Source organism: Mixophyes fleayi, chromosome 3, assembly GCF_038048845.1.
Source record: "Mixophyes fleayi isolate aMixFle1 chromosome 3, aMixFle1.hap1, whole genome shotgun sequence".
Taxonomy (NCBI): domain Eukaryota; kingdom Metazoa; phylum Chordata; class Amphibia; order Anura; family Limnodynastidae; genus Mixophyes; species Mixophyes fleayi.
The window spans coordinates 106499017-106643195 of NC_134404.1; the positions used below are offsets into that span (position 1 = coordinate 106499017).

Below are 144179 nucleotides of genomic sequence, written 5' to 3' on the forward strand. Positions count from 1 at the left end.
AACTGCTGTTTAACACAACATAGTAGTGGTTGATATTGTTCTGTTCGGTGAATGGTTCACTTTAAATTTTTGGAAGCCACTCTGTCTACTGACAAAGAAGCAAGCAGCTTAATACAAGATATAAAGACCATGATTCTGCCGTACATCAGGCATTTTCTTTATTAAGCACAAGCACCCCCTTGTTTACACCAAATACTTGCTGTAAATGCCCTCTCTTCTTTCTCTATAAACTGTTTTCTTCTGATGTTTTCCACTGATGTTGACTCAGTGGAAAAATATTTACACTGACACAGATTACAGCTTGAATAGGTTACAGATGTTTTACTGAAAATATTCAATAAAACAATTGGTAACAGTATGGTGCCTACCCAGAGTGGCTTGTGATATAAAAGTTGTTCATTCCTGTCTTCACTATTCTGACACCTCAATACACCATGTTACGTCACATGGTGTAAGCAGTAAAATCAGTTTGTTTATCACGGACAGCCTTGAGATTATCACTGATACATACACTGTCTTTTTGGTGAGCATGTTTTCTAGGCCTTACCTTTATGTATATATACATTATTTATCTTCCACTGCATGCAATGTATAATGTGTAATGGTAATATAAGAAGTGTAAGGGTAATATAAGAAGTGTAAGGGTAATATAAGAAGTGTAAGGGTAATATAAGAAGTGTAATGGTAATATAAGAAGTGTAAGGGTAATATAAGAAGTGTAATGGTAATATAAGAAGTGTAAGGGTAATATAAGAAGTGTAAGGGTAATATAAGAGGCACAAGTCCTCCACTGTGCAGTGCAGAAGCAGATTAGGACACACCAGGAATACTGATATGTGCAAGAAAGCCTAGATTGTCACTGAAGTGCATTGGTTGCCATAGAGATCTCTGCTCAGCATCCCACTACCTAGTCCTCTGTGGTGTCCACCTATTTGAGGTAAGTTATCACTACTTGAGACTAAGTCCTGGGGACATCCAAATACCGGCGAACATATCTGGTTCCATGGGAAATGGGGTTGCTAAAGGTGAAGCTCTTGTCTACAACAGGTTCTGATAATGAAACTAATAGGGTGATTTGTGACAGTGCTGAGGTTCCGTGCGCCACCCTCCTCATGCTGAGGTTCCGTGCGCCACCCTCCTCATGCTGAGGTTCCGTGCACCACCCTCCTCATGCTGAGGTTCCGTGCGCCACCCTCCTCATGCTGAGGTTCCATGTGCCACCTCTGGTCCGTGCAGAGATTTTGGTAGCTGCCTTCTACTAGCGGTGAGGTTCTGAGTTGCATCTTCTGTCAATGCAGAGATTCTGTGCTCCACATCTTGTCGTTGCTTAGGGCCCAGTCACCTCTTTCTATCCATGCTAAGGTCCCGTCAGCCAACTCTTATCTGCGCTGGGCTTGTTATCATCTACTGTCCATGGTAGTCCATACTGAAACACGCACCACCCCAGCTGCACAGTTATTTGGAAAGGAGTTGTTGTGTGCTGGAGGAAGAATGAGGATGATCAAAATCATACCCATCTTCAGTGTCTCAGTACTATTAAGTACTTGGGCACCTATGAAAAACTAACTAGCACTGGATCAGAAATGACCAATACTTCATACAAACTCCCACATACTTTTTTGTGAGTTTAATCCATGGTTCAATTTCTACATGCAGGAAAGTAGGAGCACAGAGCATACCAGGATGCGCTGCTTGTAACTCTTCCAGACAATTTCACATTATAGACATTTGAGCTTGCAAAGTTTGAATGGCTTAAATCGATGTAAGTTCTTTGGGGCTTTCAGCGAGATCCATGTTGTGTGACCAGATTAATCTGTCAGGACTTTGTCAAAACATATATATAATGGCTGGTAACTGTTAGGAACTCCCTAGCCAGCACAATAAAACTCTGAGTCTACTCCGAAATCCTGGTGTTCGCTGGAGCCCCTAGTGGTGGGGACAGACTGGGCCGCAGGCTGACAGAAGGTCGAGAATCGTATACCGGCTAAGGAGAGCCCAGGAGCGGAGTGATTGGCGGACAGCAGCGTGGGGTTCAGGCAGAGTAAACCAAGGTCAGAGGTCACAAGCACAGGTTCGGAATCCAGGGACAAGCGAAAGGTCAGGGGCATTGGCGGAGGAGCAGAATCTGGTTTTCAGGCAAATGGTCAGGGTCAGAAGCGTAGGTTCAAGGTCCAGGAACAAGCGAGGGTCATACACGGGAAGTCAGTCACAGGTTTTAACACCAAGCAGAGAGAGAACAAGCAGGCAGCAGAACTGTGAACAGGACGCTATAACCGGCAGTGAGGCTCTGATCTCACTGCCTTAAATAGCACTAGGAGCCAATCAGGACAGAGGAGGGTAGGGCTGAGAATCAGCCTCAGGAGGCAGCTAATTAATTACTAGCTAGAACTAGCATAGGAAATAACATAACCAGGAAGCATGTATAAAATAAAAGTGAATCAGTTTAAATCATATAGGAGCTCCTCCTGGTGTTGGAAGATGTCCCTTAACCCTCCTACATCTATGCCACAAGGATAATAACAGCACAGAATCTAAAGCACACACCCGGCCGCTAGTTCACGCCAGGATGTGGCATACAGCCGCGGCTCGTGGCAGTAACCTCCTATACCTAGCAATAGTCTCTGTACGTTGAGCAATAGACTTCACTCTATATATAACAGAAGTACAGCAAACTAGTGATGATCGGTTCACATCTGGTGAAAATCCAACAAGATCTTATTGAAAACCAGTCATGATTCACTTTCGCCCACCAATTTCGGATCTCAAAACGAGGCGAAATTACATCTCTGAGTACATTTTTTTTTGCAAAGCAGCTGCAAGTTTTGGATAGCTTCTGTATATACATATATTACACTCCCTTGGTTTCTTAAGTGCCATTTTAAACAGCATAAAGGGAAGAGGTTAGGGTGAAAGAGGGAGATAGAAACCAATAGAATCGTGATTATTGTAAAGCAGTTCTGTATAGATCAGTCAGCTAGAATGGTTTACTGATGATTTGCTTTTAATTTCAATCTTTAAAGGAATTAGTGGCTACTGGTTGTTATTGATTCATATATAAAAGTACTAGTGTATAGACTCAGATATTATTCTGAACTAAGTTGTATATTTAGTGGAGGAAAACAGTGTGCTTTTGCTCTATGACTATTAGCAGTAGAATCTAAATAACAAATATATTTATTTCTTTTAAATTTAAAGTTTTCTAGTGAAAGTAATCTTTTGTTGGGCATTGGCATCTGAAATAATTTGGAAAAAACTGTGTGTTTGCGTGTGAGGTTCAGCAGCAACTGCACACCCCTAAAAACGCTATATATTCTAATCTTTTATATGTTTCAATACTTGGCAATTTTGAAAGGGTCATTCAGCGGCATTCATATTGGGTGTTTGCGTGTGAGGTTTAGCAGCAGCCTACCCCTGCTGCAGACAATGGCCAAAATTGGTGACAATTGAGAAAGTTGTGAAGGGATCATTATAAAATAGAGTGGAGATGACTGGAAAATTATGTTCATACTATGAATAGTAAATATTGAAGCAAAAACTGTTTAAAATGACATTATTTTGTCTGTTTTTCCCAATTTTCAATTAAATCCAGATACAAAACTAAAACCTTTTGCAATTTGTTTTGGCAAAACCTGTCACAAAACCAAAACGCGAACATGTTTTAGAACCAAAACCACATCCAAAATCAAAACAGCCATCACCTCTACTTCAAGCCTGGTTTGATAATGAAAATTGATAAGGCCGAGCAGCAATAATATATACAGTATATAAATCCTATTCTAAATCACTGGGCTGTTCATAAAGAGAATGAAATATAGCAAACAGCTTTCAGCAACAATATTATAGGATTCTGGATGAAGGTTCTCTTTAAAACCCAGTACACAACAGTGTTCCAGAGCAATAATATTAATAATACATTAACGTTTTGGAAATCAATAAATGTGTAGCATTTCAATGAATCTGAACACAGCAATGGTGACAGAGTATAGATACATCTTTGGATGTAAGCCGATTTGCGTGGCGTATTTTGCGTGAAATAGCTCTGCGCATGTGGCAGAACTGGACTTAAAAGCAAATGATCAAATACATGCAATTCTGACCGCAAATGATTTTTATGACTACCTACAATTTAAAGGGCGGAACAGGGGTGGGAAGGGGCAGACGAATGTAGGCAATGTACAATAAGGGCATGCTAATACAGATGTGTCCTATTCAAGTTCTGGGTTTTTCTTAAGTTTTTTAGACATATATTTTGCACCAACTTAAGGACAGGTGTAGATGCCAACCAATCGTGATGACCGTCACAACATCGTCTTATTAAAAACTACACGTATGTGTGCCGTTAAATAGCACATAATATGTGTATGCAAGTGAGATAGACCATAAAAATTCATTGTATGTTCAGTATACAATAAGAACATCCTGATGTATAAATTTACTGTGAAAAAGGTATATAATTAATAGTTGTTAATTTGTTTTGTAAAATATTTTTATTGCATGTGGACTTTTTTTTGCACATATGTATGTGCTTATCCAGCACTATGTTCTGTCTGTCTACATATGGCAAGTAACATTTAGCCAGAACGTACTAATACCCAGATTCAAATGGAAATGTTTCTTGGGATCCAATTGTACATGCGCACAAGTTACTTTGGTTATTTTTTTAAACGCAAGTTGTGTTCAGGTTACATCCAAAGATTAATCAGGCCCAGAATCGTCATACACAGTACAGCACCAAAGGGCAAATGCAGGATTTCTAGAGGGGGTTTTCTACACTGTGCTGCCAGTGTGTATGTAAGGTGCCTGGCTATGATTTTAAACTAGGCTGCTCTCCAACCTTCCCATCCCATGCAAATACATAGGCAATGGTAGCTAACTGTCGCGATTCTGGTGGGGTAGTCCCAATTTTGTGCGACTGTCCTGCTCAGTCGGGACTTTGTTCCAACTGCAAGGATAGTTGAGCAGAATGTCCTGCTTCACACTGTACTGTTTATTAAAGGCAAGTAGTGCACTCAGCGTCCATTAACAAGCAGTACAGTATGAATTGGGAAATACATCCCTACTATCGTTGCAGTCAAGAAAAAAGTTCAGACAGAGCTAGACAGTCACACAATATCGGGACAGCCCCACCAGAATCAGGACAGTTGGCAGACTGTACTGCTTTCTCTTATGTGTTCTTGCAGTTTTCACTCCCTAAGGCTGCTGGTTTCTTAAGCTCAGTTGCTGCTTGTCTGGATTCTGGAATGTTTTGGAAAAAAAGGATAGGTACATAAAATATGGAAAGTCTAGTAGTCAGTGAACCATCTAGGTCTCCTTCACCCCAACCAGCCCTGATGTAAAATCAATAGCTCCTACACTTAATAATAAGGCTTGTAGCTGTTCAGTCGGTGAGACGTTCTTTGTGGCTCATCTTTCCTCCACTGTCTGAGGTAGGGGACCGCCTGCTGAGATCAATGGGTCCTGCTGGTGTATGTCTGTTTTACCTGGCCGAGTGCTGGAGGTGTCCCTGATGTAATATGTCAGTGTTTACTAGAGATGAGCGCACTCGGATTTCCTGAATCCGAGCCCACCCGAACGTTGCCGATCCGAGTCGGATCCGAGACAGATCCGGGTATTGGCGCCAAATGAAAACTTGAAACCGAGGCTCGGAGTCATAATCCCGCTGTCGGATCTCGCGATACTCGGATCCTATAAATTCCCTGCTAGTCGCCGCCATCTTCACTCGGGCATTGATCAGGGTAGAGGGAGGGTGTGTTAGGTGGTCCTCTGTTCTGGTAGATCTCGTGCTGTGCTGTTTAGTTCTGTGCTGTGCTGTTTAGTTCTGTGCTGTGCTGTGCTGTGCTGTGTTCTGCAGTATCAGTCCAGTGGTGCTGTGTGCTGTGCTCTGTCCTTCTGAGGTCAGTGGTGCTGCTGGGTCCTGTGCTGTGTCCTGTTCAGTCCAGTGGTGCTGTGTCCTGTGCTCTGTGCTTCTAAGGGCATAGTTATTTCCCCAATATTCCCCTGTGTTTAAAAAAATAAAAAAAAGTTATTTAAAAAAATACCAAAAACTAATTTAATTTTTTTTAATTACCACAAAATTTGCACAACCAATCCAGCAGTATAAGTCCATTGGTACTGCAATATTACAAAGTTCACACATTCTGCAGTATCAGTCCAGTGGTGCTGTGTCCTGTGCTCTGTCCTGCTGAGTTCCGTAGTGCTGCTGGGTCCTGTGCCGTGTCCTGTTCAGTCCAGTGGTGCTGTGTCCTGTGCTCTGTGCTTCTAAGGGCATAGTTATTTCCCCATTATTCCCAAGTTTTTAAAAAATAAAAAAAAAGTAAAAAAAAATAAAAAATAAAAAATTAAAAAAAATATATATAATTATAACCAAATTTGCAAAACCAATCCAGCAGTATAAGTCCATTGGTACTGCAATATTACCAAGTTCACACATTCTGCAGTATCTTGTGCTACATATAATGTGTTAGGTGGTCCTCTGTCCTGGTAGATCTCGTGCTGTGCTGTTTAGTTCTGTGCTGTGCTGTGCTGTGCTGTGCTGTGTTCTGCAGTATCAGTCCAGTGGTGCTGTGTGCTGTGTTCTGTCAATTTTGAGTTCAGTGGTGCTGCTGGGTCCTGTGTGCTGTGTCCTGTTCAGTCCAGTGGTCCTGTGTCCTGTGCTCTGTGCTTCTAAGGGCATAGTTATTTCCCCAATATTCCCAAGTGTTTAAAAAATTAAAAAAAAGTTATAAAAAAAAATACAAAAAAATAATTACATTTTTTTTTAATTACAACAAAATTTGCAAAACCAATCCTGCAGTATAAGCCCATTGGTACTGCAATATTACCAAGTTCACACATTCTGCAGTATCTCGTGCTACATATAATGGAGATAAAAAATTTGGAGGATAAAGTAGGGAAAGATCAAGACCCACTTCCTCCTAATGCTGAAGCTGCTACCACTAGTCATGACATAGACGATGAAATGCCATCAACGTCGTCTTCCAAGCCCGATGCCCAATGTCCTAGTACAGGGCATGTAAAATCCAAAAAGCCCAAGTTCTCAAAAAATAGCAAAAAGAGAAACTTAAAATCATCTGAGGAGAAACGTAAAGTTGGCAATATGCCATTTACGACACGTAGTGGCAAGGAACGGCTTAGGCCCTGGCCCGTGTTCATGACTAGTGGTCCAGCTTCACCCAAGGATCTTAGCCCTCCTCCTCCTCCCACCCCTACAAAAAATTGAAGAGAGTTATGCTGTCAGCAACAAAACAGCAAACAACTCTGCCTTCTAAAGAGAAATTATCACAAATCCCCAAGGCGAGTGCAAGGGTGTTGGTGGTTGTCAAGCCTGACCTTCCCATCACTGTACGGGAAGAGGTGGCTCGGGAGGAGGCTATTGATGATGTAGCTGGCGCTGTGGAGGAACTTGATGATGAGGATGGTGATGTGGTTATTGTAAATGAGGCACCAGGGGGGGAAACAGCTGATGTCCATGGGATGAAAAAGCCCATCGTCATGCCTGGTCAGAAGACCAAAAAATGCACCTCTTCGGTCTGGAGTTATTTTTATCCAAATCCAGACAACCAATGTATGGCCATATGTAGCTTATGTAAAGCTCAAATAAGCAGGGGTAAGGATCTTGACCACCTAGGGACATCCTCCCTTATACGTCACCTGAATAACCTTCATAGTTCAGTGGTTAGTTCAGGACCTGGGGCTAGGACCGTCATCGGTACAGGGACACCTAAATCCCGTGGTCCAGTTGGATGCACACCAGCAACACCCTCCTCGTCAACTTCCTCCACGATCTCCATCAGATTCAGTCCTGCAGCCCAAGTCAGCAGCCAGACTGAGTCCTCTCCAATACGGGATTCATCCGAGGAATCCTGCAGCGGTACGCCTACTACTGCCACTGCTGCTGTTGCTGCTGTTAGTCGGTCATCTTCCCAGAGGGGAAGTCGTAAGACCGCTAAGTCTTTCACAAAACAATTGACCGTCCAACAGTCGTTTGCCATGACCACAAAATACGATAGTAGTCACCCTATTGCAAAGCATATAACTGCGGCTGTAACTGCAATGTTGGTGTTAGACGTGCGCCCGGTGTCCACCATCAGTGGAGTGGGATTTAGAGGGTTGATGGAGGTATTGTGTCCCCGGTACCAAATCCTGTCGAGATTCCACTTCACTAGGCAGGCGAGACCAAAAATGTACAGAGAAGTACGATCAAGTGTCCTCAGTGCTCTAAAAAATGCGGTTGTACCCACTGTCCACTTAACCACGGACATGTGGACAAGTGGTTCTGGGCAAACGAAGGACTATATGACTGTGACAGCCCACTGGGTAGATGCATCCCCTTCCGCAGCAACAGCTGCATCAGTAGCATCATCTACAAAATGGCTGCTCGTGCAAAGGCAGGCAACATTGTGTATTACAGGCTTTAATAAGAGGCACAACGCTGACAACATATTAGAGAAACTGAGGGAAATTATCTCCCAGTGGCTTACCCCACTTAGACTCTCATGGGGATTTGTGGTGTCAGACAATGCCAGTAACATTGTGCGGGCATTAAATATGGGCAATTTCCAGCACGTCCCATGTTTTGCCCACACCATTAATTTGGTGGTGCAGCATTACCTCAAGAGTGACAGGGGTGTGCAGGAGATGCTTGCGGTGGTGCGCAAAATTTCTGGACACTTTCGGCATTCAGCCAGTGCCTACCGCAGACTAGAGGCACATCAAAAAAGCATGAACCTGCCCTGCCATCACCTCAAACAAGAGGTTGTGACGCGCTGGAACTCCACCCTCTATATGCTGCAGAGGATGGAGGAGCAGCAAAAGGCCATTCAGGCCTACACAGCCACCTACGACATAGGCAAAGGAGTGGGGATGCGCCTGAGTCAAGCGCAGTGGAGACTGATTTCCGTGTTGTGCAAGGTTCTCCAGCCGTTTGACCTTGCCACACGAGAAGCCAGTTCCGACACTGCCAGCTTGAGTCAGGTGATTCCCCTGATCAGGCTGTTGCAGAAGCAGCTGGAGAAAGTGAGGGAGGAGCTGGTAAACCATTGCGATTACACCAAGCATGTAGCTCTTGTGGATGTAGCCCTTCATACACTTTGCCAGGATCCGAGGGTGGTCACTCTTTTAAAGTCAGAAGAATACATTCTGGCCACCATGCTCGATCCTCGGTTTAAAGCGTATGTTGTGTCTCTGTTTCCGGCAGACACAAGTCTACAGCGGTGCAAAGACCTTCTGGTCAGGAGATTGTCCTCTGAAGAGGACCATGACATGCCAACAGCTCCACCCTCATTTTCTTCCACATCTATGGCTGCGAGGAAAAAGCTCAGTTTTCCTAAAAGACCCGCTGGCGGGGATGCTGATAACATCTGGTCTGGACTAAAGGACCTGCCAACCAATGCAGACATGTCTACTGTCGCTGCATTGGATACTGTCACAAAGGAAAAAATGGTGGAGGATTATTTTGCTGACACCATCCAAATAGACATGTCAGACAGTCCATATTGTTACTGGCTGGAAAAAAAGGCAGTTTGGAAGCCCCTGTACAAACTGGCTCTATTTTACCTGAGTTGTCCCCCCTCCAGTGTGTACTCGGAAAGAGTTTTTAGTGCAGCGGGGAACCTGGTCAGTTAGCGGCGAAGGAGGTTGCTTCCTCACAACGTTGAAAAAATTATGTTTATAAAAATGAATAATCAATTCCTCAATGAAGTACAGCACTGCCCTCCAGATAGTACAGAGGGACCTGTGGTTGTGGAGTCCAGCGGGGATGAATTGATAATGTGTGAGGAGGAGGAAGTACACACTGTAGGGGGAGAGGAATCAGAGGTTGAGGATGAGGACGACATCTTTCCTCAGTAGAGCCTGTTTAGTTTGTACAGGGAGAGATGAATTGTTTTTTTGGTGTGGGGGCCCAAACAAACCAATCATTTCAGCCACAGTTGTTTGGTAGGCCCTGTCGCTGAAATGATTGGTTTGTTAAAGTGTGCATGTCCTATTTCAACAACATAAGGGTGGGTGGGAGGGCCCAAGGACAATTCCATCTTGCAACTCTTTTTTTGGCATTATGTGACCATTCAACAGTCGTTTGCCATGTTCAAAAAGTAAAAGAAAATGTCAACAAATTCAAAAAATTAAATCAAAAGTTAAATGCCCTGTCATTATTTAAAACAAGAGGTATTGACGTGCTAGAATTAGTGTAGTGTTAATATGTTATAAACACTACACTTGGAACTTGGAGGAGGAATTGTGGCCCCGGTACCAAATTGGGTACCGGGGCCACCCCACTACACAGTCCAGATACTTGTTTGGTGGAATTCTGACCAGTTGAGGGTGTATTTATTATATTGTGGCCCCGGTATCAAATTGGGTACCGGGGCCACCCCACTACGCAGTCCAGAATTTTTTTTGGGGGAATTCAGAGCCATGGAGGGTTTTTATTAATTATATTGTGGTGACCACTCCTCTACGCAGTCCAGGTACATTTTTTGGTGCGATTCATACCAGTTTATGGTTTTCTTATTATATTGTGGTGACCACTCCTCTACGCAGTCCAGATACATTTATTGGTGCGAATCATACAAGTTCAGGGTTTTTAAATTATATTGTGGTGACCACTTCTCTACGCAGTCCAGGTACATTTTTTGGTGCGATTCATACCAGTTGATGGATTTCTTATTATATTGTGGTGACCACTCCTCTACGCAGTCCAGATACATTTATTGGTGCGAATCATACAAGTTCAGGGTTTTTAAATTATATTGTGGTGACCACTCTTCTACGCAGTCCAGAAAGATACCTCATTGCAACGTTTTGGACTAATAACAATATTGTGAGGTGTTCAGAATACACTGTAAATTAGTGAAAATTATTGTTATTGAATGTTATTGAGGTTAATAATAGCGTAGGAGTGAAAATAAGCCCAAAAACTTGATTTTTTAACTTTTTATGCTTTTTTCAAAACAAATCCGAATCCAAAACCTTAAATCCAAACCAAAACCTTTCGGCAGGTGTTTTGCGAAACAAATCCGAACCCAAAACATCACGAAAATCCGAACTCAAAACACAAAACACCAAAAGTCGCCGGTGCACATCCCTAGTGTTTACCCTGTCTGATTTGCTGGAAGAGCCTAACAAGTAGCTGGATTCCTAGGTTAGTGTTTCACTACCTGCTTCATTTATCCACGAAGCTAGCTAGCTAATATCTAGTACTATTGACTCCTATAGTATCTAATCTGAGTCTCTGCTGCCACCTTGTGGTGAACCTTGAAGAGTGCAGGTGCAGACACTATACATCACAAAACCTCCTTCTAGTTTCACTTTTCCAAGTTTACTTAAGATTATCCTAGGCCGTCAGGCTTGAGAGTGCAGTGAGACTCATCTGGTTATACATTACACCCGGTTTCTTTACATACTCTACGCTGAAACGGTTCATTTGAGGCCCAACCATGTATCCAAAGTTAGTGCTTTGCCTACCTACAAAGGGCTCTTACATGTTACTGCGACTTGGCTAGATGGCTAAGTGATCCATCCACTGGGGGGAAGTGACATGTGACAAAGCAGACTATCGTTTCATAGCAAGTCTACATTCAATCTCCCTATCTATATTTCTATCTGGTGATTTTGGTGTGGCCATCTAATGGGCAAAAGCAAGAAAGGCCATCCCAAGCGGATTCCTGGAAAACCTGCTAATACACCCAGACGTCAAGATCTAAGGCAGTATTTACATTCTGGAGTTACACCTTCTGAACAAGAAAGTAGCCCACCGTCTTCGCCAGAAGCTGCTAAGGCTGTAGAAATGGCTTCTCCAACCTCCACTGACTGTTCTGTAAATACCAACCAGGATATTGGGGCAAACCTGCAATTAGTCAATTCTTTACCAACAAAGGCTAAGCTTCCTTCTAAGAGAGACTTTGAGTTACTGGAATCCAGTCTTAAAAATACAGTGAAGAAGGAGGTTGCCACTCTGCAAGCTGAGTTAACCCGTCTATCGTCTAGAATTTCCACGTTAGCGTATTTCAAAGAGGAGTCTGTGGCACGTCACGATCTTCTTAGCGATACCGTAGCTCGGCAAGCCCAAGACCTCTGTCGAAGTCGTATAATTGGATAAAAGAAAGTATATTGATTAATATTGTTTTACCGTGCGATTGCATTCAGTACATCAAATGTCATGACGCAATTGCACGATAGATAACGCACGCATACACTCGCACTTACACATTCACTATATTTAATATTTATTATGGTTCCAATCCACATTCATTTATTAGTAAAATGTATTAGATTGTTTATTTATGCATATATAATACTGTAGTACAGGTTTTTATGGTTCAGGTGTTTTAAAAGATTATAACTATATTAAAGCTTATTTCACCAGCATTAACCCGGTGTGGACGGAATAGCGATCGCATCTAGCGATCGCAAGATACAAGCAATATGAGATTAATGCTCAAAAATACTTTTGTGTGGGTCAGTTTGAACTGGTCATTCAGAGTCAAATCATGGGAACAATAGGGTGGGGGAAGTTTCCCCTCACCCTTTGTAAGGATAAAATTAACTGACCTATAACTTGCAAGGAACTGGAATACCATTAACCCTGGACCAATAAAGACCTCACTAAGTGTTATCTGTACAAGTATATACAAGAATGCTGGCTTTTGTTTTATCTCTTTGATGCTGGCAACGTGAGAGCATGGCTGCATTCATTGAACCTGGGTGAACCCTATAAGGAAGATGTAATGTATTCAGTGTTTTTATACTTTCCTGCTTTAATGTAGCATCTTTAATATGTATCATGTATCGGCTATATTGTACTGTATTGTACTTATTTATTGAACTGCAAAACTTTTGCTTTTGCTAAATTAATTGCTTGTGCTTCGGAACCATGCAAATCGCTTAGACAATGCTTATTGGAAAACGATGAAATTACTTTTATACCTCCAATTGCTTCAAAGTAGAGTGGATGACCTGGACAACAGGGGTTGCAGGAACAACTTAAGAATTCGGGGAACCCTGAAGATAGATTTACACAAGACCTAATTGCTTTCCTCACTAAAGTTTTCAATGGGATTCTAGAGCAGGACCTCTCCACTAGTATCCAATTTGACAGGGCTCACAGGGTCGCTGAGACCAAGGGGTTCTCCATCTGAACGGCCAAGAGACGTGATCTGTCGTCTGCATTACTACGTACAGAAAGAAGCGATTTTTCAAAATTCGGTAACAGACTTCAAATCTTTCATGACCTTTCATGGCATACTTTGCAGATGCGTCATATTAAACCTTTAATTGACGCATTATGTGCTAAGAACATTAAATATCGCTGGGGAGTGTCTAATAATGAAGGACTAAGTTTCTGAGATCACCTCAAGATATCAACCCATTCTGCTCGCAACTGGGCTTCCTGGTGATGCCACTTCCGGATTGGCAACAGCACTTTGCCTGATTGCATCCGTCTAGCAGCGATTCCTGGCAAATGGCGGGTAGTCCCAGAAATGCTAGGAGAAGACGGAGAGATCCCCCAGAGTCCTTAGACACATAATCTGATGCCCTCAGCTGGTTCTATATTTCACCTGTGCTCGATGTAACCAGGAAACCTTTGTGCCAACTAGTTACCCAGTTGGTTTTGGCCAGTGCTATTCTAATACAGTCAGCTTTCTTTTACTACACAGTCTTTTCTACACCAGTGTACTTACACTGGTTTTTTACTGGTAGCTGGGATACCGGAGTGACGAATTCCCACATTTGCCATGACTTTCCCTGATTTTTCTTCTGCCTGAAGATGAGCGAATAAACAGTTATTGGAGGATGCGTACCCAGTTCTTTACTTGGTATTTCAATAAGCAAAATTTTGGTTTTCAAATATCTTTATTGTCGTGTCAGAGTTCCTGGTCTTCTCCTGTTAGAGGTTCTTTTAACCATAAGACTAGTTGTGCTTCTGTTGTAGGGCAGCACAGTGGCGTAGTGGTTAGCACTTCTGCCTTACAGCACTGGGGTCATGAGTTCAATTCCCGACCATGGTCTTATCTGTGTGGAGTTTGTATGCTCTCCCCGTGTTTACGTGGGTTCCTCCGGGTGCTCCGGTTTCCTCCCACACTCCAAAAACATACTAGTAGGTTAATTGGCTGCTAACAAATTGACCCTAGTCTGTCTGTGTGTGTGTGTTAGGGAATTTAGACTGTAAGCCCTAATGGGGCAGGGACTGGTGTGAGTGAGTTCTCTGTACAATGCTACGGAATTAGTGGCGCTATATAAATAAATGGTGATGATGATGATGATGTTATTACAATTGTCACTGATATTATCTTTAAAGCTTTTATAATGTTTGCTACTTTTATCGGATGTTTCGGTTAGTCACTCTTGCTAACCCCCCCTTTTCTCCCCACACCACGGTAAGAAATCCAAGAGATGGGAGTGGCTCCTTCTCTCCCATTTCTCCCTGGAGCGGTTTAATTGTTTATTACTCATTATGTCTTTGTCTGTCATTAGGTTTGTCTATGTTCATATTGTCTTTTTCCTTATGTGACTTTCCTTCCCCACCTTCCCCATTAGTGTCAATTTATACAATTCTCTCATCACCTACTAAGCATCATGAGAAACCGGCATTTCTACTCGTATATTATAACTTATTTTTTTTTCCTACTCTACCGAGTAGATCACAAAACATCACAACGCTTTCTGCCAAATATAGGTCATCAGCCTATACTGCGGAAGCATTTCATTTAACACATTAACTTTGCAAGTCACATCTCTACAGTGTTAAGCACTAAAACACTAAAATGTCTTTTGCCAGTTATGAGTGGCCAGTCCACACTGGAGAAAAAGCACATTTTAGCAACATTTAAACTAACAATATTTACTCAAGTTACTAAGTTTCTGCAGAAACACATTAAATTAACTACTACACATTTAGCAATAAGGTTCTAGGTTACTTTACATATCAGCATTCACACCTACCCTCTCTTCACTCACTGCTTCGGTACACTCGATACACTTCGGAGCACAGATATACATAGATATATCTACATCTGATACTCACCAGTGCAGAGGAGTGTAGGTCATCAAATCATCTCCCCCTTGTCGAAGCAGTCATGAAGAGAGTAAGGTGTGGTATGTGATACTCATAGGACGATAGCCCTAGGTCCCGGGTTCAAATCCCGGACGAGCCCCCTGCTTGTATAAGTTATTTTCTTTCTGTCTCTTTAAATAATAAATGAGATGAGCAGGTTTCCAAAATATAATATTTCTATAATTTATTTAAAATATATAATACATAGATACAGCCATACTGATCGAAGCAGACATACGCCCAGGGTCTCAAATGCCAATTGACACCCTATATTTGATTAACTTATTCTTTTATAGGATATGAAACACCTTCTTACTTTAAAACACACCTTCCCAGCTTAAATCACTGCTGGCAATCTATCCTTAAAATAACATGTTCTATTGGACAGTCATTTATATGGACATATCCGGCGATGATTGCTAAATACAATCATATGACCATTATCTTATCTGTTTTGCTCATGAATTGTGCAGTAATGGAAAATTACTAAAAGCAGGTCTCTTGTTATGCAATTCTGTATTGAGCAACACGTTCTCTTAAAGACACAGAAACAAAATTCAAGTTCATTTGTTCATTCTATTGAACTAATTGGTAATATAGGGTTTTTGTTAATTATTACTTCGACACTACTCTATATTCACAATTGCTAATTCAATTGTTTTGTCTGGTTGACATCAGAGGTGCTCTTCCGATTTATGTAGACCCTCCACGACAGCTCAATTTAAACTGGTCTCAATTAATGCCAAGGGTCTCAACCTCCCTGAGAAAAGATCACGGCATTAAAATAAATGAGAAATATGTAGTTTTCATCTAGGAAACACATTTTAAGCAAGGAATTGCTCCTCAGCTCTCAAATAGCTTCTACACTAGCTCGTACTTTAGTAACAATAGTGAGGGTAAGACCCTGGGAGTTGGTATTTTGTTCTCTAAAAGACTGCCTTTTTCAGATTTCTATAAATTCCATCTTGTTGAAGGAAGAGCACTCCTGATAAAATGCCGCCCATTTTGATGTAACATATATTCTATATTTACATATGGAACAATAATTTATTACTAAAATAAATTTTCCCCCGTAAGAAAATTCCTAATAATTTTTATTTTTAATCTCCTGTGAGTTTGACTTTGACATGGCAGAGATAGGGGTTTTAAATATCGACACAAATCGCCAGAGATTGGATTTAGGAAAGTCAAAATCGTTGGCCAATGCATATGGGGAATTTGCACTTCAAATCGCCAGTTATCCATCCCGATTTGCAGCAATTTTAAATCCTCCAAAAAATTACAGCTTGATACATTTACCCCCAGGTCGTCTTTCCACAGGGTCTGAACTACCTCTGATTCACAGGAGGAAAAAGTTCTTTCGATCCCCGCTATAACCATTCGACAGATGTGTAGATGTAGCATTTGTGTAGTACAAGAGCACTTGTTGTGGTTTTGTTAATTTAGCCAAGGTTGTAATCACTGGAAAGTGTTGGCTGTGGTGCTGGGTGATGCCTGGAGTGACGGCTGTAACGTCCGGTGATATAGTTCATAAATATGTTTGCAGAGTTATAAAGTAGGATGAGGAGCAGGTGGACACTCTAAGGCAGTGTTCGTTAAGCCGAATAATGAGGTCTCCTTTTTGCAATGTTCTTTAATCCTATTAATCTACAGTATGATGTATGTAGTCCCAAGTTAAATCAAAGGAAAGTGTTTCACCAGTGGATCCCACAAGTACAATTGTGGCAAGATGAGTTAGCCACACTGCTGAGATGCCGAAGGGCTGGAAATTGACTCCGACACCACACATAAACAACTCAAATTCTTGGACAAGACTAGCTAAACAAGAGAACACCTAGTACAACCCAAAGTGAAGTATTGGGCCATGTTTCAGAGGCAGACACAAATATCAATATTTTTTTAGACCTGGCATGGAAGAATTTTCTTCCTCCAGATGGGAGAAGTGTAGAAACACATGTGGAAACCCTTGAAAAGGAAGAAAAGTCACGAATCCCAAGCGTAAAGTGAGAAGGAATGGGACTTATTATAGGGACAACCAATTATAGGGCTTACTAGTCTGGCTTAATATGTGTTTCATTCCTTATCAAAGTGATAGTAAAATAAAGATGTTATAAATCCATCAGGTAATAGGACCTAGATGTTACAAATATACTAACCTTTGTAAAAAAAACATATTTCGAATATAGAAATAAGTTAAAATAACCAAATCATTCATAAGTCTTGTCTCAATAAACACAGTGATAACACACCAAGAGAATATAATGCCCCTGGTGACTTCTTCGGTCAGCTACCTCCCCGATTACATGACTAGAACCACCAATCATAGGGCATACTGATCGAGTAAGTATAATAACTTGTTATACACAATGTAGGATGGTGTGGCGCTTCACTAAGATTGCAGCTTAATACGTGGAATGGAGAGTCCACCTCCCTCCAAAATACAATATTATAAAATCATGGACCACGTACGTTCAAGCGCAGACTTTCAAACACATAGAAAATGTTCAATATGGATATAGGCTCCTCCCAATTGATGATAAATGATTTTCCTTGTCTATAGGTGGGTACACCAGACCTATAACAAACTCAAACAACACAAAACAGGGACAATAATAGTGCAATATGTTCACAACTTAATAATGATAGTCCCAAAAGAAGTCCCAAAGATAGATCTTCTATATTCATTCACTTTGTGCAGGGAACGGAAACCACACCAAACAAAAATTCTGTGTTGTTCATATCCAACTCCCCCAATGATGTTATGCTTATAAGAATGCAAATGGTATTGGGCATCTCGTATATATATACTCAGAAAACTCTCCTTCACATCCCAAAAATAATAATAAAACACAATCTGGTGCATTAACTTTTAAAAAAACATGTTTATTGCATAACCAGCATGTCATGCTTAACAGATTAAAACATGTATAAAAAGGTAATGTGTATATTCGTACCAGATTTAGCTGTAATCATGCGTGTATAATCAAATGTCCAATTATATCAGATAAACGTCCAGCAACAGGAACACGAATCAGCTTACAGCCTACGCGTTTCGACTCAAGACAAGAGTCTTTCTCAAGGTGTAAGTATAATAACTTAGCAACAGATTATAGATTAAATGACCAGATCCATTTATCATTTAAGTATAAAGACAAGCTTTCTCTTAAATACACGTCAAAAAACGATATAAGAGAGGATTAAAAGGTATCAACATAGTATTATATGCATCAATTAAATTATACTACCGAAATTTCATATCTTAAATTAGCTGTCTTCTCAATCCTATGATCTATTGGTCAAAATTGTAGGATATTATATTTTTTCTCCAGATGATGAAAATATTATCTAGCTATCACTTCTGGGTAATCAGGCAATAAGGAAACAAACATCAAAATTATGTATCCAATTTCAAAATATGAATGTGGTTAAGACAAGAGTAGAGTAATTACCTGTTCATTCATACATTCCGCCTCCGAGACATATACTACCAATGTTTTACTCATTCCATTGGCTGCCTCCCTGATCACATAATTTATGCTGCCAATCATAGGGCATACTAATCCAACCCACATAATATATTCAATTTGGCGCCTCCCCTATAACATAGCTTAGGCTCCTACTCATAGGGCACATTAATCCCGTAATGGCCAAGTAATGTGATAAATACTATTCCCCCGGCTCTTTCAATATAGGGGTACAGGGACACAGTATTTTTTAAATTAACATCCTTAAAACCAGAAATGGCAAGGTGGTAAAAAAAACCAAAAAAAACCCCCAATGTATTATAAACATCATCCAAGAACCATTTAAATTCAAAGTCAGCGTTAAGCCATGAGGTTATAAAGTATTCAACTGTTAAATCCATTTAATTTCCTTTTTTGCCAAATATACCGAAGCATCTCTCCTCCGCCAGTTATTCTCAACTATATCTATAGCCCAAAAATTTGTTAGTTCGGAGATGGAGCTTTTATGACACATTTTAAAATGTGAGGAAACAGAATGCTTTTCAAAGCCATTCCTAATGTTTGGATATGTTCCGCCAATTTCCCTTTTAGGGGCCGTGATAAAGGCGCAACCCACATAAAACATCCCACACTTACACTTCAATAAATATATCACATTTTGGAAGTTACAGCTCAAAAAGTTATTGATATTATAACATCGACCATTAACCTCAAAAGAGGCAATCTTATTTTCCTGATTCCGAAAAGTGGTCCTACATCCTATACATACACCACACCTAAAGAATCGCGTGTACTATCCTTCAATGCAATTTTAACCAATAGATCCCTCAAATTAGGGTACATCTGTATATAAGCATGGGTTTCTCTGTTAGTATATTACACAACATAGGATCTTCTTTAAAAACACCCCAATGTTTCCCTACCATCTTTTCAATGACTTTATGGCCGGAATTATATTGGGTTATAAAGGGCACTCCATACCTACTTAATTTCTTTTATTGATTCTCACTTGATCGAACTACCAAGAGAGAATCTCTATCAATCTGAGAAACTTTATTCAAAGATTCTTCCAAAGTGCTCCTTTTATATACGTTGGATAAAAATTGTTGTTTCATTTCCAAGATTTGTTTGTTTAGTATATCAGACTTCTTACAGTTCTATTGAAGCCGAAAAAACTGACCTGTGGGTACATTGGTTAGCCATCTATGGTGGTGCTCACTTGTGGGCACCATATATGAGTTGGAATCCATTGGTTTTTTATACGTCTTCGTACAAATATCCCCATTCGAAATGAATACCGTTAGATCCAAAAAGTTGATATGATTATGGCTAACTTGATCGAAAATTTCAACATTAATTTCATTGGACTTGAGATAGTCATCTAAACTGGGATGATCTCCCCTCCAAATAAATAAAAGATTGTCTATATATCATATTTAGGTCACCAGATTTGCCCTAAGCCCATGCCCACTCCAGACATACTGGTCTTCTCAGCATGCCAGTAACAGGTTGGCATAGCTCAGGGAAAACCTGGTGTCCATTGCCGTACCAACCTGTTTCAGGTAATAACGCCCCTCAAAGTAAAAATAGTTATTGGCAAATATGAATTCAATACCTTCCAACAGAAGATTTCTTACCGGTACAGAATATTTCTCTTTATCCAAAAAATATTGAATGGATCTGAGACCATATTACAAGTGTAGAGAGACTTAACGTCAGCAGTTATCAAAAAGAAATGTTCTTCCCATTTAATTTTCCTAAGTTTACACAAAACGTCTCTAGTATCCTTAACGTAGAATTTATTTTTAACAACTAGAAGCTGGAGGTGGTAATCAATCCATTCTGAAAGATTCAAAGTCAATAATCTGGTCCCCGCGAATATGGGACGCCCGGGGGGGTTATTTATATCCTTATGTACTTTCGGAAGAATATATAGTACAGGCGTAGTGGGATACTGAATCGTAATATATGTAGCCCCATTCCTACCGTGCTTTTTTAATAATGATGTTAAATGAGAATTAATTTTATTTGTGCATTATATTCTCTTGGTGTCTTATCACTGTGTTTATTGAGGCAAGACTTATCAATGTTATAGTTATTCTAACTTATTTCTATATTCGAAATATGTTTTCTACTATTTCTATCACTTTGAAAAGGAATGAAACACATATTAAGCCAGACTAGTAAGCCCTATAATTGGTTGCTTTCTATCATGTGATCGGGAAGGCAGCCAGTAAGTCGGACTAATACCACTTTCATACTGCCGCCCCGGCAATATCCCGGGTTTTTCAAGCCGGGTTTTTGCCGGGGCTCGGAGCGTCCCAGCTCAGAAACACCATTCATACTGCATCTTGGACCCGGGAATTTCCCGGGTTGACCCCATTCATACTGCACAAGTCTGTGCCCTGGCAATTTGTGGGAGTCATCACCAGAGCAGTTTTCATTGGCTGAAAAATGGTGATGTCATTGAAAGGTGACTGGTTTTTTGACGCATAAAGATGATGCAAAAGTGGGTGGTGATTGTTTACCACATTACTTTTCATCATGGCCGACGACTCACTTTTGTGTAGCCCAGAGTTCATGTTTACTAGTGTGTTTTTGCTGTTTTATGCAGCAAATGAGAGTTTGCTGCAGCTGCTGACACTGTGCACTCTTGCACAGTCCCAGTTCAGGAGGAGGAAGGCGAAGTTTATGGCACAACAGAAGAAAACTCGGTGTCTGTATATGTGCAGGAGGAGAGCTTTTCTCAGGGCCAGCATTGCCTCAATTTTGAGTAGTAACCGAACCATGCGTGCCAGAGAGCGTAGCCACGGAGAAGCTTTCTGGTCTACTGTGGAAGCGTTTGAGGAACAGCAGTGGATGCAACACTTCAGAATGTCACGTGGGACATTTAACTATGTGCTGGACCTTATTACCCCAGCACTTTCCAGGAAGGCCACTAACTTTGGGAAACCTATTCCACCATGTAGGCGCCTTTCTATTGTGTTGTGGTGGTATGCTACCCCTGGAGAATACCGGACAATCTCGTGCTTGTTTGGAGTGGGGATATCCACGGTGTGCACTCTAGTGCATGAAGTCACCACGGCATTGCTGGAAGCCCTGTATCATCGCTTCATCTCCTTACCGCAAGGTCAGTGCCTGGATGATACAATTGCAGGATTCCTGAAGCGTGGGTTTCCACAGTGTGCTGGAGCCATAGACGGGACACACATCCCCATCATTGCCCCCACAGACAACCATGCGGATTACTACAACCGCAAAGGCTGGCATTCCATCATTCTGCAGGCTGTGGTTGACCACAACTATTGGTAAGCATTTGTTATGTTTTTTTTTATGTGACTGTGCCATGTGTAATGCGTATTGTAAAACATTGCTATATGTATTTTTTTATGTCAGTTTCACAGATGTTTTCATCGGCTGGCCTGGACGTTTCCATGATGCCAGAGTTCTAGCAAATTCAGACCTTTACTAAATTGCTGAGGAAAGACAAGATGGCTGGCTGTTCCCTAGAGAGGTAAATATAGGTGTAATGTTGTATGATGTTTTTGTAATTGAAGCTTATATACTATTGTTTGCTATCAATATTGTATGTATTTACTGCCCCTTTTTATAGATAGATGTACCACTTGCAAAATGCATTTTCACCATATAGTACCAAGTGTACTGTGTTATGTGACAAATATTTTTAACATGGTGACATGTTTTTATTTACAGAAATCTACGTTTGTTGATGGTGTGTTGACCGGTACACATCATTGGGGATGCTGCTTACCCTTTGAGGCGCTGGCTGATGAAGGGGTTCACTCAGCAACATCACCTGTCTCAGGAACAGATCCGGTTTACACATACCCTCAGCTCGGCTCGGATGGTGGTGGAAAATGCTTTTGGGCGCTTGAAAGGACGTTGGCGCTGTCTATTGAAGCGCATTGACATTGACACCAAGCTTGTGCCCCACGTGGTTGCTGCTTGCTGTATTTTACATAACATTTGCGAAATACAAAAAGAGCAATTTCTACCTGAGTGGAATGTGCAGGAATCTGAAATGCCAGTGCTGTCAGTGGACTCCAGTACTTTTGAAGGAGAGCGCACCAATACCTCTGCTGAAATTATTAGGACCACCCTCACTGCCAATTTGACCTTACTTGTTTGAATGTACCACACAAATGTAAAAATAAAAAAAAAATGTTTATTTCACATATTGTATTTTGTTTTGTACATATTTCCTCATATGTCTCTTCACAAAAATATAAAATGACACAATACAAAAGTGCTTACTTGCATGTAGAAAAAAAAATTAATATATACATAAGTAGTAAACAGAAGACACAAATGTGCCCAAACAGTAAGTGCAAATTTGCTTTTCATGTAATATGTGAAGCTAACGGCGTGATTCCAGATCACACGTAACATACATGATAACAATTAACTGTTAAACATTTGTCCATAAATCATAATTATTACAATTGCCAATATTGTGACCTTTCTGGTTGTGGAGTGGTTTGGTTACCAAGTGGGTATTCTATGTTGGGGTTACCCATAGGTTGAGCATGTTGTGTATTCTGTACCGGGTTTGGAGGGTTATTGTTGCCTAACATGGTTTGCCTCCGCTGGTACATAGGATAATGTCCGTCATAATAGTAAGGACTTGGAGGAGGTGCCTGCACCCGTGAGAGGAGTCTTTCCATGAATCCCATCATACACTCACAATTTTCGCGTAACACGCGTTCCTGCATGTTCATGATTTGCATGAGGAAAGAGTCCTGCAGTTCCCGTTCATTGTCCATGAAACGCTGCAGTTGTGTATTCTCGTGTTCCCTCATGGTGCTGTCCATCTCCCGCAGTTGATCCATCATGACAGTTGTCATTGTTTTAGTTGCTTGCTCCATTTTGTTGGGCCTTTTGCGTTTTTTAGGAACGTTGTAAACTGTGTAGAAAAAAACACAGTAAAACATACATTAAAATATATAATGTGGCAGAACAAAAAAGCAGTGTTGTAAGTAGAGATGAGCGCACTCGGATTTCTGAAATCCGAGCCCACCCGAACGTTGCCGATCCGAGACAGATCCGGGTATTGGCGCCAAATTAAAATCTGAAACTGAGGCTCTGACTCATAATCCCGTTGTCGGATCTCGCGATACTCGAATCCTATAAATTCCCCGCTAGTCGCCGCCATCTTCACTCGGGCATTGATCAGGGTAGAGGGAGGGTGTGTTAGGTGGTCCTCTGTTCTGGTAGATCTCGTGCTGTGCTGTTTAGTTCTGTGCTGTGCTGTTTAGTTCTGTGCTGTGCTGTGCTGTGCTGTGTTCTGCAGTATCAGTCCAGTGGTGCTGTGTGCTGTGCTCTGTCCTTCTGAGGTCAGTGGTGCTGCTGGGTCCTGTGCTGTGTCCTGTTCAGTCCAGTGGTGCTGTGTCCTGTGCTCTGTGCTTCTAAGGGCATAGTTATTTCCCCAATATTCCCCTGTGTTTAAAAAAATAAAAAAAAGTTATTTAAAAAAATACCAAAAACTAATTTAATTTTTTTTAATTACCACAAAATTTGCACAACCAATCCAGCAGTATAAGTCCATTGGTACTGCAATATTACAAAGTTCACACATTCTGCAGTATCAGTCCAGTGGTGCTGTGTCCTGTGCTCTGTCCTGCTGAGTTCCGTAGTGCTGCTGGGTCCTGTGCCGTGTCCTGTTCAGTCCAGTGGTGCTGTGTCCTGTGCTCTGTGCTTCTAATGGCATAGTTATTTCCCCATTATTCCCAAGTTTTTAAAAAATAAAAAAAAAGTAAAAAAAAATAAAAAATTAAAAATTAAAAAAAATATATATATAATTATAACCAAATTTGCAAAACCAATCCAGCAGTATAAGTCCATTGGTACTGCAATATTACCAAGTTCACACATTCTGCAGTATCTTGTGCTACATATAATGGAGACCAAAAATTTGGAGGATAAAGTAGGGAAAGATCAAGACCCACTTCCTCCTAATGCTGAAGCTGCTGCCACTAGTCATGACATAGACGATGAAATGCCATCAACGTCGTCTTCTAAGCCCGATGCCCAATCTCGTAGTAACGGGGAAGTGTAAAATCCAAAAAGCCCAAGTTAAGAAAAAGTAGCAAAGAGAGAAAATTAAAATCATCTGAGGAGAAACGTAAAGTTGCCAATATGCCATTTACGACACGGAGTGGCAAGGAACGGCTTAGGCCCTGGCCCGTGTTCATGACTAGTGGTTCAGCTTCACCCACGGATCTTAGCCCTCCTCCTCCTCCCCCCCCTACAAAAAATTGAAGAGAGTTATGCTGTCAGCAACAAAACAGCAAACAACTCTGCCTTCTAAAGAGAAATTATCACAAATCCACAAGGCGAGTCCAAGGATGTTGGTGGTTGTCAAGCCTGACCTTCCCATCACTGTACGGGAAGAGGTGGCTCGGGAGGAGGCTATTGATGATGTAGCTGGCGCTGTGGAGGAACTTGATGATGAGGATGGTGATGTGGTTATTGTACATGAGGCACCAGGGGGGGAAACAGCTGATGTCCATGGGATGAAAAAGCCCATCGTCATGCCTGGTCAGAAGACCAAAAAATGCACCTCTTCGGTCTGGAGTTATTTTTATCCAAATCCAGACAACCAATGTATGGCCATATGTAGCTTATGTAAAGCTCAAATAAGCAGGGGTAAGGATCTTGCCCACCTAGGAACATCCTCCCTTATACGTCACCTGAATAACCTTCATAGTTCAGTGGTTAGTTCAGGAACTGGGGCTAGGACCCTCATCGGTACAGGGACACCTAAATCCCGTGGTCCAGTTGGATACACACCAGCAACACCCTCCTCGTCAACTTCCTCCACAATCTCCATCAGATTCAGTCCTGCAGCCCAAGTCAGCAGCCAGACTGAGTCCTCCTCAATACGGGATTCATCCGAGGAATCCTGCAGCGGTACGCCTACTACTGCCACTGCTGCTGTTGCTGCTGTTAGTCGGTCATCTTCCCAGAGGGGAAGTCGTAAGACCGCTAAGTCTTTCACAAAACAATTGACCGTCCAACAGTCGTTTGCCATGACCACAAAATACGATAGTAGTCACCCTATTGCAAAGCGTATAACTGCGGCTGTAACTGCAATGTTGGTGTTAGACGTGCACCCGGTGTCCGCCATCAGTGGAGTGGGATTTAGAGGGTTGATGGAGGTATTGTGTCCCCGGTACCAAATCCCGTCGAGATTCCACTTCACTAGGCAGGCGATACCAAAAATGTACAGAGAAGTACGATCAAGTGTCCTCAGTGCTCTAAAAAATGCGGTTGTACCCACTGTCCACTTAACCACGGACATGTGGACAAGTGGTTCTGGGCAAACGAAGGACTATATGACTGTGACAGCCCACTGGGTAGATGCATCCCCTTCCGCAGCAACAGCAACAGCTGCATCAGTAGCAGCAACTACAAAATGGCTGCTCGTGCAAAGGCAGGCAACATTGTGTATTACAGGCTTTAATAAGAGGCACAACGCTGACAACATATTAGACAAAATGAGGGAAATTATCTTCCAGTGGCTTACCCCACTTGGACTCTCATGGGGATTTGTGGTGTCAGACAATGCCAGTAACATTGTGCGGGCATTAAATATGGGCAATTTCCAGCACGTCCCATGTTTTGCCCACACCATTAATTTGGTGGTGCAGCATTACCTCAAGAGTGACAGGGGTGTGCAGGAGATGCTTGCGGTGGCGCGCAAAATTGCTGGACACTTTCGGCATTCAGCCAGTGCCTACCGCAGACTAGAGGCACATCAAAAAAGCATGAACCTGCCCTGCCATCACCTCAAACAAGAGGTTGTGACGCGCTGGAACTCCACCCTCTATATGCTGCAGAGGATGGAGGAGCAGCAAAAGGCCATTCAGGCCTACACAGCCACCTACGACATAGGCAAAGGAGTGGGGATGCGCCTCAGTCAAGCGCAGTGGAGACTGATTTCCGTGTTGTGCAAGGTTCTGCAGCCATTTGAACTTGCCACACGAGAAGTCAGTTCCGACACTGCCAGCTTGAGTCAGGTCATTCCCCTGATCAGGCTGTTGCAGAAGCAGCTGGAGAAAGTGAGGGAGGAGCTGGTAAGCCATTGCGATTACACCAAGCATGTAGCTCTTGTGGATGTAGCCCTTCGTACGCTTTGCCAGGATCCGAGGGTGGTCACTCTTTTAAAGTCAGAGGAATACATTCTGGCCACCGTGCTCGATCCTCGGTTTAAAGCGTATGTTGTGTCTCTGTTTCCGGCGGACACAAGTCTACAGCAGTGCAAAGACCTGCTGGTCAGGAGATTGTCCTCTGAAGAGGACCGTGACATGCCAACAGCTCCACCCTCATTTTCTTCCACATCTATGGCTGCGAGGAAAAAGCTCAGTTTTCCCAAAAGAGGCACTGGCGGGGATGCTGATAACATCTGGTCCGGACTGAAGGACCTGCCAACCATTGCAGACATGTCTACTCTCGCTGCATTGGATGCTGTCACAATAGAAAAAATTGTGGATGATTACTTTGCTGACACCATCCAAGTAGACATGTCAGACAGTCCATATTGTTACTGGCAGGAAAAAAAGGCAGTTTGGAAGCCCCTGTACAAACTGGCTCTATTTTACCTGAGTTGTCCCCCCTCCAGTGTGTACTCGGAAAGAGTTTTTAGTGCAGCGGGGAACCTGTTCAGTGAGCGGCGAAGGAGGTTGCTTCCTCATAATGTTGAAAAAATGATGTTTATAAAAATGAATAATCAATTCCTCAATGAAGTACAGCACTGCCCTCCAGATACTATAGAGGGACCTGTGGTTGTGGAGTCCAGCGGGGACGAATTGATAATGTGTGATGAGGAGGAAGTACACACTGTAGGGGGAGAGGAATCAGAGGTTGAGGATGAGGACGACATCTTGCCTCAGTAGAGCCTGTTTAGTCTGTACAGGGAGAGATGAATAGCTTTTTTGGTGTGGGGGCCCAAACAAACCAATCATTTCAGCCAAAGTTGTTTGGTAGGCCCTGTCGCTGAAATGATTGGTTTGTTAAAGTGTGCATGTCCTATTTCAACAACATAAGGGTGGGTGTGAGGGCCCAAGGACAATTCTATCTTGGAACTTTTTTTTTTGCATTATATGACCAATCAACAGTTGTTTGCCATGTTCAAAAAGTAAAACCAAATTTAAACAAATTCAAGAAATTAAACCAAAAGTAAAATGCCCTGTCATAATTTAAAACAAGAGGTATTGACGTGCTCTAAAACTACTGTATTGTTGTTTATATTTTATAAACACTACACTTGAAAGCTTGAGTCTTTCAATAAAAAAGTAACTGTCCATTGCACGAATATTTGCAACAGGGACAATTTTAGGGTTAAGAAAGTCAACTAATAACACTTCGACGCTGTCTGTCTTTATAAACACTACACTTGGAAGTTGGAGGAGGTATTGTGGCCCCGGCACCAAATTTACTACCGGGGCCACTCCACTGTGCAGTCCATATTTAGGTGTATCAGATATTAAACAACGGTGACAGTTGATGCCCAATTTTTTAATTATATTGTGGCCTCGGTACCAAATTGTGTACCGGGGCCACCACACTACGCAGTCCATACCCTTTTTTGGTGGAATTCTGACCCGTGGAGGGTTTTTTAATTATATTGTGGCCTCGGTACCAAATTGTGTACCGGGGCCACCACACTACGCAGTCAAGATAGATAGATGCGTATCATAGATAAAGTACATTCAGTGGTGTGGGGCAAATTGAAAAATATTCAAAATGCACTGACATTATCAAAAACAAGAGGTTGTCACACGCTAAAACTCCAACATGTATATGATGGAGAGGATGGAGGAGCAGCCGTATGTGCAGTGTAATGCAGACCTGTTGAAGGTTTTTTATATATTTTATTGTGGTGCCCAGTGCCCACTCCTCTACGCAGTCCAGATACATTTATTGGTGCGAATCATAAAAGTTCAGGGTTTTTAATATATATTGTGGTGACCCACTCCTCTACGCAGTCCAGGTACATTTATTGGTGCGAATCATACAAGTTGATGGTTTTCTTATTATATATATTGTGGTGACCCACTCCTCTACGCAGTCCAGATACATTTATTGGTGCGAATCATAAAAGTTCAGGGTTTTTAATATATATTGTGGTGACCCACTCCTCTACGCAGTCCAGGTACATTTATTGGTGCGAATCATACAAGTTCAGGGTTTTTAATATATATTGTGGTGACCCACTCCTCTACGCAGTCCAGGTACATTTATTGGTGCGAATCATACAAGTTGATGGTTTTCTTATTATATATATTGTGGTGACCCACTCCTCTACGCAGTCCAGGTACATTTATTGGTGCGAATCATACAAGTTGATGGTTTTCTTATTATATATATTGTGGTGACCCACTCCTCTACGCAGTCCAGATACATTTATTGGTGCGAATCATAAAAGTTCAGGGTTTTTAATATATATTGTGGTGACCCACTCCTCTACGCAGTCCAGGTACATTTATTGGTGCGAATCATACAAGTTGATGGTTTTCTTATTATATATATTGTGGTGACCCACTCCTCTACGCAGTCCAGATACATTTATTGGTGCGAATCATAAAAGTTCAGGGTTTTTAATATATATTGTGGTGACCCACTCCTATACGCAGTCCAGATACATTTATTGGTGCGAATCATAAAAGTTCAGGGTTTTTAATATATATTGTGGTGACCCACTCCTCTACGCAGTCCAGGTACATTTATTGGTGCGAATCATACAAGTTCAGGGTTTTTAATATATATTGTGGTGACCCACTCCTCTACGCAGTCCAGGTACATTTATTGGTGCGAATCATACAAGTTGATGGTTTTCTTATTATATATATTGTGGTGACCCACTCCTCTACGCAGTCCAGGTACATTTATTGGTGCGAATCATACAAGTTGATGGTTTTCTTATTATATATATTGTGGTGACCCACTCCTCTACGCAGTCCAGATACATTTATTGGTGCGAATCATAAAAGTTCAGGGTTTTTAATATATATTGTGGTGACCCACTCCTCTACGCAGTCCAGGTACATTTATTGGTGCGAATCATACAAGTTGATGGTTTTCTTATTATATATATTGTGGTGACCCACTCCTCTACGCAGTCCAGATACATTTATTGGTGCGAATCATAAAAGTTCAGGGTTTTTAATATATATTGTGGTGACCCACTCCTATATGCAGTCCAGGTACATTTATTGGTGCGAATCATACAAGTTCAGGGTTTTTAATATATATTGTGGTGACCCACTCCTCTACGCAGTCCAGGTACGTTTATTGGTGCGAATCATACAAGTTCAGGGTTTTTAATATATATTGTGGTGACCCACTCCTCTACGCAGTCCAGGTACATTTATTGGTGCGAATCATACAAGTTGATGGTTTTCTTATTATATATATTGTGGTGACCCACTCCTCTACGCAGTCCAGAAAGATACCTCGTTGCAACGTTTTGGACTAATAACTATATTGTGAGGTGTTCAGAATACACTGTAAATTAGTGGAAATGCTTGTTATTGAATGTTATTGAGGTTACTAATAGCATAGGAGTGAAAATAAGCCCAAAAACTTGATTTTTAAACTTTTTATGTTTTTTCCAAAAAAAATCCGAATCCAAAACCTTAAATCCGAACCGAGACCTTTCGTCAAGTGTTTTGCGAGACAAATCCGAACCCCAAAAATAATGAAAATCCGGATCCAAAACACAAAACACGAGACCTCAAAAGTCGCCGGTGCACATCCCTAGTTATAAGCTGATATGTGCTTGAGGCCTCCTCCCTCTTGCCCAGTAGTTTTGCACTGCAACATATGCGTGTTAATGTTTTAATACTTTGGAGTGTATTATATTTGTCTTTTGGGCTTTTTGTTGATATAGTTCTCTTTTTTAAGTTATGTAGATATATTGGTATTTGGTTTGCATTTACGGTATGTTGATATACTTCTCTTTTTTTGCCAGTTATGTTCAAACATTTTTTTTTTTTTTTTTTAAAGTTATGTAGATATATTTATTGGTATTTGGCTTGCATTTCTGTTAATATAGTTCTCTGTTTTTGGCAGTTATGTTTATACAGTTAATTTTTTTTTGCCAATTATGTAGATATATTGGTATGTATATATAGTTGGTTATTATGTGAGATTCTTAAAGATACTTACTGTTGGAGCATAAACTGGAACCTGGCGTAGACTTTGACACCGGCACTGGTTCTGGCTGCGTTTCTTGCGAAGTATCTGTAACGACTTGTGCAGCAGGGAATTGCTGTGAATCGTTCAGTTCGTCCAAAGAAATGTTGGTGTCATCTGTTGTGGCAGAGCACTCCAGTTCTGGGGTGTCTTCTATAGAATCTTCTATTATTACCGTTGCAGCCTCACTTGTCTGTGTGCTCTCTGGTGGTGTTGGTATAGCCGCATCCACATTGCTAGAAGATGACAGTGCAATTGGATTTGTCAGAGGAGAATGTCCTGGAGGACAAAAAACAGCGCTAGAAATATATATAGATGTAGCCAATAGAGGAGGTACAAGGACCAAGGCAGAATTAAATAATCAACAATTTATTACAACCATATAATCAAATCTAATGTAAAACAAGGAGATATGACTCCTAAAACCAAAATAAAAATAGTAATACTGTTGACAAATAACGTATTCAGATAGAAGGCATAAATCGTCACACTGACTCTTCGCAAAATAAATGTCCACAGTCACAAATGTCTCCGGGAGTGAGTATGGAGGTAATAAGAATGATGGTATCCGGGTATACAAGCCTATTATACAATCCAGCATAAGGTATAAGAAGTTTAGACCAGCAGTACTCATGGCCCTCTTCTATGCAGTGTTTGATATGGCTCTCCGGGACAGAATCTCCTACAGCTAACAGCTGCTGATAGTGGAAATATCCTGCACGTAAGTCCTCCTAGCGGTGTTTCACCGCAGCTCTCCCGTGATTTGATAGTTGCCAACATGTGACATAGAACTGTGCATACAGACAGCCTGCCCGGGCAGGAATGGAGAGCAGTGTGAAGTAATTCCTCGCCAATAGATCTGTACTATCTGATCGGTATATAGTCAGATCATAAGGTTTAAAAACAGATGAATGGATAACCAGGCGACGCGTTTCGTCTCAGACATGAGACTTTTTCAAGCCAAAGGTAGATATGGATGTTATATCTCGATTCCTTCTTATATGGATGAAGGAGGAGGGGTACGTTCCAGATGTCAATCGTTAATTACTCACTTGATAAGCTGCATTCAAGGCAGCTGTAGTAATAATCCCATATAAAGGAATAAGCCATAAAATACATATATAGTATAATGTGAGGCATAAAATATGCATATCATGTTCTAGTGTACAATAATATACATAACATGAATGTCATTATTATATATTCCAAAAAGAGAAAAGGAGGAAAACAAAGGGGTATTTAAACTAAATGCAATCAAACACAAATGTAATACTAAACAATCCAAATAGATATTACTATGACATGGCTCTATAAAATAACAATATTGTCCAGCATATATAAATTATTTGGACAGGTAATTGCCTAATAAATCCCAAATATCCGGTATAATTAAACTATAAAGAACTATAAAGAACCATAAATATACCATAGTAACTATTATTACCATAATATACATTAATATTTATAATTATACTGTATATAGGTTTGTGTATTCTCGCGTTCCCTCATGGTGCTGTTCATCTCCCGCAGTTGATCCATCATGACAGTTGTCATTGTTTTAGTTGCTTGCTCCATTTTGTTGGGCCTTTTGCGTTTTTTAGGAACGTTGTAAACTGTGTGTAGAAAAAAACACAGTAAAACATACATTAAAATATATAATGTGGCAGAACAAAAAAGCAGTGTTGTAAGCTGATATGTGTATGAGGCCTCCTCCCTCTTGCCAAGTAGTTTTGCACTGCAACATATGCGTGTTAATGTTTTAATACTTTGGAGTGTATTATATTTGTCTTTTGGGCTTTTTGTTGATATAGTTCTCTTTTTTAAGTTATGTAGATATATTGGTATTTGGTTTGCATTTATGTTGATATACTTCTCTTTTTTTGCCAGTTATGTTCAAACATTTTTTTATTTTATTTTAAAAGTTATGTAGATATATTTATTAGGGATGAGCGCACTCGGATTTATGAAATCCGAGCCCACCCGAACGTTGCAGATCCGAGTCGGATCCGAGACAGATCCGGGTATTGGCGCCAAATTCAAATGTGAAACTGAGGCTCTGACTCATAATCCCGTTGTCGGATCTCGCGATACTCGGATCCTATAAATTCCCCGCTAGTCGCCGCCATCTTCACTCGGGCATTGATCAGGGTAGAGGGAGGGTGTGTTAGGTGGTCCTCTGTCCTGGTAGATCTCGTGCTGTGCTGTTTAGTTCTGTGCTGTGCTGTTTAGTTCTGTGCTGTGCTGTGCTGTGCTGTGCTGTGCTGTGCTGTGTTCTGCAGTATCAGTCCAGTGGTGCTGTGTGCTGTGCTCTGTCCTTCTGAGGTCAGTGGTGCTGCTGGGTCCTGTGCTGTGTCCTGTTCAGTCCAGTGGTGCTGTGTCCTGTGCTCTGTGCTTCTAAGGGCATAGTTATTTCCCCAATATTCCCCTGTGTTTAAAAAAATAAAAAAAAGTTTTTTTAAAAAATACCAAAAACTACTTAAATTTATTTTAATTACCACAAAATTTGCACAACCAATCCTGCAGTATAAGCCCATTGGTACTGCAATATTACCAAGTTCACACATTCAGCAGTAAAAGTCCAGTGGTACTGCAATATTACAAAGTTTACACATTCTGCAGTATCAGTCCAGTGGTGCTGTGTCCTGTGCTCTGTCCTGCTGAGTTCCGTAGTGCTGCTGGGTCCTGTGCCGTGTCCTGTTCAGTCCAGTGGTGCTGTGTCCTGTGCTCTGTGCTTCTAAGGGCATAGTTATTTTCCCATTATTCCCAAGTTTTTAAAAAATAAAAAAAAGTAAAAAAAAATAAAAAATTTTAAAAAAAAATAATAAATATAATAATTATAACCAAATTTGCAAAACCAATCCAGCAGTATAAGTCCATTGGTACTGCAATATTACAAAGTTCACACATTCTGCAGTATCAGTCCAGTGGTGCTGTGTCCTGTGCTCTGTCCTGCTGAGTTCCGTAGTGCTGCTGGGTCCTGTGCCGTGTCCTGTTCAGTCCAGTGGTGCTGTGTCCTGTGCTCTGTGCTTCTAAGGGCATAGTTATTTCCCCACTATTCCCAAGTTTTTTAAAAATAAAAAAAAAGTAAAAAAAAATAAAAATTTTTTTTTAAAAAAAAAATATAATAATTATAACCAAATTTGCAAAACCAATCCAGCAGTATAAGTCCATTGGTACTGCAATATTACCAAGTTCACACATTCTGCAGTATCTTGTGCTACATATAATGGAGACCAAAAATTTGGAGGATAAAGTAGGGAAAGATCAAGACCCACTTCCTCCTAATGCTGAAGCTGCTGCCACTAGTCATGACATAGACGATGAAATGCCATCAACGTCGTCTTCCAAGCCCGATGCCCAATCTCGTAGTACCGGGCATGTAAAATCCAAAAAGCCCAAGTTAAGAAAAAGTAGCAAAAAGAGAAACTTAAAATCATCTGAGGAGAAACGTAAAGTTGCCAATATGCCATTTACGACACGGAGTGGCAAGGAACGGCTTAGGCCCTGGCCCGTGTTCATGACTAGTGGTTCAGCTTCACCCACGGATCTTAGCCCTCCTCCTCCTCCCCCCCCTACAAAAAATTGAAGAGAGTTATGCTGTCAGCAACAAAACAGCAAACAACTCTGCCTTCTAAAGAGAAATTATCACAAATCCACAAGGCGAGTCCAAGGATGTTGGTGGTTGTCAAGCCTGACCTTCCCATCACTGTACGGGAAGAGGTGGCTCGGGAGGAGGCTATTGATGATGTAGCTGGCGCTGTGGAGGAACTTGATGATGAGGATGGTGATGTGGTTATTGTAAATGAGGCACCAGGGGGGGAAACAGCTGATGTCCATGGGATGAAAAAGCCCATCGTCATGCCTGGTCAGAAGACCAAAAAATGCACCTCTTCGGTCTGGAGTTATTTTTATCCAAATCCAGACAACCAATGTATGGCCATATGTAGCTTATGTAAAGCTCAAATAAGCAGGGGTAAGGATCTTGACCACCTAGGGACATCCTCCCTTATACGTCACCTGAATAACCTTCATAGTTCAGTGGTTAGTTCAGGAACTGGGGCTAGGACCCTCATCGGTACAGGGACACCTAAATCCCGTGGTCCAGTTGGATACACACCAGCAACACCCTCCTCGTCAACTTCCTCCACAATCTCCATCAGATTCAGTCCTGCAGCCCAAGTCAGCAGCCAGACTGAGTCCTCCTCAATACGGGATTCATCCGAGGAATCCTGCAGCGGTACGCCTACTACTGCCACTGCTGCTGTTGCTGCTGTTAGTCGGTCATCTTCCCAGAGGGGAAGTCGTAAGACCGCTAAGTCTTTCACAAAACAATTGACCGTCCAATAGTCGTTTGCCATGACCACAAAATACGATAGTAGTCACCCTATTGCAAAGCGTATAACTGCGGCTGTAACTGCAATGTTGGCGTTAGACGTGCGCCCGGTGTCCGCCATCAGTGGAGTGGGATTTAGAGGGTTGATGGAGGTATTGTGTCCCCGGTACCAAATCCCCTCGAGATTCCACTTCACTAGGCAGGCGATACCAAAAATGTACAGAGAAGTACGATCAAGTGTCCTCAGTGCTCTTAAAAATGCGGTTGTACCCACTGTCCACTTAACCACGGACATGTGGACAAGTGGTTCTGGGCAAACGAAGGACTATATGACTGTGACAGCCCACTGGGTAGATGCATCCCCTTCCGCAGCAACAGCAACAGCTGCATCAGTAGCAGCATCTACAAAATGGCTGCTCATGCAAAGGCAGGCAACATTGTGTATTACAGGCTTTAATAAGAGGCACAACGCTGACAACATATTAGAGAAAATGAGGGAAATTATCTCCCAGTGGCTTACCCCACTTAGACTCTCATGGGGATTTGTGGTGTCAGACAATGCCAGTAACATTGTGCGGGCATTAAATATGGGCAATTTCCAGCACGTCCCATGTTTTGCCCACACCATTAATTTGGTGGTGCAGCATTACCTCAAGAGTGACAGGGGTGTGCAGGAGATGCTTGCGGTGGCGCGCAAAATTGCTGGACACTTTCGGCATTCAGCCAGTGCCTACCGCAGACTAGAGGCACATCAAAAAAGCATGAACCTGCCCTGCCATCACCTCAAACAAGAGGTTGTGACGCGCTGGAACTCCACCCTCTATATGCTGCAGAGGATGGAGGAGCAGCAAAAGGCCATTCAGGCCTACACAGCCACCTACGACATAGGCAAAGGAGTGGGGATGCGCCTCAGTCAAGCGCAGTGGAGACTGATTTCCGTGTTGTGCAAGGTTCTGCAGCCATTTGAACTTGCCACATGAGAAGTCAGTTCCGACACTGCCAGCTTGAGTCAGGTCATTCCCCTGATCAGGCTGTTGCAGAAGCAGCTGGAGAAAGTGAGGGAGGAGCTGGTAAGCCATTGCGATTACACCAAGCATGTAGCTCTTGTGGATGTAGCCCTTCGTACGCTTTGCCAGGATCCGAGGGTGGTCACTCTTTTAAAGTCAGAGGAATACATTCTGGCCACCGTGCTCGATCCTCGGTTTAAAGCGTATGTTGTGTCTCTGTTTCCGGCGGACACAAGTCTACAGCGGTGCAAAGACCTGCTGGTCAGGAGATTGTCCTCTGAAGAGGACTGTGACATGCCAACAGCTCCACCCTCATTTTCTTCCACATCTATGGCTGCGAGGAAAAAGCTCAGTTTTCCCAAAAGAGGCACTGGCGGGGATGCTGATAACATCTGGTCCGGACTGAAGGACCTGCCAACCATTGCAGACATGTCTACTCTCGCTGCATTGGATGCTGTCACAATAGAAAAAATTGTGGATGATTACTTTGCTGACACCATCCAAGTAGACATGTCAGACAGTCCATATTGTTACTGGCAGGAAAAAAAGGCAGTTTGGAAGCCCCTGTACAAACTGGCTCTATTTTACCTGAGTTGTCCCCCCTCCAGTGTGTACTCGGAAAGAGTTTTTAGTGCAGCGGGGAACCTGGTCAGTGAGCGGCGAAGGAGGTTGCTTCCTCACAACGTTGAAAAAATGATGTTTATAAAAATGAATAATCAATTCCTCAATGAAGTACAGCACTGCCCTCCAGATACTACAGAGGGACCTGTGGTTGTGGAGTCCAGCGGGGACGAATTGATAATGTGTGATGAGGAGGAAGTACACACTGTAGGGGGAGAGGAATCAGAGGTTGAGGATGAGGACGACATCTTGCCTCAGTAGAGCCTGTTTAGTCTGTACAGGGAGAGATGAATAGCTTTTTTGGTGTGGGGGCCCAAACAAACCAATCATTTCAGCCAAAGTTGTTTGGTAGGCCCTGTCGCTGAAATGATTGGTTTGTTAAAGTGTGCATGTCCTATTTCAACAACATAAGGGTGGGTGTGAGGGCCCAAGGACAATTCCATCTTGGAACTTTTTTTTTGGCATTATATGACCAATCAACAGTCGTTTGCCATGTTCAAAAAGTAAAACCAAATTTAAACAAATTCAAGAAATTAAACCAAAAGTAAAATGCCCTGTCATAATTTAAAACAAGAGGTATTGACGTGCTCTAAAACTACTGTATTGTTGTTTATATTTTATAAACACTACACTTGAAAGCTTGAGTCTTTCAATAAAAAAGTAACTGTCCATTGCACGAATATTTGCAACAGGGACAATTTTAGGGTTAAGAAAGCCAACTTATAACACTTCGACGCTGTCTGTCTTTATAAACACTACACTTGGAAGTTGGAGGAGGTATTGTGGCCCCGGCACCAAATTTACTACCGGGGCCACTCCACTGTGCAGTCCATATTTAGGTGTATCAGATATTAAACAACGGTGACAGTTGATGCCCAATTTTTTAATTATATTGTGGCCTCGGTACCAAATTGTGTACCGGGGCCACCACACTACGCAGTCCAGATACTTGTTTGGTGGAATTCAGACCAGTTGAGGGTTTTATTATTATATTGTGGGGACCACTCTATCTATACCACACTACAACTCTATACCACTCTATTTCATACTTTAATTCTATTTAATACTTTAATTCTATTTCATACTTTAATTCTATTTAATACTTTAATTCTATTTCATACTTTAATTCTATTTAATACTTTAATTCTATTACTAATTACCATAAAGAGGAACTGCCGCTTCTATTTAATACTTTAATTCTATTAGTAGTTACCATAAAGAGGAACAAAATAAACCAATTTTACCAAAAGTATAATATGACTTAGACTTACAAACACTACACTTGAAAGATGGTGCCTTTAAATGAAAAAGTCAGTCTTCATTGCACGACTATGTGCAACAGGGACAGTTTTTTGGTTTACAAAGTCAACCAATAACACTTGGACCCTGTCTGTCTTTAACATACTTGATGGGATCTCAATGACGAATTGTCTGTACCATGTTTGGAGGAGGTATTGTGGCCCCGGTATCAAATTGGGTACCGGGGCCACCCCACTACGCAGTCCAGATACTTGTTTGGTGGAATTCTGACACGTGGAGGGTGTATTTATTTTATTGTGGCCCCGGTATCAAATTGGGTACCGGGGCCACCCCACTACGCAGTCCAGATACTTGTTTGGTGGAATTCTGACACGTGGAGGGTTTTTTAATTATATTGTGGCCTCGGTACCAAATTGTGTACCGGGGCCACCACACTACGCAGTCAAGATAGATAGATGCGTATCATAGATAAAGTACATTTAGTGGTGTGGGGCAAATTGAAAAATATTCAAAATGCACTGACATTATCAAAAACAAGAGGTTGTCACACGCTAAAACTCCAACATGTATATGATGGAGAGGATGGAGGAGCAGCCGTATGTGTAGTGTAATGCAGACCTGTTGAAGGTTTTTTATATATTTTATTGTGGTGCCCAGTGCCCACTCCTCTAGGCAGTCCAGGTACATTTATTGGTGCGATTCATAAAAGTTCAGGGTTTTTAATATATTGTGGTGACCCACTCCTCTACGCAGTCCAGGTACATTTATTGGCGCGATTCATAAAAGTTCAGGGTTTTTAATATATATTGTGGTGACCCACTCCTCTACGCAGTCCAGGTACATTTATTGGTGCGATTCATAAAAGTTCAGGGTTTTTAATATATTGTGGTGACCCACTCCTCTACGCAGTCCAGGTACATTTATTGGTGCGATTCATAAAAGTTCAGGGTTTTTAATATATATTGTGGTGACCCACTCCTCTACGCAGTCCAGGTACATTTATTGGTGCGAATCATAAAAGTTCAGGGTTTTTAATATATATTGTGGTGACCCACTCCTCTAGGCAGTCCAGGTACATTTATTGGTGCGATTCATAAAAGTTCAGGGTTTTTAATATATTGTGGTGACCCACTCCTCTACGCAGTCCAGGTACATTTATTGGTGCGAATCAAACAAGTTGATGGTTTTCTTATTATATATATTGTGGTGACCCACTCCTCTACGCAGTCCAGGTACATTTATTGGTGCGATTCATAAAAGTTCAGGGTTTTTAATATATATTGTGGTGACCCACTCCTCTACGCAGTCCAGGTACATTTATTGGTGCGATTCATAAAAGTTCAGGGTTTTTAATATATATTGTGGTGACCCACTCCTCTACGCAGTCCAGGTACATTTATTGGTGCGATTCATAAAAGTTCAGGGTTTTTAATATATATTGTGGTGACCCACTCCTCTAGGCAGTCCAGGTACATTTATTGGTGCGATTCATAAAAGTTCAGGGTTTTTAATATATTGTGGTGACCCACTCCTCTACGCAGTCCAGGTACATTTATTGGTGCGATTCATAAAAGTTCAGGGTTTTTAATATATATTGTGGTGACCCACTCCTCTACGCAGTCCAGGTACATTTATTGGTGCGAATCATAAAAGTTCAGGGTTTTTAATATATATTGTGGTGACCCACTCCTCTACGCAGTCCAGAAAGATACCTTGTTGCAACGTTTTGGACTAATAACTATATTGTGAGGTGTTCAGAATACACTGTAAATTAGTGGAAATGCTTGTTATTGAATGTTATTGAGGTTAATAATAGCCTAGGAGTGAAAATAAGCCCAAAAACTTGATTTTTAAACTTTTTATGTTTTTTTCAAAAAAAATCCGAATCCAAAACCTTAAATCCGAACCGAGACCTTTCGTCAAGTGTTTTGCGAGACAAATCCGAACCCCAAAAATAACGAAAATCCGGATCCAAAACACAAAACACGAGACCTCAAAAGTCGCCGGTGCACATCCCTAATATTTATTGGTATTTGGCTTGCATTTCTGTTGATATAGTTCTCTGTTTTTGGCAGTTATGTTTATACAGTTAATTTTTTTTTTGCCAATTATGTAGATATATTGGTATGTATATATAGTTGGTTATTATGTGAGATTCTTAAAGATACTTACTGTTGGAGCGTAAACTGGGACCTGGCGTAGACTTTGACACCGGCACTGGTTCTGGCTGCGTTTCTTGCGAAGTATCTGTAACGACTTGTGCAGCAGGGAATTGCTGTGAATCGTTCAGTTCGTCCAAAGAAATGTTGGTGTCATCTGTTGTGGCAGAGCACTCCAGTTCTGGGGTGTCTTCTATAGAATCTTCTATTATTACCATTGCGGCCTCACTTGTCTGTGTGCACTCTGGTGGTGTTGGTATAGCCGCATCCACATTGCTAAAAGATGACAGTGCAATTGGATTTGTCAGAGGAGAATGTCCAAAGACCATATTGCACTGGTCATAAAAGGGCCAGTCCATTTTTGCAGCGCCACTTTTGCGCCTGTTGTGGTCATGGACTTTAGTGTACTGCTTCCTCAGGGACTTCAATTTGTTCAGGACTTGTTGCTGTGTCCTCTTTATGCCACGTTGTGTGAGTATTTTGGCGATGTTGTAATACACTGTGGCATCCTTCACAGTCCCAGTCACTTGCTTTTGAATTTCTTCCTCCCCTCTGACATTCAGCAGCTCACGCACCTCTTCCTCCATCAAGTGTGTCATAATTGCTGTTAATACACACTTTTTCAGCAATTTTCTCCCAAAAAATCAGATTCTGCTTCAGCTTGATCTGCACTCCACCATCCACCATTTCTCCTAAACTCCTTCTCCAATCTTCCATGGGCTGCCACCGATGACATCATCCTCCAGAGACAGGCAGACAGCCAATCAGCTTGTTTTCTCAACCCGGGTTGCACTATTCATAGTGCAGGCAACCCGGGTCCGACCCGGGAATTACCCCTCGATAAATCCCGGGTTGAAGACCCGGGTTTTTAGACCCGGGATTTTTGACTTGTACCATTCATACTGCACCAAGACCCGGGTCGTTTGAGCTCGCCCCGGGAAAAACCCGGGATTTTGGTGCAGTATGAATGGGGTATTATGAATTTTTCAATTGGTTGCTTGGGTCATGTGATTTTAAGGGCAGCCAATTCCAAATATAGAATATCGATAGTATATTTCTTGTGTTTTTTATTTTTAAGGAAGCAAAAAGCATGTAGGTTATGTAACAAAAATGGTGGACCGTGCCATTCTCAGTTGCTGCTGTTTCCACTTAAGAGAACCACACAAATGTTCCTATATAATGCTATATCTATATATTGAGTTAAAGATTTTCCAGCGCTACTGAGCATGTTCACATACCTCTATCTATATTATAGATAGAGGTATGTGAGTTATATGTATGTGGATTATAGATAGAGGTATTTGAACATGTTCAGTAGCGCTGAATACTCTAACTCAATATATAGATGTAAGTTACGTATATTTGTTATATTATATTCTTGATGTTTGTATCTTTTTACACTGGAAATTTTTTAAATATTTGTATTGGTTGTTTCTCAAACGTGATTGGCTGAGAATACCTTTAAATATCTCCACTTTCCCCTTCCCCCCACTGCCTTGAAAAAGACTCGTTTATAAGTGGAAACGCATTGGTACGTGGATGGGAAAGACATGTGTTCCATATCAGAGCTTGCAGAGTAATTAAGAGTAATTAAGGTGTTCCAGGTTCAACAGTGCTTTTTCAGAGAGAGCTGTTTGTATTGTGGATGCCTTGCACCATTTGACATCTGGTACGGATCTCTGTATACCTGTGTGTGGAACAGGTATTAACTGTACATTATATATGTTCTTAATGTGAGTGTAATGAAATGCACATTGTTTTTTAACCTTTATCTCATACTTGCCAACTCTCCCGGAATGTCCGGGAGACTCCCGAAATTCGGTTCAGTCTCCCGGGCTTCCTGGCTCGTTGGCATTTCTCCCGCATCCTGAATTTCACAGAGAATCGCGTCAAATGACGCGATTCTCGGTGATTGACGCCATTTTGGAGGGCAGGAGGGGGCGGGGCGGGGCGAGGCCAATTGCGTCATTTTGGAAATTACGTTTTCGCGGGGGGCCTCGCCCCTCCCGCCCTCCAGTCACGCCCCCTCTCCCGGAAACTTGTTTCCGAGAGTTGGCAAGTATGCTTTATCTACGGAATTACACTATGTGTGTTTTTTCTTTCTTTTTCCTTATGTGTCGGGTGGAGTTTATCTAATCAAGCACTTGCAGTTAAAAGCTGTCACAACCAGTAGGTGCCCGTACAGTCTGCTCACATTGGCACTACCTCCTAGAAGGCGCAGAGTCTAACGGAGTGGGGGGTTTTCACCAGAGGCTCCCGCAAGGGCGCTTGGTCTTCGCAGCTCCCTGACCGCAGGTCGCGGTTCTCCTAGGAGGTGATGAGCAAAACTGTAAAGGGAACCAGGACTATAACTGAAGATGCTTCGGATGAGGAGTACCAGGATGGCTGAGAGATTAGGAGACAGTAGAGCAGTGTGCTGATTAACACAGGAGGCTGGTAGTGATGGTAGCATTTGATGATTTTAATCTTAATAAGTAATTTCATTTTAATAAGTACATTTTATGAATTTTGGGCACAATTTAAAACTAAAGTGCCATGCAGCACTTCCACTATTGGTAATGAAATTATTACTGTTAATCTCTATCTAAAATTACTGCAAAGAGATGATCAGCAGTTACTTTAAGAGATATAAAAGCAAATGCTGCATACTATAAAATGTGTCTGCTTTTGAGCCATTCAGTATTTATACATATCGTTATTCCCTGTAAAGTGAGGCTGTAAATTAAATGGGTGAATGGTGATAGAACATATTCAAAACAGAATATATACCATTATTGTCCTCTGAAATAACCTAGAAATACCACTAGAGGGTGTCTGTTACCAAACATTTGTAACATGTAAAAATATAAAGTTCTATAAATTCTAAAAGATGCTCAGCAACACTAAATGATGCTTGCTGATTTCACAGTTACAAATTAGCAATTCTCACATCCCAGAAAGAATACTAGGCCAGTTTTCATTCATTAGACACAGAGATCCCTATGGTACCACTCACTCACACCATTACAACCCTATGCCAGATGAGAAATACACTATATGAACAAAAGTATTTGACCACACCTGTTAATTATTGAATTGAGATGTTTCAATCAGAACCGTTGCCAGAGGTGTATAAAATCAAGCCCCTAGCCATGCAGTCTCCATTTGTGATACAAAATGGGTCATTCTAAAGAGCTCTGTAACTTCAAGCTTTGTACTCTGATAAGATGCAACATTTGCAATAAGACGGTTTGTGAAATTTTATCCCTGCTGGATATTCCACAGTCAATTGTAAGTGATATTATTAGAAAGTGGATGCGTTTAGGAATAACAGAAACTCAAAGCGGAAGACCACATAAAATCACAAAGCAAAGTCAATGACTGCTAAGACGCATGGTGCGTAAAAAAGTCGCCAACGCTCTGCTGATTCCATAGCTGGAGAGTTCCGAACTTCCACTGGCATTAACGTAAGCACAAACACTGCACAGCGGGAGCTTAATGGAATGGGTTTCCATGGCCAAGCAGCTGCATGCAAGCCTCATGTTACCAAAACCAATGCCAAGCGTCGGATGGAGTGGTATAAAGCACACTGACACTGGACTGTGGAAACGTGTTCTGTGGAGTGACGAATCACGCTTCTCTGGCAGTCAGATGGGCGAGTCTGGGTTTGGTGGTGCCAGGAGAACGTTACCTGCCTGATTTCATTATGCCAACTGTGAAGTTTGGTGGAGGAGGAATAATGGTATGGGGCTGTTTTTCAAGGTTTGGTCTAGGCCCCTTATCTCCAATGAAGGACAATCTTAATGCTTCAGCATACCAAGTCATTTTGGATAATGCTATGCTTCCAACTTTGTGCCAACAGTTTGGGGAAGGTCCTTCTCTATTCAAACTAACGATGAGCGGGCTCGGATTATCGCAATCCGAGCCCACCCGAACAGTGCGGATCCGAGGGCGATCCGAGCACTGTTCGGGTATTTCCGGCAGGGAGAAACAGTGAAAACGAGGCTCTGACTCCAAATCCCGCCGTCGGATCTCGCGATACTCAGATACTATAAATTCCCTGCTTGCCGCCGCCATCTTCAGTCGGGCATTGATCAGGGTAGCGTGAGGTTGGGTTTTTAGTGGTGCTGTGTCCTTCTCCTCTGTCCTGCTGAGTCCAGTGGTGCTTTGTCCTGTGCTCTGTCCTGCTGAGTCCAGTGGTGCTTTGTCCTGTGCTCTGTCCTGCTGAGTCCAGTGGTGCTGTGTCCAGTGCTCTGTCCTGCTGAGTCCAGTGGTGCTGTGTCCTGTGCTCTGTCCTGCTGAGTCCAGTGGTGCTTTGTCCAGTGCTCTGTCCTGCTGAGTCCAGTGGTGCTGTGTCCTGTGCTCTGTCCTGCTGAGTCCAGTGGTGCTGTGTCCTGTGCTCTGTCCTGCTAAGTCCATTGTTCTAAAAAAAATCTAAAAAAATAATAAAAAAATTATAACTAAATTTTAAAAATATTATACAAAAATAATAAAAAAAATTATAAAAAATTAGTAAAAAAAGTATAAAAAAAATTCTACTGCAATATCGTTCACTGTTCCTGCAGTCCAGAAATATTAGTACTGCAATATTTAACTACGTTCACTGTTCCTGCAGTCCAGAAATATTATTACTTCAATTAATATTAAACTACGTTCACTGTTCCTGCAGTCCAGAAATATTAGTACTGCAACATTAAACTACGTTCACTGTTCCTGCAGTCCAGAAATATTAGTACTGCAATATTAAACTATGTTCACTGTTCCTGCAGTCCAGAAATATTATTACTTCAATTCATATTAAACTACGTTCACTGTTCCTGCAGTCCAGAAATATTAGTACTGCAATATTAAACTACGTTCACTGTTCCTGCAGTCCAGAAATATTAGTACTACAATATTTAACTACGTTCACTGTTCCTGCAGTCCAGAAATATAAGTACTGCAATATTAAACTACGTTCACTGTTCCTGCAGTCCAGAAATATTATTACTGCAAAATTAAACTACGTTCACTGTTCCTGCAGTCCAGAAATATTATTACTGTAATATTTAACTACATTCACTGTTCCTGCAATCCAGAAATATTATTACTTCGATATTAAACTACGTTCACTGTTCCTGCAGTCCAGAAATATTATTACTGCAATATTAAACTACGTTCACTGTTACTGCAGTCCAGAAATATTATTACTACGATATTAAACTACGTTCACTGTTCCTGCAGTCCAGAAATATTATTCCTTCAATATTAAACTACGTTCACTGTTCCTGCAGTCCAGAAATATTATTACTTCGATATTAAACTAAGTTCACTGTTCCTGCAGTCCAAAAATATTATTACTTCGATATTAAACTACGTCACTGTTCCTGCAGTCCAGAAATGTTATTACTTCGATATTAAACTACGTTCGCTGTTCCTGCAGTCCAGAAATACTATTACTTCGATATTAAACTACGTTCACTGTCCCTGCAGTCAAAAAAAATTAGTACTGCAATATTTAACTACGTTCACTGTTCCTGCAGTCCAGAAAAATTAGTACTGCAATATTTAACTACGTTCACTGTTCCTGCAGTCCAGAAAAATTAGTACTGCAATATTTAACTACGTTCACTGTTCCTGCAGTCAAAAATTGAAAAGTGCGCATGTCCTATTTCACCAACATAAGGGTGGGTGGGAGGGCCCAAGGACAATTCCATCTTGCACCTCTTTTTTTGGCATTATGTGCTCTTTGGGGCCTAGATTTTGAAACTGCCATCCTGTCTGCCACTGCAGTGCCACTCCTAGATGGGCCACGTGTTTGTGCCGCCCACTTGTGTCGCTTAGCTTAGACATCCAGCTACCTCGGTGCAACCTTTTGGCCTAAAAACAATATTGTGAGGTGTGAGGTGTTCAGAATAGACTGGAAATTAGTGGAAATTAATGTTATTGAGGTTAATAATAGTGTAGGAGTGAAAAAAAACCAAAAATATGGATTTTAGCACTTTTTTAAAAAAAAAATCAGAACCCAAAACCCTAAATCAGAACCAAAACATTGAGTGGGGTGTTTTGGCAAAACCAATCAGAACCCAAAACCTGAAGCTAATCAGAACCCAAAACCCGAAAAGTGGCCGGTGCACACCCCTAATTCAAACATGACTGTGCCCCAGTGCACAAGGCAAAGACTACAAAGACATGAGTTTGGTGACAGTGGTAAATGTGACAGTGGTATGTTGCAATGAGTATGAGACTTATGTAAAATCACAAACACAGCAATCGTCCTTGTCACCATGCTTGAAATCCTTCACTCGCAAATCGCTGAGGTCTAGAGTCTGTCTCTCAGACCAAGGGCTAGCTTGTCTTGGTGTTATAAGCAGGGCCGCCAAGAGAAATTTCTGGTTCCGGTACAGCAACTTCATGAGGCTCCTTCCAAACCACTGAAGAGGGTTTTGGCTCCTACCACTGGGGTCCAGGGCCCCCAGGAAGACACTGACCCTGGTACTTTGTACCGGCTCCTCCCTCTCTGCACCCCTGGTTATAAAATGTATGCCCACATTGATCTTTGCTCAATTAAACTGTCAGCACTTTGGGTCTCTCTTGTGACACTGGCAGCTCAACTCTCCTCTACCCATGCAGTTTGTTTTTGCTCTTTACTCTTAGTCTGTTAGTATTTCCTTCTGCTCTCTTAGCACTGTCAGCAGTAACAAGGTATAGATGACAGTATTTCTCCCCCCATTCTTCCTTTCCAGCTTGCACTATTCCCCTCTTTTTCTCACAGTCAAAGCAGCTCTACAACTGCTGCTCCACTTAGAGTGGTTGTGAACTTGCTGACAGTCTCCTGTCCTACAACTTGAGCACTGCCTCTAAAAGTTTCTCACTCAGCTGCCGTTTGTCACCTCACCTACATTCTCTGCCTGACAAAGGCAATCTGAGCCACTTTCCTGGATCCCAGTGGCGGGGCTACATGCGTTAAACTGGTTTTTGATGTTCCTGAGGTATTTTGACATCGTAATGTATTATTATATATGTCATATACTCCCAGAGAACATAGTCTCTGCAATGACAACAAGTTGTTAATTTAATTGCTTGTTTATTGAAAGTCTATTAAATGTCTGCAGTCACTGTAACTGTGTATTTATGCAAAAACAGATATGTAGCAAGTACTACAGCTTCACTCTATAGCATAGTTGCCTACTCTCCCAGAATGTCTGGGAGACTCAAGAATTCCTGGGAGTCCTCCTGGAGTCCCGGGAGAGCAGGCAAACCTCCCGGTTACTGTCCACTTCTTTAGTTAAGTGGCGGGGGCAGGGTCTAGGACGCAATTTGTGTGGCTCTTTCCTCTGCTGTAATAGGCTTAGAAATGTGATGTCAATCTAGGGGTGGGGCCAAAATGATGTGGGTCGTCAAGCCCCGCCCCCACACGCCCACCTCCCCCCAATCTCCCGCATCACAACTTGCCGAAGTTGGCAAGTATGCTCTATAGTTAATACATTCCTTCATTTGATCTGCACTTTTTATTTTTGTAAACAGTTTAAAAATAAAATTAAATAGAGGTTCCAACTAATATGTAGAACAATATATAATATACCAGTGCCACACAAGATTTATTATACTAGGAAATATGCCCAGCAAGATGCTTGAACATATGCAATAGGATGTCCCATGATGTCCCCAGCTGACACCTCAGTTCCAAGTGCACTGCCACTCTCTTCTATTCTGTGTCTTTCCTTCATGTCCCAGTGGTAGCTAGTATAGAAAGCATAATCCATTTTAGTAGCAACAATATATCAATATACTAACAGTATATAGCCAGTACTATGTGGTGGCATTCAAAGCAGTGCCCATTCTGGTGGCTAGTATATAAATAGACATCTAATCTGATGGCTAGTATGTAATCAGACCCCAGTCTTACTAGTGGATAGCAGACCACCCGATCTTGTGGCCAGTATTGAGCAGGCCCCCACCTCATTATGATATATCTACCATTTCCCGCTCTGCTGCTTGCTCATCGCTAAAAGGAAGGACTCCCAGCAAGCTCATTGTTTATAGCGGTAATGTTGAAGTTTAATAATTGGACAAAGGTGGTAATCAATAATTTCTGTACACTACAATCAGTTGCGTTGTGATTAATACGCAAAGTAATTATTATTGTAGCAATATGTAAATAAGTTTAATTTCTATTATTTAATCTAAAATATAATGTGGTGAAAAAGCTAATTAATGTTTCCAATATATAAATTACATCAAGTTTGCAATTGCATTAGAACTTTTCCTGTATTATTTATACTGTAATACTGTAACTGTGTATCTTTGCAATGTCACTGCTTTTTACAACTGTACAGTGTATACATTGTTCACCTCTGGCTTTGGAAACCAGAATGTTCTAATTGACTCTTGTGTTAGTGCTAACAGGCACAAGTGTATGCATGCCAAACTTTGCCTTGTAATATTTTGAAAATAAAACCAATGTGCTTTAGAACCACAGTGATCGCATCAGAGAATATTGCAATTGATATACACGGACGTAATAGTATACAGGTAACTGTTTGTATAGTTTCCTGCCTCATACCATGAACAAATTTTCGAGCACCACGAATTATCAAGTAGATGGTACTAGCAGCTTCCCCTTAGCAATGAGCAAGTGGCAAACACTTGCACTACCATAAGTTTATAGGGCTCAGCCTATTCACATAACTGATCTCTATACATGGCTCCCTCCTGTACTTCTGATGACACTGTCCTAACAGATTTACCACCCAAAACATGAGATTCAAATTGGCATCACTGGCTTTTAACTCTAAACCTGTTAACTTTCTGACGTGTGATAAATCTCTGCTATGGCAGTATACTAGCTTGGCCCTCAATGCCCTCTCCCAGATTTCAACACATTTCTCCCCACTCTCCTTTTAAGTATGGTATGAAAAATAAATAAATATAAGGTGTCTGCAATAGTCACCACATACATCTATGTACTCATGGACTACACATAGGTCTGTGTACTGTTACGGACTGCGGGAGTGGACCCATTGTGCTGCTTGCGGTTTTCAATGGTTAACCTGAAGCATGAAGTCTAAATAAATGTCCAGTCTCCACCAGGTACTGTTGTATAGTGGTGATGGAGATTATGCTGCAACAATTACAGATCACATCCCCCAGGATCACTTTGCTAGCCAATGTCTGACGCAATAAATCAAGGGACAAGACAAAAACACAGTGACAGGTCAAAGGTCAGTGCAGGCTGCAGGTTCAATAGCAGGAAACATGTCGAAGGTCAGGCCACATGCAGATAGGGATAGTTGGAAGATAAACAAGGTTAGAAACAGAAGATAAAAGTAACAGAGTACAGACTAGCACACAATAGCCAAAAATGACCTGTGCACTGAGAAAATGTATGGATCTGGTGCACAAACCCAACATGGAGCCGCACATTGGTTCTATAAATAGAATAACAAATGCAAGGGTATGCTCCTGTTCTCCTTATGAGTAAGGATATATTTATATTTTCCCAATGCTATTTTGGAGGACACAGTCAAACACAATACCCCTCTTATGTGGATGATCTCCATGCATGCTCTACCTGTTTTTGGTGGATATTTTAGATGCTGCCTCTTAACGTGAAGGGATATATTAGATACATCAATTACTCTAACACAGAGTCTTCCATTACCCAACGAAAATTGATTTATTACCACAAATTATTAATTACAGCTAGAAATAAAGAGGGTTAATAAATAATAGACATTGGCAGATAGTGTAGCACAAAGATAGCATATAGCTTGCAGGTCATCTGTTCTCTTCTATGAGCAATGAACACAACATGGCTGAAACTTGGCCTTCTACAAAGCTAGAAATAATACATCTGTTCAGCAAGTGGAGGGAAGGTGTATGTGTGTGTATATATATATATATATATATATATATATATATATATATATACATACACTGTGGCAAGAGCCCGCTACTGCAGAAGCACATGCGAACAACGTCTTCCTTTTTATGGTGCTTTATTGTCAGGATGGTAAATGTTTTGACACCATATACTTGCACAGCAATCATGGAGACCCTAAACACTAGTTATACATAGTCCAGCTCTCTCTCAGGACCAGCCAGCTCACCCAGCGTTGGTCTCCCTGAACAAATGGCATAAACAAGCTTTTATACCTGATACTCCTCCCCCAGCCTTAGCTTGATGGACAGGTGACACACCCACCTTCTCTTTAAAAGGAAACGCCCATCGCTGGCTCTGTAATTCAAACAGACACACCCTGTCTGTTTGCTGAGAGGAAGGATTTCAAGTCATGTAAGTTAAACCAAATTTAAACTATGACAAGCTTCACTTTATTTATGATACTTTGATAAAGAGGTGAAAGTGTATACAGCTTAAAGACAAAGATTGCAGACTACACACAATGGACTGTTTAATAGTTTACTTCTTTTTTGCAGACTAACAAAAATTCCCTCCTCTCCTATTTGCTAATCTGGCCATATTTATGTAAACCCCCCACATCTGTAACTGTCTATAATATGCTACATTTCAGCAACTAGTAGGTACTGCTATTTCAGCTGGTATATCCAACAGAGCCGAATAAACTGACAATTTATCCTATATTGAAGAGTGACCGATTTCATTTTCACTAACATCTGTGTGTTTAGATGATCTGATCTGCTGAGAAAAAAAAATTAAAATGAATCATAAAATAAATCAAAACCTATACTATATAGACTGACTAGGGACACTTGCGGTGCAAAGTTCATCACTGCAAAGTCAGCTTACTACAGCAAATAGTTTTCTGTGCAGTAATTACTGACATTATGCTTAGGTCACGAGCTCAGTGCATGATCACTATAATTAATAGACATGCTTAGAAATAAACCACACTCCCAGCATGCTAAATATGTTTTCAGGTTCTCAGGAATTGTAATCATTACCTACAGTTACATATAACAAACAAGTCTGACGGGAGTATCAGCTGAAGCCAGGCATGAAAGATCAAGGACAGCAGTGTAAAATCAGTCTACTAATGCCATGTAATCTTTTTTTGCATTTATCATCCTCATCAGTGTTTAACTGTGACTCCTTAAGGACTTTTAACTTTTGCAGCTTTTTTTGCACACTAATAAATGCCTTATTAGAAAAAATCATTTATTTTATAAGCATCTTAAAAATGTGACTCTCCTATGGTAAAAAGAATATCCTTAGTGCGTCATGGGGAGCACATTCCAGAAAAAAATTCGGGGGGGAGGGGCATGTGTTATATGGTGAAGAAGGGCTTTTTTTGTTTTTGCTCTGTAAAAGTGAATATTTATCATGCATGTTATGGTTCAAAACATTTACACCATGCCCATTCAAAGTCCATATTATGGGGACTATAGTACAATGCAACCCCCTATTGTGATAACCACAAAACAATGCAGACCCATATTCTGTTAACCTTAGTACAATGCAGATTCCATATTCTATTGATCACAGTAAAATGTAGAGTCCTTTTTATGGTGGCTATGGTACAATGTATACAAATACGGTGATCAATATACATGTAATCAGTGGTCAATATGGAAATTTAGAAGTGGCGGTATGGAAAATGTAAGTGAATGGAATTTGATAGTTTTAAAATGAAAGCAGTAGGAGAAGTGGCAGTGTGCAGTATGGCAGTATGGCATACCACCGTATACCAGCCCACTACCACCACTTCATGTAGTGCATGCTGGCTCAGTGAGCTGCTTCCTATGAAGGACTCTATCTGCTCTGTGGAGATGTTCCTGTCTCTTCTCACCTCTTATTGGCACAGTTTCCTCAGTTCTGTAGAGAGATGGACAGCTGTCAACTGTCCCGAATTTCCAGAAACCGGTTCAGGTTTTAAAGATTTGTCCCTGTAAAGTTAATATATAATTCCTAATATCTATTTTTGCACTCTAGATCAGTGATTGAAGTGAGAAGGTATACGGCGGTATGCCATACCGCTACTTCTCCTACTGCCTTCATTGTAAACTAAATTTCCACTTCGACCACTGCTCTAAATTGTATAAGTTAATGTTTATGGAAAATTAATATTTATAATGCAAAAAGGCACACTATTATCAAAATCAGTATACATGACAATATAGGGGATGCTTTTTGGTGCGCAGAGACAGTATCGTGCATAAGCAGAGTCAGCAGCAAAGTATACCTGCAAAGTATTTGAAAATATGGAGCTAGAGCAGGGACAATGCTGCAGAGAGACAAGTGAGAGTCATGTTTGTTTCCTGGGACCCATTAAACACAGGCGGGTCCTAGTAAACAAAACAGAGTATGTGAAAAACAAGAATGACCTGGTTAATACCAGACAGATAGCAACCTTGACCACTCGCACATGTGAATAGTATGGGAATGTGTCAAAGAATTTCATTTGTTTTATTTTTAGTGTGTACTAGCAAAAGTAACCTGGTTATTGGGAAATAGATTACATATTAAATGCAAACAGATATTTGCGATGAGTTGAGTGTTCAGAAGATAATATACAGTGTTTGCTTTTCTGGATTCTTGAATAATAAAGAGACATTTATGTATGTTCAAAGATGCGACCCATGGCACATATGCAGAGCTGGATTAAGGCTCTGGGGAGCGTGAGGCACTTTAGACAGGGGGGCCCCTATGATGTAACATGGTTATCATTTTGGACAAATTTTAGACAAATAGACAGGCAATACAGTGTGCACTTCATGAGTAGTACAGATTGAAGCAGGACATACCTCCCAACTGTCCTTGTAGTCAAATCAAATCCTGACTAAAGGAGTCAGTCACCCAAATTTGGGACTGCCCCACCATATTCAGGACAGTTGGCAGACTGTCCTGCTGTCTCTTACATGTTCGTGTCACTTTCACCACCTGTGGCTGCTGGTGTCTTTAGATCAGGTAGCTTTGAGAATGTCCTGGTGTTCCAGGGCGAAACACGTCAAAAAACTCTTCACAGGCACAAGCTACTAATTTTATCCCTGCACGATAAGGAACTAATGAGGTGGAATCAACCTTTCTTGCTAACTTGTTTCCGGACAGACCGAAGCGAAGGTAGCCCTCAGCGTGGCTGCTGGAGTAAGTGATTATTACACAAGCAGCAGGATCCGCAGCTGCTTATCCAACTTAGCGCTTTTCAAATCCCTCTGGAATGTATGAACAGCGGCTTCTTACCGGTAAGACAAACTTTCTTTACTGTTTATGGAATCAAGGACTGTGGTATATGATCATCTATCGAGGTGAGAAATCTATTGGAAGACTTGAAATATCTTCTGGTGCATTTTATTATACAATATATCAACAAATTACTTTCAGGCATTAATTGTGATCAGAACTCCTATATATTATTGTCATCTGGGAACAATGTTTCTCTAATCATGTTGATGGAGGATTCCCTAGGAGAATTTTGTTGAATTTCTAAGTGCATAGGTTATTTATACCTGGATTTGTATTTCCAGGGGCAAATATAAAGGAGCCTTGGTCACATAACCTATGTTATATATTTATATATTATTAGGTTTCTTCCTTTTATATATATATTTTTTTTATGTATAGTGATGTATATTAAATATGTTTTTATTTTAAAAACCAATCCTTTTATTTTCATTTCTTGATTTGGGAGAGTGACTGTCAGCCCGCCTCTCTCTATTTACTCATATATATTTATGACTATTCCTACAGAGCTGTTCTTGTGTCTTTAGATCAGTTGCTGCTTGTCTGGATCCTGGAATGTTAGAGCCCTATTTGAAAAAAAGGGGTACATGAAATTTAGGAGACTCCAACCAGTCCCAATCCAGGCCCAATAGTACCCACATTTTGTAATTATTCCCCCCTCCAGTCCCAACATTAAAATAATAATATTCACATTTACTAAATAGATCTATTTCCCTCAGCCCCAACAGTGAGTTAATAGTATTCCCATTTAATATATAAACCTATTGCCCTCCCTTCAAACAGCCCCAGCAATAAATTAAATAACATCTAATTTCAATAAATATAACCATTTCCCAAAACCATCCCCTGCATAGAATAATTAATATTAACATTTAATTAATAGCCCTCCTCTGTAAACTCAGTCCCATATTCAATTAATAGTCCCAAACCACCCCAGCATTAAATTAAAAGGTTCAATCACCCCATCTTAAATAAAATAGCCCCACCATCACCCCACAAATAAAATAGCACCCATTAAATAATTTGCCCCACCTGCACATCACCATTAAATAACCTGCCTCCCACACTATATTACCATACTCCCCCCTCACACATGATATTAACATATTCCCCCCAAAGACATTATATTAACATACTCCCCCACCACACACACATTATATAAACATACTCCCCTCCAAAGACATTATATAAACATATTCCCCCAAAGACATATCCCCCTACATTATATTAACATACTCCAACCCCCCAAACACATTATATTAACATACTCCCCTACCGCACACACACATTAGATTAACATACTCCCCCCAAAGACATTATATTCACATACTCCCCCCCACACACATATGCATTATATTTAACATACCCCCCACACATGATATTAACATACCCCCCTGCCCACACACATTACACACACACACACACTACATTAACATAATCCCCCTCACTTACCTTGTTCCATCCACACTCACTGTGTGGTCTTGCTGCTGCTCACACATGAGACAGCACTTGTCACGTGGTGCACGTCCCATATGACACTGGGTCTCTTGGAGGCCACACATAGTGGAAGCGAGGCAGGGGAGACAGCCAATGATGGAAGGTGGCTAGTACCAGAGGAGGGGCCAGCCACCAAGTAATAGAGACTTGTGCCAGACCCTGCACCGGTCCAACATAGTCTATTTTCTATCGAGCCAGCTTGCCCCTGGCCAGGGGGCCCCTGCGCTCCCCCACCTTAATCCACGCCTGCTTATGTGGCATTTTGGGACATCATGTAACTATTTTTGCACAAATGTTCCTGCTTATATGAAAAGTGCATTGATCTGTACATCAAGATGGAGGCATCTAAGGAGGAATCAAAGGGCATACATGAGCTTTAGTAAATGAATTACTAAAATTAAATAGCTTTTCCCTGTTTCTTTTGTGCTAATCGATAAGTACTCTCATATTTGATTTTACTTTATTGTGCTGCTTGACAGGGTCAAAAGCTGCAGAGAAGACAAAGAGTATGAGAAAGGAGTGGCCCTTTGACTGTAGTCAGTAAAGTGAGGCGGGTGGAAGCCTGACTTAAGCGGGTCAATAAGAGAGTTGGAGGAGAGAAAGTGCATCAGATGGTTAAAGAAAAGTCATTAAAAATTTTTTGAACTAAAGGGGAGCAGAGAAATGGGGTGGTAGTTGGAAAGGGAAGAAGGGTCAATAGCGAATTGGGGGAAAAAGAGAATGTTTAAAGGCATAGGAGAAAACATCAGAGGTGACAGAAAACTTAATGAAGTGAGCAAGGTGCAGACAAGACAAGGGGCAAGGGAACAGAGAAACTTGGAGGGAACTGAGTTAAGGGAGGAGGAAGGGAGGAGAGTGAGGATCTTGGACTAAGTAAGAGGAGATTTCATGGTGGATAGTGTCAATTTTGTCTTTGAAGTAAGTGGAAATGTTGTGAGTGGTGAGTGAGGATGGGACAGGTGGTGAGGGAGGACAGATAATTATATATTAAACTTATGTACTAATGTGTCCCTTTTTACATGAGTTAAAAAACGGAGTGCGAGCATTCAATGCGACCTCTGTGGTTGGCACTATATTCTGTAGTATCGCTTACAATGTAACGCTGGAGATTACAGAATTCCTTTATGGATACCTGGAGAAAAACTAAACCATGAATAGGAAGGTGTTCATTTTGTTTGTTAAATTAGTCACTGAAGTGTTTTTCATTCCTTTATCCCGTGTGAGAAAATAAAGAGGAAGAATAGTGATTATATACCAGAGGGAGACAAGTGTTAAATCATTTGCAAAATATGCTGAAATACTATGTATCTTTAAAATGTGTTGAATTGCTAATGAGTTTATGTGGAAAATATGTTTGTGTTGTTTCTCCTAAATTTGTCCATAATAGCAAATATGTATAAATGTATTATGCATCGTACTATGATCCTCTTATATAGTAAGCTATTAGCTTTTTGGGTTTTTTTGATAATAGAACTGTTACTTAACATGTCAGATGGTTAGTAATATGTCCATTGAAATTATCTTCAGTATTGGTTTCATTTATTTTAAGTACTTATATTTTCATGATATAATTTTACCATTATATAACCTAAACTATGTGAAAGTTCTATTACCACTTTCTATTTTTCACATAAGCAGAAGCCAGTGTGTGTTATATATTTGTGGTTTAACTGATTGTAGGTAACGTTGATCCTCAGCTCTAGCCTTCTAAATTACATACCATCAAACCTGTTTGAAAGGATTACAGGTGTAGATAGATGAAGACCTTGCTCAGGGGCTGGCTGGCAGCCGTTAGCACATCGCACTGGCCTATAAGCAGCGGCCCATTCTTAAACGGTGGTCTTCGGTACAATATATATATATACCAATATAAAAATAGGCAATTTTAGTGTTGCTTAACGCAGCAATACTTTATTATTATAAATGATAAATCTTTAATAAGGAAAACAAAATATGCAACAATAAACAAACCTCACTTTATATTGCATTTTATTTTATAGGTTCCTTCTCCTTACAGCACTTTTGTTTTGTTTTTTTGTTTTTTACATAACTCGCTGATTATAATGGGGTATAAATAATATTATAGCAATATATAATGTTGCTTTACAGTACTGAACACGGGCTGATTTATCAACATACAAAAAGCCATTTTGCTTTAAAAATCTGATGTTTTTGCCCGCAAAAGGGCTTGTTTTTGCTTTGGACTATATACAAATAAGGTTATTATTTGTTTTAGGGTTAACCTAAAACAAATAATATGAGCAGTGCTACTGGTAGGAGGAGCAGAGCACTAGGTGTCAATCCGACACCCTGGCCCAGAGCTGGATTAAGGCTTTGGTGGGCAGGGGTACTTTAGACAGGGGAGACCCCTATGGTGTAACATGGTTATCATTTTAGACAAATTTTATACAATACACAGGAAATACTGTGTGCACTATTGTTATGTGCACGCAGTTCTGCCTTCACAAGCAGTACACAGTGAAGCGGGACATACCTTCCAACTGTCCTTGCAGTCAGACCAAATCCTGACTAAGTGAGACAGTCAACCAAATTCGGGACTGCTCCAACAGATTCAGGACAGTTGGCAGACTGTTCTGCTCTCTCCTACCTGTTTTTATTACTTTCACCACCTTTGGCTGCTGGTGTCTTTAGACCAGTTGCTGCTTGTCTGGATCCTGGAATGTTGGATGCCCTATTTGGAAAAAAAAGGATACATGAAATTTAGAAAACGCCAACCAGCCTCGCTGTTGAATCAATATAACACCCACATTTTATAATAAAGCCTCCCTCCAGCTCGAAATTAAAATAATAGTATTCACATTTGATAACTAGCTCTACTTCCCTCCAACTAGCCGTGACATTAAATTAATACCATACACATTTAATAAATAGAGCTATTTCCCCCCAACATTAAATAGTATTCCCATTTAATAAACAAACCTATTTCCCTCCCTCCAAACAGCCTCAGCAATAAATTAAATAGCAGTTACACTTAATAAATATAACCATTCCCCACAACCATCGCAGGCAATAAATAATTCATAATCACATTTAATAAATAGACTTAATTTCCCCCAAACAGCCCACATTCAATTAATAGCTCTCAAACCACCCCATCTTAACTTCATAGGCCCCACTATTAAATTAAATTGCCCCACCACTCACAAATAAAATAGCACCCATAATTAGCCCTCAACCTGTACTCCACCATTAAATTAATAGCCTACCTCCCACATTATATTAAGATCCTCCTTCCCTCACACATTATATTAATATAATGGTACACATACACATACACACACACACACACACACACACACACACCACATGTACTGCCCCCCCCCACACACACACCACATGTACTGGCCCCTTCACACACACACCCACATACACACACACCACATGTACTGGCCACCTCATACACAAGCACACACCACATGTACTGGCCTCCTCACACACACACAACATGTAGTGGCCCCCTCACACACAATATGTACTGCACACAATGTAACTGACACACAGACACTATACGCTGACACACACACTATACGCTGACATACACACACACAGTATACGCTGACACACACACACACACTATATGCTGACACACAGTATACACTGACATGCACACACTATACACTGACATACCACCTCCCAGCCAGCACCTGTCACGTGGTGTGCGTCCCATGTGATATCGGCTCAATTACAGATAGGCTGCAGGGAAGGAGGATCCACGGCCAGTAATGTAAGGTCGCTGGTCCCGGAGGAGGGGCCAGCCACATATCAATAAAGACGCCCACACAGGCCCGAAATAGACTTGTTTCTGCCGGCCCAGCCTGCCCGGGACCTTGCTCTTGATTGATTCTACAATCGCTAAGTAACCACTACAGAGGGCCAGCTGTGAGATTGGGAAATTCCTTCTGGTGAAACCATCAGCATAGACGGAGAAACACGTAAAGAACTATTCGTTATTGCTTTAAAACATAATGTTGACTTTGTCTTTGGTCTTATCACCTCAAAAAAGCTCTTGAAATCTGACAGAACAAAGCACCCAGCGTCCTTCCGAGGAGGAGGTTAGATCTGCCGGCATTAACCATCATAACAAGTGGTGAGACTGTTTAAAACTGGGTTTGTTCTCTTGGAGGGTTGGCTCCCATCTTGCCCACTTCACTAGGAAGTGGGCAGGATATGGGAGAATGGCCTGGTCTCCCGGTAGGCAGGGAGACCTACCCAGAATTCCGGAGTCTCCCGGACATTCCGAGAGAGTGCGCAAGTAAAATTCATTTAACATGTGTGGGGAATCTCTTCTACTGGGTCAATCAAATTGATTGTGTATATAAAAGCTCCAACGCAAGACAAACCGGATTTACAACACGGCATTAGAGTTAAATTGTTAGGATTTGTATGAATGTGCTGAGAGAAGTGTGTGACTGAGTGATTATAGCCACTTCTTGCCCATGAAATTGTAGGACACGCGAAGATGAATAGGATGTTGCTGCATTCACTTTCTTATAGTCCTGTTCTGGACATGCACACTTAGGGCCTGAGTCATTAAGGAGAGCAAAGCATAAAAAAGGAGTAACATTTGCACCTGGGCAAAACCATGTTGCATTTGAGGGGGAGGTAAATTTAAAATGTGGGGACAGATTTATAGTTGGGGTAGGGCATGTCCTAGATCAACTTTAAATTTCAGTGTAGTAATAAAGCTATTAAGTATTTGTGTGCTAGATGAAAAAACAGCCATTATTTAACTTATGCGCAAAATAATAAACTACTTTGCACCCCTTGCATTGTAACATGGTTTGTCCCAGAGAACATTTACCCATTTTTTGCCTTAATGACTCAGGCCCTTAGTTTTTAAGCAATTCTGCACATATCTGCATTTGCGTTCTTCAATAAATCAGGCCCCGTATTTTGTGAATTACTAGTTTGCCAAAGAGTATATTTTTATAAAAGAGAATTATAAAAAGCAGTTAGCCATTTTAAGTCCAATCCCTATTTATAAAAAACACGCTGAAATGGCTTATGCACCAATTTGAGGCCTGTCATTTAAGATGTTGGAGTAAAGGCGCCAGGTCTCACAAATCTCTCACTACTGTTCATGATCCCGGACGCTACCTGATTTTCACGAGTCAAGATTTGGGTGAAGGCACTGAAGCAGTTTCGAAGGTGAGAGGACTTTTGCACTGACAAATCATTTTAGATTGATTTTCCTATTTTCTTTTATTTTCTTTTTTAAGCTTTTATTTTTTTTCTCAAGGTCGAACATTCAAAATCACAGGTACGTAACAGTGAAAAAAGAAAATTGTATGAGCAGTGAAGTCGCAGGGGAACTGGAGTATAAGCAAACACAACCGAAATGCACAACATGCTCCTGTTCCAACAAAGCAGATACAAAAAAAGGGAAAATGTCAACCAAGAGATTCTTATAATTTGATAGGGAGGAGAGAGTCAGGGTAAGGAGAGAAAGGGGGGGGGGGGGGGGAGGTGTGAAGCCCAGGGGTGAAAAGATGCAAAATGTCTGACAGGTTATAAAATAGTAACTGAGTTCAGAAAACAAAGCTAATGGGCAAATGTTGTTATAGATAGCCCAGATTTAGCAGAATTGTTAATAATGGCTGTCATGTATTCCATGCAGTATATATACCATATCCTAGTCAGCACAGTAATGTAAAAGATGGAGGAGCGATTGATTTCCAATCCGCTGCGAGCTGGCAGGGACAGAAACAAAGAGGCTGTGTTTGTAACGTCAGAGGATGCAGGAAATACTTAGGCAGGAGCAGGAGGTCAAGTACTAAGACTGAGCAGATTAAATTTCGTGGTGAAGACCAGTAAGTAGATAATTTGGAGCAAGACCACCAAATATGTAAAAAGGTGCCTCGGGTTGGACAACCCCTCCAGTATCTATCAGAAGCATCAGGAACAAGTTTATGATTTATTTTCCTTTTATACTTGAACTGTATTTTTCTCTAAAACATGATCTTGCAATATTGCAAAGGTAAATACCCCATCACAACACAGAGGTGCTCCATATATTACAAATCTGCTTTATTTCTTGGCTGCAGACACCAGTCCTGGTTTTGTAACTCTCCATACTAAGACTTTTATCACACACTTCTTTCTGTCTTGCAAACATTCATGTTAAGTTTATTGTTGTCCATGTTTACAGGTAACAACTGTTTTCTTGCTTTTTTGTAACTTGAAAAGCAGAAAACTATGTTTGCATATAAAGTACTTTTATAGAGCACAAACGTGACTGGGGAGGTGTGGCACTACCATAACCAACATTTTCTCTTTAATTCCTCTTGCAAATATCTCTTTTGATTTCTACAGATTCTGGACATACTTGCCCACTCTCCCGGAATTTCCAGGATGCTCTTGAATTTCGGGGAGTCCTCCCAGACTCTCAAAAGAGTAATCATTCTTGTGGATTGTTGAGGAGGGCAGGTCTTAATAACGTGATTGCACCATTAAGCCCCGCCCCCTGCTATGCAATGCTTTGAATTTCACCATAACATAGCAGGGGGCGGGATCCAGGGGAGGGCTGGCAAATTTTAGCCCGGGGGGCAAGACTTGACTCAGCAGCCTATTTGGAACATTTTAAAGGGAAAAAAATGCAGGAGCCCCAGTGACCCAGCCCAAGGTAGCCCACTATGGGAGCAGCCCAGGGGGCAGATGTCCCCTGCCACCCAGCCCAATGTGCCCCCCCCCCCTCCTGCAGTGGTCACAAGACTTCTCAGAGAATTTTGATTATGGACCAAACCCAGCCCTTCAGTAAGCAGATTCACACACTTCAGACTTCAGCAAAAATATATATATAAAATATATTCTTTTTAATCCCCTCTGCTTTAATTTTTACAAACACTTTTTAACATTGCTGCACCACAGTTTAAAGGCAGCTCAGACATCCCAAACTTTCAACACTTTTAAAACATTTGCTTTCTTTGCTAACAAAATAGCAACTAAACAGTTTTGTAGACATATTTTCTCTTCTGTTTCGCCAAAGATAAGAGGATCCAGTGAAACTGACAATGTAACAGATTTCCTTTGTGATTAAACATTGCATCACCTTGTAAATCTTCGTATATGCAGGAAACATTCTAACAAAGCCGATCACTCACCACCACCTTGCTGGGTCTGGTAACTGCAGGTGCACTTTGCCACTGCTTTACACTGCTGCTGGTAGACGGAGACCTACAATTTGCAAGCTTTTTCTCCACCAAATTGTGATAGAGGAACCAGCTCTGGCAGTAGCCTTCATCAGTGGTTTGTGTTTTGGTGCAGTAAACTCACTATGAAGTGCGCAGATAGACCGCTTTACACTGTCTCTGCAGTGACATATACTGCTGGGGTCCCTCCTCATTATCTATATAAAGTGTGTTGCTGCAGTGTAAGAAGCAGCTTTTAAAATGTGCTCTATAATAAAAACAGTTTTTACAATGCCTGGACAATGCCTTGAATTACCTGTTTACTTGTTGAAAAGGGTGCACACCTCTAACATATATATAAAAAACAAATCACCTTTAACATATTCCTATTTAATACTTGATAAAAACAATTTACATGACAAAATGCAAAAAGGCATTCAAACCCCCAAAAATATAGTTGAACAATCCTAATATATTAAAAATATCCAAGTCCAGGACCGATTTGTTCCTTTTAGTACATTCTACATATTGTAGTCCGCATGGACAACTAAATAAGTAAATTACATTTTCAGTATCGCATGGTTCTAGATGATACCCACCCCTTGAGAAAGTCCTACAGGGTGAAACGCGTTGGAAGGACCCTATTGGCTATAGACAGTGACGTCAACATACCGAAAGTTGTGCGCACAACCCAGCATACCGGAAGTCTTCATGCGTTCCAAGGACGGAGTGATTGTAACGCACGCGGTACAGGATGGTTAGCTGGTCTTATACAGCATATGCAGCGACAGTCAGCGAGTAATTTGGAGGATATGGACAATTTTATTATCATTACTGTATGGATTTGTTTTTTTTACACTGCAGCGAACATTTAAACTTACGATTCATATATTGATCCTGGACTTGGAGATTTTTAATATATTAGGATTGTTCAACTATTTTTTTTTGGGGTTTGAATGCTTTTTTGCATTTTGTTATGTAAATTGTTTTCATCAAGTATTAAATAGGAACATTTTAAAGGTGATTTGTTTTATATATATATATATATATATATATATATATATATATATATATATATATATATATATATGTTAGAGATGTGCGCCCTTTTCATATATGTTTCTATAAAGAGATCTATATTGGGCAGCACCCTCATACATATACTGTATTGACATATGAGTATTAAGTTTTATAGTGTACATAAGATTGGTGTAGCACAGTGGTTCCCAAACTTTCTCAGCTCGAGGCACCCTTAGGGTCACCATAATTTTTCCAAGGCACCCCTAAGCAAAAATAATTACCGGGTAGTCCCGTTTTTTTAAGTAGTTGGGTCAAAATGACGTAAGATGTATTTAGACCCCTTCACTATCACATTGTGCCCCTTTATTATATCACTCTGTATCCCCTTTGCCATCTCACACCCTGTGTCCCCCTCTTCGCCATCTCACACTGTGTCCCCCTCTTCGCCATCTCACACCCTGTGTCCCCCTCTTCGCCATCTCACACCCTGTGTCCCCCTCTTCGCCATCTCACACCCTGTGTCCACCTTTTCGCCATCTCACACTCTGTGTCCCTCTTCATCAGCTCACACTCTGACCCCCATTCAGCATCTCTCTCTGTCCCCCTCCTTCAGCATCTCTCTCTGTCCCCCTCCTTCAGTGTCTCTCTATCCCCCTCCTTTAGTGTCTCTCTCTGCCCTCCTCCTTCAGTGTCTCTCTGTCCCCCTCCTTCAGTGTCTCTCTGTCCCCCTCCTTCAGCATCTCTCTGTCCCCCTCCTTCAGCATCTGTCTGCCCTCCTCCTTCAGCGTCTCTCTGCCCTCCTCCTTCAGTGTCTCTCTGTCCCCCTCCTTCAGCATCTCTGTCCCCCGGGTTCAGCATCTCTCTGTCCCCCTCCTTGAGCGTCTCTCTGTCCCCCTCCTTCAGTGTCTCTCTGTCCCCCTCCTTCAGTGTCTCTCTGTCCCCCTCCTTCAGTGTCTCTCTGTCCCCCTCCTTCAGTGTCTCTCTCTGCCCTCCTCCTTCAGTGTCTCTCTATCCCCCTCCTTCAGTGTCTCTCTATCCCCCTCCTTCAGTGTCTCTCTCTTCCCTCCTCCTTCAGTGTCTCTCTCTTCCCTCCTCCTTCAGTGTCTCTGTCCCCCCTTCAGTGTCTCTGTGTCCCCCTTCTTCAGTGTCTCTCACCCCCCTTCAGCGTGTCTCTCTGCCCCCCTCCTTCAGCGTGTCTCTCTGCCCCCCTCCTTCAGCGTGTCTCTCTGCCCCCCTCCTTCACCGTGTCTCTCTGCCCCCCTCCTTCACCGTGTCTCTCTGCCCCCCTCCTTCACCGTGTCTCTCTGCCCCCCTCCTTCAGCGTGTCTCTCTGCCCCCCTCCTTCAGCATGTCTCTCTGTCCCCCTCCTTCAGCCTTTCGCTCTGTGCCCCCTTCAGCCTGTCGCTCTGTGCCCCTTTCAGCCTCTCTGTGTGTCCCCCTTCAGCGTCTCTGTCCCCTTCAGCCTCTCTGTGTCCCCCTTCTGCCCTCTTTGTGTCCCCCTTCAGTGTCTCTCTCTGTACCCCTTCAGCCTCTGTGTCCCCCTTCAGCCTCTGTGTCCCCCTTCAGTGTCTCTCTGTCCCCTTCAGCCTCTCTGTCTCCCCCTTCAGTGTCTCTGTCCCCCTTCAGCCTAATTTTTCCAAGGCACCCCTAAGCAAAAATAATTACCGGGTAGTCACGTTTTTTTAAGTAGTTGGGTCAAAATGATGTAAGATGTATTTAGACCCCTTCACTATCACATTGTGCCCCTTTATCATATCACTCTGTATCCCCTTTGCCATCTCACACCCTGTGTCCCCCTCTTCGCCATCTCACACCCTGTGTCCCCCTCTTCGCCATCTCACACCCTGTGTCCCCCTCTTCGCCATCTCACACCCTGTGTCCACCTTTCGCCATCTCACACTCTGTGTCCCTCTTCATCAGCTCACACTCTGACCCTCCTTCAGCATCTCTCTCTGTCCCCCTCCTTCAGTGTCTCTCTATCCCCCTCCTTTAGTGTCTCTCTCTGCCCTCCTCCTTCAGTGTCTCTCTGTCCCCCTCCTTCAGTGTCTCTCTGTCCCCCTCCTTCAGCATCTGTCTGCCCTCCTCCTTCAGCGTCTCTCTGCCCTCCTCCATTAGTGTCTCTCTGTCCCCCTCCTTCATCATCTCTGTCCCCCGGGTTCAGCATCTCTCTGTCCCCCTCCTTGAGCGTCTCTCTGTCCCCCTCCTTCAGTGTCTCTCTGTCCCCCTCCTTCAGTGTCTCTCTGTCCCCCTCCTTCAGTGTCTCTCTGTCCCCCTCCTTCAGTGTCTCTCTCTGCCCTCCTCCTTCAGTGTCTCTCTCTGTCCCCCGCCTTCAGTGTCTCTCTATCCCCCTCCTTCAGTGTCTCTCTATCCCCCTCCTTCAGTGTCTCTCTCTTCCCTCCTCCTTCAGTGTCTCTCTTCCCTCCTCCTTCAGTGTCTCTGTCCCCCCTTCAGTGTCTCTGTGTCCCCCTTCTTCAGTGTCTCTGACCCCCCTTCAGCATGTCTCTCTGCCCCCCTCCTTCAGCGTGTCTCTCTGCCCCCCTCCTTCAGCGTGTCTCTCTGCCCCCCTCCTTCAGCGTGTCTCTCTGCCCCCCTCCTTCAGCGTGTCTCTCTGCCCCCCTCCTTCAGCGTGTCTCTCTGCCCCCCTCCTTCAGCGTGTCTCTCTGTCCCCCTCCTTCAGCGTGTCTCTCTGTCCCCCTCCTTCAGCCTTTCGCTCTGTGCCCCCTTCAGCCTGTCGCTCTGTGCCCCTTTCAGCCTCTCTGTGTGTCCCCCTGATGCAGATATCTCACCTTCTGTTGCTTGGAGACAAATTTGATTGTGACAAATGATCACCAAGTCATACCTCCCAAACATCCAAATTTAGATGGAATAGTCCCGATTGAAGGGCTCAGTCCCGCCATCCTGATCAGGACAGCTTTGTCTCCATTGGTGGGAAAGTTGGGGGAGATTCTATCCATTGCTGCTCTGAGCAGCGGTGAACAGGTGCCATGCGCACGGCAATGAGGGGGGAGAGGACAGGGCAGCCTACTTAAAAAGCACCAGAGAAGGCCCTGGGGCTGTGGCCACACCTCCTGCATGCTGTGGCCAGGTCCCATCCCACTGCTGGAGAGAGACTCTTCAGGAGATATGCCAAGTGGTGAGTTAGGTGAGCAGTGAGAAGTGCCAGTATGACCAGCCCACTTCAACCACTGTGTATGGATATGTACAAAGGATGCTGGAAGTAGCAAGAGAGCAGGGGAATACTGAAATGTAATTTTGTTCATCAATAGCCTTTTTACACAATTTATAAATACAACTATTTTCTCCGCCATATACCATCATTTGAGGCATCACAAAAAGTATTTCAGTCATAAATACCAGTGAATGACTACATGAAAGCAAATATTAATATTTTTTATTTTAATTCAGTAATTCAAATACAAAAAAGTTAATACTGATAGTGATTGTTCACGTTACATCAAAATATGCTTAACTGCAGTATTAGCACATTGTTACAAAGTTCGTTTGATACTTATAGCAGAAAACATGTTTTTTTTCCATTGAAAGTGAAGTATATCAAAAAATATATTATCTTAGCAAAGAATGACAATTGACTATTCTACCTCCTAGTAACAGGCAGAGAACATCAAATATATGTATAAAAATTAAATTTAAAACTTACACCATGATGTTATTGTTTTGAAAGCCATGTACCAGGGGAGGGCTGGCAAATTTTAGCCCGGAGGGCAAGATGCGACTAAGCAGCCTATTAGGGACATTTTGGAGGGGAAAAAATGCAGGTGGCCCAGTGACCCAGCCCACTATGGGACCAACCTGGGGGACAGCTGCCCCCCTACGCCTCAGCCCAGCCTGCCCCTGCCATGTACCAATAGGAAAGGTAGGTCTGCAATACACATATTATATATATTTTTCAGCAACCTGCTGTGAAAGATACGGCTATCCCACAAACTCCTGCATGATCTCAAATAGAGGCCATTTATTTCCTAATATTCTGACAACTAGTGGTCTAATTTCACTATGAATGTGATTGCTTCATAATAAAAGGGTGCACTAAAACATTTAATTCATAAAATGAAAATATAACAACAAATTAGTGAAATTACAAAAGTTTTCACTTAGGAATTGTGGGGTCTATTTATCATGATAAGTAACATTTTCTATAGTTGCTTATCACAGTGATAGAAACTCTTCTATAGCCCAATTGCTCAGCTCCCTGGCAGTACTGGCATTGGTAAGAGGACTCTTATAGCTCTGCGCATGTGTGAGCTGTATTGCTGCTTCCCGCATGCACACTAGAACTGGAAGCATGGACTGTGGCTTCCAGTTCCAGATTCACAAAAAAACTAAATAATAAAGTTATAAAAAATTATAAAAAAATAGGGAAAAAAAAGGTCTTTGTTAATTAGGGAAAAGCCCTAAATCCAGTGAAAGCTCCTGTTTTCATCAGATCTAGTGCTTTTCTCCTTTTCATAAATAGACCTCTTTGTTTTCTTATGAAAAAGGTGAGGAGGTAAAACTGACATTTTTAGGATAAAAAAAAAACAAATTATCTAGTTGGTCACAAAACTAATAGAGTACAGAGAACTATCACCTATTACGTTTGTGTAACTCATAAACTTCGTATATGTCATCTTTGCCTAAAAAATGTCTTAAATTACTAAATATGTACTTAACTTGATCTGATCTTATGTGACCTGGGCAACTTATTTGGTCCCTATTTTTTGTTTTATAATGGTAGGTGTGGTATTTAATCCATAGATCTGGTGTATGTGAGAACATAATTTGATGTTTCCTATCAACAATCTGATAAAACCTTTAAAGTGAGTTTGGTTGTTGACCCTTAAAGGTAATGGCGTAGACAGTCAAAGCACCATCATATACATAAAAAAGAATGTAGACCTTCTAAAAGTACTAAATTTGATTTCCGGCTCTGGCAAATTATGTTATAAATGTAATCTAACAAAACAGATCGCTTCATGAGTAAGAAAACAGTTCATCAACTCAGTGGATCTGTAAAAAATATTAACACTGTAGGTGATATAAGTCAAAATACTAAGAAAACTGATAACTAGTAGATATCAGCCAGTGACACAAATATAATTCAATGGATTAGGATAAATAATCCTAATTAGCATTGTTGTTTTTATGGAGTGTATTTACCAATTTGTGGTATACTTTACTGTTATCCTGTCAAGTTTGTTGCCATTTTCTAGTTCTGAGTATGAGTGGAAGGAGCCATGAATAAGGCATTACTTATGCATATCTCTCAACTGTCTCGAATTTAGGGTTCTGTCCCGCCCAAGGACATGTTTGTCCCGCAGGTTGGAATGTTGGGGGAAGGGAGATAGCCAATGGGCAGTCTAGTGATTTAGAACACTAGGCAGCCATCTTGGGGCATGGTCACGCCACCATCGTGATGTGGCCACACCATCCATCAAGCCGTGGACACGTCCTGCTGACTGGGATTTGCATGTTGGGAGGTATGTTTATGACAGCTTTAAGTGACTTGTGGTGCGTTGCAAAAGTATTCAGACTCCAACACATTTGCTACTTATGAAAAACAGAAAAAAAGCATTCACATCCCTTGAAATTGCTCGCTCAAATTTGCACATGTGAACTACTTTGCCTCAAAAGTCACCCAGCTTGTTCACTGTCTGTGTTAGAAAGTAGTGGTCCAATTATTTTATAAGTAGTAATACCCCTCTCTTCGTGGGGTCTTAAAGCATGATAGAAACTATAAAAAATTATTTAAAGATTCCACACAAGTCAGAGATATTATTCTCTGTAAAAGAGTACAAGACAATTGTAAATGAATTGAACATCAATCTGAGCTCATTGCAGTTAATGGCACAGACGTGAATGAAGTACTACAGCCCCACTGTCAAGATTAGGCCACCCCCCGTAAAAAATATCCTCACCCACAAAGAGTGTGTCAGAAAGTCTTGTTTGGTTGGGCGAGGTTAAAGTAGAACTTTCTGGCCTGGGTGCTAAAGGGTATGTATTGCATACTTGCCAACTCTCCCGGAATGTCCGGGAGACTCCCGCATTTTGTGAGAGTCTCCCGGACTCCCGGGCGAGTGTGGCAATCTCCCGAATTCTGCCCACTTCACTAGGAAGTGCCCCACTTCCTAGTGAAGTGGGCAGAATTAGATCCCAAACGCCGCGATTCCCGGTGAATCGCGGCGTTTGGCCCCGCCCCCGCTGTCAAATGACGCAATTTGCGTCATGACGTCACAGGGGGCGGGGCCGAAATGACGCGATTTCGGCCACCCCGCCCCTTCACGCCCCCCTCCACTGGCTGGCTCCCGGAAGGGAGCTGAAGAAAGTAGGTAAGTATGATGTATTGCGCAAATCAAATACTGCACACCAGCTAAGTATCACCATCCCATCATGAAGTATGAGGATCAATGGGAAGATGAACAGTGCACATTACAGAAAAATTCTGGACAAAAACCTGCTACCCGTGTCCAAAATCTCAAGCTGGGGAGGATGTTTATGTTTAAAAATGACAATATACAAAGGACAATGCAAGAGTAACAATGGAGTAGCATAAAATGGTCCTTGGGGTATATTTACTAAACTGCAATTTAGTAAAAGTGGAGATGCTGCCTATAGCATCCAATCAGGTTCTAGTTATCATTTATAAAGTTCAGTTCACAAAATGACAACTAGAATCTGATTGGTTGCTATACGCAACATCTCCAGTTTTTCAAACCTGCAGTTTAGTAAATATACCCCCTTGAGTGGCCCATTCAGAATCCTGATCTATATTCTATTGAAATTCTGTATCAAGAACCTAAAATTGCTGTCAAACTAACCTGACTCTACTTTAGGAATTTTTAAAGGAAGAATTGGTAAATATTGCTCCATCTTGGTGGGTAACTACTGTATAGAGCCTTATCCAAGAAGACTACTGTCCTTAGTAGCTTCCAAAGGTACTTCAACTAATTATTGATCAAGGGGATATTTATATAATGATGACATTAATCTTATTGATCAAGGGGAAATTTATATAATGATGACATTGATCACAGAGAGTTTCCTTCTGTAGTATTGTGATTAGTTCTGGTAAACAATTTAAAGAGGGAAAAATTCCAAGGGCAATGTGAGGAAAAATAGGGGTTATTTTAAATGCAATTTAATATATTTTAGGCATTGTGCTTAAATTATTAAAATAAAACCTTATCCAGAGAACCTTAAACCTCCAACATTCCGGATAAGAGCTCCCAATATAAAGTAATACATTTTATACAGTAGTACATTTGGATCAGCAGCCTTGGAGGTATACTTACTAAACTGCGGGCTTGAAAAAGTGGAGATGTTGTCTATAGCAGCCAATCAGATTCTAGCTGTCATTTTATAGAATGTCCTAAATAAATGAGAACTAGAATCTGATTGGTTGTTATAGGCAATTTCTTCACTTTTTCAAACCTGCAGTTTAGTAAATATACCCCTTGGTCATTTGTTTTCTCACTTCACATGTAGCCATTTTGAATGCTATGTTTACTAAATTATGTTAAAATAGGACCTGAGACAACTAATACATTTGGGATCACACCATGTAGTATAGAATTATACAGTACATGAAACCACTGACAACTACAGAAGAACAATAAACACACACACACACACTGACATACTAACCTCTTATAAACATGCACATCTGTTACCAGCTCCTAATGACATATCAGCTGGGTAGTGTATTATAATAACAAATTGAAGTAGATTGCTCTCTGCACAAGCAATGTGCTCCTTCTATGATGAATTATAGTTTACAATAATGCCTAATTATAACCATATTCAAATTCAATGATCCAAAATGCACAAATCAAAATTGGGAAAATAGATAAAATAAACATTAGAGATTGTGTAACAGACTGGCGTATCATGGTAAACAATAAGTTGACTGATTAGTCAGTGGTTTTGACATATGTATAAACCCTATGTAAGAAGTACTGAATTGTTAATTCCTCCTTCCTGGCAATAGATGCAGCCATAACATTGCATTACATTGGAGGTGATGGGATTTACATTCTATCCTGATACATGGGAAGGTGAGTTTTATATTAAAACATCTTTTTTGCTTGAAGACTTTTGATTTGTAATAAAATTGATTTCATACAAATCAGTTTATTATCAGTAACTAATAAACAGTGTATATTTGCCTGAGGTAAGCAAGCTGTCTTGGCTGAAGTTAACCTTAATTTAGTATTTTAAATTATGCTGCCTGTGCGCTCTTTCCAGATTCTACAAAAATTATATTTGGACAATACTTCCATAATACTAATATTCATATTTAAGTGCAAAATATACCAGCCTTAGATCTTATTGTATATTTTGATCAAATACAAAAACAGTTGGCCACCAAAAAAAATGACCCCAAACTGGAACTGAACTGTGCTGTTGTCTACAAATTCTTTCTACCGTTATGTGAACATGAACAGACCCATGGGCTGCTCCCACTGCACCAAGTGTTCTGGAAGCTGGTGAGGTGGTTCTGTCATTTTTTGGTATTTAGATTTCATGTTATCGGAGAAATCCATTTTGTAAGTTCTCGTGCTTATAGCCTGCAACATTAGTCCAACATGTACTGCACTTAGAACATGAAGTGTATGCTTTCTATAACAATGTGTTTTTGATCTGTATAGATGACTTAGAAGATTCCTATAGCATCATTACAGCAAAACGAGTAGTAGGTGTAATGCTCACCTGCACTAAATACATTTTTGGAAATATGTTGTGTGTGTTCCTCTGCTACTAATCTCACATATATACCAACTATACATTCCTCATGTTCTAATATCAGAAGTTCGGCTTTATAAAAAATATGTATATCTATAAAAACACAAAATGGTCAGTAGTTACCCTGTTTCACATATAGCGATTTCAGAAATGTAAAAAAAAATGTCCACAAGTCATAGAACTCAGGCATCTGTACTTGTTCCCAGATACTCCATCTCTGTAGATTTTCCCCCCTTGTGCTTCTTCCTACGGAACTCAGCAGCTATCTCATCGAATGATTTCCCTTTTGTTTCTGGAACTTTAAAGTACGTAAATACCGTGAAACCAAGTAGAAGAATTGCAAATATGATGAACACGTAAGGTCCACATGCATCCTAAAATAAAAGGTAAAAAAATATTGGTTTGAAATGTCAACAAAGTTTGGAAAAATTATGGCTACAATTTAGATTGCTGTGTTGCTGGCTAACGTGTCTTGTAAAACTATACACAATTTAATGCAAATTTGTATAATGGTAATTCATCCAATATCTTGTCCTTGTAGCAATCTTATATCCATTAATGTCACATCTAAACGTCCTGCGTTACTATTATTTAGCTTTGCTGAGAATACAAAAAAAGAGTCGCTACAAACAAGAGGGTTATAGGTTCCACTATTGCACTTTTTGTCATACGTAAAAATTCACGTTGTGACTTTACATAAAGGTCACTGGTATGGGCTCTTGTTACCACTTACTTTCTAGTGCACCAGTACAGATTTATCAAAGCCAAGAATAGATATACATTAATGTTTAAAGTGCAAATAATTCTTAAGTAAAGAAAAACAGGTAGATTAATAAAATATGTTCTCTTCCCAAATACAGATCCACTTAAAACCAACTGTGCATCAGTTATGACTTCTTAAGTAACCCCCTATGTATATCATTAGTTTCAAAGTGCTCTCATGTTTCACATGATTATCCTGATTATTCTCAGTGGAAAGATAAGGTGGAATGCTCATTTTCTTACAACCATTCTTAATGTACAAAGACTAACACAAAGGGAGGCATGCCTGATGTTGCAAACTTCATCTTTGTAGCACAGGGATGTATAATTTCTGTTTCAAAAATATGATAGCCCTGGCTATAAATGATTATCATCCTGATTGTCCAGCTACAGGTATTCACTGCAAATGGAGCTCAAACAACTATATGATCTGTACAATGCCGAAAACTGAAAAGATAGCAAGTGGTAGTGGGCCTGATTCATTAAGGAAAGCTAAGCAAAAAATTGAGTAAGCTTTCTTATTCAAGTTTTATGGACAAAACCATGTTGCAATGCAAGGGAAGCAAATGTGTTTATTGTTTTGCAAATAAGGAAAATGCTGACTATTCTTTCATGTAGCACACAAACACTTAGCTTTATTTGTACACTGAAACTTAAAGTTGATCTAGAACCACCTACCCCAACTACAAAGCTGCCATCACATTTTAAATTTGCCACCCCCTCCAATGCAACATGGTTTTGCCAAGGTGCAAAATTACTTTATTTTTTCCTTTACTTTCCTCAATGAATCAGGCCCAGTGTGTCTAATTTTAGAGGGTGAATACACACACACACATATATATATATATATATATATATAGATAGATAGATACATATCTCTCTCTCTCTCTCTATATATAATATATATATATATATATATCTATATATATATATCTAATATATAAATGTCTAGTGGTGTGTGTTAGTCTGTCTGTCTGTGTGTGTGTTTGTGTGTGTGTGTGAAAAAAATAAAACCAAGTTGCAGCGCCACCTGCTGGGCAGAGTTATACACTGACCTACTAAATTCTTAGTGTGTGTGGGAAAAAAAATCAGAAAGGGCTGAAATTTGGTATACTAAGATGTTTTTAATTTGTTAATTTAATTTACTGTTAAAAGTGTTTATAAAGATTTTTAAAAAATATATATATATTTCTTGAAGGAGAAGTGACAGTTGTGAGTGGTTGGTGGTTGCCGGGGGTGACAGTGGGGAGTGGTTTGTGGTTGAGGCCTGGGCTATGGCCCAAATGCATGACAAGAACCTTTTTAACACCTTAAGTAGCTTGATTTGACTAGAATGCATGAGTATCATGCACGGGTTAACTTGTGTATATATATATATATATATATACATATATATATATGGATAGATAGATAGATACATATATCTATCTATCGATATATGTATCTATCTATCTATCTAATATATATATATATATATATATATATATATATATATATATATATACACAAGTTAACCCGTGCATGATACTCATGCATTCTAGTCAAATCAAGCTACTTAAGGTGTTAAAAAGGTTCTTGTCATGCATTTGGGCCATAGCCCAGGCCTCAACCACCAACCACTCCCCACTGTCACCCCCGGCAACCACCAACCACTCACAACTGTCACTTCTCCTTCAAGAAATATATATATATTTTTTAAAAATCTTTATAAACACTTTTAACAGTAAATTAAATTAACAAATTAAAAACATCTTAGTATACCAAATTTCAGCCCTTTCTGATTTTTTTTTCCCACACACACTAAGAATTTAGTAGGTCAGTGTATAACTCTGCCCAGCAGGTGGCGCTGCAGCTCGGTTTTATTTTTTCCACACACACACAGACAGACAGACTAACACACGCCACTAGACATTTATATATTAGATATATATGTGCTCCATGTTTGCATGGGTTTCCTCTGGGTGTTCTGGATTCTTCTCACAGTCCAAAAACATACTGCTTGGTTAATAGGCTTATGACAAAATAAACTCTAATAATGTTTGTGTGGTAGAATATCTGGACTGCTAGCTGATTCAATATATTATGGATAGTGTTGCATAGTATGGTGACACCATACTATTAGACAATAATAATAATGGACATGTGAATAAAGCCCATGCAATGTAGATAACAGCCTAGAGAGGTGAACACTGCATAAAGTAGAGGTTCATACTCACAGCGATGTACTGAAAACACATTCCAATTATGAAGTTACAGGTCCAGTTGACAAATCCAGATACTGCCATAGCTGCAGGCCGTGGACCTTGGCTGAACAATTCGGCAACAATGAACCAAGGGATGGGTCCAGGCCCAACTTCAAAGAAGATCACAAAGAGGAAGATGGCAACCATACACAGATAGCTCATCCAAGCATGATGAGCCTAAGGGAACAAAGTCATTATATAAGTTTCTTTTCTGGTCCAGTCAATTAGGTGATATTTACCCTCGGTTATTCATTACTATTCAACTATAAAGTTGTGTTAGATTTTTATATATAAATATATGAATAGAAGGCTTGGGAATTCATCAAGGATGTTGGCCATACATATGCTATAAGCACCTGCTACCGACCATTATAAGGGATCACTAAAGCTTAAAAACAAGTTGCCGCATATATAAGAGAACTACTAATAACATTCACAAATATTTATGTAAAATGTCTAATGCTTTAGAAGAACTTGAGAGTGAGCTGTGTAGTTGAGTGAAAACATTTGATCTCTGTTATGAGCCATTTTCAAGTTAAAAGTGTCTGCTAAACTGATCTGCACTAGGGTTGCTGGCAGAAAGTCTACTGTGCATAAGAAGAAAACCTTCACCTTGGACCACAATGTTATTTTAAGCACAGTCAGCGATATATTTAATTAATCTGTACATATATCATTGTAAATGTTACTGATATCTCTTTACTGTGTATAACTTATGATTTAAGGTTAGGGGGTAGATTCAATTCCCTAAATATCCATGCAAGGTGCCTCCGGCACGGCCACAAGACACCTTGCACAGATATTTTTGGACAGTAGTAACACTGATTATTACTCGTGCCCCACAGAGGGTAAAAGAGCATGTTCGCGATATTCTTAGGAACATTGTGGACAAATGAATCTGCCCCTAGGAGTCCTTTAAAGGAAAACATACAATTTACACAGAGGTGTACACAGACATTGTGAGCCACACTTTTTATGATACTAATTTTAGTGCATGGACATAGGGAGATCAAGTCATTTAACACTATGGAACCTATTTACAAAGATGCAATGAGCCACTGAAATGGAGAAAACGGAGGTTCTCTCTGTAAAATGTCCAGTGCATTATTTACAAAGGGTTCAATGCAGGAAAAATCATAGATTTCAATGTATCCTTTCTTATCACAGACCCCATATATTAATATGGGGACTACAAATTTGCCGATTTACAGCTGCAAAAAGCTTAAAATCCAAACACCATCTCAGGATGGCATTAGGCACCCGATCGTGCATAGACCCCTATAGACTGACCTTTATGCAGTCGGAGCCTTTTGCATAATTGAACTGTGCATGACCGGATATTTTACTGGCCCATGCACGTTTGATCATTCATAAGGAAGAACCATTGCTTCTGACCATCGCGGAAGCAGAAGGAACAATGCCAAATTTTGCATTGCATCGCAAACAAGGTAAGTGTTAAATACCTGGGATCAACATTATGCATCTCAGCGTTATGCTGTGATACATATTGTTGCCTATCGCAGTAAACATAGCATAATTAGTAAATAGACCCCTATATCATAATATATAATCATAGATTCAATGTCATCATCAAGGTGTTTTGTCTGTCATTCTTGATAATATCCAAAATATTATGAAGTGGGTAAGTATCCCTGGTTTAAGTAATAGTTAATTGGTATATAACCTACCATTTTTGAACTTATAATGACTTATATCATAACAACTCACTTTAAGAAATTCATTATTATAGGGACAAATATCTGGCTAAAAAATAACTGGCTTTGATTGATTAAATTATCCATTAATGTATTCATTCATTGAAACATGCCACCTATTATGCCTGTGCTATTGTTCAACAGCTATTTAACGACTCATACCCATTTTTATTATAACATTCTTATTTTTTGAATGGAATAGGTGCCCAATCAAATTTGACATTCGTTCAGTTAGAAAGAAACACATTTGGGTCTACATTTACTAAACTGCGGGTTTAAAAAAGTGGAGATGTTGCCTTTAGCAACCAATCAGATTCCAACTATCATTTTGTAGAATGTACTAAATAAATGATAGCTAGAATCTGATTGGTTGCTATAGGCAACAACTCCACTTTTACAAACCCGTAGATTCCAGATTGATTATTGCATGCTCTCCTATTAAAACTATGAAACAGACTAGTTTATATTTATAGTGAACTTGGGTTGCAGTGTGACTTTGTTTTTTTCTAAAGCAACAGCCTGTAATTCATACTGAACTTACCAACAGAGCTAGAGCAATAGTCATGACTACAGCACAGATGCACATGCCTGCTAAACCGATGATATAGAGGGATCTCCTTCCAGCTCTCTCTACAAGGAAAACCTGTAACATAACACAGAGGGTTAGATGTCAATCAATTACTGCATCTTTGTTTCTATAACCGCACATACAAATACTCATGTTAATCACAGCCGTGGAGGCACCATGGGAAAATGCTGAATGAGTGACGGATTGTGTTCTTGGCGCCCCCTACGCATCTATGTGCTCCTGATAGCTCAGAGATGGCAGTGGTTTGGCTGGAAACACAAGTGATTAAATACAAGAGTGTTTCTAACCCTATAAAACAGAATATATCTGGTCCTCAAGTTCCCCATAATGGAAATATTTTGAAGATTTTGCTCTCTCCGTGTACAGCTGGATAAATCAATTTCACCGAATCAGTAATTATCTAACTTACCAAACAAAGGGAAATCCTCAAAAAGAGACCCACTGGAGACAATGGAGATGAAACCCCACTTTAAGGATTGCAAGCATATGTCCAACAAATGGAAATATCTATTAAGTTGTTTAATAACTATTAAGTTATCATTACGTTACTCGTTTTCTAGGGAAATGTTAATTGTTGCCATTAAATGTCATTATCAGCAGAAGCTTACACAAGACTGATAAAGACCTCTACAAATAAATACAGCAAGGATCCATCCATCTAAAGCACTAGTGATATCACCACTGTTATCACAAGTGCACTGGTTAAGAGATCAAAACAATTATAACTCTTATCCAACAATGGGCAGTATAAATAATATGAATACATTAAATTATAAATACGGTATTGCATTTTTTAGCAGTAGAATACTGTGATCAATTGAAGTAACAAGGTAAATGAATTCATCTACTTTTAAATCAACTTTACTTAACAAATGCATATTTTTCTTCTGTATCCAGTTGCTTATGACACTGTTTCACAACTCAAAAATTACCCAGCATGTTTGGTAATAAATAACAGACTGCCTGGCTGCATTTTGTGGGTGTCAGCATTTAATTTGCTTCTGACCTTGTATGCTAAGATAAAATAAACTGCTTACAGGCTGAAATACAGAATGCTCTGTTCTAACAGGTGAACTTATTTTGTCAGCAATTTACATAGGACTAATTTCATCACTACTACCTGACCTAGATTAATCTGTGCACCACAAAGTTCTCTTCCCATTTAACTTATGGGGGCAAAACATTTTTTTTTCTTTATTTTAAGGGGACACTATTATTGCAGTGCCGTAACTAGACATTTTAGTGCCCTGGGCGAGACAGGGCACCGGCGCCCCCCATCTAAGTGGGAGTGTCAATAGTCGCGTGGGCGTGGTCAACCTACTGTGTGGGCGTGGCTAGCGCTTTACAAGTTCTAAACCGCACTGAAACCCGTCCCTCCCCATTCTTCACGGTCTGGCTTTGTAAGGATCTTTATGTAATAAGCCTCCATAGAATCAAAGTACTTTAAATGCAGCTGTCACATGCTAGCTGTATAAAAAATGAATTGTTTTTTTAAATAAAACTCACTGAAACACATTAAAACATAATTGTAACGGTACCATCTGTATCACACTGCTACTTCACCCCACTGTGCCGTCCATCACAGTTTCTCCTTTATCACACCGTGCCATGGAGCCATCTTTATCACATTGTGCCCCCTTATCACCATCACACGAAATTATTATATATATATATATATATATATATATATACACACACACACACACATACATACAATATAAAGAGCCTCCTAGTGTCCGCTATACAATACAGAGAGCATTCCTGTGACATCCATACTATACAGAGAGCATTCCTGTGACCGCCATACCATACGGAGAGCATTCCTGTGACCTCCATACCATACAGAGAGCATTCCTGTGACCTCCATACTATACAGAGAACATTCCTGTGACCGCCATACCATAGAGAGAGCATTCCTGTGACCTCCACACTATACAGAGAGCATTCCTGTGACCTCCATACTATACAGAGAGCATTCCTGTGACCTCCATACTATACAGAGAGCATTCCTGTGACCTCCATACTATACAGAGAACATTCCTGTGACCGCCATACCATAGAGAGAGCATTCCTGTGACCTCCACACTATACAGAGAGCATTCCTGTGACCTCCATACTATACAGAGAGCATTCCTGTGACCGCCATACCATACAGAGAGCATTCCTGTGACCACCATACTATACAGAGAGCATTCCTATGACCACCATAGTATACAGAGAGCATTCCTATGACCACCATACTATACAGAGAGCATTCCTATGACCACCATACTATACAGAGAGCATTCCTATGACCACCATACTATACAGCAGGGGCGGATTGGCCATAGACCTTACAGGGAAGTTTCCCAGTAGGCCGATGGCCTAACGAGGCCACCTGGAGGCCACCTCAGATTTTCCCGGGGGGCGGGTTTGGATGCGGCGGGGGGAGGCACGTACAGGAAAGCAATCTAAAATATTGGTGTTCAGTGGGCAGCAACAGGCAGCCAATTGCTAGGCTCTCATGGTGCTGTTCGGCAGACAGGAAGTCTGACTTCACTTCCTGTCTGCCTGATGTGCGAAGAGACGCTGCTCAGAGCAACTGAAGGTAAGTGAGGGGGGCTTAGTATACTATACTATACTAAGGGGGGTCCTATACTATACTAAGGGGGACTACCTATACTATGCTATACTAAGGGGGGCTGCCTATACTATACTAAGGGGAGCTACCTATACTATACTAAGGTGGGTTACCTATACTATACTAAGGGGGGGCTGCCTATACTATACTAAGGGGAGCTACCTATACTAAACTAAGTTGGGTTACCTATACTATACTAAGGGGGGCTACCTATACTATACTAAGGGGGGCAACCTATACTATACTATGGGGGGCTACCTATACTATACTAAGGGGGCTACCTATACTGTACTATACTAAGGGGGGCAACCTATACTATACTATGGGGGGCTACCTATACTATACTAAGGGGGCTACCTATACTATACTATACTAAGGGGGCTACCTATACTATACTAAGGGGGGGCTGCCTATACTATACTAAGGGGAGCTACCTATACTATACTAAGTTGGGTTACCTATACTATACTATACTAAGGGGGGCAACCTATACTATACTAAGGGTGGCTACCTATACTATACTATTGGGGGGCTACCTATACTATACTATACTAAGAGGGGGCTGCCTATAGTATACTATACATTTGCCCTGCATGGCTTTAGAGATGACCCACTGTGTGTAAAGTCATCACATCTAGGTTTTCCTAAATTTTACTACAACCAAATTCCTGTAGTTCTAAATCCCGCCTACTTTTGTGTTGGCCCCACCTACAGTTATTTTGGTCCCGCCGACATGAGGCCACTTCAATAATTTTTTCCAGGGCCACTTTAAGTTCCCAATCCGCCCCTGCTATACAGAGAGCATTCCTGTGACCTCCATACTATACAGAGAGCATTCCTGTGACCTCCATACTATACAGAGAGCATTCCTGTGACCACCATACTATACAGAGAGCATTCCTATAACCACCATACTATACAGAGAGCATTCCTGTGACCTCCATACTATACAGAGAGCATTCCTGTGACCACCATACTATACAGAGAGCATTCCTATGACCACCATACCATACAGAGAGCATTCCTGTGACCTCCATACTATACAGAGAGCATTCCTGTGACCTCCATACTATACAGAGAGCATTCCTGTGACCACCATACTATACAGAGAGCATTCCTATAACCACCATACTATACAGAGAGCATTCCTGTGACCTCCATACTATACAGAGAGCATTCCTGTGACCACCATACTATACAGAGAGCATTCCTATGACCACCATACCATACAGAGAGCATTCCTGTGACCTCCATACTATACAGAGAGCATTCCTGTGACCTCCATACTATACAGAGAGCATTCCTGTGACCACCATACTATACAGAGAGCATTCCTATGACCACCATACCATACAGAGAGCATTCCTGTGACCTCCATACTATACAGAGAGCATTCCTGTGACCTCCATACTATACAGAGAGCATTCCTGTGACCACCATACTATACAGAGAGCATTCCTGTGACCTCCATACTATACAGAGAGCATTCCTGTGACCTCCATACTATACAGAGAGCATTCCTATGACCACCATACTATACAGAGAGCATTCCTGTAACCTCCATACTATACAGAGAGCATTCCTGTGACCACCATACTATACAGAGAGCATTCCTATGACCTCCATACCATACAGAGAGCATTCCTATGACCTCCATACCATACAGAGAGCATTCCTGTGACCTCCATACTATACAGAGAGCATTCCTATGACCACCATACTATACAGAGAGCATTCCTGTGACCTCCATACCATACAGAGAGCATTCATGTGACCTCCATACCATACAGAGAGCATTCATGTGACCTCCATACTATACAGAGAGCATTCCTGTGAGCTCCATACCATACAGAGAGCATTCCTGTGACCTCCATACCATACAGAGAGCATTCCTGTGACCTCCATACCATACAGAGAGCATTCCTGTAAACTCCATACCATACTGAGAGCATTCCTGTGACCACCATACTATACAGAGAGCATTCCTGTGACCACCATACTATATGGAGAGCATTCCTATGACCACCATACTATACAGAGAGCATTCCTGTGACCTCCATACCATACAGAGAGCATTCCTGTGACCACCATACTATACAGAGAGCATTCCTGTGACCACCATACTATATGGAGAGCATTCCTATGACCACCATACTATACAGAGAGCATTCCTGTGACCACCATACCATACAGAGAGCATTCCTATGACCACCATACTATACAGAGAGCATTCCTATGACCACCATACTACACAGAGAGCATTCCTGTGACCACCATACTATACAGAGTGCATTCCTATGACCACCATACTATACAGAGAGCATTCCTATGACCACCATACTATACAGAGAGCATTCCTGTGACCACCATACCATACAGAGAGCATTCCTGTGACCGCCATACTATACAGAGAGCATTCCTGTGATGGAGAGGGTGCAGAGGTTACAGCTGTATTTCGGGGGTCCAGGAGTCAGAATTGACAGGTGTCAGGGATCAGAAGGAAGGGAAACATATCTGGATAGAAACAGAGGGAACTGATATGCAGGGCAAGGAAAGGTCAATGATGGAGGCTCTGTACTATACCGAGAGTTGGGAGGGGCACTGGAGTCATAGTTATCAGGAGCAGAGGTGAGAGTGTTGGTGGAACGCAGGGCTGTCAGGAGGAGCTGGGGATGCTGGGAGGGGCAGTCCTGGAAGCAAAGAGCTGCTAACACACAGCATGTGATATAATAGACCAGTGCTTAGGGAGAGAACAACTAATGGAGCTGACAGATCCCCCCACCCCCTCACTTACTTAAGGTCTGTTCTCAGCTCCCCACAGTGTTGGGTCTCCTGCACTGACAGCATGGTGACATCATCAGTGATGCTGCAGTGACAGGGAGCCGGCGTTTTTTTTCATAGTCCTTTCATGGACCAGCCACCACATTAGCCTCTCCCCCCTCTCGCGGCACCCCCCTCCCCTGACTCGCAACACCCCCCCCTCCCCCAACTACAGAGCCGTAACTAGGGTGGTGCGGGCGGTGCCGTCACCCCGGGCGCAAGCCCGAGGGGGCGCAGCAGCCACCCGCTACCTTCCCCTCTGTGTTACATAGTAAAAAAAAACAACACAGAGGGGAAGGTAGCGGGTGGCTGCTGCGCCCCCTCGGGCTTGCGCCCGGGGTGACGGCACCGCCCGCACCACCCTAGTTACGGCTCTGTATTATTGTATTATATTATGGGGGAAATGTGAATAGCTAATAATATAAACTGATTGTTAATGGTGGATATAATTATTTATGTTGCACAATTTGGCATTACATAGTGCCTGAATAATATAATAATTCATTAATTGTGTCCCCTTAATATAATGAAAGTTAAAATTTCCCCCTAAATTAATTTTAAAATAATTTTGCCCCATAATCATTAAATATTGATTGCCCCAATAATTTAAATATCAATGTATCAATGGCTTCCTCTTATGGTCTGAATTGCAAAATTACTCAAACAGTATGTTTGAGCTATCAAGCCATTCAGAAGCAAGTGTTAAAACTGACCTGTCCGATCTTTGGATGACGATTTTGATGGCGGTTTTAACCAAACTGCCGGCAGTTTAGCTGTTTTCAAACCGCCACACATCGTCAGCCATTTTGCATCGCAGCCTCAAACCGCCCTATAGCAAATGCAGCAATTTGGGCCATTAATCTGCCGGCGATTTGTGGCCCCCAAACTCAAATCTTACTAAATCTAGCTGCTAACGGCCTCCCTACCCAATGTTCTCACATGGTTGGTGTTGGGGGATGGCTTGGCCAAGACAAATTCATTGTTTTGCTGTATTCTCTCCATTTCTTTACAATGCACTTGACAGGTGATTATAAAAGTCTTTGAAATCTTAATTTACCCTTCCACTGATTGGTGCTTTTCAATAACCTTTTCTCAGATTTGGTTTTAATGTTCTTTTATCTGCATAATGAGGCTCTTTTGGAAATGCACTAACCAAGAGTGGGACCTCTCACATACAGCTGTATATGTTTTTATTTCTAAAGAAAAATGTTTAATTGTATACAGGTGAATTCCTGCAATTAATTATGTGACTTTTCCAATTGCTCTAGGGTTTATTTTTGTGTCTCTATATGTGTTCTGGTTGACCTTACAGAGTATTTTGCATTTATCAGTGTTAAGAATTCATGTATAAATCAATGCTGATTTCATGCTGAAAAAAAATATTTATAAAAAAATTACAAAAGGGGCAAATAGTTTTTTACAGTCATTATTCCTTGGGTAATGTTATAAAAAGTTTTCTATGATATTGAAGTAGCAGATAAACAGTAACTCTTGGGAAATAAGATACTTGTGTTTTTCTTTATCTCAAAATACAGTACTACTGTAATTAAAGTTTTAAATTCTTGTCCATAATTTGTGGATGACCGAACTTCTTATCTAACATATGTGGTTCACCCTCAAGACTAGCTACAGCTTGGATGTCAAAGTGTATCATTACTTGCTATTTCTGCTTATATTATGTATTGTCAATCAACCTTTAAAACATCCTTAGGAAATCACAGTCTTTTGGGATCTAAATAAATGTTTAAGTGATTGGATATGAGCTTACTAGGGTAAGACTCTCTTAACTGTCTTCTAAACATAAGAACAATAGTGTGTATATGTATGAGTCTGTATGAGTGTGTATCGATGTACTTGTATTTGTTTTGTTTTTTACAACTGTATAATTACCTGTAACATAATTACTTACCGAAACAACAGTGAAGATTGTGTTTACCGCACCAACTCCTATAGTTGCATATACTGGTTGGCTAATTCCTGATTTAGTAAAAATACTCGTAGAATAGTAGAAAATCTGTTAAGAGATGAAAGATTCTTTATTATTTTATTTTGTTTTGTTTTACATTGTGTACAAGGTGTTGTGTCAGCATTCTGCCGTGTGCTGGGAATAACTTCCTTGCCTTTGAACAGAAAGAAACTGCCTTTATGTCACTTCTGTCCGGTCATAGCCAGTTAACACACACAGATAAGTTTGTACATAGCCTTATCTTTCTACATCTGAAGCAAAACAGAGAACCAACAACTAGATTGACCCGAGTGGTCAATGTACATTTTGCATATAAAACATGGTTATTTATTTATTATCAGCTATTTATATAGAACATACATTTTTCTAAGTGCATTATAGAGAACATTTAATCATTGACATCAGTCCGTCCACCAATGGAGCTTACAATCCATATCCCAGGCTACCACCCCCACCCCCACACCACACACAATAGCCTTAAATTCATCAGAAACTAATTGGACACTAATATTGTATAAAAGTAAATAGTAACACATAAAAGTGTCAGACTCTAAGTGGCATATTCAATTGTTGGCATTATAGCCAAAAATCTGGCGGCACACGCACTATAGTGTGCGTAAATACCGGTATTTCGGTACTTTTCTCGCTGGATTTCAGCTCGCGGCTCAGGTTTCCGCGAGCTGAAATCCGGCTTACTATTACTGTAATAACGGTAATAGTTTTAACGCCGCGGGATATTCAAACAATTGAATATGCCCCTAAGGGGTGAATTCAATTCCACCCGAAGTACCGGTGCGCTAAAACCATTACTGTTAGGGAGCTGCGAGCAAAAAACCGTTGTTAGAACTGCCATAATAACGGTAATTACGCGCACTATTACCGTAATAAAGGTAATAATGCGCAGGCCGCGTTACTGTTAAAAGTAACGCGGCCTGCGCATTATTACCTTTATTACGGTAATAGTGCGCGTAATTACCATCAATTCCCCCCTAAAATGTGCATTTTACTGGTATAAAAGTAGTACTGTTTTAGCTCTATTTAACCAAATGTACTGGTGTCATAATTTAGCATTTACTGCAACTTCAAAATGATATCAGGGCATTTACTTTTATTTATCTTTAGACAATTCTTCAACTTTGTGAAATTAACTTGGGTGTACTCCCAATACCCTCTCATTTTCGATGGTACATTTTTATTTTGTGTGTTAAAATTATTTTTATTAACTTTATCAGCAAAGAAAACATAAACTCAGTACAAGATTTCACCTTTACCATTTCTGGAGAATGTACTGTTTTCAGCTGAGTACATTATGTAATTTTCCACTGTTTAATGTCAACAAGTATGTGCAGTCAATCACAACAGAAGCACATGTATGGTAGGGCACTATGTCAAGGCAAAAATGGACATAAGTTTGTCTAATTAGTGTAGGACTCTCACTTATCCTGATTTTCCCAGGACAGTGCTGCTCTTCTTGCCAGTGTACATGTTTAACGGCCCAATAAGAGGACACGAGAATCATATCTAACCCAAGCAACTATGGTAAATTTGAAAGTACTTACCCCATTGATTCCGGAAAACTGCTGAGAGATGTGGAGGACCAGTGAGACTAAAAGTGGTTGTCTGTAGTTCGGGGATTTAAACAATTGAATAATTGACACTTTCTTTTCACGCGCTGCTTCTTCCTTTTCCTTCCTCATCTCCTCAATGTCCTTAGATGTGTCATATTCTCCCTTAAGTCTTTTCAAAACTATAAACAGAATACAGAAAACATGGTAAACACAAGTTAAATTTACATGAGTCTAGGTGTGAATGAATATATTAAATACCTAACAAATGTCAGACACAATCCAGTACTGAGTATGAGAAATAACAGTTCTGGATCCCTTAGGCTATTGTAAAACAATTAAAAGCCAACAGCTATCTCTGATTACAAAACATATAAATTATATATTAACGCCATGCACAAGATGGAAGATCCAAGGTAAGTATTGGTACATGTAATATTGGAGAATAAACATGATAAGCACATGATATTAAAAATAAATATTTAGTACTCCTGGCCCTTTAATGATTGAATAGTAAATTGACTGCTTATTTAACTGGGCTCTCCTAGAGTGATACTGAAGTCTCTATGGACATTGACATCACTCACAGCTGTAGTCTGCTGCACAGATAGCTGAACTCACACATATGGAGGGCGGGGTGTTCTCTTTAGTGGAGTTTAATTGAAATGACTATAGATTCCTCAGAGGTAAGGTCTGCCAAGACATGGGGGGTATACTTACTAAACTGCGGGCTTGAAAAAGTGGAGATGTTGCCTATAGCAACCAATCAGATTCTAGCTGTCATTTTGTAGAATGTACTAAATAAATGATAACTAGAATCTGATTGGTTGCTATAGGCAACATCTCCACTTTTTTAAACCCACAGTTTAGTAAATATATCCCATGGAGTGTAACACTGTATTATGACAAATGTATTATCGAGAACAAGGTGGAATTGACCAGGAACCTTATATGATATCACATGGAGTCTGCTCTAAACATAACCATAAATGTTACTTAAAAGACATTTAAAAGACACATTTAAAATGGTTTAACATGTTTGGCTGATTGTAGATTTTAATGATTTCCTTGTTCCCAGAGCACTAATGTCCATGACTAATGAATCCACTGCTCTTGTTATCAAAAGATGCACAACACTTTATGTTTCTAGCTTACAAGTGGACTTCAAAATAATGCTCTATGGGCTGGGCAGCCTAGCGTTATAGCATACTTGCCAACTCTCCCGGAATGTCCGGGAGACTCCCGCATTTTGCGAGAGTCTCCCGGACTCCTGAGCGAGTGTGGCAATCTCCCGCATCTGGATTATTCTGCCCACTTCCTAGTGAAGTGGGCAGAATTAAGTCCCAAACACCGCGATTCCCGGTGAATCGCGGCGTTTGGCCCCGCCCCCGCTGTCAAATGACGCGTTTTGCGTCATCACGTCATGGGGGCGGGTCCAAAATGACGTGCATTTTGGAGCCCCGCCCCCGTTACGCCCACCTCCTCCGCAGGCTCCCGGATTTCAAGATGAGAAAGTTGGTAAGTATGTGTTATAGTATGGCCTACCACAGCACCAGAGAACATGGTACATCCCAATGTGATGCGGTCATGGCCCCAGCAGGACCACGTCCACTTTCAGTGGTGTGCCACTACTCAGTAACGTCATGCATCCCGTGTCCTAAGCTTCTAATGTTGGGAGACATGTTGTAGTATCATTGTACAGGAGGCCACTGGCATATTACAAAATTCTAAACATGTCCAGAGAAAAGAGTGTGCTTTTACCAGATATATTCATGGTACATTTAATAAACAACATCTCAGTCACATTAGATTCACATGGCTGTGTTTATGATGTACAATGTAATGTATGGACATGTTTAGGGATGCCTTTGTTAGACAGTGCTTAGTTAAGTTAAACATTAAACTCAGTTTCTCAAGAATATCTCACTAGATTCGCAATACTGAGCACCGCACTCCACGTAACAAGAATAATTGATGGCAACTCAGAGCAGAACATGAAAGACTTTATATAAATATTTCGGGTCATCAGTCTGCACATCTCTTTCAAGCTATCTATCTAATAGTACAGCTGTACCTCTTTTAAACTATTACATTCCTGTTTCCCTTTATTGCAAAATGTGTTTCTTTGGAGGGCTGATACATGAAAAAACTCATCCATTGGCCTCCAGAAATGCACTTGTAACTTCATTTATCTAAGTCACTGAGAAGTTCAATGTAAATGGACAGGACTGCAGACCAAGTGCTTATACACATCACGGGTCTCTATAGTGACCTCATATATATGTATTAAGTTACAGTAAGTGGTGCATTGTTCTTTATAATACAAGAGTTTCCCTGATGAAGAGGGAAGCACTGACAGCATAACCCATTGATCATACGTGTAATGCTCCTAGAGGTGTGAGAATGTGTGATGAATGTTGTGGGAGGATTTTTAGGGAGGAAGATCTGTATTGGAGTGGTCTGGCTTGGGGAACAGAACAAGTGGAAAATGTTCTGAGTACTGCAAGAGAATCAAAGATTGTGTTAAGTAGGGAAGCCGGAATGAGACAGAGGTGTGGAGAGAGAAAGATAGGAGGGGGAGATGTTGTCAAGATCAAGATAGAAATAAAGAGGAAGTGATACAACTGAGTATAGAGACAGGGCCATCTTTTCCATTGGGCACGATGGGCAGCTGCCCGGGGGCCCCACGGGCAAGGGGGCCCCATAGGCACGGCTCTTAATGAGAATAAATAATCCTGCAAAAGAAAAAAACCTGCAAAATAAACAACCTACAAGTGTCACTGAGCAAGTACATCTATCTATCTCTATCTCTATATATCTAGATCTGTATCTGTATACATCTATATATCTATATCTATATCTAGGGGCCCCGGTGCACTGCTTTGCCCAGGGGCCCATAATGTTGTTAAGATGGCCCTGTATAGAGATAGAGGCCAGTTTATGCTGAGATAAGCACCAGAGTGAGACAGAGACTGTGATTTCCTGTTCGATAGTTACATTTGAGCCAAGTTAATAGTAAGTTGGAATCTAAGGGCGTGGGATTGCGCTAATCTGAACATGTCATCAAATAGGAAATTTCTGCAGCAAGACCAAGCAGATGGATTCTGCAAGTGGAGTTAGGGGCAATCACTGTAAAGCTGCAGTGCAGGAGTGAGAGAAATCAAAGAGAGAGAGAGACAGCTCCCAAAGTGAGTGAGTGTCAGCACTGGAGACAAATGATTTTATAAGCACCCACAAGGCCAGAGAATGGCTGGGTTGCTACAGAGGTTAGTGTTTACTACTAAATCTGTGAACAAAGTGTATTATCCTACTATGTAATAAGTTAGTCATTCTGCTAAAATAGCATTGAACAACATGATTTGTGCAGCAATGTGTTAGAATAACAAAGACAATAGCCTGTATATTTTGAGACTGTAAATAAATATATCTGTATCATTTATCTATCCAAAAAGGATGACTTGGGATTCATTATGTTCATCCTTGGTAAATGTGCACTATGTTACCTGTCACATCTGCATCACTCCTATTCTATGGTTATTATACCTGCATGTGTATGGATACCTGTTTGCTGACTTTGATCTATAAGATCCTGAGGTGGAGGAGTCTGAGGTACAGCTGGTTGGTGGACTAATATCAGGTAGGAGTTATGCAGAACCCACTACCGCAACTACCCTAACAAATTGGGGTTACATGAGCAATGACATCAGAACTCACCAGTTATACTGATTTCTTTTACAAGAGTTTATACAGATCTGAGAATCACTTATGTATTATAAAGTATGTGCAGCACACTTTGCTTTTGTATTGCACCCATGCTCCTAGATGGTCCGCATCAAACTACACACCTACCCTTCACTCTCTGGGGAGTGTTCACAAACTATATGTGCACCTAGGTGTGCGAAGAGAGAAGACAATCTGAAGACACACACTGCGCAAAAGTGTGAATGTCACATCGAAAGTACAACCTCCAACCACATTCAAACTACCCCTTTATTTAAACTTAATTTTAGTGACTTTGGAAGTTAATAAACTGTGTAGAATGGAGAAACTACTTGCTGCTAATTTACAGGACTACCCTAAATTTCCCACTAGCGGTGTGGACCCTTTGATGTTTTCCATGTGTGCTGAGCATGGTTTGGATTATTTTCTATATTTTCATAATAAATAAATAAAATAAAGTAGATGAGTTTAATTTGATACCACAAAATAATAGCAGCAAAGATAATGCTAATGTCTATTCTAACATAGTAAACTTTTAACATAGTAAACTAACATAGTAAACCTTTGGGAATAGTGCATGCTTTTGAACTACCTAGATGTGCACAAATGCACTGGTCACTGACTTGGCCATTTAATTGGCTGATCAAATATTTTGTCAATTTATAGTGACCACAATGGATGATGAGTTACAGCAAGAAGCTGGTACATTTGAACATTGTTTTCCCAACATAAGACAGCAGCAATTCATCTTATTATCAATTTGGAAATGTAAATATAAAAAATGTGGATGGAGCTCCCCCAAAAGCTTATAGAAGCCATTAAAGTAATTAAAAGAAATAAACAATGATAAAAGAACTCCCAATGCTCAGCAGTGGGAGTACTCTTATGTAATGGGGAAACAATGTTTCCTACTGGAAGCAATGTGTCAACATACAATTACCATCTGGCTGTGAGAACTGCTCTTATTTTTACAGCTGAACACATAACACAACAAGCTGACGGCAACTGCAGGGGACAAAATGTTGTCTCTTGTGATGGAAGTAGCTGGGCAGATTAAAGTGTTAGTTACTGAATGAGGACAAGCTGCGGTAATGCACCTGATTTTGCTGTCAAATGAAAAACATATTTGCTTTAGCAGGAGGAGATATTTAGATGTATTCAAGGGAACTGGACACAGAAAGCTTTTTTTTTTTTTGCACAAAATGACTTGATCTACGTAGGTGCATGACTGGGTGCCACTTCCTCTGACAAGGTTGATTGAGTGACATGAACATGAATATGTACAATAATATACTAATTTAATTGTATTATTAAAATGTATAAATATAAGACAACACTGATGTGTCTATTATAACTTATCTAAGACATATACAAAAATGTTAAATACAAATTATTTAATGCAGTGGTTTAAAAATGATAGTAGACAGCACTTTGCAATGATGTATCTACTTTCCAGAATGAGTATTTACTTTTACAGACCATAATCCTGCAACCTGGTGGACAAGGCAAATGTATATCATACTTGCCAAAATTGCCAAGATGTTTCCCGGAAGGTCCGGGATGCAGGTGGGAGTGTGGGGGCAGGGCTTGAAGATTCACGTCAAAAACAGACATCACTACTATGGACCAAGAAAAACAGGGGCCTTTGTTTAGTTTAGACAGCCGGCCAGGACCAGGGAGAATTGCCTGCTCTACCGGGAGTCCAGGAGGACTCCCAGAAATTCGTGAGTCTTCCGGACATAGGAGAAATGTATTTGTCAATAGCATTGAGCAAAGAACTCCTAAACAAAACACAACCAAGGCAGGAGTATGTCCAGAATCCTCAGATCTCTTCTTGCACAGAGCTGTTTTACACCCTGGGCACGCTGGGCAGTTGCCCGGGGGCCCCACGAGCATAGGGGCCCCATAGGCAGGGCCCAATAGAAAAAAAATCTATTCACCCATGCACAGCTGTACAGCATGTTCTTTTTATGTTTAAACACTGATTTTGTTGCAGGTACCAATAAATATAAAGTTAATTTTATTGATAACTTACATTTTTATTCCTGTGAGTGGTTGTGTAGGTAGGGGCCCAAGTGCACTGCTTTGCCCAGGCACCCATAATGTTGTTAAGATGGGCCCTGCCCTCGCACAGGGGATTATAGGTTATAGGTAACTGAGATGTTAAACAAATCCAAGCTCTGCAAGGGAGCTTGTTTGTGTTATTGTGAGCCAAAGAATTAGAACGATGGGTCATTTCCTTTAACTAAATGTAATCATGACACCATCAGAGTTGCACTGTCAGACATTCCCTATACTGCTAGATCAGCAAAACCAGACTTCAGGATAAACAGTGAGGACTGTGGTTAATTAGCTTAAAAAAAATGCTAAAAAAAAGTGATATGGTTTGTAGAAATGCAAATATCATGCACTCCTGTTCTGCTAATGCCATCTAGTTAGCATTTATAAATAGATGTGTTTTGGGTTCAGAAGTCAGATACAACCATTGTCCTGTCTGTCAGTAAGCCTGATCACATACAACTTGTATGTGATCCTCTGAGTATGATCAAAATCTGTCATTTCTATGTATGTATTCTGATCTGCTTTAAATATACACTCACAACTGAGAAGCAATTATTGTTCCCATACTAAAGCTGTGGTCAGTGTTGTACAATTTATGACTCTCTAATATCCAGCTTTTATCAGCCTAAGGGATATATTTACTAAGCGGCAGTTTCTCTGCACTTTGCAGTCATATTTTTACATGTTGTCACTAATAACATTGCCATTATAAAACAAATGACGGCAAAGCGCAGAGAATCAGCGGTTTGTTGGAGCTGCCACTTAGTAAATAAATATACCCCTAAATATCAGCACATAAATTGCTGTGTCTGTTTGCAATAATGAACCCAACTAACTTTCATATGTTTCTTAAAAGAGGAATTAATAGAATAAAGAATTGATTAAACCAAAAATGTACCAAAATAGTAGCGTCCTACAAAATAGCATCACCAGAACGCTGTCTGAGGCGTCATTGTGCGTAGTGTAGCCGTTAGTCCCATGCTGTTTTTTACATGTTCTTACTGTAATTAACTGGGGCTGACCAGATAACAGCTTGTGGGTCAGGTGAGGCCCTTTAAAGCGTTAATAAGGCCCTGAGATTATCTGACAGCTATACTCAGTTGAGTTACATTGTTTTCAAAAGTATTCATTAAAGGTACTTATTTACCGGCAGTTGTTTAGCTGTCTACGGTATATTTCCCTGCTTCCCCGGGTGGATGCTCTATTAATCACTGTAAGGACATTACTGTTAGAACAGACTTCCAATACTGGATAGGCTCTCGTCACATCACGCTGTTTATTTGGTCTATCCAGTATAGGAAGAACTGACAGAATGGTACTTAATAGAGCACAATCTTTAGACCCAGCTTTGCTATATTTATGTCACAGTGGATGCATACAACAAAGTGTGCCAGAACTAACTATACATATCCACACTAACCATCAGTAACACTATATTTGTTCAGCAAATCAATAGTTTGTCTACCATTAATTACTTGTATCTTATCTTTCTTAACTTTTACCCAGTGTCCAGGGATCACGTATCCAGGCAATGGTAAGAGCTACTCTGAGCCACACATTGCTGGCTGGAAAAAAAGTTTTTCCTGTGAGATTGTAAACTCTCTCATGAGCAGGCCTCTCCCTATCCTTGGTAATCACATCTGTATTTTGTCGTGCTGGTATGTGCCAGCTCTATGTCTGTTCTGTTGTGGCTAATGTCCGGCACTGAGGAGGACTGTGGCACCATACAACAAAACCTCAAGATGTTGAATATACCTTAATGAAAAGAGCCAGCTGCCAAGAGTCCAATAAGACTTGGTGGGCAAAGAGCAGCACCAGGTACTCTGAGCCTGATCTAGCGTTTGCCACAATTTTACATTACAAACGTACGTGTAAAATTTAATTTTAGCATTGCGGTCTTACGTGTATTTCGAGACACATGCCTCTCAATATACTTCCAACTCAAAACAGTTTTTCTATGTCAAGCATATGACAGGCGTCCAAATGCTAATATTTATACCCCACAATAGTGTAAAGATGTGGCCTGACAGCGTTAGTTATAAATAATTAACTATTTATACACATTATAAAGTAATGAGATGTCTTACGTCTGAGAGAATAGTATATTTATAGTATTATTAATAAATGCAAAAGTTGCATTTTCCATATAAAATGTATTGAAATACAAACACCCCCACATCTGTTGTTTACAGCGTTACATATCCTATGGAAATAAGTTATCAGAATATTTACTTGTTATAGTAATCAAAGTAAGCATAACATACATACAATATGACAAATTCTTATTACTTACTTCTTTTAGTAGCTTCCTCCTTTCCTTGGTTAATGTAGACATATCTGGGACTTTCTGGGCAAAAGAAGAGTAAGATAGTCTGGATAACAGCTGGAACCCCAGAAAGTCCTAGGAGGACCGGCCATAACGCCTCACTGCCCAGGATAAACTCTAGTCCAACAATCTAAGGAAGCAACATTTCATATTTTCCATCAATACAGACTAGTAGCAATCGTTGCACAAGAAGAAACCTTCTATGTCAGTGATGGGCAACCTGGTACACTTAAGGGGCTGGATAGTGTGGCACTCCAACCCTGAAAAGGGCCACACCTTACCCTTAATCTCAGCAATAAGTTAAATGATACATTTAATCAAATAAAGAGACACATAACTGTAATAACATCTCAACATGCATTTTAAACTAGTGATACCAGCTATAGAAAGCAAATCTGACAATAAAGCAGGATGAAGCTGGGGGCCGCATGTTGCCCATCACCGTTCTATATTATACCTGCCTGCTCTCCTGGAAATCCCGGGAGGCTCCCGAATTTTGGGGAGTCCTCACGGACTCCCGGAAAAGTGGGCTAAACTCCCGAAGTTTGTCGAAATTCACGGCAGTGAATGGAGGGGGCGGGGCTTAATAGTGTCATTAAGTACCGCTCCCTCCATTCAGTGCCGTGAATTTCGGCTTTTTTATAGGGGGGGCGGGGCTATGGTGACGCAAAATGTCACCGCGCCCTCCTCCTAGCCCATGTCACATGACTTCTCCCCCGAAATCTTAAAAGTGGGCATGTATGTTCTATATGCTTTACACACGGTGCAGTCTAGACAAACAGAGACTGGGGTAGATGTGTAAAAAAGTATATATTTTATAGCACATATATTTTAGACTTTAAATACACAATACTCTGCCACATTGACATATTTGGTTCATGACTTTGAGAGATCAGACTTCCCATGTTGTCCTTATATTTGACACATTATAGATGACCACTTAGGCCAGTGTTGGCTAACCTGTGGCACTCAAGGTATTGTGAAACTACAAGTCTCAGCATACCCTTCCAACAATAAGCTGCTATACATTGGCAAAGCATCCTGGGACTGTAACACCTGGAGGTTAGCCAACACTGACTTAGGCTTTGGGCTCACCAAAGAATCCTATGGTAATTGTATTGCAAAGCATAAGAACAGATATTGAGAACTGCACACAATATACCAGAACAAGAAATTGCAATGTGCAGTTTTGGGAGATACTGGATTGGAAGTCAAGTGGCAAGTGCAGTCCGCGGTTCAGTGCAACAGAACGATCGCATCATCATTTGACAGTGGGGTCAAAATGAAGCGAATCGGGTTATCAAGGCTGCCGACCCGGGAGAAATGTCTGCACTCCCGAGGGTCTGGGAGAACCACCAGAAATTCATGAGACTCCCGAACATTCCAGGAGTATGCAAGTATGGCATTCATCCAGCTTCCACATTGCATTTCAGGATAATGGCTCATTGACTCTTTGCATTTCAGATTACTCCCATACTGACACATTGCACAGATAAATGGCGCAGTGACAGTTGTAGTTCCAGAACAAACAGATTGTGCACCATCATTTTATTCCAGAACACACATTTGCTCACATCTCATTAAGCAGTAGAACATGTAATGAACTTATACAGTACAGTCAGTTTTATTAGCTAATGTAAGTCTAGCATATTTTTTGTGTAGTACAGACATAATGGATTAGGTGCACACTAAAAAGATGTTTAATCATATCTGTAACTAAATTATGTATGGAATAAAAACATGTATTGAAAATATTTTATTTCTTATTGCACAAGGTTTGCAGCCAATATCTCTGTTGCATGTGTTACATATATCTGATTTCTTTTAGTTTAATTAAATAATCTTGTTGGTCACTCATACCTGACTTATGAGAATCCCTGTGACAATGGCCAGCTGGTGCATGGTTCCAAGAGCTCCTCGCAGTGCTGTGGGGGAGATCTCCCCAATATACATGGGAACTAGTCCTGATGTCAGTCCTAGCATAATGTAAATATAGGGCATTTGTTATTGTTATTAACTTTATGAGCAAAGAGAAATGAACATAATGGGTATGTTTTATCAACTCCACTTACATTAAGCAGTAAGTAATTGGAGTCAGTTATAACATGCAGATGCAATACAAAATAACCCATATCTATGCCCAGGACAAACTTGTGTGCATTACTTCACTACATGAACAAACAGTCAGTATTTAACTTATGTGCAAAACAGAAAATTAATTTGCACCCCTTGCATTGTAACATGGTTTTGTCCAGGAGACTGAAATAAGAAACTTCTCAATTTAAGATCCTTACTGAATCAGGCCCTAGGTATTCAGACTGTATATGTAAATGGGGGGATTTTGATATTGTCCACTTACCGCAGTAAAGCCCAGTTACAAGTCGACCAGCAATAACTAGAGCATGAGCTTGACCCAAAGGAGCCAACCCCATGAGAAGGGCTCCGATGACGGCCAGAGTATTCACAGCCATCATGGCTTTAATCCTAAAATTTAAAACATGAGCTGAAATCATTATCAGTTTTTCAGGATATTGTGCAACTCAGTGGTTCCCAAACTGTGTGCCTAGGCTCCCTGGGGAGCCTCAGTGATCCCCCAATGGGTGCCTCAGCCAGGGTCAGTGGTAAGCAAGGCAGGGGACTACTTAGTAATTATTTTGGCTTAGGGGTGCCTTGTAAAAATTCTGGAGACCCTAAGGGTGCCTTGAACTGAAAAAGTTTGGGATTCACTGGTGTAAGTCTTAATAGAGCACACGTTACTTTTAACATAGTAATAAACCTGTAGTACAGGAGCCTCCCTTATTAATCACACTGTAAACCATTCTGTTGTATGATAAGAGATGACTCTTGTGCCTTACCACCACAAATCAATATTTCTTTAGATATTTTGGATGGCAACATATAAAAACTAATGTGTTAATCTTTCTACCCTTTGTCCTTTTCATAATACTATGGCTGTAAAAGTGAAAATTTTATTGTGAATACCACAGGTCATAGCACAGAATGACGAATCAATGACGAATAAATGAGTCCTCTAGCGACTTCACCAAACTAAAGTATAATCTCTTGTTAACCGTTGCATTTCAGACACATTCACGTGGTGTCTCTGTTGTTTGAATTTCTGTTGTTCCAACATCAGTGGGTGCTCCGCCTTAAAGTGGACCTGCCATCCAGAACAACATTGGTGCTGCAGGTGCGGTGCACCAGGGCCCATGAAGATAATGAGGCCCACTGCACAGAGAACTAGTGAGCTGTGGGCCCCGGTTTCCTCCTCCATGCTTCCTTGCATCGGAGCCCACAGCTCGCTAGTTCCGCCTCTGCTACCACCTCTAGTGTAGGCAGCCAGTTTGTGGACTGTATTAATATTTATGAAAATGTAACCTATCAATTCGCTAGGAAACAGAACCCCATAAATATAAGGCAGGTCTTATGAACATGTACCAGGTATCATGTATGTTACTGGTTCATAGCAGATTGATAGGCTGAATACTGGTTCGCAAAGTTGATGCCTCCACTATGTGTAGTTGGGCTATTTAATAACATGGCCTGGGATATTCTTGGTATTATTAGTATTGTAAACACTACTTAACTAAGGTGTACATTCAAACTATCTTGGCTGTAACCCTTTCATCGGCATTTGACAATTAGAATATTGCAGGTATTCAAATGAAACACGTCCTATAATCATTACTATGTGAAACATTCTTGTATTGCTGTTGCACAACCTGATACATTTTCTCCACAGTTGTGGCAGTAATACCGGTGAGAGCTTGCAAACAAGCAGCAGAGACAGACAACAGGGAAACATGTTATGTATATTATATTTGTTAATTCACTGTTATATAGCTACAAATAAATTAATTAATTGCAACTTTATTTACCTTCCTAGTTTATCTGCAATCCATCCAACAAAAAATGAAGACACCAATCCCCCCAGAGAGAAAACTGACACAGAGAGGGACCAGTACATGGTGACAGCGGGGGGCACTTTCACATCCTCGGTCATATTTACTCCCTTCACCTCAATTTCTTCCATCTGTAGGCCCAGCACGTCCGCATAGTGTTTCTCAATGACCTGTGTCGCAAAGAAAAATATCTTTAGCATTCTGCTGGATAAAAATAAATAAATAGCATAACATATTACTATGTGCTATAATGGAAACATAATTCCAGTATAAACCACATTATAAATGAGACATATCATGAATCATGAAAATACGAGCAACTATTTGGGTTACAAGCTGCTTTACATGACCCAAGGTGCAACAGTACCCACCATACTTGCCAACTCTCACGGAATGTCCGGGAGACTCCCAAAATCCGGGTTGGTCTCCCGGACTCCTGGGAGAGCAGGCAAGTATCCCGCATACTGCTATTTGATGGGCTAAATGATGTGAATCGCGTTATTTTGGCCCCACCCCCCGCAACAAAATAATGTTTTTGTCACCGGGGTGGGGCAAAATGACTCGATTGACTGAGCCCCGCCCCCTCCCGCCCTCAAACCACGCCCCCTGCCCGAGATCTCCCGGAATTCACTGTTCAAAGGTTGGCAAGTATGGTACCCACTCATAAGTTTGTAATAACATGTGATGAACATCTTGTAATACAAATATTTTATTAACTTGCCTCTTAATAATTATAACAGATAAATACTAAAGGAAGCAAATGCACAGGATTCAAAAATACAATGATACTGACTCTTGTGATCACAAGAACTTCTGATAAGTATCAGCATATCATGATAACTAAGTAACCGTACATCAAAATAGGTCTGACTATACTCATTAGATATGCCACAGCAATATTCATATAGTTTTATCCCATGTACTGTGGAATTCTGCGCTAAACTCTGTAAAACACAAATAATATGTTATATATTATGATGAACCAGCAGTAAAGACTACAAATTACCTCATAGTTCAGCTATAATCTCTTGCAACATGTAATAAAACATTGCATAATTTTTATGCACATTCATATTGCTCTTGTGCAGCTGTATATACAGACTGATCGTTTGGAACGTCTCCTTTGATCATTGCTGTCACTCAGTATTGTTATATAGAACTACTGCGCCCACTAGACACTGATATCCTGATTGTGCCGGCTGCACAGCTTTTCATCTCACAAAAACATTTCTCCTTTTGATATGTGTCATCAGCTGAGTTTGAATATTATTGTGATATATCAATTAATGTCTACTTATGGTTTATGCTCCAGTCCTTACACAAGGAGCACGGTGGCTAAGTGGTAGCACTTCTGCCTCACAGCACTGGGGTCATGAGTTCAATTCCCGACCATGGCCTTATCTGTGTGGAGTTTGTATGTTTTCCCTGTGTTTGCGTGGGTTTCCTCCAGGTGCTCCAGTTTCCTCCCACATTCCAAAAGCATACTAGTAGGTTAATTGGCTGCTATCAAAATTGACCCTAGTCTCTACCTGTCTGTCTGTGAGTGTGTGTCTATATTAGGGAATTTAGACTGTAAGCTCCAATGGGGCAGGGACAGATGTGAATGAGTTCTCTGTACAGGCGCTGCGGAATCAGTGGCGCTATATAAATAAATGGTGATGATGATGATGAAGGATTCATATATTGAAATGGCATGTGATGTATAATAAATGTCCTGTGTCTAATATTATAATAAGCATAGTACATTATCATGTGTTACCTTTTGTGGGGCATTAATGACTCCAATTCCATATCCAAATTGTAGCGAGCCCAGAACAGCAGTGAAGACAGCAAAGATAAGAGTCCCGGTCAAGTTCTTGAAGGAAGAACACAGGAGAGATTAATGAAAACAGTTAAAACATACAGACTGTCAGCTTCCTGAGACACAGGTCCAGCTGATATCCTGTGCAGACATCTTCATGAGATACTTCCCTTCAGTATTGTCCCACTATGTGTGTAGACACTAAATCTATTTGGACCTTTTCTCTGTCTCCAAAAGTGGTTGTGTGAATGGCCTTTAACTTCAATATAATGATATCCTGTCATTGCATTTATGAGGCTTTTGGGTTATTTACAGTGGAATATATGTCTGTTTCTTTTTAGCAGGATCTGCATGTTTGCACTGCGCATACGCACCCAGAACAAGCATACTCAGTTTCAACATTTTTTGCGCATCTTTTATTCACGACTCCTTACGACCAGAGAAGTGCTATAGGCAACCTAAGGCCGAGTACAGTAAGGGCATGTTTTAACTTTAAGGGCGTAATGACTATAGCTGCAGGGGTGCAGCTGCTATGGGGCTCACAGCCAAGGGGGAGCAGTGTTCTTTGCCAAAGCCCCATGTGCATATGTGAGTTTTTTGCAGCTATTTTATATAAAACCATCTTTTCTCATTACTTATTAGTCATTTCCATATAGACTGCTGCAGGCTAGATGACTCTCATTTAATTTATATCGTAAATGTGATTTTGTTTTTATTAATAAAACATTATTTTCTCTTGTGTATCTGATAATGTATTGAAACTTTTTTTTTATTTTATTATTCGGTTTTATACAAATAGGGCAATGCCTCCAACTCTACATATAGAGCTAAGTATGTTTTTTCTAGATTGTGTCTTTCCCATGTGCACCAAAGGTGTTCATCTACCTCTAAATAAGCCCCTTTGTGATTAATATGGTATTGGATATCTGCGCTGGGCAGTATATTGAGGTGTGTACATATGTTAATGTGTTGCTGTTATTGAAACAAAATAAATGTATATTTCAACATTAGTTGAAATTATGCTTAGAAAGGTATTGCAGTTATATTATAATACATTTTATATACCTAAATGTTATATGTTGCTTTAACATGTTCAATTGAAATCAAGGGTTCATTTACGATTGACAAGTATAGATCAGTGCTGAAGTCAAGGTTGCGTGCTTCTATGGAACCCAGGATAAAATCTTTAGGAACATGCAAATAATCTGGTGATATAATGGGTGTATACATGTGCTTACCTGTGCCTAGCACAACACAAATGGGTGAAAACACCAACCTGGCTAATGTTACATATTTGTTAATGCTGCAAAAAGACACAGGTTTAACTTTTTCTGACTTCCGACAATGCTGATCCTTGGGAAGGAAAAACAAAACTAGCAGCTGACAATTTAACCTCTCTTCCTGACCCTATAAATAGCAATGAGATATATTTCCTGGATCAATCAGCCCATGTGATTACGACCATTATATATAAATGAACTAAAAGAACATTTGAGTAGGAAGACTTGTATTCTCTCTGTGACAGGACCGGCAGAGCATTGTCACACCACAATGTGCTGCTTAAGGCAGATTTGAATGGAAATCTATTTATTTTGCGCTGCGCCAATCCGATGACGACCCCACACCGGCTACTTTTGTCATAAAGTTCTCAGCGTTCAACGTGAAACATGTGGCAAAATGGAAGCAACATATCCACTGCGAGACTTCCTGGGTTATTTTGTGAGGCTCCAATTCTTCCCTGACGGTATCTCTGACCACCGTGGAGGCCCTGGCCTGGCAGTGTACCAAGTGGGCAGCAGCTGAGGAGGAGCCCTAGCATACTGCTGTATAGCAATCCCCTCCAAGAGGAACAGACCTCAGGGCCTTCACTTAGCTGGGGCTGCACCTAAGGGATTATATATAAAAATTCCATATACATCGCATGAGAATTTGATGATTCCCATACCATTGTCCTGAGAAGAAATACATCCATTTGATCATTGAGGTAAGATTGGATTATATTAAATCAACATATGCATTATTATATTGGTGTTTATTAATTTTGTTTTAAACCACTGCACTAGCAGTGGTTTCCCATTCTTTTGTGTATATATATATATATATATATATATATATATATATATATATATATATATACACACACCTTTGTCAGGCTCTCAAACGTGTTTGGTTCAAATCCAATCCATCTTGTGCATTATTGAGATTCATAATCATGTATAATGTGTGGGGCACATGCAGTAAATTGGATTTAGATAGATGCACACAGTATGAGCCTGTTATAATCCATAGCCGTTTTTTAATTTTAACGTCATAATATGATTTAGTATTTCTAACACTGACCATACACACTGTGTGATGCTTGGCCCAATATCAAAGAGCATAGCCCCAATGTCCAATGATGGACTAATGGTATTAAATCTGCTCTGAGATCCTATTATGAAAAATCACATCTAAGCATTATCTATCTGTATACCTTTGTATCATCTCCGTCTTAATCACCTTAATCCAGACATTTTCCTGCAGGTTTTTCCTTAAACATTTATTTTATTTTTAAGTGTTCCCAAAAGTACATCTGCAAAACATTAGTAAATATTGCACATGGATGGGCAAACAGTGCTCCCAGATTAATGACAGTTCCTTACTGGCCGAAGGAGGAAAAGGCTACAAAATACATCCACGTTTACCCAGCCAGTGCCCTTTATAGTTTATTTAAAGGGATTACTATGAGCAGCTCACCAGACCAATCATACTCCACCCTCTATGGCACTGAAAGCCTCCCTCTCCTTTCCAAACTTCTGTGTCCAATCCCAGTCAAAGCGGGGGTCGAAGTTTACAGAAGGTAAATTGTAAGATTCAGCTGCATATCTGGGTCATCAAGCTGCCAATGTGCAAGTCAGTCAGAAATAGTGCTTATACCAGAAAATCGTGCTCACAGGGACTGGCAGCTGTTCAGACCAGAGGTTGCAGTAATACTTTGGCTTTTCTCAAAAACTGTTTGAAAAATTCATGAATCAAAGACGTACTGTAGGAAATAGTAACCCTAGACATTGAGTTTATTTTAACTTTTTTTTGGAAAGCAAAATAATACTGATAAATAATTTTTTTTTTATTAATTTTTAAAAAATCTTTAGCAGTAGCTAATGTTGGTGACACAAATACTCATGTTGTTGTAAATTTAGTCATTTTAAAACAAAAAGTCCTGAAATAACAACATAGTTGGTGTTCTCTCCAAAAATCCGAACACATTGGATTGTTTATGTGAATGTTCACATATCCTAGCTGCTGGTGACCACGTTGATAAGTATGTGTGGACCCGCACTCAGTGGTGGAAGTGGTAATGTAGACGTGGCTGTATAGGAATAGGAGTGAATGGAATTTGGTAGTTTTACAATGAAAGCGGTAGGAGAAGTGGTGGTATGGTGTACCCTCACTAACACCACTGCATGGGTCAGAGAATAGTTATTACAGGCATTGGTTTGAATTAACTAGATATTTAAATATAGGAAGATCAGAAGAAAGCACAGGATTTTCACACAGGAATGTACAAAAATGTATCTGAGCAGAAATAGTGAATGGGCTGCAAAATATATTAATAAAGAAAACCTATTGCCCAATAATTTGCATCACTGGATCAAGGTTCTCTGTGTGGGGCAGTATGATTTGTAGACCCTTCTAGAACTGGATATATTATACAGAGAATATAAACATTTTGTGAGAGGCAACTGTGCCCCACTCCCTTTGTGGAAATCAAAGGCTTTCTCCTGATCTTCCTATGTTTAAATATTTAAATCTTTATCTAATGCAAACAAATACCTAATCTCTGTGTGTAGACATGATGCTTAGCCTCTACAGTAGGCATGAGCGGGGGTTATCTGCCCATAGAATCTCTCCATTGACTTGCTGATTATCCCCCAGTCCCACAAAGACTGCAATGGGTTTAGTTTGGAGGATGTGCAGTCAGGGATAGAGACACAATGGTTCTGAGGGTCAGCAAATTGTAGGAAACATTTTTTTTTTAGCAAGCTACTTTCCTTGCTGCAGAGGTCTAAATGCATGATTTCTACCTTATTGATAGATGTAATAATACTATTCTGTTAGTAAATAAATACTTCTGTTAGATTGAGCAAAACGGTTAATCAAACAACTGTTATTTATCCTACAAATGGTTTATTCTGTTTGCATCTTTATACACTACAGTCTTGAGTGACATTTGCATCTCTCTCATTCAACAGTCCTATCACAAGTTATAGTAACAAAAATACAATAAATACCCATGGCCTCAGACAGCAGCAAGTTACTATGTTACATTAAATAATTACTAATTTTTAAACTTTCAATGGGTTTTAAAATACAAAACTTTAAAAACATAACAAAAAAACGATCAACTGCTAAAAGTTAAACAAAAGCACACTCCAAAAAAATAACAAAAATAAACTCTACTATGCTATGACTCTCCCTGGAGGACAAATAAAGAATAATGCAGTACCTTCTGCTCTTGTATTTTCCTGTCCATTGTAACCTTTGTCCAGTGAGCTCCAGAACAGAGTCTGATGTGTTGTGAATGAACTGTTGGTTAAGTACAGGTATCACAGAGGACAGAGGACAGCCCAGGGGAGGGGATCAAGTTGCACAAACAAGATGTGAAAGCTGTTAGGGGCAAAGGGTATTTTTATGTACTTGGAACTTTAAGTCTCTGTACTTTTCATACTATTTCGCAATATGCTATGTATGTGCGATAAGTATATATTGGGCATCTTTTCCTCAAACACACCTGTCATGAGACCATATTAGATTTTTTTCATGGAATGTATATTGAACATTTTAGAGAGAGAGGAATTATTTTCTGCAAAAGCATTTTCTGCAACCTGGTAGGAACTTTTCCTTCCCCTACTGCCTACTGTATCATCAAGGCATCAACTTCATTCATGCCCTGTTATTTATAGAGGATTAAATAAGAACAGCGTCTGCATCTGAAAGGAAAAAGGGATTTCATTCCACAATCGACTAAGGCTCTCCAAATATTAGTCCAACAAATAAGATTGGTCTTTTCAGAACATCACAGTAACATCACGTAACTGATCCTACTTGTAGTCAATAAGGATGGATTTTCTAGGTGAAAGATGGAATTTTGCCCAGGACAGTGGATAGACATAAGAGGGTCATAGAAGTATCAGTGGTCCCAATAAGAAATACTTAAGCCGCACACCCAGGTAGGGGGAACAATTCACCCAACCCAGGTGCCCATTGTCTGGAGCCCATGGAACTGCTCCCTTGCAGCCACTTTTACGTGAGCTGATTTTCAGGACTGTGTGGCTCTATGGAGGGATTGTGAGCATAAGGACCAATGAGAGGCCTAAACACAGAGATTGCTGGTTGTGATTGGTTCTCCCATTCAGAACCCCCCTCTGCAACCGTTTTTAATTGGCCAACTTAGAAGGTTTCCCTGGTTCTATGTTACAGAATTGGAGGAGCCCTGGATAAAACAGCTGCATGGAGCAGAAGGGATGGAGCAGATAAGTAAAAAAATGCAATTTGGTGGCAATGCAGCTTTAAAAGAAACATCCACAATTTTCTTCACATATATCAAATGATAATAAGATTATTTACTAATGATTGTTCTTAACATTTCTGCTGCATTCTGGTGAGTTCAGCTGGCCTATCAAGTAAGTATTAGATATCATAAGATATTAGTTGTCTACAAACAGTGAACCTTTAATGCTGCAAATTGCAAAGCAATGTCTTATTGATTGGGGGTATGGATTTAAAAAAAATAGCAATATGGACCAAAAGTGAGAGAACAGTAGTTTGTAGTGATACAAATTTCAAAGTGATAGAACGTAGGTCACAGTATGAGAATGTCTACATAAATATTTGCAAATTATCTAAAATGCCTGTTCATATAGGACCAACTATTACTTTAGCTTTAGTGAGTTTTTTGTACTAATCGATAGTCTGTTGCTCATCAATTTGGAGAATAATGTATAACAACTCCAAAAAATGAATAAAATGAACGTGTGTGTGTGTGTGTGTGAATTTAGTAGGGATGAGCGGGCTCGGATTTCCGAAATCCGAGCCCACCCGAACAGTGCGGATCCGACGGGATCCGAGCACTGTTCGGGAACTTCTGGGCGCCAAACGGAGCCAAACCGAGGCTATGACATCCAAGTCTCGCATCGGATCTCGCGAGACTCGGATGTCATAAATTCATCGCTAGCGGCCGCCATCTTCATTCTGGCTGCGATCACTCGTGAGAGAGGTTGCAGTTAGGGAGCTCCTGTCCTTGTTTTAATCTTAGTGGTACTTTTGTGCTTTATCCAGTGCTCTGTTCTGCTGAGACTAGTGGTGCTTTGTCCAGTGCTCTGTCCTGCTGAGTCCAGTGGTGCTGCCTGTGTCCTGTGCTCTGTCCTGCTGAGTCCAGTGGTGCTGCCTGTGTCCTGTGCTCTGTCCTGCTGAGTCCAGTGGTGCTGCCTGTGTCCTGTGCTCTGTCCTGCTGAGTCCAGTGGTGCTGTGTCCTGTGCTCTGTCCTGCTGACTCCAGTGGTGCTGCCTGTGTCCTGTGCTCTGTCCTGCTGAGTCCAGTGGTGCTGCCTGTGGCCTGTGCTCTGTCCTGCTGAGTCCAGTGGTGCTGCCTGTGTCCTGTGCTCTGTTCTGCTAAAAACTAAATTAAAAAGTTATATAAAAATTATTAAAAAAAAAATAAGAAAATAAATTAAAAAATTATACCAAAATAATTGTAAAAAAATATAAAAAAATTATTTTTAAAATACTAGGTACTGCTGTATAACTCCAGTACAGTGGTACTCTCCTGTGCCGCAGATAATTTGTAAAGGCTTTGCTGAGTGTGTGTGGTTTAGGGGTACGCTCTCTTGTGATGCATATAATGGAGTACAAAAATTTGGAGGATAAAGTAGGGAAAGATCAACACCCACTTCCTCCTCCTAATGCTGAAGCTGCTGCCACTAGTCCTGACATAGACGATGAAATGCCATCAACGTCGTCTGGCAAAGGCGATGCCCAATCTCCTAGAGGGCATGTAAAATCCAAAAAACCAAAGTTCACTAAAATTAGCAAAAAAAGAAAATTGAAAACATCTGAGGAGAAACGTAAACTTGCCAATATGCCATTTACGACACGGAGTGGCAAGGAACGGCTTAGGCCCTGGCCCGTGTTCAGGACTAGTGGTTCAGCTTCACCCAAGGATCTAAGCCCTCCTCCTCCCCCCCCTCCCAAAAATTTAAAAAAGTTATGCTGTCAGCAACAACACAGCAAACAACTCTGCCTTCTAAACAGATTAAATCACAAATCCCCAAGGAGAGTCCAAGGGTGTTGGTGGTTGCGAAGCCTGACCTTCCCATCACTGTACGGGAAGAGGTGACTCCATCCACCATTTGCAGCACACCCTCTGCATATGCTGGAAGGATGACCCACAGTGTAGATCCAGATTTGGATAATCAAGGTGTCAAGGAGGCTATTGATGTAGCTGGCGTTGTGGAGGAACTTGACGAGGAGGATGCTGATGTGGTCATCATAAATGAGGCACCAGGGGGGGAAACAGTTGTTGTCCATGGGATGAAAAAGCCCATCGTCATGCCTGGTCAGAAGACCCAAAAATTCACCTCTTCTGTCTGGAGATATTTTTATCCGAATCCGGACAACAAATGTATGGCCATATGTAGCTTATGTAAAGCTCAAATAAGCAGGGGTAAGGATCTTGGCCACCTAGGCACATCCTATCATTTCAGCCACAGTAGTTTGGTAGGCCCTGTCGCTGAAATGATTGGTTTGTTAAAGTGTGCATGTCCTATTTCAACAACATCAGGGTGGGTGGGAGGGCCCAAGGACAATACCATGTTGCAACTCTTTTTTTGGCATTATGTGCTGTTTGGGGCCTAGTTCTATCTCCATCAGAGATATTCCTGCAGGCCATGTCACCGCCACAGCTATGTTGGTGTTAGACGTGCGCTGCATACTCTGTCTGATTTAGCAGAAGCTAGCCATTGGCCTTGATAATCAAATAGGCTTTCCGTGATATTACATTGTCAGGGATTAGGCTAAACAGAGTGTCATGGTATTTGAGATCCTTACCTTACCTACACACAGCGTATACAGCGCTGCTATTTGTTCTATCATATTAATGTTTAGATAGGGTCTCTACATATTAACACACTGCGCTTGCTCACATCACCCAGTGAAGCAAGCGCTATATAAGTGCCAACTTTTATACACGTTAGGCAGCGTCTTTAACGAGAATACAGTATCTATATAATTGTGAGTGCTTTAAGATCTTACATGACCTTTAATCAGGCCACTTTAATCGCTGCTCTATTACAGATTTCTGTACAGTGATCATCATGCATATTTTTGCAGAACCAATTTAAATATTTAAACAGGGTCTCCTAGTATACGTACTATTTTATTTAAAGGAGTTTTAAGGGGCATTACACTCTAATAGAGAGACTCATCATTTCTGAATAAAAAAAAAGCTCCAATTCTTGTTAAGTTCCCAAAAAGAGGAACTGCCACTTCTATTAATATGTTCATTCTATATGTAGTTCCCAAAAAGAGGAACTGCCACTTATATTAATATTTTCATTCTATATGTAGTTCCCAAAAAGAGGAACTGCCACTTCTATTAATATTTTCATTATTTATGTAGTTCCCAAAAAGAGGAACTGCCATTTCTATTACTACTTTCTTTCTGTATTTCCAAAAAAGAGGAACTGCCATTTCTATTACTACTTTCTTTCTTTCTTTCTGTATTTCCAAAAAAGAGGAACTGCCATTTCTATTGCTATGGTTTTTTTTTTGTAGTTCCAAAAAAAATATCTGCGGCCTTAACTGCTATGTTGGTGTTAGACGTGCATCCGGTGTCCGCCATCTGTGCAGTGGTATTCAGACCAGTTGAGGGTTTTATATTGTGGCTCCGGTACCAAATTGGGTACTGGGGCCACTCCACTACGCAGTCCAGATAAATGCGTATCAGATATTAAACTACATTCAATGTTGGGGCCAAATCCAAAATTAATTAAAATGACCTGTCATCGTCAAAAACAAGAGGTATTGACGCGTTAGAACTACGCCCTGTATATGCTGCAGAGGATGTAGGATCAGCCATCTGTAGAGTGGAATTGAGACCAGTTAAGGTTTTTTTATTGTGGCCCCGGTACCAAATTGGGTACCGGGGCCACTACACTACGCAGTCCAGATAGCTGTGCAGTGGAATTGAGACCAGTTAAGGTTTTTTTATTGTGGCCCCGGTACCAAAATGGGTACCGGGGACACTCCACTGCGCAGTCCAGAAAGCTACCTCGGTCCAACGTTTTGGACTAAAAACAATATTGTGAGGTGTGAGGTGTTCCAAATACACTGGAAATTAGTGGAAATGATTGTTATTGAATGTTATTGAGGTTAATAATAGCGTAGGAGTGAAAAACAAACAAAAAACTAGATTTTAGCACTTTTTATGCTTTTTTAAAAATAAATCAGAACCCAAAACCCTAAATCAGAACCAAAACCTTTCGTCAGGTGTTTTGCCAAAACAATTCAGAACCCAAAACCTCAAGCTAATCAGAACCCAAAACCCAAAACACTAAAAGTGCCCGGTGTACACCCTTAGAATTTAGGCTGTAAGCTCTCATGGGGCAGGGACTGATGTGAATGACAAATATTCTCTGTACAGCGCTGCGGAGTTGGTGGCGCTATATAAATTAAGGATGGTGATTATGAATATAAAAGGCAGATGCTTTAGATTGAAAGCTATACTAGTTTTTATTTTGTTGTGTTATATGACTAAAAAGTGCAAGAGGTAGTTTTATTTCAATGCAGATTATAGGAGGTTATTCTGGAAAATTCTGTGACATCACTTGATTTTGACATGAACTCACATTGTGTATTTGTACTTACCACATATTATCACTTGTCCATGTGTTCTCGCCATACAGGCCACAGAAGGGCAGTTATACCTGTGTATCACTATTATATAGCCTTATCCCTCTCACCACCCTAACTGCTCACAGATGTCTATTTTAGCCACCAAAAGGCCACATTTTATTTCATAAAACCAGAATAGAATTGAAAACAATAAGTGTGGCTTGTAAGCTGCAATTGTTTTGCACAGCTTGTGTGTGTTTTTAGAGTTCTTCAAGAAGCTGTTAAACCAGTTTTTGTTTTACACGGTACAGACCAATCTAATGACCACTAGGAAAAGAGCAAAACAACCACCTATGCGACATTTTACAAAAAATGTTTTGTTTGCAGAAGCTCGTAACACTTTGTATGTCAGAGGTTAACAAACACTTTCTAAATAATTTATGACAGAAGTTAACAGGTGCTTAGTGCTCTAGTGTCAGGCTCCTGAAATGGTAATTCCATGCTATTTTATTAAATCACAACTACAAAATGACAGTAAAATGATTTGAAAAGTAATGCTATTGTTTTCCTCTGTTTCCTTCCGGATGAATGTGTGGAAATACATCTGTATGCCAGAGAATTACGCCAACTTGTATCAAGCAAGTTTGAAAAGGTACTAGCTTTGGATTATTTTGAGTTGAATTAAGTGACTAAACAACTCGCAAAACAGAAATTGTTTATTTGGAGTTATGCCTATGAGAAGGCTTGTGACTCAACTACATATATTTTAAAGAACAAAGAAAATAATTTTCTTAATCAAATTATTAATTAATTCATTCATTCATTAAAAAAACAATTTTGTGCATTGGGTGCAGTGGCAGAGGGGGTGGTGATCGGGGCAATCACCCCTCTAGCAGGGGCATGCTCCCGGAGGCTGCAGGTCAGTGTTGCTATCGGCACATACAAGTTGACAGAGATCCCTGCCTGGCTTCTTTGATTGTGTTTTAAATAGAGTCAGAGCAGCCGCTCAGCATACTCTGACTGCTTGTATGTGCCAACAGCAACACTGACCTGCACATAGAGAGCCCCTGGTGGGAATTTTAAAAAAGGGGCAGGGCCTAAATCTTCCTCCTCTCTAGATCCGCCCCTTATTGGGTGGTGGCGGGATCTTTAGTTCTTTATGTATATTCCTTTTAATATGTTTAGATGTTGTTGCTACACTTTGGAAAATAAGTCATCCTCAGCACTGCAGAAAAACCTCTAAGTTTAAATGTTGCTTTCAGTCTCAGGGGAACAAAGAAATGTGGTTAACACGTACAAAGGAATGTTGTCCATTGTCACATAGATTGTAAGCTTGCGAGCAGGGCCCTCTTACCTCTCTGGTTGTATTACCCAGTATTGTTTTATTACTGTGTTTGTTCCCATTTGTAAAGTGCTATGGAATTTACTGGCCCTACATGAATAAATGTTGATGATGATGATATTTATCAAGCAATGGCAATACATTTACAATGCCCTAGATTTGTTAATGGAATACAATAGGACAAAATAAACTTTTTAGAGACACAGTAGCTGCTTCCCATTCCCTGATTAAATGAATTACATTTTGATATGTCGTAACGAAGTAAGCTGTCATTTACACTGAGTGTCACCCAACATAATAAAACATAACATTTTTTATTATGAAAATCAGTGGAATGGAAATAACAGCAAGAAAGGCGCAGACACTATTTTCTTACAATAACATCAGTGTGTGCATTTCATTGCTGTCTGTATGCGTTAGCAGTCGCGGCGGCTGCGGGCACCGCCGCGACTCTCACCTATTTTCTGCAGGTGTCCCGGTCGTCGCTATGGCAACCGGGACGTCACTTCCTGCTTTGACCCGACCGTTGCCAGGGCAACGGTCGGACGCTATTTACAAGGGCGCTGCGTCCCGGCAGCTGGGAACAGCCGGGCGCATGCGCAGAAGCGCCCACAAGCCTGTGGGCTGATTAATATGGCAGGATTGAGCCTGCCCATGTGATGTCAGAGCTAGGCTCTGATTGGCCACTACTGGTATTTAAGGCAGTGAGATTTGCAGCCTCACTGCCGGTTATAGCGTTCTGTCCTCAGTCCTGCTGCCTGCTTGTACTATCCGTTTGGTTCCTGCTACCTTAGATTTGACCTCCTGTGTTTGACCCCTGCTTGTTATTGGACCTGTGAACCTTCTCTTCTGACCTTGACCTTTTGCCTGGAATTCGGATTTTGCTTCTTTGCCTGTGAGTTTGACCCTTCGCTTGCCCTTGGATATTGCATCTGTGCCTGTGACCCTTTGACCTAGGATTCTTCTTAACTACAGTCCGCCAATCACTCCACTTCTGGGAACTCCTTTAAGTCAGTATACGTTACTCGACCCTCGGTCGGCCCGCAGCCCAGTCTGTCCCCACCACTAGGGGCTCCAGCAAACACCTGGCCTTCTGAGTAGTTCCCGAGTTTCACTGTACTGACTTGGGAGTTCCTAACAGTATGGCACTGTATAGAGCTCAACAGATCCCTTACTAGGAGCAGTTACACTGCAATATAAGTATATTGTGTTGTGTTGTATAAACTCTGCTTGTGAGAAAGGGAGTTAGCCAACTTTTGCAGAAAATCACTGACAATAATAGCTTACCCTCCCCAAACAGTAACTGTCAACACGATATCAAGCAACTCCAGTTTTGTCAAGTTATGGAAACTTTTAAGTATATATCTGTGAATGTGATCAGTAGCTCATTTATATAAGACAACTTATATGCTAGGTTTAGTAGACCTTTAGACAGGTCTAGCAGAGTTGGAGAAGGTGTGTTTCTGTAGTGTTATGTGGACATTGATTTTTTTTTCACAAACCTCACAGCTGTCTACTTTGTACAACAAAAACACCATGACCTTCATTACCATAACTTATATTATAATATACACAGCAAAGTAACACACATTCATATAGATTGGTGTACATACCAAGCATGTACAACTTCAGGCAGCGGAGAAATAAATTGTGTGAGAGATCGAAGACTTTGGTGAAAACAAGAGGGATATAATGATGAGAAAGGAGGCAGCTGATTATATGATCAACACTGCACAGTACAGTTGTACACAGATTTGTGCTATGTATCTTTCAATTACTCACTAAGTAAAACAGTTGCCATGACATCTATAGATTACAGAGTTAAACCCCAAATTGTTTCTACTTTTATATTTGCTATTTATTTACAGTTTTTACTAAGCCAACCCACAAAATTATGAATTTGGCATGTGCACGAGATTAGACATGGTCTTGTAGTCTTGTCCGGCAGTACGGTGTCTTAGTGGCTTTCCCGACCATGGCCTTATCTGTGTGGAGTTTGTATGTTCTCCCCGTGTTTGCGTGGGTTTCCTACCAGTGCTCCGGTTTCGTCCCACACTCCAAAAACATACTGGTAGGTTAAATGGCTGCGACCAAATTGACCCTAGTCCGGCGGTTCCCAAAGTGTGCGCCGCGGCTCCCAGGGGTGCCGCGGCGCTGTCACTGGGGTGCCGTGGGCCAGCCATAAAAAGAAAGAGATCACAGAAACTTACCAATCAGTCGGGCGCCGGGACCCAGCAGCCTCCTCTCTCCCGCAGCTTCACTGAATATCGACGTCAGTGACAGCTGCGTGAGAGAGGAGGCTGCTGGGTCCCGGCGCCCGACGGATTGGTAAGTTTCTGTGATCTCTTTTTTTTTTTTTATGGCTGGCGCGGGGCAGAGTGAGAGGGATCGTGACAGCGGGGCAGCAGGTGACAGCGGGGCAGCAGGTGACAGTGTGACAGCAGGTGACAGCGGGGCAGCAGAGGACAGTGTGACAGCGGGGCAGCAGGTGACAGGGGGCAGCAGAGGACAGTGTGACAGCAGGTGACAGCGGGGCAGCAGAGGACAGTGTGACAGCGGGGCAGCAGGTGACAGCGGGGCAGCAGAGGACAGTGTGACAGCGGGGCAGCAGGTGACAGCGGGGCAGCAGAGGACAGTGTGACAGCGGGGCAGCAGGTGACAGCGGGGCAGCAGAGGACAGCGTGACAGCGGGGCAGCAGAGGACAGCAGGGCAGCAGAGGACAGCGTGACAGCAGAGGACAGCTGACAGCGGAGGACAGTGTGACAGCGTGACAGCAGAGGGGGACAGTGTGACAGCAGAGGGGCACAGTGTGGCAGGGGGGCAGTGTGACAGGGGGCAGCAGAGGGCAGCAGCGTGACAGAGGACTGCAGAGGAGGCAGCGTGACAGGGGGCTGCAGAGGGGGCAGCGTGAGAGAGGGCTGCAGAGGGGGCAGCGTGAGAGAGGGCTTCAGAGGGGCAGCGTGAGAGAGGGCAGAGGAGGGGGACAGCGTGACAGGGCAGAGGAGGGGGCAGTGTGGCAGAGGAGGGGACAGCATGACAGAGGGGGACAGAGGGGGCAGTGGAGGGGGACAGCGTGACAGAGGGGGCAGAGGAGGGGTACAGCGTGACAGAGGGGGCAGAGTAGTGGGACAACGTGACAGAGGGGGCAGAGGAGGGGGACAGCGTGACAGAGGGGGCAGAGGAGGGGACAGCGTGACAGAGGGGGCAGTGTGCCTGGATGCAGAGGGGCAGAGTGTCTGGATGCAGAGGGGGCATTTTTGCATACAACTAAATAAGTATTTTTGTTGTGACCTAAATACTTATTACAATTTTTTGACCCAACTACTTCTAAAACAGGACTGCTCAGTAATTATTTTGGAGGGGTGCCTTGAAAAAATTTGGAGACTCTAAGGGTGCCGCGAACTGCAAAAGTTTGGGAACCCCTGCCCTAGTCTGTTTCTATATGTGTGTGTGTGTGTGTGTGTGTGTGTGTGTGTGTGTGTGTGTGTGTGTGTGTGTGTGTGTGTGTATATTAGGGAATTTAGACTGCAAGCTCCAATAGGGCTGGGACTGATGTGAGTGAGTTCTCTGTACAGAGCTGTGAAATTAGTGGCTCTATATAAATAGCTGATGATGATGATGTTGGAGACTTTCTATTGTTACTTTGGTCATTTTGCCCCACACTTCGCACAGAACATTCTATTTTCTACTGTTCAGTCTCTCTGCATGCACTGGATGGTTTTAATAATATTCAGGTATTGTTTAGGTCATTCAAAACATTGATCTTTCTTTCTTGTAAGTACTTATTGCCAATCTGTAGGTAGATTTCAGATCGCTGCTTTACTAAAGTTTTAGTTTTGTTACCATTTGTTGAATAGAAGCTCTAGGATTAGCATGTTAATCAGCCTGTCTAGTATGCTAAACAGCCTGGTGTACATTCATATTTCTGGCATTGCTGCCCTTTTACTCTAGAGCAGTGAGATGTGTTGTTGTGAAGCAGGGGTATGGTAAGGAAGATACAGTGCAGCTCTGTACGTAAATTACACAGTGTGCTTCCTGTAGGTTTAAATAGAACTACAGATCTATCTCAAAATGTAATAGGATACTCATTTTTCCAAAGTATAAGGTATATCAATGATTTGTTTTGCAAACTTTAAATAATTGCTTTTGTGATGAGATTGCAGAAAACGTTTCATACTCCTATGCAAATAATCATTGTGTATGTAATTCTGACCACACAACAGCTATCCTGCCACTCGGACCGAGAAGAGAGTGACTAAATGCATCTGGCCTTTTGCAAATATATCTAATTGGATATTTTTCCTAGGGTCCATTGAACAAAAAAACACATTCATTGAACAGGAAAAGGCCACAAAAGTCACTTCCTTTCTGTTATCAGCTTCTATGTTTGTAGGAATTTGGCAAACAAGTAATGTCACCTGCACACAAAACAGACAATATTCAATTTACATGACGCAAAGGCCTCATGTGAATTGATAGGCATATTTCTAATGGATATTGGTTCAGCCCACAAAATAGCTGCCATCACTGTGAGTAGGCTCCCCGTCACCGGACGTAGGGGGGCCCTTGACGTCAATGACCCTTGAAGTCTAATGGCCCTTTAGGGGGCAAGAGTCTTCAGGCCCACCTTCACCTCAAGGTTTGTGTGGGCCCCTTTCTCCATGAGGTCAGCCGAAGCTTCTCCCAGGGAACTAGATCTTCAGCTCCCCATAAGGAGGGAGCCTCGGACAACTTGAGGAGAGGGTTGTCCATAGCGGTCTAACCCAAACCCCTTGATACATGGCAAAACAAACAAATGAAAAACATGCAAAAAAAAACATAATGCTAAGTGTTAATAAGGCCAGAGCAGAAAAATTAAAAAGGTGATATTCAGGTACAGAAATGCAGAATCTTATGCCTTACTCTGTGCACTGTGTGAAAAGCCAGATCTCCATGCACCAGTGCATTTTCAGGCACCCCCAGCCAAGGCTATCCGGGGCACCTTGGGATCCAGACATCACCCGTCTTCTGGCATCAGACCAAGGCAGCCTGCTGATCCACCCAGAGGTGGAACTAGCGAGCTGTGGGCCCCGGTGCAGAGAGGCGGGTAGGGGGGAACCAGGGCACCTACCATCTGCATCTGCTATGTAGCATGCACTATTATCTCCATGGGCCCTGGTGCAGGGAGGTGGGTAGGAGGGAACCAGGGCACCTACCCTCTGCATCTGCTATGTAGCATGCACCATTATCTCCATGGGCCCTGGCGCATTGCACCTGCTGCACCAATGGTAGATCTACCACTGGATCCACCCAAACCATAGCCAGATCTACAGAAGCCACATCAGACCCACCCAATCCACTCCCAGATCCACATAAACCATGTCCACATAATTACAAGGTCTGACGATATAGAGCCTGTTGGGAGGTATGCTTCAACCTAGATAAAGCAATATATCCTTTAGGACTTGGAATTACTAAACAAAGTATTTCACTTATAATCTATATGAGGATGAGCAAAAACCCCTCATAACATTATTTGAATATCAATACAGTAATTTGATAGTAAATGGAATCAGGGAAACATTCAGAAATATTCCTCCCAAGTAGATATAAAACAGAAATAAAAAATTGTTAGTGGTAGCATTGAACAGTCACTTATAATGTGAGTAGACAATTTGGGTAAGAAGGCTTTCATATTAAACACACATTCAACTGTTTAGAGTGCCAATCTTTAGTTTTACTTGTCAACTGACTATAATTATATTTAAATACTACAAAGTGATACATGTCTAGATTGCTGGTGTTTTATGACATATTGTTGTGTTTCGTCCCCACTATGTACCCCTTTCCCCTTTATGTCCTACCCTTTCCCAATTTCTTTTTTTTTTGTATCCTTTGCAATTATCTTAGGAAATTCAATAAACTTTATTTCAGTTAAAACACACATTCAACAAGACTGTATGATACTTGGTGACATTTAATTGCCATCAATTTGGAATCAGTCCATGGGTAAATATATCAAGATGAGAGTTTTCCGGCGGGTTTGAAAAGTGGAGATGTTGCCTATGGCAACCAATCAGATTCTAGTTGTCATTTTGTAGAATGATAAATATAAATGATAGCTAGAAAACTCTCAGCTTGATACATTTACCCCCATGTGTGCATCGTACATTTTGTATAGATTGATTAATCATTTAATATGATAATATGATACATGGCTCGGCAGCTAGGAAGAGGCTTCAATTGGACTATCTGGAGTTCAATAAATGGATTCCATGTAACATTGCCCAGCTTTGCAAAATCTCATTCAGAATAACTGTTGAGTAGAAGAAAACAAGTTATCTAGATCAGTGGCTCCCTGACTTTTTGTACGAAGACAACCCTGCCATTAATTCATTGCAATATAAAATGTTTTATAGTAACTAGTAACCTCTACCACGAAAACATCAAAGAAAAAAGCATGCAATTATTGTAAATAAAGTTTACTGGATCATCTCCATTCTTCCCTCTCTTTGATGACCTCTCACATACTTACACCAGTAAGGTATAGTGATACACAGAGGTGTTTCAACACAGTGGCCTACCAGATGCTACAAACAAGATTAAAGGTACAATAACAATATAAAAAAAACATTTTATTGCAGGAATGAATTATAAACTAAAACTGGTTTTGACTAGTACTATTTGTCATAGACACGTAGTAACATATTATGATGGGCAAGCAGTCTAAGGGCTAGATTTACTAAGCTGCGGGTTTGAAAAAGTGGGGATATTTGCCTATAGCAACCAATCAGATTCTAGCTTTCATTTATTTAGTACTTTCCACAAAATGACAGCTAGAATCTGATTGGTTGCTATAGGCAACATCCCCACTTTTTCAAACCCGCAGCTTAGTAAATCTAGCCCTAAGGATTATTTACTAACCACAAAATATGCAGACATGCAGCCTTTATGTTTGTGTATATACACTTACTTGACTGCCCAGCATATGGACATGCCAACTTTCTGCAGCAAATACTTTGAGTGACCAGTTTTGTTACTTCAGTCATAGATGCAAAGACATATGCTTGCAAAATAAGTCCTGCCTACTATCACATACGGACCACCTCCTCAATTGATCACAACTTCCAGTTTTCTCTTATAAGATACTGCATATGCCTTAAATATGCATGAGAGTAAGAGGACATCAGAATTATTATTATTATTATTATTATTATTATTAATTTTTATTTATAGGGCGTCACTAGGTGTCCATAGCGCCGTACATGGACAAACAAAATTACAATACGAGGTGAGACAGCACAGTACAGTAAACAATAAGCACAGTAACTTAGTGAGCTCAAAGCACAGCTAGAGGGGCGGGGGAGGTGAAAGGGGAATGTCCACATACGACGGAGACCAAGAAGGAGGGCACGGATGACAGGGAGACCCCCAGAGGGGAGAGGAGGGAGCGAAAGGGGATGGGGGAGAAGAGGGTCCTCGAGGAGGAGGGCTAGGTAGCTGGAGAGCAGAGTTAAAAGTGGTGAAGACAGGAGGAGAGATGACCCTGCTCAAAGGAGCGTACAATTCATATGTATTGAATTACCTTCAATACATATGTCAGTATAGCACCCTGTGTGGTTGAATGTGCCCATGTGATGCCTCTGAATGATGTGGCATCAATGGAACCACCTCTGGGGTAGGCAGGTTTGTGCTGGTGGGACTAGAGCATTTATATGTCCCCTCTGGTACCTGGGAGAAACTTGGAACTTTGTCTTCCATCTCAATTCAATATCAGATTAAAACTTGAGTGTAAATACTACCACACATCGCTTCCTGCTTTCAGAGGAAGCGATGACAGCTCTGCTGTAGCGATGCTACAGGGGTCTCCAGATGTATCAGATGGTGTCCTTGCGTTTGTTTGTTTTTTAAAGAATAAATAAGTAAATAGAGAGGGGGAAAAGTGTTGAAGACAAAAGGCAGAGTCAGTTTTCACAGCCCAGTTCTCAATTTCATTATCTTTGATAATCAAGTACCTCAGATGGTTTAGAGAAACCATTATTCTATCAAGTTGTACAGTAGTTCAGTTTCTGCTCCTTCTGGGAGTGAAAGTGCCAAGTGCAGAAGTGGATTTAGTTGAGATCCTAAGAACCACTTGTTTGGGGAGTTTGTCTTTATTGCTAAGTCTATCTGATTCTTAATGTTGTGTATGATGTAACCCTCTAAATCTCAAGAATAAGGACAGCCACACTGTCAGAAGTGCGTGCCAGCATGAATATCAAGAAAGAGTCTCCCGGACTCTAGTGAGTGATATATTCAAGAGAAATAGCCTAAATTCCAAGAGTGAGGCTCCAGAAGCAGGTGAGATGCAGAGAGCAGTCAATGTTCCTGTGTATAGCAGTGATAGTATAGATAGAAGGTGCAACCAAGCTAGATGCTGTTGGCCTGACTTGCTAGTGAACCAATTGTGTAGGAACTTGGATGTCTGCTCTATGAGGCATCCTGAGAGGAGCATTAGACCTATACATCCATGAATATTGAGCAGGATATACGCAGAACAACTAATGGGTAGTGCACTGAGGTCAGGGAAAGCAGATAGACCCCTTTACCACTGAGACTGGTAGAATGAGGGGCAGAGTGAAAGTTCAACCCAATGTATTCTGGGTGAAAAAGACTGAACTAGACCTGTGTGATGATTATTTGTTACTCCAGAGGAAGGTGCCTAAGAATTAGAGATGAGCGGTCCGGAGTCGGTATTATTTTCAATCTGTCAGAGACTTTAGACGATGTAGTGGCTACTGATTATCATTAATGCATATATAAAGTACTAGTATATAGACTGAGTTAGATATGATTCTGAACTAACTAGTATATTTAATGTAAAAAAACAGTGTGCATTTGCTGTATGACTATTAGAAACAGAACGCCCCAAGTTTGATTTATTACTGTAAAATGTTACGTTTTTCTACTGAAAGTAATCTTGTGTGGGGCAGTGACATCTGTTTTAAGTGTGGAAAAAACTGGATGCTTGTGTATTAGGGGCAGCAGTAGAACCCCTCCGAATAACTGCTATATTCTAAACTTTTTTGTATTTGTCAATACTTGTCAGGTTGTTAAGGGTCATTCAGTGACATCTATATTAAGTGGGGAAAAAAAGGTGCTTGCGTGATTTTTTCTGGGCAATTTCAACATTCAGTGGCTGTAAAAAAAAATGTCATCTGTCATGCCACCAACTGAAGCAAGCCCATTAGATAAATTAATCAACAAAATATTTTAGTGTAAGGTGCAAGAGATAAAAATGTTGAAATACTACATGCATACTAAATTTTGAACATTACACAGCTTGCATCATGGAGAGTGAAGAGGCAGTAACAATCAGATGTCAGTAGATGGACAGAGGCTTTAGTAGATACCCAATTGTAAAGCGCTACGTAATTTTCTGTTGCTTTATAAATAAATGTTGGTGATAATAGGCGAAGGTGGCCTGCACTCATACTTAAAATATCAAAGACTAGTACTATGCACTTCTCAATGGGCAGAGCATTCATCGGAGGCCAGAGCAGAGCATATCATGGGTATGCTGGTGCTTGTAGTTCTACAAGTACCAGCATGCCCAGACTGTTAATGGCAGCACGGGTTGACTGGGACTTGTAGTTCCACAGAGTTAAATAGTATTTTCTTTATTGGTAACCCTTTCTTGCGCCTTACTACCCTACACGCACAGCCCCAGGGGTGTAGGAAAAGTTTTAGTGCTTTCAACACTGAGCTGGTTCTTCCTAGAGCAGCGTCCTGCACAATTTTTTGCAGACCCCACTCCCTAGGGAATCCAACCCAGTGCTGAGCAGACAGTCATTATGACAGGAAGACACCCTGCCACGTGTGCCTCTGCTATAGTACCACCCACCCCGGCTGGTTGGCCTAGTGCTGGTTATGGTGAAATCAGGGGGATGCTACCATTTTTTCCCCCCAGATTTCGCTCAGAAATAGCCCAACAGCAGTAGGGTTATTACTGGTCGGGGGGGAGGGGCACTTTTTTTTTTCCAATTAATCTCTTCTTATACATTATACGGCCGCCAGACCCGCATTGCTCCCTTAATGCCGGCAGCGTGACTGTCACTATATCCATTGCCGTCAGTCATACTGTCGCCATTTCATTGTGTCAGCATTTATGAGATGTAGGAATTTATTGTGTTGGATTTCTTGCCTGTCACTGTTTATTATGGTCAGAATGGTCTGTATTTGTGACATGTCTGTATTGAATGTGTCAACATTTTCGTGTCACTTTTATTGGTGTCGGCGGTTTCAGTGTCACAATTACGTACCCCACCCTTTAAAACATGTATAGTGTGTACGCATTAAACGGCATGCAGATCAGGACCTTTTTTATTCTTTCAGTCATTAGTAAAATCGCTGTAGATAACGGATTGGTTGGAAAATACTACAGTGTGTATAGCTGTGTCTATATGTGTGCGCCTTACCCAGTACGGCCTGGGAGCAGGGCAGGATCTTCTCTTCTTGGAAATGTGACACTGGGCTGTGACATTATCGCCCCTCTATCCAATCCTGTGGAACCCCACTCATGGCAGAGGTGGGTGAGATCCTTGCAGGTGAAGATGAATTACAGTAGTCTAGCATCCTATGCTATACAATTTCTGGAGAGCCTGTATGAATAGTATCCAAGTTAAGTTCAAGTCCATCATAATAGTCTTCACCTTGTCTGGTTGTCAACAAGAGTTATGCTGAGCCAACAACTAGCAGTAAAGATACATAGAGAGAGAACTGCAGACAAGATATATCTACCGAGAAAGAGACAAGGGACACTCAAGTGCTCACGTGATATAAAAACAACCTGAAGTTGGGAGATCTGGAGAATCACTGAAAAGCATAGTGTTGAGCTTGTTAGTGTGAGTGTTTATCCCCACATCATTGAGTGGCAGCTCTTGTCTACCATCTGTGAAACACTTTTCATTATTTATTGCCAAGTACTAAGCATGTGCTGGAGGTGTTCAATAAACCAGTGAACCTTATTGAAAGACGGTCTGATGCTCTTTTTATTAAAACAAATGTACAAATGAATTGTTACACATGTGGGACCAGATTCATGTTTGCACACAGACTGCACGCAACTTGCGTTTAAAAAACGAGCTCAGAACTTCAGCGCATTTCCCACTGTATTCAAATACAAGTGAATCTCAAGATAGATTTCCATTTGAATCTGGTTATAAGTACCCTCTAGCTAAACGTTACATGCTATATCTAGAGAGATAGAATAGAGTGCAGGATATGCACATGCATATGTCCAATATTAAGTCCTATCAGAACGCTCGCACAAATAAAAAAATTATATTATAAAGAAACAATTTTTAATATTATAATCATTAATAAAATTATTTGTAAAACAAAAAATATTAATATCAGGATGTTCTTAACATGTAATCTATACACAATGCATTTTAATTGTCTATCTTTCTTGCAAACACATGTTCTGTGCTAGCTAGTGGCACTCATGTGTGTCGTTTTTAAAACAAAGACTATGCTGTGTTATCATCACTATCAGTCCACACTTACACCTGCCCTGTAGCTGGGGCAAATTATATGGCTAAAAAGCACAAACTTAAGAGAAAACCAGGACTTGATTCGTATGTATATGTGTTGGCACACCATTAAGCAAGCTCTTACTGTACATTCATATGCCCCTTCCCTGCCCTGTTCCACCCTTCAAGTTGTAGGCAGATGTAAGTGTTGTTTGTGTTCAGACATAAATAGCATGCAATTGCGTTCATTGGTGTAAAGTCCATTTTAGGCAGGTGCATTTATAACTAGCATTTACATTACACACTCATACATACATTATTAACTCACTTAAGCAGATAGCCAAAATGTAACTTACAATTCGATTTTATTTAACAATTACTAGTTACAGTGTAATCACCACAATAATACATTAAAGGAAAGATAAGACAGGTCCTGCACAATAGGGGCACATGCAAGGAGCATGAACAGACAACAGCTAATGAGAATTTACTGTTGACCAGGCACTTTGGAGCTGAGAGATCTGAATCGCTCAGGTCCTACTGCTCAATGTAGTAGTGGACCAGCCTTGATGTCACCCAGCTTTAGGTGGACACACAGTGGTGCAAAGACCAAGGACAATTACCGCTTGTATTTTCCAGAAGTCAACACTTCTCCTAATCTTGTCACTGCTGTACATAACTATAGTTCAACAGTGCTCCAAGCTCTGCTCCAAGCTCTGCTTCAAGCTCTGCTTTACTACAATTTACCTCCAATTCTACTCTCTTGGTTCTGTCACAATAGTTAAGGTTGTCGAGAACTGTAATTCCCAGCCAGTCCTTGCTGCAAGAACTGCCACCAGAACTCTAACTAAGAACTTGAACATAAATGCTGATAGGTGCCATATAGTGCGTATAATTGCTCTTTGCATGCCCAGAACCAGACCATACACCAGTGAACGCATGAATATCCAATTCATCTTTGATCCCAAATGTCCTTTATGGCAACCTACGATTTCATGAGCGTAACGGGGAGAGGAATGGGCATATGGACATAGTCAATGTACAGTCAGGGCATGCAAAGTGTGTGCATGCAGCAGCGTCAAATCCAGGGTTTTGACATCTCAATGGTATGTGTTTTTCTCATATCACTTGCACTAGCTACAAGTAAGGGCTGAATGAGAGTGATAAAGGTTGCGTATGCATGCTACAACATGTGTATGCATTTTTTGCACAGTATACATTAATAACATCCTAATAAATGTATTTTATGGGGGGAAGGAGGGATGAAAACCCATTCTGTGAACTTGGACTTGAGCGTATAAGATATAAGAATGTTTGCGCTCCATTGCCTTTTCCTACCTACTGAACTGTTCTCATTGGGCTATATTAGTTTATTGTACTTTTTGTTTACATGTGTGTGTTTAAACATGCAATTACATTTCCTGCGTATTTTAGGTTATTGATTGTGTGTTAGAAGGGTTTATTCTTAAATGTGGCCAGGCGGAAGAGTTAATCAAAGACAAGACTGGACAAGGGGTCTGAGCTAATCAAGGACAGTAAACAGACTCCATATTATCTACTTTTGTCCTCTAGTCAGCAAGGACATGTCATGATAGAACTCTGGCCCAGACTTCTAGACACCATCCTCTCAGGGAACCAACGGTTACCAGTCAGCAGGAGGAGCTCACTCTGGGATAAGCTGGTCATATTGCCACCAATCACCAGCGAGTTACCATCCTAATACACTCCCACATTAGCTTCATGACTGTGGGAATAATCAATGTTATATAAACTGTGCTTTTGGGATCTGTGACTGTATCTTGTGTGGTGACTAGGAACTATGCTACTGTCATGTGCCTACACTGTACTCTTAAGAATTTACTGGGCCTGTCTTGCCATCTGTTGAATAAATCACTGTTTCGTTGCAATAATTTGTCTAAGTGGTTTCTGAACAAACCCACCCAGACGCATGGTCTTCACAAAGGGGTTTGAGAAAAAAACCTTTCCCCCCAATATTTTTACATTAATGACTGTATTATTAACAGGTGACATTCAGTGGATTTGTTTTAATTTTTATTTGTGTGACTTTATATTCCACATATGTATTGGATGTATCCTGCGGTGTCTTGTTTGTCAGAACAGAGTGTACCTACACCCGTATTCAACAAGAGACATTTCTTCAGATTCACTCCTTTCTGAATACGCTGGGCCTGACTAAGGGTTCCAGCCGCCCTAGGCTAATACACCAGTAGGCGTTGTTTACGTTCATATTCAGTTACAAATCTGTAATTATGTGTCTAAATTTACTAGATTCAATTATTGATTGCTGACACAAATTGTATTTTATATATATATATATATATATATATATATATATATATATATATATATATATATATATATATATATATATACACACACACACACACACACACACACACGCATAGTTTTACAATGGAGACAGTAGAAGTGGCGGTATGGCATACCACTGTGTAAATATTATTATTATTTAAATAAATAGACACAAAGCTTTCACTGCTGCTGTTCAGAGAAGCCTTGCATACTTCTCAATAAACTATACTAAAGAAACCACTAAAAAAACAGCACTGTGAGAAAAATTTAGACCAGCTACTGTATATATATATATATATATATATATATATATATATATATAGATAGATATATAAAATATATATATATATATATATATATATATATATATAAAATATATATATATATATATATATAAAATATATATATATATATATATATATATATATATATATATATATATATTCAGATTTTCTCTGGTTGTGTTTTGAAACATTGCCTCATTGTAATAGCAGCTGTCCATCATGCCTGTTTAAGGCACATATTGGTGTAGCTCACAAGCCAGCCCTTGCTGGCCCCCTATAACTGGGAGGTAAGTGCATTTGATTTTAACTATATTTTAATGGTGTTTTAAAGCATATAGGTCAGTGTAAGACCTGCATATAATGAGGTGCCCTTGCCACTGGGGTGCAGGCTTAAATGTTTTGATCCGTAGTCACAGGGCCTGATCAACCTGTTGGTTGATCAGGCCCTGTGACTACGGATGTTTATATGTCTGAATCATGTGCACTTTCAAAAAAACTCAATTTTTTCTTTGTTTTGCATGCCTTAATGAGACCCTTAGTGGTCATAACAGTCTAAGTACCTCATTTCCTTACATACCTGTGGACAAATAGACATGAGTAGTGTTGGGTTTAAAAGTAATAACACATAAAACTGTAACATTTCTATGAGGTCACACCTACATAGATGAAAATTATTCCTGCAAAATGCTAACAAAGTAACATTTATAGTTCCAACATGTATTTGTATTAATTAGAAATCTAAACATTCTTTTTTTCCTATTCTGAACTGTTTCACAATTTTTTATTTATTTAGAGTGTAACTTCCAACGAGTAATTAGAATGCACTGTACGTATTAGCTGTTTGTCTCAACCTTTACGTATATTCTTACACAATAGTCTCCAGCTGTTCAGCAAGTGAGTTACACCCTTTTTGCTCCAAAAGATTTCCTGGACAAGTGAAGCGGAAGAGGCCACTTGAAAGTCTTTGATGAAATTATTATTTACCATTCCAGACATTATTTAGCATTTCCCATTCTAGTAAAAATGTAGTAAAATTGATATACGGGAATAAAATATATTTAAACTGATCTGCATAGCAAAATATGTTTTTCTCCAGTTAATTAAGAAATAGAATTTCAATTAATCCTCATAATTTCACATATATATGCATAGAAAATAAAACAAAAAACAGAAGCACCAAACATAGTATAATATGTAATACAATATTCATGAACATTTTATGATATAGGCACCGCCTACCAAAAGAAAATAAAAATTCAGCTTATCTGGGGCACAATGTGAATTTCAGAAGACAAGGATTCCTTTTCAAATCAATATGTAGCTGGATCCGTATTGGAAACTGTAAAGCTCCACAAATATGGAAAACAATAGTGTATTACGTCCTTCATAAATACTTTATATATAATCTTTTTATCAATCTGAGTACCAAATATACTCTTCTAATCAACCTATGTACATGAGGAAACTGCCAGTATAAAACAACATAATTTAATAAAGAAGATTTAAGACATTCAAAAATAATTAATCACAGCTTCTCTGCAATCCACTACATCAACTTTAGACAGAAATGGGTTCCCACAGAGACTGTATAGAAAATATCCAAGTGTCCCCAATGCGTCCCCAATGCGTTTCGTCATCTTGACTTCCTCACCCCTTGGGTTGATATCTGCAGAATCTGTTCCACCTCACATGGTTGCATAATTGAAAATACAATCCTACAATATTGAAAAGCCTGCGCGCAGTGTATTCTTTGCTAATGTAATTTTGTTCTGTATTATTAGGAATAATGTACAATTACAGATATTAGAACTCACCGGTGATTTCTGTGCACTCAGATCATGCTTTTACATGGTGTTAGAAGTGCTCTGTGATTTCCAACATCCATATATTTTACAGTAGATAGTACGTTATCCTATATATAGGGCCAAACCCTTATTGTAGTTCCCCTGCCAATCTTGTGTCAGCCAAGAATCATCCCAGTTAAAAGCATAGCAATGAGCATGTTAAAATTCAGATTGAGTTCATGTTTATACTTCGTGTAGGACTGTTTAGAAGGGAAGACTTTGGTGCGAGTTGGTCTTAACATGTATTACAACTAGCATTCCTTGTATTACTACAGAGTACAACTTGAAGTTGCAATAATAACAACGTGTTTGGTTAGATGTGTGTGTCTCTACATAAATAGACTCCCCAAACAAGTATGATATGACATCTTTTCTTCCTTTTATATTGTAGTTGGGGTTACCAATGCTGATAAGAGATAATTTATGTCCTAAACTCTGACTTACCTGATGGAGACCAATGTTTTGCATCTACACACTTAGTGGCCGTTTTATGTTGCCTAGCGTATCTGCCGTGAAACAGCTCTGTGCATGCTCAAGACCTTCCTCCAATGAACACAATTCATGCATTCATGTTCAAGCGCAAATGACACGACTCCCTATGACTTGAGAGGCGGAACGGGGGAGGGAAGGGGCAGACTAGCGTAGACCATGTACAATAAGGGCATGCAGACGCAGATGTGGCCGATTCATGTGCTGGGTTTCAAGTAGGTGCGCTTGTAGTGCGCCTGTTTTCAGCCGTATTATATGCACCGGCTACTGGGCAGGTGTAAATGCCATCTGATAGAGTTGACTGACACAGCTTTGATTTAAAAAGTACATGTGGCACTAGCTAGCCCAGACAACAGTATGCTAGACTATATAAAAGCATTGTATATACAGTATGTATTGCAAGCATCTTTATTTATGTATTTAATGTTAAAGTGTAAAAAAAAAAATATTTATATAAATGATTATTCTTTTAGGAGTTGTTTTGTTTTATGTTACAAATTTTTTATTAATGCATTCTGATGTGATATTTTGTTTTACATAGGCTTGTGCATATACAGCAGTCTGTTGTGTGTGTCTACGTAAGGCAAGTGCTGTTTAACTATAATGTACTTATACCTGGATTCAAATGTTCGGGCTTGAATCAGGCCTTTATTCAATGACCAATAGGCTGCTTTTGTTGAAATGAAACCTATCAATATAACAATGACAATATAAGTATAATATAATATGTAAAACGAGTATGCCGAACTTCTGTGTAAAATGTCACACTCTTTTTCTAGGATATAGCTGTTTTATAAAGGAATATAAGGATGCGTTTGTACAAAACTAATTTTTAAAAACAGATTTTGGCTGATAACACAGCAATAAATCTATTTCTATATCTCAAGAAAGAAGCAGGATGTAAACAACTGGAACTATAGGTCAGGAAATAACAATTAGATGAACTCCAAACAACAAATAATCAATCAAGGAAAAGCAGTTGTAAAAACTAATAATTACATCTATGAATTTTGGGGACATATTTACCAAACTGCAAAAAAAGAAAAAAAGAATTGATAAAATATACATGGTGTGATCTTAATTACAACACAATAAAGACTTGACAAGACAACACAGGAGAAGGCTTGGGAATTCATCAAGGATGTTGGCCATATATATATGCTATAAGCAACCTGCTACCGACCATTATAAAGGATCACTAAAGCTTAAATACAAGTCGCCACATATATAAGAGAACTACTAATAACATTCACAAATATTTATGTAAAATGTCCAATGCTTTGGAAGAACTTGAGAGTGAGCTGTGTAGTTGAGTGAAAACATTTGGGGGTATATTTACTAAACTGCGGGTTTGAAAAAGTGGAGATGTTGCCTATAGCAACCAATCAGATTCTAGCTGTCATTTTGCAGAATGTACTAAATAAATGATAACTAGAATCGAATTGGTCGCTATAGGCAACATCTCCACTTTTTCAAACCCGCAGTTTAGTAAATATACCCCTTGGAGTGGTTATTTTGAAGGTAACCCAAAATTCAACAAAAATAAATAAATAAACATTTATTTAAATTATCATGAGAATTATCACATACTTTACTTTTGACTAGTGTTGAATACACATGTAGGAGAGGGGTATATATGAGGCAGGTTGTTGAGTCGTTAAGTGTCAGAAGGAGAGAATTGTTTATTATTATGTATTACTTATCATAATTGTTTAGATAGTGCCAGCGTAGTTCATACAATCTACAGGAAAAATAGAGTTTGATACATGAATTCTCATTTCTGTGTGATTGGAGAAATGTATTTTGACTTTTTTTGTCTGGAATTTGTGTATTTCCTGCCAATACACAAGCACAGATGTGAAAAAAAGTCTAATTTCCATATGTTGCATTTAAATAAATTCTCCAGTTGATATCACAGTGGATTGTCTGTGCATATCTACACTTGTTTTGCGCAAATAAACTGGGTGAGAAAATAATGAATTTTTGATGTAGCACTTTTTAACTAGGGGTGAGCGGGCTCGGATTTTCAAAATCCGAACACCTCCGAACAGTGCCGATCCGAGCCTGATCCGAGCACTGTTCGGGTATTCCCGGCGATCGCAAAACTCAGAACGAGGCCAAACGTCATCATCCCGCCGTCGGATCTCGCGAGATCCGGATTCATATTATTCCCCCGCTTGCCGCCGCCATCTTCACTCGGGCATTGGAGAGGGAAGAGGGAGGGTGTGTTAGTGGTGTCTTCTATCCTGCTCATTAGTGGTGCAGTCCTGTGCTCTGTCCTGCTCAGTCCAGTGGTGGTGTCCTGTGCTCTGTCCTGCTCAGTCCAGTGGTGCTGTCCTGCTCAGTCCAGTGGTGCTGTCCTGTGCTCTGTCCTGCTCAGTCCAGTGGTGGTGTCCTGTGCTCTGTCCTGCTCAGTCCAGTGGTGCTGTCCTGCTCAGTCCAGTGGTGCTGTCCTGCTCAGTCCAGTGGTGCTGTCCTGTGCTCTGTCCTGCTCAGTCCAGTGGTGGTGCTGCCATAAGTCCAGTGGTGCTGTCCTGTGTCCAGTCCAGTGGTACAGCCATTTAAATCCAGTGGTGCTGTCCTGTGCTGTGCTGCTGTATAAGTCCACTGATCCTGCCGTATAAGTCCAGTGGTACTGCCATATAAGTTCACTGATCCTGCCGTATAAGTCCAGTGGTACTGCTGTTTAAGTCCACTGATCCTGCCGTATAAGTCCAGTGGTACTGCTATATAAGTCCACTGATCCTGCCGTATAAGTCCAGTGGTACTGCTATATAAGTTCACTGATCCTGCCGTATAAGTCCAGTGGTACTGCTATATAAGTCCACTAATCCTGCCGTATAAGTCCAGTGGTAATGCTATATAAGTTCACTGATCCTGCCATATAAGTCCAGTGGTACTGCTTTTTAAGTCCACTGATCCTGCCGTATAAGTCCAGTGGTACTGCTATATAAGTTCACTGATCCTGCCGTATAAGTCCAGTGGTACTGCCGTTTAAGTCCACTGATCCTGCCGTATAAGTCCAGTGGTACTGCTATATAAGTTCACTGATCCTGCCGTATAAGTCCAGTGGTACTGCTGTTTAAGTCCACTGATCCTGCCTTATAAGTCCAGTGGTACTGCTATATTAGTCCACTGATCCTGCCGTATAAATCCAGTGGTACTGCTGTATAACTCCAGCCCAGTGGTACTCTACTGTGCCGCATATAATTTTTAAAGCCTTTGCCGAGTGTGTGTAGTTTAGGGGTGCGCTCTTTTGTGCTGCATATAATGGAGAACAAAAATTTGGAGGATAAAGTAGGGAAAGATCAAGAACCACTTCCTCCTAATGCTGAAGCTGCTGCCACTAGTCATGACATAGATGATGAAATGCCATCAACGTCGTCTGCCGAGGCCGATGCCCAATGTCATAGTAGAGGGCATATAAAATCCAAAAAGCCAAAGGTCACTCAAATGATCAAAAAACAGAAATTAAAATCATCTGAGGAGAAACGTAAACTTGCCAATATGCCATTTACGACACGGAATGGCAAAGAACGGCTTAGGCCCTGGCCCGTGTTCATGACTAGTGGTTCAGCTTCACCCAACGATCTAAGCTCTCCTCCTCCCCCCCTCTAGAAAATTTAAGAGAGTTAAGCTGTCATCAAAAACACAGCAAACAACTCTGCCTTCAAAAGACATGGCATCACAAATCCCCAAGGAGAGTCCAAGGGTGTTGGTGGTTGCGATGCCTGACCTTCCCAGCACTGTACAGGAAGATGTGGCTCCTTCCACCATTTGCACCACGCCCTCTGCATATGCTGGAAGGATCACTCACAGTGCAGTTCCAGAATTTGATAATGAAGGTGTCAATGTTGTACACCAGGAGGAGGATATTGATGTAGCTGGCGCTGAGGAGGAAGTTGACGAGGAGGATACTGATGTGGTTTTCTTAAAAGAGGCACCAGGGGGGGAAACAGTTGTTGTCCATGGGATGAAAAAGCCCATCGTCATGCCTGGCCAGAAGACCAATAAATCCACCTCTTCGGTCTGGAATTATTTCTATCCCAATCTGGACAACAAATGTATTGCCATATGTATCTTATGTAAAGCTGCAATAAGCAGGGGTAAGGATCTTGGCCACCTAGGGACATCCTCCCTTATACGTCACCTGAAGAACCTTCATAATTCTGTGTTTAGTTCAGGAACTGTGGCTAGGACCGTCAGCAGTCCAGGGACACCTAAATCCCTTGGTGCCATTGTATCCACACCAGCAACACCCTCCTCGTCAATTTCCTCCTCGATCTGGATCGGAGATAGTCCTGCAGGCCATGTCACCGGCATGACTGAGTCCTCTTCAATCCGGGATTCTTCCAGAGGATCCTGCAGCGCTACGCCTACTACTGCGGCTGCTGCTGTTGCTGCTGGAAGTTGGTCATCTTCCCAGAGGGGAAGTCGTAAGACCGCTACGTCTTTCACTAAGCAATTGACCGTACAACAGTCGTTTGCCATGAGCACGAAGTACGACAGCAGTCATCCTATCGCAAAGCGGATAACTGCGGCCTTGACAGCTATGTTGGTGTTAGTCGTGCGTCCGGTGTGCGCCATCAGTGGAGTGGGATTTAGACAGTTGATGGAGGTATTGTGTCCCCGGTACCAAATCCCGTCTAGATTCCACTTCACTAGGCAGGCGATACCCGGGATGTACAGAGAAGTACGAAAAAGTGTCCTCAGTGCTCTAAAAAATCCGGTTGTACCCACTGTCCACTTAACCACGGACATGTGGACAAGTGGTTCAGGGCAAACTAAGGACTATATGATTGTGACAGCCCACTGGGTAGATGCATCACCTTCCGCAGCAGCAGCAGCATCAGTAGCAGCATCTCCGAAACGCCTGCTCGTTCCAAGGCAGGCAACATTGTGTATCACTGGTTTCAGTAAGAGGCACAATGCCGACAACTTTAGAGAAACGGAGGGAAATCATCTCTCAGTGGCTTACCCCACTGTAATGTGCGTATTGTCGCTAACCAATAACGATTGTCGAACCTCGATTTGTGTTTCCAACGCACAAAGATTTATTCGCAATAAGTGGAAAAAAATATGCTCAAGCGAAGTAATAGTAAATACAGCCGTTACTTAACGCAGGCGCTCTGGATCCAGTGCAGTCATTCAATCCTGAAGTCTGGGGACAAGAAGTCTGCACTCTGGATCACAAGCTGCTGCTTATATACACAATCAAGTACAGTAATACAATGAAGATGGTATGGCTTGCATCTATTGGTCCGGGTCTCAGGAATGTCCAAGGGGTCGTCAATCATTGGCTGGTTCATCCTAAGGAATCCAAAGGAGGGGGTCATCTCTGCAGGGGGTATGCTCTGCTCTTCCCGCCAGAATTCCTTAGTCTTAAGTAGTTCATAATTCCCTATCATTCATAACTTGCGTATGCACTCTGCGATTCCCTCGCAGAGCGCACCAAACAGTAGGATATGTAACAAGGTTCATTATGATACCACTCATGATGTTATTCCTTTAACCCGTTCTGTGTATTTCACTAATATGCATGTAACTCTGATATAACATATAAATACTACTATATTTCGACATAACTGACTATGTGTTGCAACTACCAATAATGTGTACTATTTTATAAGTATGCGTGTTTGTGCGAATGTATGGTAAAAGACCAATTACTGTTGCTGCCACGTGTAGTGGATGCGTACGCCCTTTCACGCCGTAGCGTGCCCTTGTACGTCGATGCGTACCGTACGCATCTTTTCAGACAAAGACAACCAAGTTTGCTAGACTTTAATTGAAATGACTTTATCCAATTTGCTGACTTCGACAGTTCCACCCTTTGATAGTGTAATAAACTATCACCCAATCACCGTTTCAAGTTCAGGATTATACAATACTTCTTCACAGACCATGATCTCGGTATCTGGTACCACCCTTTCAGTCTCTTTCTCAGTGTTACTCCCATGAGACCGTTTTCCACACTTCAACACAGTAGGAACACATTTGACAACTAAACCAATTGCTAAGATGACACCCAGTATAAGGAGAAGGAGCTTACCTACACTAGCAACCATTTCCTGTACCCACTCCCCCAGACCGGAGAACCATTTTGCTGGGTTCAACCATGGGAACCAACCCGCCACCTTTTCCCCGACCTCATATAACGAAGAATTATGGCTCTTTCGAAATTCCCATTTCAGCTGCAAAATTTCATCCATCTTCCGGTCTATAACCTCTTTAGGGTCTTCCGTATTATTAGTAATGTACGTGCAACATTTGACACCGAACTGGGTGGCCAGTGTCACACAGTACCCACCAGTAATAGAGGTGAGATAATTTAGTACCAGTCTATGTTGCACCAACTCCTTCTTGTACGCTTGTAGCTCCCTTCCAGTATACCTGAAAGTGTCATCATACATCTCGGTGATATTATCTATTAATTTAGCTAGGTCTTGGATATATTTAAAGTTTAATGTTCCCCGAGCGGTCCTGGTGAGATCTAGAGCAACCATAACTTGGAAACCAGCAGTTTCACTAATCAATTTTGTAGCTATGGGTTCCTCACCAGGAATCATATTTCTCTTGCCACGGTGTTCATACTGTGTGTGTATGTATGGTGGTGATGTAGTCTTGTGAATATCTACCATTTCTTCATGAGTAATAGTCATGATTTCAGGAACCAGTTTAGCTAAGAAACACAAGCCCTTGGAACTCGGAGTCACCCAGGAATAAGCTTTCCTCCCACAAACAAAATACACATCATCAGGGAGAACATAAGGAACAGTATGCCCATGAATTATATCACACAGAGTTTTGATAAAACTACCCATGCCTAGTGTCTCCATCTGCTCTAGACACGTGTCGGCATTAATGATATTTTCACATTTATCTGTAGAGACTTTTCCAATAGATACCTTCTTATGTTTGGTTATGCGCCCTAACTTCTGACTTCCATCAGCATTCCTGCCTAGTAGTGACCTTGTGAGTCTCTCTCTAAAATGAGTGTGGCGAGCCATTGTCTGATCTGATAGGTCAGCCTCCCAATTCTCCAGGCGCTTTGCATGAGATATGTTTAGGCACAGCAAAGATCTGCCTATGGAGTATTGTCGAAGCGTCAGACTAGGGGACCTAGTGTTATTGTACCTCCCTTCTATGGGCCTCCCACCCCTTAATTCGAGTACTTCGGATATGTTTAGCGGGAATGGCACTAGTCCTATGTTATGCTGCCCTTGAGGCACGTGAGAGCACACCCAACACTCAGTTTGGTTTAGCACCTTACCCACCAGGGAGTGATAATCCTCCAATGGATGCCCGCCTATATTCAGAGTACTGGGGGACTGGCATCGTTGGATGCATCTCTCGTCAACTAGGGAGTTGCAGAACTTGCAGATACAATACTCATCAGACAATAGCCCCTCACACTGCCTCCGAGTTCCTGAGCTAGCAGACCTTTTCATAACCCCTGGACCAAGTTTGATAATGGGCTGCTCAGGATATCCTATTAACTTTTCTTCGGCCTCCATTTCATCCGTATCACTCCCAGAACTCTCCTCCATCCTCCATTCTCCTTCACAAAAATAGAATGTCCTAGAAAAAGTAAAAACAAGGAAAATCCTGGAACAAAAGAAAAACAAAAACCGCCACTCCATCGCTGGAAAGATAGTTCTGAGGCAACGTCTCTGGTTCAGGTGTCTTAACTGCAGGCTTTAGGTCTCCCGGAACAGGCTCACAAGTGACAGCTCTATGTCGTCGGTCTGAGTCTTGTCTTGCACTTTCTCCGGATTATGGACTCTCCTGCAGTGGGTGGAATGGACCCAAGTGTCTCTCTCTGCAACCTTCAGTGATGTAGTACTGGTCAGCAGCACTTGGTACGGGCCTTCCCAACGGTCTGTTAAACAACCTGAACGTAAGAAATTGCGGATCATAACATAGTCTCCAGGTTCAACATCATGACAGTTCGTTTCTGGCATACCAGGTGACAGCATTTTTAGTTTTTGTTGTTGTTGTTTCAGCTGTCTACTCATTCTTATAAGATATTGTACAGTCACTTCATTATTACACTTTAAGTCGTCTTGTGGACTCACGATCAAATGAGGTTGTCGTCCGAACAGTATCTCAAAGGGGGACAGATTAAGAGGAGGTCTAGGAGTGGTTCGAATGCTGTGGAGGACCAACGGCAAAGCCTCAGGCCATGCCAACCCAGTTTCAGCCATTATCTTACCTAGTTTGTTCTTGATAGTACCGTTTACTCTCTTCACCTTACCACTGGCTTGTGGTCGGTAAGGGGTGTGAAGTCTGCTACTGATTCCCATGAGTTTACACATATTTTGGAAGACATCACCAGTAAAATGGGTACCCCTATCACTTTCAATGATTCTAGGGATACCGAACCTACACACAAAGTCTTGTACAATTTTCTTTGCAGTGAACACAGCAGTATTAGTGGCTGCCGGATATGCTTCTACCCAACCGGAAAACACATCAATACACACTAACACATACTTCAGATTCCTGCACGGTGGTAGTTGGATATAGTCAATTTGTATTACCTGAAAAGGTCCGTCTGTAGGAGGGATGTGGGATGGCTCAGTTGGAATAGTTTTCCCAACATTTTTCCTCAAACAAGTAAGACATGGCATTGCTTTCTTACCAGCTTGAGAGGAAAATCCGGGAGCACACCAGTATGCTCTCACCAGTTTGCACATACCTTCTTTACCCAGGTGAGTCAGGCCGTGTGCTGCTTCAGCCAGGCTTGGATAGTATGTTCGGGGAGCTACAGGCTTACCTTGTCCATCCCTCCAGAGTCCTGAGGACTCTTGACCACATCCCTTCGCCTTCCAGACCGCCTTCTCCTGCAGGGAACACAAATCTTGCATTTCAATTAATTTCTGCGTGTCTAATGTCTGAAAAACCATCATAGTCTCGGTCGATACAGTCATAGGTTGCCCTGCTGCCCATTTAGCAGCTTCGTCTGCCCTGTTGTTGCCCAATGACACTGGGTCTTCTTCAAAGGTATGGGCTTTGCACTTTATGACGGCTACTGTTCTGGGTAACTGTATCGCTGTCAGAAGTCCTTTTATGTGTTGTGAGTGTGCCACTGGTGTACCTGCTGCTGTCGTAAAGTTTCTAAGACGCCAAAGGGCCCCAAAATCATGCACTACCCCGAAGGCGTACCTAGAGTCAGTATATATGTTGGCTGATTTACCCTCTGCCAATTCACACGCTCTCCTTAGTGCTACTAGTTCCGCCACCTGGGCTGAGTGAGGTGGACCAAGGGGTTCAGCTTCTACCACATCCTGATCGTCTACAACAGCGTAACCAGTACATAGCTCTCCTGTCTCTGTCTGTCTATGGCAACTTCCGTCTGTATAAAACGTAAAATCTACATTTTCTAAGGGGGTGTCACGTATGTCGGGCCTTGCAGTAAAGGTCTGATTCAGGTGTTCCATACAGTCATGCGTGTCAGTATTCTTGCCTAACTCATCATCAACCAGGGTCTCCTCACCTCCCACCCTTTGTGTCTCTTGAGACACATACGGAAGGTATGTAGCTGGATTTAGGGTGCTACATCGTTTGATGGTGATGTTCGAGGGTGCCATCAGGGCTAGTTCCCACTTTGTGAATCTAGCTGAAGAAACATGTCTGGTTTGGGCTGAATTTAACAGAGCTGATACAGCATGGGGTGTATAGATGGTTGAATTATGTCCTAATACTACATCCTCGCTCTTACTTACTAGAAGGGCCGTTGCTGCTACACTTCTGAGACATGTTGGGAGTGACCTTGCCACATTGTCTAATTGTGCACTGTAGTATGCTACCGGTCTGCTAGCGTCACCATGTTTCTGTGTGAGGACACCTGCTGCACAGCCATCAGCTTCTGTACAAAATAGCTCAAAAGGCTTTTCATAATCAGGTATTCCCAATGCAGGTGCTCTTGTCAGACTATCTTTAAGATTAAAGAACGCTTGCTCCGACTCTTCTGTGTGTATGACACGTTCTGGTTTTGAGGAAGAGACTAGCTCCTGCAATGGTAATGCCAGAATAGAAAAACCTGGGATCCAGGACCTACAGTATCCACACATCCCCAAGAAAGTACGAATCTGCTTCTGGCTCTGCGGCAGGGTCATGTGTTGTATGGCCTCAATTCTGTCGGTTGTCAGGTGTCTTAGCCCCTTAGTGAGGCAGTGTCCTAAGTATTTGACCTTAGTCTGACATGGCTGTAATTTATCCTTTGCCACCTTGTGCCCTGTTTGTGAAAGATGAAGCAACAACAATTTAGTATCATGTAAACATGACATAAAAGAATCAGAGCACAACAACAAATCGTCCACATATTGAATTAGAACAGACCCATTGTGGGGTTGAAAGGATTGCAAACAGTCATGTAAGGCTTGGGAGAAAATACTGGGGCTGTCAATGAACCCCTGGGGTAGTCTGGTCCATGTGTATTGCACTCCCCTGTAGGAGAATGCAAAAAGGTATTGGCAGTCAGGGTGAAGAGGGACTGAAAAGAAAGCAGAACATAGATCAATGACAGTAAAATGACTGGCAGACGGTGGAATCTGCATGAGGATGACAGCTGGATTCGGCACTACGGGGAATTGGCTCTCAACAACTTTGTTAATTCCCCTTAAGTCCTGGACTAATCTATAGCCCCTCCCCCCACTCTTCTTCACAGGGAAAATGGGACTATTTGCTGTACTGGCTGTACGAATTAAAATCCCTTGTTGTAACAGCCTCTCAATAACAGGATATACCCCTAGTTCCACCTCCGGTTTTAATGGATACTGTGGGATTTTTGGAGCTATCCTACCACTTTTTAGATTGACCATGACAGGGGCTACGTTTGCCATCAGTCCAGTGTCCTGTCCATCTCTGGTCCATAGGGAACCTGGTATTTCCAGCAACATCCCCTTTACTTGAGATGGACTTTGTTCTATAACAGGAGAGTGTAACATTAACCTTGGAGGGGTGTCCAATATGTCCTGTACCTCATGTGCAACCTTCTCGGGTATATCTAGGAACACACCATCTGAAGTACAGTATATGACACATCCCATTTTACATAACAAGTCTCTCCCTAGCAAGTTAGTAGGAGCCGCTGCAGCCAAGAGAAACGAATGCTTAGTATGCAGAGGCCCGATAGTAACTTCGGCGGGTTTAGTTAGAGGATAATGTAACACTTTTCCCGTCACCCCCATAGCTGGAATAGTTTTACTGGTCACCTGTAGATTGAAAGGAGAGGTTATCACAGATCGGGCCGCCCCTGTATCTACAAGAAAAGTTTGTTTCCTGCCAGCTATGTCAACTATCATTGTTGGTTCTTCACTCTGACTCTCAGTTAACCTCACTGGCTGTAGACTACAGGTATGACCTGACCCCTAGCGCTGACTATTGATTTCCCGCGCAGCATTTGCTGCCGTAATATGCGCGGGTAGATGTGAGTCTTCTAGTCTATGTGAATCCTTTCTTGGAGGATATCTATGTGACCCACCCCTATGTGTATTGAGTCTTTCTTTATTACAATCTCTCCTGTAATGTCCTTCCTCGTTACAGTTGAAACACCTGATCACTTTAGGTTTCCTGTTATATGGGTTGTATGCTGGTGGTCGTGTATGCACCCCTTCTAGAGCCTGTATACTTACCGTCATTAACCTATCACTTTTCTCTTCCCTTTTTCTAAAAAGGTTCTTGTCATGCTCCACAGCAGACTCCCTAAGGAAGTCTACCGTGACGCCTCTCCAATTAGGTAATGTGGTTTGTACTCTCGTCTTTAAATTTTCCCTAAGGCCATCCATCAGTACCCCTACAGCTACCTCTCTGTGATGTGGGTCCTCACTTATGTTGGATATCCCAGTAAATCGTGCAATCGCTGTTATAGCTCTAGCAAAGTAATCTGAGGCAGTTTCACTATCCTTTTGTTTAATGGTGAAAATCTTACTCCAATTTACTACTACTGGAAAACAGATGGCTAAGTGTTTGACAATTTGTTCTATATTCCGTTGGTTAATCTCATCAGTCAGGGTGTCATCTTCCTCCAACAAACAATCTCCAATAAATTTTTGTATGTTAGTATTGGGAGGAAGACACGCCCTCAACACTACCCGCCAATCCTTACTGGTTGGTTCATGAGCATTCCCTAAGTCTTTAACAAATTTCTGACATTTAGCTAACTCTTTTCTAGGATCTGGGAATTCAGTCATAATGGAACGTAATTCTGATCTAGTCCAGGGACAATGCATTGTAACATTTCTTAAAGGAACTACACCATCCTTATCCGGTTTCCCATTGGGAACTGATATTGTGCGGACCGGGAACACACCCTCTGGTACACTAACTTCAGGGGACGCTACAGGATTTACAGGCCCTAGATTTAGAACACTTTCACTCCTAGTGATCACGCTACTCTCACCTATCTCAGCCATTTTCTCATACTTGCGCTGAGCCTCTAGTACATTAACAGCATGGGCAATGGCCGAAATCACAGTGGGTTCATCTTCGTTTTCAGATACACTTGATTGAAACTGATTTAAAACAGGGTACAACTTAGTAATTTTTCTATTTTCAGTTTTAACAACGGCTGTACTTACCCCTCCCGCCACATAAGGTGGCGGGGGCGCGCTTGCGCTGAGTTCGCCACGCTTCTCAATGGTTACATCCGCCTTGCGCGTGCTTTTCGCCACGCCTATTTCCGGTTTGCATTCGCTGCTCTGCCACGTGTTACCTTCCATTTGCCACAATTTTAAACAATCATTATGTCTATTTCTCTTTTTCGTTGACTTGATCAACCATATTCTATCTTTTACAGTATTCAGTACCTCTGCATTAAAACTCCCTATTGTTGGGAAAGGCCTATCACAAGCTTTGGTCATCCCGACCCACGTGTCACAATACACAGCTGCATATGCACCATACTTCTTACACATGAGAAACCTCGCTGAACCAATAGGGCCTTCCTTAGGCAGTACACTGACCATCTCTAGCGTATGCTTAGCACCCATGTTGAACAATATACCTTCTACCCGGAACACAGACACACCGCAATGCTCTGTTCCTTCCGGCCAAATGTGAAATACAGACACACCGCAATGCTCTGTTCTTTCCACCTAATAATTTCAACTCTGTTGCTATACTCACCGCTAGAGATCTATAATCCTCGGTGAACGTATTTCCTTTAGCCGCGCTCACTCGCTTTTCTCGCCCTTGGCGAGGGTCCCTAATACAGAAATATCACTGTGGGCCCCAAGGGCTATCAGCTCCTCGATACCCTGGCTAAACCACAAAAATCTGCTGAGTTTATTATCGCTGGGAGCGCAAAGTCGATACAATCAACCTGCCTTTCCAGTATAATTCCTCCTAGCTGCTTCACCAATTCGCACTAACGGTGCGACCGGATCGCACTGCCTACCAATACTAATTATTAGCAAACCTTGCGATCTATTGGTAGCGCTTTTGCGAAAACTTCGTTTTCGCATTCGGTATACCTGCCCTGTATACCGTCCTTCAGTTGGGCAATCCGCCTCGTCAGACAGCAACTGAGCACCTCAACAATAAAACAGTGTATCTACGTTACAACATCACACACTATACACCTTTTCTGCGCAGAAAATCAAAAGTTCCCAACAATAGTAATAATGTCTCAGAGGCTTTCACAAGTAATTATACTATGCATGTATAATAAGTATCAACACGATTGTTTAACCACGTGGCAAGTTTACCGGAAGTTCGCGTACGCACAGCAGGAAGTACACATACGCTAAACAATGCAATACAGTTAAAACGCACAATGACAGAAAAAAGAAACAGTTTTCTCTTTTGTCCCTAGGTTCTAGTTAGCGTGCCCTAGATAATGCAAAACGGACATTCGGTTTCGCAACACAGAGTAAAATTCAGGTTTTGAACACCATGCGTTCTTACCCGTTTATGACGCGTCTCCACCCTTTGTTGAGGAACCGAAATCCGTTGGTCTTGCGTATCATCGGCAACGAAACCTCCAAAGCTCACGAGCCCCCAAATTGTAATGTGCGTATTGTCGCTAACCAATAACGATTGTCGAACCTCGATTTGTGTTTCCAACGCACAAAGATTTATTCGCAATAAGTGGAAAAAAATATGCTCAAGCGAAGTAATAGTAAATACAGCCGTTACTTAACGCAGGCGCTCTGGATCCAGTGCAGTCATTCAATCCTGAAGTCTGGGGACAAGAAGTCTGCACTCTGGATCACAAGCTGCTGCTTATATACACAATCAAGTACAGTAATACAATGAAGATGGTATGGCTTGCATCTATTGGTCCGGGTCTCAGGAATGTCCAAGGGGTCGTCAATCATTGGCTGGTTCATCCTAAGGAATCCAAAGGAGGGGGTCATCTCTGCAGGGGGTATGCTCTGCTCTTCCCGCCAGAATTCCTTAGTCTTAAGTAGTTCATAATTCCCTATCATTCATAACTTGCGTATGCACTCTGCGATTCCCTCGCAGAGCGCACCAAACAGTAGGATATGTAACAAGGTTCATTATGATACCACTCATGATGTTATTCCTTTAACCCGTTCTGTGTATTTCACTAATATGCATGTAACTCTGATATAACATATAAATACTACTATATTTCGACATAACTGACTATGTGTTGCAACTACCAATAATGTGTACTATTTTATAAGTATGCGTGTTTGTGCGAATGTATGGTAAAAGACCAATTACTGTTGCTGCCACGTGTAGTGGATGCGTACGCCCTTTCACGCCGTAGCGTGCCCTTGTACGTCGATGCGTACCGTACGCATCTTTTCAGACAAAGACAACCAAGTTTGCTAGACTTTAATTGAAATGACTTTATCCAATTTGCTGACTTCGACACCACTTACACTCTCCTGGGGATTTGTGGTGTCGGACAACGCCAGTAACATTGTGCGGGCATTACATATGGGCAATTTCCAGCACGTGCCATGTTTTGCCCACACAATAAATTTGGTGGTGCAGCATTATCTTAAAAGTGACAGGGGTGTGCAGGATATGCTTGCGGTGGCCCGCAAAATTGCTGGACACTTTCGCCATTCTGCCACTGCCTACCGAAGACTGGAGCACCATCAAAAAAGCCTGAACCTGCCCTGCCATCACCTCAAACAAGAGGTTGTGACGCGCTGGAACTCCACCCTCTATATGCTGCAGAGGATGGAGGAGCAGCAAAAGGCCATTCAAGCCTACACAGCCACCTACGACATAGGCAAAGGAGTGGGGATGCGCCTGAGTCAAGCGCAGTGGAGACTGATTTCCGTGTTGTGCAAGGGTCTCCAGCCGTTTGAACTTGCCGCACGAGAAGTCAATTCCGACACTGCCAGCTTGAGTCAGGTGATTCCCCTGATCAGGCTGTTGCAGAAGCAGCTGGAGAAAGTGAGGGAGGAGCTGGTAAAGCATTGCGATTCCACAAATCATGTAGCTCTTGTGGATGAAGCCCTTCGTACGCTTTGCCAGGATCCGAGGGTGGTCAGTCTTTTAAAGTCAGAGGAATACATTCTGGCCACCGTGCTCGATCCTCGGTTTAAAGCGTATGTTGTGTCTCTGTTTCCGGCGGACACAAGTCTACAGCGGTGCAAAGACCTGCTGATCAGGAGATTGTCATCTGAAGAGGACCGTGACATGGCAACAGCTCCTCCTTCATTTTCTTCCACACCTGTGGCTGCGAGGAAACAGCTGAGATTTCCTAAACGACCCGCTGGCGGGGATGCAGAGAACATCTGGTCCGGACTGAAGGACCTGCCAACGATTGCTAACATGTCTATTGTCGCTGCATTGGATGCTGTCACCATTGAAAAAATGGTGGAGGATTACTTTGCTGACAGCATCCAAGTAGACATGTCAGACAGTCCTTACTTGTACTGGCAGGAAAAAAAGGCAGTTTGGAAGCCCCTGTACAAACTGGCTCTATTTTACCTGAGTTTTCCCCCCTCCAGTGTGTACTCCGAAAGAGTTTTTAGTGCAGCAGGGAACCTGGTCAGTGAGCGGCGAAGGAGGTTGCTTCCGCAAAATGTGGAGAAGATGATGTTCATCAAAATGAATTATCAATTCGTCAATGAAGACCAACAATGGCCTCCAGAGACTACAGAGGGACCTGTGATTGTGGAGTCCAGCGGGGACGAATTGATAATGTGTGAGGATGAGGAAGTACACACTGAAGTGGGCGAGGAATCAGAGGATTAGGATGAGGACGAAATCTTGCCTCAGTAGAGCCAGTTTACTTTGTACAGGGAGAGATGAATAGCTTTTTTTGTGTGGGGGCCCAAACAAACCAATCATTTCAGCCACAGTAGTTTGGTAGGCCCTGTCGCTGAAATGATTGGTTTGTTAAAGTGTGCATGTCTTTTTTCCGCAACATAAGGGTGGGTGGGAGGGCCCAAGGACAATTCCATCTTGCACCTCTTTTTTTGGCATTATGTGCTCTTTGGGGCCTAGCTTTTCAAACTGCCATCCTGTCTGCCACTGCAGGGCCACTCCTAGATGGGCCACGTGTTTGTGCCGCCCACTTGTGTCGCTTAGCTTAGTCATCCAGCTACCTCGGTGCAACCTTTTGGCCTAAAAACAATATTGTGAGGTGTTCAGTGTTCAGAATAGACTGGAAATGAGTGGAAATTAATGTTATTGAGGTTAATAATAGCGTAGGAGTGAAAAAAATAAATAAATCTGGATTTTAGCAGTTTTTATGCTTTTTATAAAAAAAAAATCAGAACCCAAAACCCAAAACCTTGAGGGTGTGTTTTGGCAAAACCCATTAGAACCCAAAACCTGAAGGTAATCAGAACCCAAAACACAA

At 41.2% G+C, this 144179-nt stretch overlaps 1 protein-coding gene across 1 annotated transcript; it reads right to left on the reverse strand.

The window, feature by feature from the left end:
• Positions 1-69237: 69237 nt before the first annotated feature.
• SLC2A2 (solute carrier family 2 member 2) lies at positions 69238-104270 on the reverse strand. Its single transcript, XM_075202117.1, has 11 exons — positions 104213-104270; positions 99685-99780; positions 97902-98095; positions 96383-96507; positions 95884-95999; positions 93991-94153; positions 85911-86098; positions 84295-84399; positions 76898-76999; positions 74615-74818; positions 69238-72010 (listed from the first exon to the last, which is right to left on the reverse strand). The coding sequence occupies exons 1-11, from the start codon at positions 104237-104239 to the stop codon at positions 71819-71821; spliced, it is 1512 nt and encodes a 503-aa protein (XP_075058218.1). The 5' UTR covers positions 104240-104270; the 3' UTR covers positions 69238-71818.
• Positions 104271-144179: the final 39909 nt, after the last annotated feature.

Excerpts from the sequence above, each read along its gene's own strand:
- SLC2A2 (XM_075202117.1), bottom strand. The coding sequence starts at position 104,239 with ATGGACAGGAAAATACAAGAGCAGAAG. Across the intron at positions 84,400-85,910 it reads AGTTTTCCGGAATCAATGGG|ATTTTCTACTATTCTACGAG; the intron begins GTAAGTACTTTC and ends ATCTCTTAACAG. Across the intron at positions 74,819-76,897 it reads CTATTGCTCTAGCTCTGTTG|GCTCATCATGCTTGGATGAG; the intron begins GTAAGTTCAGTA and ends TTGTTCCCTTAG.